Raw genomic sequence first — 139,485 nt, 5'->3', positions numbered from 1 at the left:
CAGAATTTATCAAATCAAAACACTATTTGCCCTTAACTTTGTGGACATTGTCAACATAAGGTTTTCGTCTGATCCACTTTTTATTTGTCAATTGATCTAATAATTTACTCAGAAACCTTAATACTCATAAACAAGGAAACTACACCACAACAGAGACTCTCCCAGCTCTGACTCCTCATCCATCTTCACCACACCAACAATGTTTACTATATGAAACACTGCACTGCTCTAGTTTAAAAGTTTGAGCTGTTTTTTTAGGTTAATATTGTTTATTAAAATACAAAGAAATGTAGAATCACAAACCAGCCAGAATAAACTGCAACCCAAAGTTACTTTCATTCAAAAATATGACAAAGAGCTACAGAGTGATACAATTTGCATTGCCTGTAATTTGGTTTGCATTTCCCATTTTTGGTTTGTAACTCACAGCTTTTCATATGTGCTTGTAATTTTCTGTTTGGGTTCCTCAATTTGTCTTTGCGCTTTAAACCAATCTGGGGGACGTGCAGAAAAATCTCTGGTTTCATGTGTAGAAAAATGCTGGTTCAGTGTGGATCTAGTATTTGTTTTAACTGCTGAGCTTAACTGTTGGCATACATAGCAGAAACGTTTTGCAAGACTCAGTACTCCACCAATACTCTTTAATCCTCCAATTGGTTTTAGGATTAAGATTTTACTAACTGCTGAGCAGTCAAATAGGTTTTGGAAGTCCACAGAATTGCTATGGTTTCTTTGAACTGGCAGTACATTTGAAGTAGTTTTATTTTTTCTGTTACATAGGCCTCAATGGAGGACACTTTAGTTTAACTACTGAATAATGTAACTTGTTGCTGTTTCCTCTTTACTAGGTCCTTAGGAACTAAGAGGAAGATCATGTCATCATCTCATCATGCCTTTTGTCACTTATTGATGATCCTCCTTTAGTGGCAGCAGTCCTTCAGTTTCAAAATCCAATTCTGACCTATCAATATGTACAAAAATGCAGACTAACTAATAATCATTTTCCTGTTTTTGTGTATCACTAAACAGATTTATAGAAAATATGCACGTCTTTCACGAATATACAGAAAAACTGCAATATTTAACTGGTGTCTTAGCACAACAGTAAAGGAGTTAGGCAATGTAAGTTTATTTGTATTACACCTTCCGATAATAAGGCATCACAAAGTTTGATAGTTTTCCTGCTTTATTTAGCATTATGGGAGAGAATGGAACCACCATTTATGCTTTTTAGAATCTCCACCTTTGAAACATTTTTCCATTTACGATGATGACAAAACACAGAAAAGTGAGACAAACTATGAAAAGCAAAGAAAATATTAGAAGCACAAAGGAAAATTGAAAAGCACAAAAGAAAAACTGATTTGCAAACATAAAATGAGAAAAGCAAACCAAAAATAAGATATGTAAACCAAAATACAGGCATTACATGCTGTGGTTTTACATGTAAATCACATTTTTGGCATTTCACATTTTTTTGAATGACAGTAATTTTGAGTTGTAGTTTATGATGGCTGGTTTGCAATTCCGCATTTCTTTGCGTTTTAATAAACAAACATTATTAACCCCTTCGTATTCAGAACGTGCCAACAGAGACTGTAATTACACTAATAACTACTAACACTGCAATTATTTGGTTTATAGGGTGACTAAACAGAAACAAGTCAAATACCAAACTGAACATCCTGTACCAAATAGAACACTTGCACTGTCTGGTGCATGCTTTGGACAACTATCAGTGGTGTATGATGTGCAGCAGCTACAGCTATATATACTACGGATGGTAAAGAGTTTCACAGCAAAAATACAAAGTAAATCCATCAACCAGTACACACAGGGACAGCACCAAGGGAAAGGTCCTGGACAGTGGGATAACTACCAGTAGCAGCACTAGCTCGGCCCTGCAGTCAACTACTAAAAACATACCACAGGAAATTTCATATAACAAACCTTAAACGAACAGCTGTTATTGCCTTTCCAATATGCTTGTATTAGTTGTCTAAAGCTGCGATTTCAGCTTAATGGTGAAAGAAAAAGGCTCAATGGAATGTGAAAGTGTACTGCCTCACACGCGCGCACACAAATACGCATACGCACGCACGCACGCGCGCACGCACACACAGAGTGGGGTACAATTCTTCACAAGTTCTTCTGAGTGCTTTTACAAAGCTAACATGTAATGAAACAGATTTATGAGAATAGACCCCTTTAATGTCTCTCTTTATAATGGTCGGTGTGTGTGTGTGTGTGTCGTAACGAACACAGCAGTTAAAAGGAACATGTGGTGGTTGCAATAAAGAAAAGTAAGCATATCACCACGCTCAGAGCCAAGGCCTGCCCTTTGCTTTGATATAATCTTTCCTGCTGCAGAAAAGAAACCCTCTGATGGCATGGATGTTGCCAGGATACACAGGAAGGAGTTTGCCAGCGTTTGATAGCGCAATCTATTGATTTCCACAATGAAAGACAATGTTGCTCCCTTCGCATGTGTTACTGGGCTGTCTTGTACTGTGCTAAAGGGTCCATATTCAATTACGTTGGGCTGCCTCGCTTCCTTTGTGGGAGCAAGTGCCATGGTTTGTACAGTGTTTTGGACCTTAAATGCTTCATCAGCAGGCAAGAACTTTTTCTAAGTTTTCTAAACCTGGGATCTAGAGCAACAGCAATTAGGACTGTGTTTGGAGATTCACGCTGAAACACAGATAGTCCTTGCCATCTTGCTGTGATCTGTCCTGCCACATGAGCCTGGTATGACCTTACTGGTGCAGTCTCAAAGGCTGAACTCTGTATGGACTTAAAGCTTTGAACAAGCTGTGTAAGTGCAGAGAGGGTAACAAATTGTTGCCCACTCAGAAACACTATAGCTCCTTCAAATGGCTCAAGGGCCTGTCTCAGCTCCTCAATCAGGTTCCACTGTTCAGGCCTGAGATCAAGGTAGTGGTGCTTTCTGCTCAGAGTCACTGCTGGATCTGAGAGTGCAGCAGTCAGTGGCCACCTTTGTTCCAGCAGCCTGCATAATGTGATAAGTGCTGATCCAGCAAGTACTTAATGTAATCTAACACCAAACTATATCCTGCAAAATTACCATTGCGTTCAATCAACAGCTCAGTGTCAATTATTAAACACAAGCTTTACAATACCAGGTTTATTGAACGATTACACAGGATTGGATTAGATTATACAAGTGGACATGTCCACCCTAGGAAAGTTTTAGGTTTAAGAAAGCTCTTTAGCCATACCACCCTAACCTGCAATGAATGCTGCTCTTATTTTTGCCCAAATGATGTTAGAGAAGTAACAGCACTGAGAGAGAAGAAAAAAAAACAAAAAACAAAAAAGGCACAGAATCAAGTATACTGAATTACTCTGAAGTACTCTGAAAGACACCAGGAAGTATTTTTAGTTTTCCCTGACAGACTTCTCTCGCGTAACACCCTACATGCTTAAAACCTGGCAGTGACTTTCAGGTGTCAGTAATGGCCAAATTAAAAATTCCTGTTAGGTCACAATTGCACAGCTGATATGAGAACAAGTGGTATACCTCTGTTCAAATAGTTGTAACAATAAAAAAGCACTTTTTGTGAGCCTGTCAGACTAACCTTGGCCACTTTGTGATTGGCTGCTGTCTCATGTGAGGTATTCTTCAGGCCTTCTTTGAGCTGGGCGATGAAGAGTTCATAGCCATCTGTGTTGGACACATCAATCTTTTCCTGACAGGCTGACAGCATCTGCTGGGCCTGAAAACAGACGCACAAACATAGATATATATATTAGTTCCAAGATGCAGATATATATAAAGTTTTATTGCACTATGGTAATCACCATTTTCTGGTGTTTTATGTAGTCTGTGTAGTCACAGATTTTCAGATTTGTGTTGGTGCACAACAGAAATTTTCCAAGTTGTCATTTGGTCAGAGGGTCATAAAGGCTTTAATGTGATAAAAGATGTTCCCTAAATGTCAGTGTCAAGCAAAGTAGAAGTTCAGAGGATTTGAACTCATGAATATTGTGGCTCGGTGGTTTTATTGCACGGCTTTCTTGCATTGCTGCTGAATCAGGCATTGGTCCTCTCTTCATAGTATACTAATGGTTCCATGGGTTGTTAAGCCATTTGATGCATGATAATGTGACTTTACTCACACATCAAAATCAGAATATCATGATTTAGTCAGAAATGATTAACCTAACTAGAGTCACACTATATGAAGTATGTGTTTATAACTATTTGCTTTTACTGATGAATACTTTAGTCAGAACCTGACTTATGTAGCAATGTGGTTTCGTGGCTGAACAGAACAGTTGGGTGGCTTTGGATGGTACAGAACAGTGGGTAACAGGCTATTACAATTCTGAAGGAGAATTAACTAACCTGGGTGTGGTTAGATAATAGATCTGTCCAGTGCATTGTGCATCCATGTCCATGTATTAATTCATCTATATTATTTGGATGCTAGACAAAACTAACAACAATAGTTAGGTTAAGCACCCACAAACAAAAGGACAAGTGCTAGATATGTCCCTGACACAAACACACACACAAACACACCAACACACCAACACACACACCAACACACCAACACACCAACACACCAACACACCAACACACCAACACACCAACACACACACAAACACACACACACACACACACACACAAACACACCAACACACACACCAACACACCCAGAGCAAGTAGAATTGGTGCATCCCCATCTAACAATAAAACATATCTAATACTGTCAGCCAATAACAATTTAGCTCAAATATGTCAGTATGGTTTGTACATTTCACAACAACAATACTTATCTGAGTAACTCCATGTGATGTAACTACAAAAACATTTTGTTTATTTTTCTTTTCCTCCCCTACCTATCATTAAATATTGATGCATGTGGATTTTGTTTTTTGCTGTGTTTGTTTTTTGTCAGCAGCTTCTGTTATGTATACCAAGTTTCTGGTAAACAAACAATGTTAAATTCAGTGTTTCTTAGCTGTATTCATTGTCAGTATCCTTGAGTTCTAACAAACATGTTTCTTCCTTATAAAACATTTGAAAAGTAATTTCTAAAGTATTTTGAAACCTGCATCGTTTACATCCATGTTTATCGGCTTTTGGTTGCATTTTGTTGCCACATTGCTATGTTTTTTGGGGTGACATCAAACATCAAAGTTTATTGTGTGACTTCAATCTCATTCACATGCATTTGCGTGCTTATGCGTGTGGACACGATACTAACAAATCAGGGATTTGCTCACAAAACTTACTCCAAAGCGCGACAAGTGGTCACAAGCTCCACTTTAAGGTTACCTTAAATAAAATTTATTGATACCCAAAAAGATTATACCCTATTTTTTTTAAGATATCTGTACCTTTTAGTGTTGATTCACCTACTTACGGGAATTGCAGTGCACACTAACTAAGGGTTGACCCACTGCTGAAACTGCTGGAGTTGAAGAAGCCAATAAGATAAATATTCTTACAGGAAAACTTATTTGGTCATTCCATGCCAACTCAATCAGAATTCAGAACTTTTCCCAGTTCATGTCATGGATTTTCTCTTCATGTAATAAATCATATTAAATTCATGGGACCTTGCAAAATCCAACAGCTCTAATCCAAATACTTTTTTAGTTATGATTTTTGAAGTTTGGCCATCTGAGCTAAATGTTGTAATTTTTACAATTCTTTGCAGTTTTTCCGCAAGTATTTTTGTCTGTGATACGCCTGTGTGTGATATGCCTGTTTTTCATTGGTTCAAGAAATTTGCATGTTACAACTTGTAATGGCTTGGTTTGTTGCATACTAGATGATGTCTTCTTGTTCCATGTGTCTGGACTAAATATTAATCTTAGTTCCTTAGATCAATACACATTATTTTGCCATTTCAACTTTTCTTCCTGTGCGTGTCGTAAGCTCCCTTGTGTTCTCTGTATTTATGATCCTCATTGAGCGACTATTTAGTGCTGGGATCCAAGTTGAACGGATCACAACACTGTTTCTGAAGAAAGCTGTATGTCACCAAAAAGTAATTCTGGTGATGCAAACAAACTGGCATCATCTGTCAAGTCAGATCCTCTACTTCTCACTTCAATAGTTTGTCCTGTCTGTTCCCAACTCAGCCAAACTTGAAAGACCAACTTTTCCATAAGTGAAAGCTGTCTTGTGACACTTTTCTTCTACTAGGCTTTTTCCAATACAGCAGAGCAACGTGAACAGACAGAGGCAAGGAGAGTACTCTATAAAATTACTACACTATACCTGATTGAATACTTTGTTGGCATACAGGTCACACTTACATCAGCGATGCCTAAGCTGTTACTCACAGTTCTCAGTTGATTTGTCCTAATCATTGCTATATGCCAGTTTCCTTTGGCATTCTGTCACTCGACTTTTTGGGGGTCTTCTTCACAAATTTGGAATATATTCTAGATGCTTAACTTTATCGCCATATTGCTATGTCTGTAACTTGTAAGCCTGTAAAATGATCATGTGTCATCGTCCCAGTGTCAGTGCTGGTAATGTTAGATGAGAGCTGTGACGAAAAAACTATCACTAAGATTAAACATCCTAGTCTGAGAATAACTAATAATAATTAACTTTGATGCATAATGAATAATGTTGGATAACCATTTTATTACTTCATGCACTATTTGGGATTTTTTTGTAATGCATATATAATAATACTAACAATAATAATAAAAGCGCAGCATTCAAATACTGATTTTGATGTACCAGGGTAACAGTCGCTTCAAAGCTTCGAGGCATTCGGGTAAGCCCTACCTTAAATGGACTTGAGGTGTCAGTTGAAGTGTTAACAATGAAAACAGCTGATATGCTTAATGTTTGTTGAATGTTTATTACTGCAATGAGCTGAAGTTGCATGAAAAAAAGAGAGATGAGATGAAAAGCATTTGAGGTGTAAAGAAAAGCTAAAGAAATCAAAATAGATGATTTTCCCAATTACAGTAAAGTAAACTTTTATATTACTCCTGCAGTTATCAAACTGGTGTGGATGAGTGTGAGAATGGCTAGTGTGATTATAAAGTAATCCGAAGGAGCATTTACATTTTTGTACAATTTTCATCTGCTGAATGATTGTTGTCAAAGGTTTTAAATAGCCTTTCATCTGACAGAGGGCTTATACTTTGATTGTGGAACAAAAGGCTTAGTGTAAACACATTTATCCGGGCCAATCACAACAACTGTTGTTGCATATCAGATGACAGTAACCATCTCTGTAAGGTGCATCCTGGTGTCTCTTAGAGCAGCAGAAGATAGCCAAAGTGCAGTCTTCTCTTACCTCTGTGACCGGGAGCTCCAGCTGAACCATATCCTCAGGCTTTGCCACTGGAGGCTGGAGGGCGGTGTCCAGGAGCAGGATGCCATTCAGGTCCTTCCTGCATCCCACTGCATAGTCGTCCACAAAAAGCACCTTGTCCACTGCAGGAAAGTACTGACACCTGACACGACCACCAGGTTTAGCTAGGACAGAAAGATAGGACAACACACCACACAGTGTCAGGATACACTTAAATTCTGCTCTTTTCTAGTGTAGCATTGAAAACACATATTAAGCAGCGTTTTTGCTCCTCTTCTGCACTGCCCTAAGGTTTTACATTACAGTAAGTAGTGTTTATTGGCTTTGAGATATGTTTAGTTAGCCACCGTAACTTATACCCTTTTATGTTTGCACACATTAAGCTTAATCATCCATTTAATTTCCCTGACTAAACTCACTGAGCCATCTCATACTGGTTTTTCTAATGGCTTGACAAGGTGACGATTGACAGAAGGTAGGCCCTAATGTAAAAAATAACACAAAAGCTACTGTTTGAAAGCTTGACAGAAAATGAAATCAGGTGTTACCATGTCTCACTTTAAATATTAAACAATGAATAGAATATCTTTCAGTTGTAAAAGTGTATTATCTCTTATAACTGTTCTATTGAAACGTTGGAAGATATGACTGCAAGCTTCTTAACTGCAGTGACTGAATCAGGGTTCTCCCTGAAGAATATATGTACAAGTGTGTAACAAGTGACCCTTTGCTAGCCCCGCCCCTTTGTTGTTAGCCCCTGTCAGGTCTAGCATGGCGCCAACAGTCACTAACTGCACTCTCTGAAGAAATATTATCCAATATTTGGAAAAAACGAACAAAGCTATTTCAGAAAGAAGCAGACAGAAGGGTCTACAGTATGCATTTGAGGGATATATCATAGATGTCAAACTGATTGAGCAGCAAAAACACATGAAAAAGATAAAGATGGAAGCTAAAGTCTACTGATCATAATGTAAAAGTGAACCACCACATCCACTGGCAATCGAGACAGAGGACTATGAAATTAAGGAGGAAAACTGTCCTGTAAAACAGGGTAGGTCTTTATTCACTGTTAAAATGATTAAAAAGCAAAAGTAAGTATCAAAATAACTGAAATCAACATGACTGGCTTGAGTTAACTGATGATGGGGAAACATATATAAGGTAACATTGTGATGCTGCTGTCACTTCACTGATGAAAGCCTTCAACTAATAAGATGGTTTACAAAAGATGGTGAAGAAGTTCTCTCATGAATAGACAGGGACTAACTATAATCAAATCTGATCATTTCCATAACCTACCCTGTTTAAATGTTTTTAAAGATTTTTTTTTTTTTTTTTTTCCATTTTTCACCTTTAATGGACAGTTAGGAAGAGGTAGACACGAAACAAAGAGAAGTGAACTATTGATGTTGCGGTCATGTTGCATGCATCATAACCATTCGACTGTCAAGGCAATTCCTCTGCATTTCTAATAACTTGAGTTAATGATTTGAGGAAGCAGATCTCTCTCTTTTGATATTTCCCAAACCCTGATTTTCTGATTGGAGTATGTTTAGAAATTAATCGGTATGGGTACAGGTACTAATAAAACAGTGTTTTCAAACTTCGGAATCTACACCAAGCATCACAGTTACAGTATAATTGCTAAAGTGCACCTTGAGGTATCAGTTTTTCCAGTACTGACAAAAACTTTTTCATATAGAGGCCAAGTTAGTCATCTCGTCACCAGATCTGATAGCAGACCACTCAAGTAGTCGTCAGGGTCATAGCCAGGATTTTTGAAATACTGAGGTCATGAGTGTAACTGCCCCTCTATGCCCACCAGCCCAGTGCTGATAATTTGACCAATGTTTTTTTACTTTGGAGATTTCCTGTTTTCCCTTGGCCTAACCATGGTCAGTGTTCTCTCTTATTTCCTCTTTTGTTACAAATGGAAAAATTATCTGTCAGTGTGTTGAATAAACTTTTTTGTGCCAATCATTGAGAGTAGCGTCAAAACTTATAAAAAGTTGCTTCCCCCAAAACATTCAAATTAAAAACTCTGAGGACCTTTAAAAAGTCATAAGATGCAACTGTCAGTAATAAAAGGTAAACTGCGCTTCAGGGGACTCAAAAGCCCACACTCACCCAAAATATCCCATGACTCTGGATATCACAGGGAATGTCACACTACCTATTAAAATTAAGTAATTTTCAGCAGTGAGCTGGGTAGAGGAAACAGTATCTTTAAATCATGACTGCAAACACTGTCAAAATTATCATAAAAAGAAACAAAATATGAAATCAATCATCAAAATCAAAATTAAGTCAGTAATTGTAGAAATATTCATTCAATAAAAATTGTAGTGCACACAAGGGATGTCAAGATCATTTATTAATAGTCGTAGGCTAAAACATTGCCAGATGCTACATGAACAACAAACATGGGTGAGCTTCCACTCTGAAGTTCATAGGTTTAGAAAGAGCCTTATATAATCCAAATGAAGGTGACATCATTAAACAGTTACTGAAAAGAGAAGTATAGTAGATACACACTTTACACACTGTAGATCTTAATAGTTTAAATGAAATTCTGGATAAATTTTTATGATGGAATTATTTCCTCTGTTCTCTGTACCTACAGGTAACTCATTCTTGTAAAGGGAGGGTTGAAACACAATCCCTTCACACTGTCGGGATCAGATAAGAGATAGAGCTTAAGATATGTTTTTGGCCGACTAGATTGCGCCTAGATTTATGTTTTCATATTATGCACATTTTTAACTGTTTATTTTGAATTTTGTACATATTTTTTCCTGTTATGGTGATATTGTTGAATCCTTAACTATGATGTAGATTATTTTGATTGAACATTGTATTTGATAAGTATGGATTAAGAAATGTAAATGTGTTTCATGTGATTTGCAAATGACCTCAGGTTACTGAGGGACACCAGAATCTTTAAAAGCACACACTTGTTGCCGATCATGTAATGAGCGAGCCGGAGTAAACTTGCAGATTTGTAATAATGTAAGATTAATAATAAATGAAGATGATCTAGACATCCCTTGTTTTAGCTGATAATTCTACTGAAATTTTCAATTTTCAATTTTTCAATTTTCAATTTTCCAGCTAAGCACCCTAGGAGATGAATGAGCATACAGCTGTGCACCGGATTATCATCTGTTGATAAAGTCTGGAATTGTCTTTGCATTCCAGATGCTGGTCCATAGATAAAGTGCTGAACTGAGGTCTGTGCTACAGGACATACAACTAGAGGAGTTATCTTTATGATGACTGAGTGGAAAACTGATTTAATAATAGCAGCTTTGCTTTGTTAGGATGGTTAGTAGATGAGCTGAAGCACTCACACCGATCTAACGACTTTCACTGCCTGACAGATATCCATCTGTTAAGTTTTTTTGGGACATGAACTTGGTGGGTATAGAAGAGGAGTAAATATGTATTCACGGTGCAAACGACATTATGTCAGGCTTATTCCATTTCTGTCTTTTGTTATCCTCTATCGACATTGGAGAGTATAGACAGCAAAGTACCAATGTTTGTCACCATTTTTCCCAAAACAAGTTTTAACGTAGGTCTGGATATGACATCAACTGAACTGAACCTTCTAACAATCACAACCGACAGATATCTGATGGTGACAGACACAGAATCAGCCCCCGACTTGGTGACGACTTGAAAATGAACTGAAATTAAAGTAAACAGAAAATATACTACAGATATAAAAGATGAGTGAGGTTGCAGGTCTATTTGTGTAATATCTCTGTTTCACGTTCCAGAGCTGTAGTATCACTTATATCTATACTATGAACATACACAACTTCCATGGGAGCAGTATTTCATTAATATTAGCTATTTGCAGCATGAAGTTGTCTCTAAAAACAACATAGCCTACATAGATGGTGAAGGCGGTTGTAAGATTTATGGGTATTCCACCATACAAAAAGGTGTCTCTCTCCTACAAGTCCTACTTCCCATAAAATGCTTTATCTTAAGGTCATTTGAAACAATCCTCAAATGGTCTGCAGCATATCAAACATAATAGCCAGCTCAAAATAACTAATTTCTGCAATTGTCGAGTCTTTATAGGAGCAACTTCATGTAATACTGTTTACAGTCAACCACCACACTAACAAAAACCAGAGTACTGGCTCAGTAGGGAGCCATGGTCACCATAAATGCTTCATATGGAAACAGGTGCTAATAAATAACTCTTTTGCTGTACTAAATGTTCAAATGTATTACTTTTTGTGCAATGACAAAAGTCAGAGTGAAAGCTCTTCCTTGGAGGCCTGAGACACATTAGGAGATTAACGTCATTTAAGACGTAAACAAATTGGACAATAACAACAGACTACTGTCTATAAGCCACTCAACCCGTGTGTTCATGCATTTCTCTTTCACAGCTTTAAAAAAACACTATGACACATGCTGTGATGTGTGAACAAAGAGGACACGAACAACGCTGCAGTTGCCAGGCTGTGCTCCTCAAACTGTGGAACACATCTTGAGAAGCTAATACCTAACTCTTGCAGAAACTTTGTAATGTCCTGTCAGTACATGGTGACAGAACATTGCGTGCTGACATGCAACACAAGTGTTAAGATGGAAATTTGACTGTTTTATCCATGTTGGACCAGCAAGCAAATAAGGCCTCACTACACGAACTCTACAACATCAAGTCAGTTTAGTTTAAACATCATACCAATAACTCCAAATTACTTACGGTGCACACGACAGTCTGCAAAATTAAGCAGTTACAGAGCCGCTAGCTACAAATTCACATTAACAATCTGTATCTACCTTTAACTAAGCAATATCAAGTCTATTACTTCAGGTGTCCAAGATGTAAATTGCACTTCTAACGACGTAATGTTATACTGATTGACCACAAAAATAACAGTAACTGCCAAGGAAATGTGCCCTGCTAACTAGCATTGTGCTAAGTTAACTAGCTAGCTATTAGCTTACATGATGGATATATTATGTTGCAAGTGTGGTAAACAGTAGCAAACATTGCCGTCGAAGAAGCACTCATTTAGATTTGACCACAAACAGATCAACGTCTGAATATTGTGTCTTTATACAAAGAGAACATGCTAACTAAACGAATCCTGTTTACCAAATTTCCATCTAGCGTTAGGCCCGAAATGTAACTGCTAGGGACAGCTAACGTTAGCTAGCTGAGGTTACAACTCAGCTGCCGTGTTTAGTGTCTGTTGACAATCAGTGGTTGGTTTGTCGAAACTGAAACTATTGGTGTCAGGGCTTGACAGAATGCTCCGGTGCTTACCGTGCAACGCTGAAGCCTGAAGAATGGCCCCCGAAGTGCCGTCAATTACTTTGATACTGCCGCGGCTGGTAACGGCTAAGATAGCGTTCAGGGCCGGGTGGTAGGAGAGGCTTCGCAGGCCCTCCTCGTCGCAACGCAGGCAACCGTCTCTTAGTACTATCCAGTCTGAGGAGGTGGACGACCCGGAGCCCGGCGAGGCCGCGGCCGCCATCTTTCCTTATTTTTTCCTTCCCTTCTTTTCTAGGGTTTGTAAGGATCTGATGATAAACGTAAAACTGCTAAATCTATAAGATTAGCTCCGAACTATCACTCCTCTGCCACTCCTGACTCTTTCTGCGGCTTCTTCTCCTCCGCCCGTTACCGCAGCGATGGCTATTCACCATCAGCGCTAAGGAACTCCAGGCTGGGCTTTCTGTCAGTTACACGATAGGTAAACGGAGCTAGCGTAGCTGTCCGCCACCTCTCGCGATAACACGAAGTGCAAACGAGAACAAATGGATGGACAAAATAACAGGAACACCAAAATAATAGCTCTGCAACAAATACCAACAGCAAGTAACAAAGGTTACAATGTTTTCTTCCATTGTGCCCGGCCTTTGTATACACAAATGATGCAGTCCAATTAAATAACACCACAAACTACTACCCCAAGCATTACCACACAGTTGAATCTGACACTTTAATTCAAAACTTCACATTAAAGCTTCAAAGATTAGCCCAAGCATTTATTGTAGTGGACGGCATTATATAGTAAGCTTAGACTCTAATAGGACTGCAACTAACAATTTTTCATCGAGTTATTTATCTGTCATTATTTCTTTCTGACACAAAGATGTCATTTAGCAGTCCAGTAAGCACAAATGATGCAACAGTGAACATTTCAACGATACTAACAACTACAGATCCCACCAGCCTTCACCGTTACACCCGCCAACACTTTATCGGGGAAAGAAATTAAAAGAATAACTCAATAATTAAATAATAAGTAAACAAAATCAATAAAAAAGAACTAATATCAATGAAAACAGAAAATTAAAATTTAAAAAAAAGGGGGAGAAAGAAACTGTGGTGATGTCACACCTCCACCATGAATGACACTTGCAACAGATATATTGTCAGTTTTGCTGTATGTTTCAGCAATATTCACATAAAGACAATAGACAGAGTATTATCCAACTTGCAGTTCTCAACATGGGTAATGGATGGCTGCCAGGCCTTGTAAAACTTATCATTAGATTCCCTGAGAGTGCATCTAATGTTCTCTAACTAAAACTGCATTAGAACTCTTATTCAATTAGTATAGGTGGCTGGTGTTTCAGTCATCTAGAAATTAGAGACTCAAAGGCAATATTGTTTGGATTACCTCCTTCAGCAACCACTCAAAATATTGCTGTTAGTTGAGATGGGTTGAGATGGATCTCAAACACCACTGAGAGAGTTTTTAATGTGTTTATCCAGAACTCACTGAGTAGGGGGCAAGTCCAAAAAGTTTTTTCACCTTTCGCACAGGGGGCTCACATTAGGATATATCTTGGCTATCTTCTCTTTATTATCATGAAGGCAATAGAGAACTTTAAACGTTGCATTCATGACCAACAATTATCTATTATATCTGAGTAACCATACGCTGTCTATATGGGTTTATAGTAAGGATCTTGTCCAAATTGGTTTTACTTGGTGGATGAAGGAACTGGACCAGATTAGTCAATGTTTCTGATCTGTAAATATCTAAAAATTGGTTAGTAAGTTAATAAGATTATATTTCTGTTTCAACAGTGTGAATAAAGAAAAAACTCCACTGATCTCAATACTTTTTGTGTTCCAGATTTTCCAAGATTTTCTTTTCCTAAACTGTACCCAGATGTAAAGATAATTTGCAGGTGTTGGGTTATTTTCATATGGAAAGAATTCCACGGATAAGTGGCATGTGAGGAGAGTAGGTACTGAAGACATTTTACAAAACAAGGCTTCAGGCCATGTGGATTTTTGTTGGTCTGACAGTCTTTCAGCATAACATGCTATAAATATTGGCTGTCCAAAAATAATATTAGGCAATAATACAAGTTAGGCAAAGCCATTCCATCAGGGCTTATTATTCCAAATAAATGCTGAGATAAAGACAGGCGACAAGTTAAAGGAAAAACAAACATAAAGTGTCTTAGTAAGGTGTTGGGCCACTATGTGCCACCAGAACAGCTTCAATGTGCCTTGGCATGTGTTCTACAAGTATGTGGAACTCTACTGAAGGGATGAACACCATTCTTCCAAAAGATGTTCCCTCATTTGGTGTTTTGATGATGGTGATGCAGAGCCCTGTCTAACACTTCGATTTGAAATCTCCTATAGTTGTTCAGTTGGGTTGAGAACTGGTGACTGTACAGGTCCTAGCATATGATTCACATAATTTTCATACTCATTAAACCATTCAGTGACCCCCCTTGTGCCCTATGAATGGGGGCATTGTCATCCTGTTTCCTCCACTAATTTTTCAGGTTCAATTGTCACCCGTCTGTATATTTGTGAAGGGCTACAAAATATCTTTATTTTCCTTTTTTTTAAGTTAGCCGATAAATCTTTAAACTTGAAAAAAACAGAAAACAGTGGAATATATCCTCAAATTGCTTGTTTTGTGCAGCCAACAGTCCAAAACACTAAGATACTAAAATTTATCATTTAATTTAAAGCAGAGAAGCAGCAAATCCTCACTTCCAAGAGCCTGAGCAAATGTTTAGCATTTTTGCTTGATTCTGAGTTGTTGTCAGTTAATTTTCTGTCCATAATCTCATCCATTAATTGACAAGTGTCATGTAATCACAGTCATAAAAACTGACTTGTAGGAAAAGCTCATGTCCAACTGGTAGGAGACCCAAGAGCAGACCCAGAACACACTGGAGAGATTATACAGTATAGTATCTCACCTGGTCTTGGAACGCCTCAGGGTCCCCCAGGAGGAGTTGAAAACTTTGCAGGGGATAGGGATGTTTGGACTACCTTGCTTAACCTGTTGCCACCACAATAAGCAGCAGAAAATGGATGGATGGAAGGAAAAGTGAAGGTCTAATTAATGAAGCTAATAATGACTGCATTATTGAATGCTGACTGGAATAATTATGCAAACGAGCCATTGTTAATGTTATTAGTTCCACCTGTGCTTTTTCTGACATGACAAGTCAAATTATCTGCAAGGAAAAGGGCCTAGAAAACATTAGCAGTCTTGTACCTTTAAGCTGGTTGTGGGATTACAAACATTTCTGGTTGCCTCAAAGCCAGCTGTTGACTGTATGGCTACATAGGGCCCAAAGAGACCCCCAAACAACCTTTCAAGAGTGACATTTGAATGTGTTTTACTGCATGACTGCCTAACGTAATTATGTCTGCAAAAATATGACAGAAAAGTAAATAGCCTAAATTTCATGACAATATACCCAGAAGAGATGGCATTACAATGGGGCAAGCTGGAATTACACCCAGTTTTCTACCACTTTTAACAGAAGTATGAGTACCAAAATATTTAAGATGAAGATTATTGTGCAGCTACAATTCCACAAAATACATAAACAAAGTCAGGAGGAAATTATGGTTGACGTTATGGTTGCATAAAAAATAGTATAGTATCCACTATATACAGAGAAAATCCACAAGGATTTGGACCTTGTCCTCACCACTAGATATACAGTACATGATATTATATCACATTTAGGTAATAGTAGCAGTAACTATCTCTGTGCTGATGTAGAGTGCTGTATTATAATGCTTAAACAATTGTGGGGGAAGCATTCACACTATTTACTTCAGTAAAACTACTGTATACCACACTTGAAAAATGCTCCATTACAAGTAAAAGTACTGATTTTAAAATGTTACTTAAGTTAAAGTATATACAGTTGTATGCAAAAGTTTGGGCTCCCCTGAGGAAATCCTATATTTTGGTGATTTTTGACGTGAAAAGAAGTAAATACAACCCCTCCAGCAAACACACATAAAAAATGAAACTTACTTCAAACATTGATGCACTGTTAGTTTTTATGTCATGAAAAAAATTAATTGGCTTAGAGCAGTTCATGGTTGTTGAGTGTTACCACAAGGTTTGAAAAGTCAGAGAATTTATGAACCACTGGAATTGTCATTAGCTGACAGTTCTTAATAACAATTCCTAATGACAATTCTTGACCTTCTTTACAAGTCCTAATCAGTCAATTAAGGTCTAATCAGTTAATCAAGTTTTGAGTGCACATGCCACAACTGCTGTTTAATTTCTTAATATTTATGTTCATGAAATAAAAAGTGTATTAACTTTTGAAGAAAGACTAACTTTTAATCTGTGTTTGCTGCAGGGGTTGATTTACTTCTTTTCATTTAAAACTAGATTTACCACCTCGCAGTTTTAAGCCTCCACCAACCAGTCAAGGTGCAGTTTAAATTCATGTCTGTCCAGACTCATATATGTAGGGAAGACTTTGAAGGAATTTGATAAAAAGTATTAAGTATATTTTATCATAATTAGCATATGAATTCTTGAGTTATGCCAAAAAGATGCTTTGTGAGGTCACACTGACCTTGACCTTTAACCTTTGACCACCAAGATCTAATCAGTTCCTTCTTGAGTACAAGTGAATATTTGTGCCAAATTTGAAGACGTTCCCTCAAGACATTCCTGAGATATCACATTCACGAGAATGGGACAGACAGACAGAAAGACAACCCTTAAACATAATGCTTCCAACTATGGCTGTCACTAGCGCGGAGGCATAAAAATTAACAAAATGTGTTATTTTCCCAGGGGTGCCCAAACATTAAACTGTAAGTATAATTACTTTATCAAAAGTAAAAGTACTTAATGCAAAAAAATGGCCCCTGTGACTCTAATACCATGGTCGAGATGCAGCTAATTTTGGAGTATTTTACAAAAGACTGCAACAAAAATTATTATATATTAATTATTATCTATTGATTGATTATTTGGTTTTGTAAAGCAGAAAATAGTGAGAAAGGCACATCACAATTACCTAAAGTAATTGTCTTTACATTGTAAAACATTTTAAGCTGATTTAACTTAAAAACTTATGTTTCCATTCTGCCATAAAAATGTTAGTTAACTGGACTAACGATAAATTAATCCAAAATTGTCCACATGTGAAAATGTAAAACCAACTGAGGTAAGTTCACTGAACCTGAGAAAATAATAGACTTAAGATATTCAGCTGAATCAACAACTATTCAAGCTGACAAACATAACAGTCAGATTTGCTTTTCTTTTACATTTCTTCTGTCTGAAGAGGTGTGGCTGCTGTCACTGTGTAGTAAAGTTACAGTACAAAGGAAACATGCACGGCTGCTCCCCGTAACTTTGTTAACTTTCAACTTTTAACTTTTTTTAAGTGTACAGGGGTGGCGACTCAATTCAATATGAACCTTCATCAAGGCTAGCCTAGTTTGCATTAAGAAACAATTATGACAATTATGACAATTATGATATTCTCTGGAGTATTTTGATACTCAAACAATACATCCTGGGAAGTCTGCCAATATGCTAACCAGAGTTTTTTAGATTCTTAATTTGTTGAGTTGATTGAACTCTCAGTAGTACATTAATTCAACTTATCAATTAAAGGCAAAACACATCAAGTCAGGTGAATGTTTTATAAATTCTGAAGGGATCTGAAAATAAAACTAGATATATTACGTTGAATAGACTCACGAATACTGTCCATCATTTGAACTCCCTTTATTAACATGACATTTCGGTCCTCAGACCTTCATCAGCCAAAGTTCAGACAGACAAACAGCTCAATGAAAACAGCACCATACATACAATATAAATACCAGGCTTTCACTGGGGAGATAACCTGCCTTCAGAGGCGCCTAGCAACACCATTCCTATATGGTATGCAAGATTTTTGAAATTATGAAGTTAAATTGACTTGAAATTAATAAAACGTATACATTTATGTTAAGTTAATGACAAAATGAGTAGTTGATTCCACCAAATTCCTGGATTATATTTTATAGTGTAAGTAAAATCATTAAAATAATTACATGGAAAAGCAGCAAATCCTTACATTTTAGATGCAGGACGTCATGTCTCCTAGGTCAGGTTTACATTTATTTGCATTGTTTGCAGTATTTTCTGTTTTATTTTGGTCAGTAACATTCCCTCTTGTTTCAGATCCCTGCCCTTGTGTGTTTCCCACTGCTGTGATTGTCTGCCCTGCCCTAATTTGTTGCACCCATGTTTCATTGTCTCCCCTATCCTAGTGTATTTACTCTCTGTGTTCCCTTCCTTCTATGCCATTTGTCTTTGTTCCTCTGTGACAAGTGTAACAGCCATTATTCCTGGTGGTAAGTCTTCCTGGTTCAATCACTCTTAAACTAATTTTTTGAGCTCACCTCTGCCTCATCCCTTTAGATTTGTCTGCCTTTGTGTTTTTTGACCTAACCGTGTATCAACCAGTTTCCCAGTAAAGACTCTGATTTTTGGAACCCAGTTTTTGACTCCTGAGTCATGCTTTTGAGTCCTATGTTTTGTGGTTCACCAGTTGTTACACAGGCACCATGAAATGTTTGGGATTTTTGCAAGAAAATGACTTAATTATCCAAATCATTGTCCATTAAGTTTCTGTCAACTGATGAATTGAATAATAGCACTATATACTGTTGGGTAGGTTAATCTATAACAAAATATCATATTTTATAACTACTTTATACAGAGGCTTCATAAAGTATCCAGTCCCCTTTTTGAACAATTTATGTTGTAGACTTAATATTTAATGGATAAAACCATCAGGACCACATTCCTAGAGTTGGCTATCTGGCCAAACTGGGTAACCGGGCAAGAGGGGCCTTTGTCAGGAAGGTTGCCAAGTTTATTGATGTAGTAATGCTACATATCGCACATAAATTACATGAATAGGCTAAATAATTCAGATTTCTTATAATCTGCAAAATCAAAGAGGCAAAGGTTTATTTTGTCAATTTATAGTGTGACGATCCTTAGTTGAGGATTTAATGTTGATTGTAATATTATGTTTGTTAGCTCATATAAAGGGAGCATTTTACTACAAATTTTGGCCATATCTGTTCTGGCTACTATGTAAAGCAGCACACCTGCAAATATAATGCACAAGTGTTCAATATCAGAATTGTTCAGAAAGACACTTCGACAAGAGTTACACAGTCACAAATTTCAGTGCATCTCCATGGAAACACATGAGGTGTTTAAATCCCGTCTCATAGCACAATTCATCCCCTCACGGTCCAGCACCCTTCCAGACTTGACGTGATCACAGTGCAGACGTAACTATATGTATGACAAAAGTCTGACAAAAGTCAGCTCAGTCTCTAAGTCCGGAGGGTGCACATTTGGATTTAGACCTACCCAAGAATTGTAATTGCTGCTACAGTACTGCGATTAAAGGTCTGAATGCTTTTGTAAATGAGAGATTTTAAGTTTTTGATTTTTGATAAATTTGCAAAAAATTCTAAAAACATGTTTTCACTTTGTCATTATAGGATACTGAGTGTAGATGAATGGGCAAAAATGGCAATTTTATGAATGTAAAATTAAATCTACAACACAAGTGTGCAAAAAGTGAAACGTCAGGATACTTCTTTGTTCGTTCTATATGTAAAATCTTCATGTGTAAAGTCACGAGTAACTAAAGCTGTAAAATAATTGCAGTGGAGTAATAAGTACAATATTTCCCTCTTAAATGTAGTGAAGTACAAGTAGAAATTGGTATGAGAAAAATAACACTCAAGTAAAGTAAAAGTAACTCAAAGTTGTACAGGAGTTAATGTACTCATTCATTCCACCACTGTGCTTAAATCATAAGACTGGATATGCTATGCCTGATAGTCTAAAAGTTAAGCTTCACAGTCTGTTTCTCTAGATCCTGCATATGTAGAGTAGTGGAAGCATTTTTTTTCAGCCCCAGATTATGGTGATTTCACCTATATGCATGCATCAACCTCCACCCTGAAACTTGCATAAAAATTCTTTTAATTTTTATGTTGATTGACTATCCAATTGAGTTTATCGTTTCATCTCTACTTAACTTGGTATCTCCTTTAAAAAAAAAATTAATTCTGATGTGTCCTGTGACATAAAAATGGTCAATCTTGTGTTTACTGGTATTTGTAACAGACTGGGGTCTGTTCTGTTTCTTGATACAGACTTATGCCACTTTTTTACAAGTTGTTTACAGATTTTATAAGATACTAAATAAATAGCATATATTTATCAAATATAGTGCTTAAGGGATTAGTGAATTGTCTAACAATTAACCGACATAAAATTGATGACAATTTTAATAGTAATCAGTTGCTAAAGTCAGTTATCATGTAAAAATATATCATTTGCTGGTTATAGCTTCTAAATGTTACAATATACTTGGTTCTGCTTTTTCAACATCATCGTAAATAGCTACTTTTGGCTGTTTAGCTGTTGTTCCAACAACAAAATGAAAAAGCAAGACATCTTTTTGGACTGTGGAAAGATGTTAGCAGACATTTGTCATTGTAAAAATATATCCTTTGCAACAACAGCATTTGTAAAATGACAATCAAGCTGAGTTATGCGAATGTCATACAGAGGCTAACAATGAGACCAAAAAAATTGTCTTTGGATTTCCCTTGATTGTCTATTAATATAATTGAAAAATACAAGAAATAGAAGGATCAAATCCTAATGTTTTATCCAGGCAGTGTGGCTCTAAGACAAAGAATTTTGTACAGCCATTCGTGGTGCCCAGAGGATGAATTCTAATAACTTTGGTGATTCCCTGACTAGAACCATCATCAGGGCAACATTTTAATTTGTCCAGTACTTTGGTTTATGACCAAATACCTGCAAAACAAACGACATTCCCATCAGTCTCAGCTGTACTTTGTGTTTAGTGTTAATTAGCAAATCTGTCCCAAATATATACTACATACTAATTTTACTCAGATTTTGAGTCCGTGGTGTGTTCACCCTGGAAAAGTGACAAAATAAAGTATGCTCGGACTCAATACTAGCCACAACAACGTAGCTGGTATTGTTTCCACCTTGTGAGTCTGTGTGTGTTCGTCTTTGTTTGAGTCATCATGGCAAAATATGGTCCTGGAGACACCTACTGTAGTGGGAACTAACACAGAGGCAGTTTTGAGTACTTTGGCAGGTGTTTATGTCAGTCTGTCTGTCTGTTCACAGATTTTGTCATCATGATAGCATCACAACTGTGCAAGATACAGTCAAGAACCTTTACAGGTGTGTAGTTGAGATCAAAATGAAGGCTCAGTTGGAAGATCGGTATGGTCCGTCCCATGAATACTGAGTACTCATGTAATAATGTATCAATGACTACTGAGTACTCATGGGTCAGAACATCAACATGTTGACGGGGGTCGTGCCTGGCGTGATCTCATCATAAGATGGTGTCTGGTTTCATGTTATAAAATTTAAGTATGTTTACTTTTTTTGTATCTAACTACAAAAACAGTATAGTATGATGATTGGCATGTGGTACAAACTATTATTTTGGATGAGATTTTGTGAGTGAATTCAGCCTTGAGACCATCTCAAGGGTGTTTCAATATACAGCATTCTTTAATATATTAGTGTGACCAGCTGTGTTGACTGTATGTAACAGTAATTAGTCAGTAAATACTAGATGTTTAAGTGGCAAATGACTCTAATTTTTTACTGTTATTATTGGTCAAATGATTATATTCCGGAATATTACACTGATAAACAGGACTCAGCTTGGGAAAACAAGGCACCACAATCAGTAGACAATGGTTTATATCACTAACTGCGCCACTCAGTCTACTTCTGCTGCTGAAATCCATAAATTAAGAAAAACAAGTCTATGAAAAATGAAAAGCACAAGTGGATATTTCTCATAGTTCATTACAGTGCATTATGCTCAACACTCTCTTTCTGTGTGGTGCTGTCTGTCTTCTCAAAAATCTTCCTACAGCAGAAACATAAACACAAATGTTTGGCACCACATCATTCACTATGATTAAGTTTAAAAAAAAAAAGAAAAGTAAATTACATTAATATTAAACTCTATGATTATTTCCAGCTTTATGAACTACATATAAATGCAGGACAATGGTTAATGTATGGCAAGGGTGAACGCAAAGTCTGCATACCAAAGTTTAAGCTATGAGAGCATATGCATTTTATTGACCAAAGACAAAAGGGACAAAACTATATACATTGATATATATTCCCAGAATCCCCATCATCTAGAATTTAACAGAGTTAAAAAACAAAAACAAATGAACACCTTTTAAAAAAATCCTGGTTCCGTTGTTTGACTTTTCATCCTCATGCTCCAGGGTCACTGTCCATTAAAAGGTCCACAGTGTCAACTCTTCTAGTCACACACCCGTATATAGTGATAGGAAGTAGATATACAAAAGGAAAATGGGATATATGAGAAGTGGCTTCTTCGTTTTAAATTCATCTCCAACAAGCAGTGAAGCAGCACTGTAAGCAGCCCAGAACACACCGAACAGCTAGAACATGAGAAAAGACAAGAAAGTATTATTACATTTATCCATCAATATTTCTGGCTCAGAAATATCACATAACTCCAATTACTTCAAATGGCATGATCCTTATTGCTTTTATAAAAGTTACATTGGGAGATTTTTATCATGCTCTGGATTATTCAAGACCAAGCTGGTGATGTGTAATGGGTTTTATGTAAACTAGTGTAAAGGTTCATCCAGTTATTTATTAAGTTATTTATTCAGCCAAAAACTTTTTTTCCAGCTCCTTTTATTTGAGGATTTGCTGTTTTTCTTTGAATTTGAATTAATGAAATATCTTTTGAGTGATTGACAAAAGTGAATGACTGACAAAAAAAGTTATTTGAAGACATCACTTTGGGCTGTGGGAAATTATGTAGGGGATTTTTCACTGTTATCTGACATTGTACCTTCTTTTTCTAATAAAAATAATTCACACATTAATCCACAATGCAAAAAAATAAAAATAAAATATTTGCAGCCCTAATCATTTTCTCTCTCTTTTGTTCTGCACCAAGATTTTAAGGGCTTGTTTTTGCTTCAAGTGCTGTCCCAAAACAATAGTGATTCAAGTGATCAGTTGAGAAGTCACCAAGTTGACTCACATTTTGTCTTTTTTTTTTTTTAAGCTGCATCATCATACACAGAGCAAGAGAGGATAAAAGTATGGCAGGCTGTAAACCTTTACAACCAATCTTGTCTCAAATCACCTAACTACAGAACTAACTGTGATGGAATCACAGGTTGTTAGTAATGAAAACAGTGAGCGGAGGACGCAGAGCAACCCATTTCTGTAGGCTGCACCGACACTTTCAGCACCGTTGCTGAATGTTAGTTATCTTGCCTAAACTACCTTTGTACCAGACGCTGGCACAACGACTTCTACTGCTGTCCAGTGTGACTAACTCTTCAGCTGACAGAGCTGACAGCTGGCAGGCAGGAGGGATGCTCCACAGTGCACTAGGATTTTATAACTAAACTATGACTAGGATGCACACTTTTTTCTAGACTGTATGGAAATTTGATGTTTTCATATCACTAAGGCTGTAGTCTCCTGGTCAACTGGTCAACTGCGTTTTGATAAAACAGGTGACCAAAAAGTCAAGTGTAAACTTTGCGAACAGCAGTTTGCATATCACAGCTCAACAACCAACATGGAATAACATCTAAAAACTGTAGGCTAACTTGCCTGGCTTAGGATGCTCCGTCAACTTTTGTGTTTAATGCTTGAGGCTTTGAGTGTATATTTCCTCAATAGTTCTTTTACTGGGATCACCATCACAAGTTTATATAGTTCTCTTTTTGGAAATAATATGAATATGGGCAGGTGCACACTGGTCAGCTTTGAGTCTGTAGTTATCTTTCAGTATAAAATAATTGGGTTAAAATGACTTAATATGCTGCAAATACTAGCTTTTTATGTTTGTGTAGGATTCATTTAGGCTAAAAAGAGTGCCAGGTAGAGTGCATTCAAAGCACTATAGTTCATCTAGAGATAACGTGCAGACTTTTTTCCCCCGTTGACCAATCCATTGCTTGAAGAGTGGGTACGATTTCAGTCCACCAAGATTTTCTTTGCTTGACTACAGCGCTACATATCCCAGATGATAAACAAAGGCATTAAAAAGTGACTATTTCATATATAATAATGCAGGTTGTAAAAGGAGTTGTGATTTGTGATATTAGACTTGACTTAGTGTGGGGTGGCTGCTCTGCAGTTGAGCTGGACTGTACCATAACTGGGCAGACACTGTGGATAATATAGTATTTCTCATAAGCCTGGGTAATGTGTTTTAAAGTCAAAACCTTAGTAATAATTCTGACTATGTATAAAAACAAAAAAATCTGTATAAATAAGAAAAAAATAAACCACAAGCACATGACAAATTAAAATACTCCACCCCACCCTTCAGTTTGTAATGCAGCCAAAAAAGGTTTGCATTCTAAACATTAAGTCAAGCAGTTTACTGAATTAAGCAGGTGGACTCTCCCTCCTATCAGATGTCATTATACACGTCATCTATCCATTTAAAGTTTTAATTTTACACAACATGAAAAATAAAAGACTGTCCATTACTGTTTGGTCTTTGACTCACTTTGATTAGTGTAGAGACCACCTCGAACCCCCCAATCACTAAAAGCAGAGGGGCTATAACGATGAGAGGAAGAAGGGAATATCCAATCACTCCAAGAACCTGGCCGTAGGAAACCTGCTCAAAAGAACAACAGGACTACATAAGAAAATGTTTGTTTTAAAATAACAAGTAAGTGTCACATCTGAGGATATTTCGACTGGCTGAATAAGATGATTAAGCGTCAGCTATACTTACTTCACCACCAAGAACACGGGCCAGCAGGAAAATCGTTAGTGATCCAAATATCCAGATGGTGATAATCCAAGACACAACCTGGGAAATAAAAGCAAAGTTTAGTGTCAACACCGAATTGTCTAAGAAGTTAAGACAACAATTATGTAACATTCATAACATTCCATCAACTAATTTATCATATGAACTATAACAGCCCCACAAATATAAGTCTTTAAATTAATTCTAATATCTTCAAATTGAAGCTACTGATTTTTAATTTCTGTAAATTTAACTAAAATGTGTAAATAGGTAAGCATTGTTTTCTCCTGAATTTAATACTAGACTGTAAGGGATGCAAAGTCCCTGAGATATACTTACAACCTTTTTCCACTACAGGAACTAAACAAATTTAACATAATGTTCATCCCTTGTCACAGGTTCTGCTCATTTCCAATGATCTCTCCCCAAAGTCCAGTAAATTTGGGGACGAGTCACTGGAACTAAATTTGGACTACTGCTCATGGGGTGACACTACTGGAAATGCAGGTTCCAGGTACTCTCAGAAGTTGGTAGTACTGCACTGTCTGTTATAATTGGTCAAACAGATGTTTTATTGCAAAGATAACTACAACAAACAATACCATTGTACTACTACATCTGTATGGACCAGGTCAACAAATACTGAAAAAAAAAAAAGAAAAAAGACGAATCGAGTACATTTGTTGGACAAACCGCTTTTTCCAGACCCTCATTAATATTTGAGGGGAGGAGGCCTAAGATTTCTCAGCATATGTATGGAAAAAATATGGAAAAATATATGAGCAAACTAAAAAACAAAAAGTGGTTGGACGTGATGGATGCTGTTTAGGGCATTTGATGAAGTACTGCCAACCTGAACACTGCTCTAGATTCAGTATGAAACAACATGAATGAGAATCAATGACAATATCACCACTTCTTTCATTGTTGTCTCTCCCACGACTGTTTTCTTCAATTGCATACCATGTAGAACATATGGATTTCTGTGGGATTTTTTGGTACATATATCGAAAAACACACTAGCTTGAAAATACAGTGGAAAAGCGAGGAAGACCCTAATACCAAAGCCTCACAAGGTTCTTGAAAGTTCAGGTTATGGAAAGCTCCAGGTAACATGTAGTTAATTTCCTATGGAAAGGGGCTAACAAACAATTTTGGAACAGTGTAGGAAATAGGGTTGAATGCAGATAACACAGTGGTATTTATTATGTCCTGCTCACTCTGAACTGTCCATAGATGGAGATCATTGAGAAGAGCAGCACCACAGCCAGTGGGCCCCAGAAGTCCGGGTTGTCTCTGACCACTTGTCGATTGTAACCCAGTGATGGCATTGGCATCAGTACACATCGAATCTTGTAATAGATGTCCTTCAGGTCAATGTCCAGCTCCTCCCTGCTCACACAGACAAGACCACACTATCATAACTGCAGACTTGCACTCAGTCCGTTTGGATTAAATCTGTTTACATAAGAACTGTATAAAATAGGAGAAAGTAGGATTACATCATCAGAGCTTGGTATTTTTCTTTTTATTGAAGTCAGATCTGAACTTATTCAACAGAAAATCTCATAATAAAACTGTTGGACTATTACATATGAATGAAGTTGGTGGTGAAGATGCACAAAGTAGACCTGAGTAATATCAACCACAACACTGTGTACACTCATGATTAAAGCTACTCAGCTGGTAGGCATGTCCTCAGTATACTATTGTGCACTTTAATTTTACCTTATAGATGCATGATCAGTTTAAAGGCCGTTCCTGTGTAGAAATACAGTAGCAGCCACTAAAAGCATTGTATGAGCTACTATAAGTGGATAAAGCCAGGTTCAGTCATGTTTGTATAGAAAAAGATAAAGCTGATTAAAAGAAAGATGCGAGTTAAAAAAAGGATTGAACATAAAGTATACTCACAGAAGAGGTTTGCTCTCTTCACTGTCATCCTCCTCCACCTCCAGCAGCCAATCATATCCTCGTTGCCTCAGGAAGGTGGTGGCGTACAGGTCTTTACTGCTGTCACTGCCCATGTTTAGTTTAATGTCTGGGGCACTCATGGTGCCGCTGAGTTCTGCGGAGAACATGTTTATTTATACAATCATTCATCACACCTTTTAAATTAGTGATTCATCTGCTGTACTATTTCAAATCCCGTCTGTTTTTCTTTTGTACTTCAAACCCTAAAGACAACCATCTGTAAACATAATGTAAATAATTAATATATTATGCATATATCCAATGCATAGTTAATTCTGTTTAATTGTCAAGGACAAATCTGCACCCTTCTGTACAGCTAAAAAATATCAAATTGACTTGCACTGATGTACATTATATTACAGCATCACTGTACAGCACCACTATCACTGACGAGCGTTAGTCCGAGAAATGTTAGTCCTATTAGTTTTAATATTATTCTATTTTATATTTTATATTTGTTGCTCACCTGCCCTCATTTGTTTATGTGATTTAAGCACTATAACACTGACATTTCCCTTTGGGATTAATAAAGCACTCTATCCATCTATTGAACAAAGTATTAAGACGTTTACAGAAAACTCCGTATATCTACTTCACTATTCAATCACCGAGTAATGTTATGAAATCTTGACTAATAAGGTTCATTATCGTTAAGTCTGCATACAAGCATTACTGCAGTAAAAATCTTAGCGTTAGCTATTAGAATCGATGCCCGATAAGCATCCACACAGTCTCCATCCGCCACAGGATACTATACTTACTTACTAAATGAGATGGTGGAAAGTTACTGAGTGACCAGTGTAAACAAGAGTGTAATTTATATATTAGTCAAGATAGTTTAACTATTGTCACAGAGCTATGTAGCAAGCAGCACTTTGATGTTTCATTTAAATTGACTCTTAACTTGACGGTCAGCAAGATCAAATATAGCCTCCAGTTTTTCAGTGGTGTTTGTTAGCTACGTTCTTTTCAAGCCCACATGAACACCAGTAATAGTATTGAAATTAATTAGCGAACGCAATGATTGCTTGCACATTCAATAATATAACGTTACAGTAGCTATTTCAAATAGCACAGCGTCGGCCCACACCTAAGTAGTATTTTTTGACCGAGTACAGTTTTATCTTGGTTATTTCGCTACTTTATGACAACTGAATTGGGCATGTAAACAGGTAAGTAGTTAGCTGATTCAAGGCCTGCTAGCTGTGGAGTTCTGCTTGCAATAGCCTACCTTCAGCCTCTGTCGAAGAGACGAACGTGAAATCTACATTACTGGGAGAGAACTGCATACTTGATTTTCCGCTCAGGTCAACAGAAATGACATTTAATTAAGCGGTCAGTGAAATATGCCGGGAAGCGTTAATAACGCTGTCATTTGATCCCAGCTAAACAGTGAAGTTAAACTATCATTTTTTGTTCGGTCCGACTGTCACTACTGCAGTCGAAAGCAGGAAGTACAGAGGATGCTGGGTAATGAGACACGTCTTACGATGCATTCAGAGCATGTCATAAAGATGGGACATGGGAACAACTCACCAGGAAATACATCTTAACCAAAGATTGTATTAAAAGAGTCTTTATGAATCTTTATATATAGTCTCTGAGCTTAACTAAGAAATATCATCTGTTCAGTTAAGGAATAATATATGAATGATACACATTATTTACGAACTCATATGATAAGCAAGTATTTTGTCTAACAAGTAAATTCTTATGACAACTGCTTGTCATGGAAAAGTGTGTAAAATAACCAGTGCAAATGTGTTTGGCAATTTGTCGTCCATCTAATGATTTCAGTAGTTACATTCATTCACTAAGGTCCATGGATATAAAAAAAACTAACTATATGGTATATAACTATGTGTATACACCTCTGTTGAGCCCTTCTCTGCAGACCGGCTTTGGCATGCCATCATTTTTTCATGTGGTGCCGTACTGCCCTAAAGTCAATAGTCCTCTCCCTGCTCTGGGGTAACCTGCCTTTTCTCTTGAAGTAGCAGTGGGAGGTTTCTCTGAACCTCCATTTGGCAGTAATAACTTGATGAAGGGCGCTCTAAGGAAGGACCCTGAACCGGCCCCTGCTTGATGTTCCTTGGGAGCCTTATCCAAGGAGTTAGACCAGCAAGTTCCTGGATGGACTTGTCCCTCTGCTCAGTCCATTCCCTTGGATGTTGTGGCATCTCCACACTTTGGAACTGGCCTTGTGGACCTTTGGTGTACCTGAAGCCGAAATCCTGCTGGTCAGGGCAGTCTTGAAACGCGTCTTGGAGTAGCTGCGCAAGGTATGATATTGGAGAAAGGTCTGGAACCGGCTGTTCCTCATAACTGGTTCCCATTCCCCTGGAGCTGGGAATGGAGGCCATGTAGTTGTCCTGCTGTGGGTTTGGGATCCAGTGGTCCTCCTCAATCACCACCTCGGTCATCTCTACCATCTGGCTTCCCACTCCACTAGGACCACTATTCATCGTGGCTGGACTGTAGTAGTTGTGATAATGGGTGTTGTAGGCCGGTGGGTTCAGTCAGGGTTCCTGGAGTTGCATCTGCCATTCGCCCAGTGGTTTCAGAGTGGATCTGAACTTGTTGTCTTCGTACCAATTGTGCCACGAGCCTTCTGCCATAATTGTCTATTTTATACAACAACAGAGTTAGACAGACCCAAGATACTCAGTGGAATCTTTCCTGGCATAATTCAGTATCCATGTCTAAGTTATTTCCTCCCAATCAATTTGTTTTCTGTCTTTAGAGGAAACTGTCCTGTGGCTGTTGATAGTACTAACTTGATAAAGAGTTGAATTACAGGTAGCACACAACAGGTAATTGATAGTATTATTGGTAGGTTGAGCTGCTGCTATCCCTGACAATATAACCATTTTTAACCATTCCCATAATTTTTCACTACCAGTGTTCCAGTTAGAGCTTGCCACATGTTCATTTCTCAGTTGTCTTACGTTTTCTAGGGCTACAGTTTGGTTACCGTCTTCGCCTGTGTGCACTGGGATAACAGTGCAGCATGTGTCACCTATGAGGTCACATATCCCTTGGCGTTCCACCATCATGGTGTCTAGGACGTAGGAGATGTTCTCTCTCCAACGATGGATAGACAGCGACCATGGAACCCTTTCAGAAGGCATGGTTTGAGCCTTAGAGAAGGCATGTGCATGTTACTGTCACTGAACGCGTTAGTAATGATACCTTTCCTCATCTATGAAATACAAACACATAATTCCTCCAACGTTACAGATATTAGCCCTCACCGCTGCCCCAAATGTTATCAGCGGTGCGGTGATAACATTGAATCGTAAAAATAGACCTGAAGGTGCCAATTGGGTAGCTCTGTTTAGATTAACGTATTATAAGAAATATGTTCAACAAGGGTTAAGATATCAAATGCAAATGACCTTGGCTGAAACTAATAGCGCTACGGAAAGGAAGTGTTTAAATTCTGTATGTACTCTTACCAAATATAGCATCTATTTGATTTGAAATAGGTATACAAAGCATACCTTGGGCGAATGATTTTAGTGTCACACATTCATCTTGGACAAGGCATAATTGTACCAAACCTTTAATTCCAACCAGACCTCGAAACAGAGATTTTACTGAGCCAAAACCCCCCATTCCTGTTCATCCTTTGACTGATGTAAGCCTCTGTGTTCATTTTAACGTGATAGGTGGGTAATTCATAGGTATGAGCAGCTCTACTAACAATGTTATTAACCTTTCCAGTGAGTCTAGAGACTTTACATTACCAGAATACGTTTATTTAGTTTATAGCAACATCGCCTACAGTTGTTCCAAACATAGGGAAAACTCCGTTCCATGTACATCACAAACGTGCCATTTCTGTAGGTTCAAGGGTCCTGGGTATATTAATACCATCATATGGCACATACAGGAGTCAAGAGGAATACGCCTCACAAGGAGGCGTATGTAAAATTATTGGTGCAGAATGCTGTACGTACATCTCAGATGCTTATTCAGCAGTTCAGGATGTAATATCAGATACAGAACAGGGCATTAAAGAATTGCGTGAAGACCATCGCTGGAATCCTTTTGGAGAAATGCAGGCATGGACAAGATCTTGGGGAGCTTCTCTTCTTAAAGGATTGTTATGGATAATAGGTAGCATGATTTTGAATATGATTGTTATCATCCTAATTGTAACCGTTTTTAAGGTTTGTGTCAAAAAGATTGCAACTACAACTTTGGTATCAGTTCAATACACAGACAAACCGGATTTGTACCCTGCTCCTGAATGGAATCCTCCTTATCCAGATAGGTTGGATAGTGATGACGAACTTGAGAATGTTGTGTAACCCAATGAAATATCGTGCTTTCCTTACCTGCTAGTAAAACAGTAAATGCTCTCATGGACTTAGAGTTAATGAGGTGATGTTCTGAATTGTTGTGAATTTACATCACTCGTGTTTGCTCTAAAAGGTCTTTTTTATACTAAATTTTAGTTGTTTGCTTGTAACTTATATTGTTTGCTTGTTCTTGTCTTGTCAAAAATGACAAAAAGGGAGGAAATATAATAGAAATTTCTTAACTTAGTAGCTCTTAATTAAGAGTTTTGCTGTGTCAGCACTGTACTTCATGTGTCCGACATGTTATTTGTCTAAAATAAACTGAAAGACCCCAACGAACTGGCTAGTCAAATATGGGCCCAATAGGCTTGGGCCAGGAGGAACGAAGTTTGCCTCTTTTGGAGGACAGATTGATGCCTACGGGGCTACTGACCACCAGCTCATATGAAATACATGTATAAAAGATCTGTTCAACTCCAGAGGAATTGTCAGACTCTTGAACCAGCTTTGGTGAAAGAACTCTGTCCCTACTCAGCTGAATAGTATTGCTCTGACTCTGTTTGTTGCCTCATTTAATCCTTTGTTTGATTTATCTTCTTATGCAATAAATTATTCAAAACTCAATTGAGTCTAATACTTTTATTTCTCACCAGGAAATTATACACTCATTTCTGCCACAGCAAGCTGACTGGGAAGCTGGATGGAGGCTAGCAGTCCCAAGGCAAGCTGACTGGGAGGCAGGCTGGAGGCTAGCAAGCCCAAGGCTAACCGACTGGGAGGCTGGAATGTGGCTAGCAGTATGGGAGGCTGGCTGGTGGCTAGCAGGCTGGCTGTGAATCTGGGGTGTTGTAAAAAGTCCTAGGCCAGTCAGGTAAGGAATTTTTTAGCCACAGCTTGGAGGATGCCTCTCTATGTGCCACTTTTAGAACAGCCTCTTTGTGCTCTCTACTTGCAGTCTTTTTTACCCCATTCACCATACAAGCTCACAAGAGTGTACAACAAATGAAAAAAATTAATCCTCAGAAGCAGTGTCTGCTGGGTTCATATTCAAGTTTGCACGGAAACAGGATAGAGGACCCAATGCAGACACAACAGCAGGCTGATTCAAGAAATTGTTCTTTAATATAAGAAAACAGGCTTACACGCAGACAGGTAGAAAAAACTTCAGTTCAGACAGACTGGCAAGCCAGACTCAAGAAATCCAAAACTCAGGGAGGCAAGGGTAACAGGGAACATGTGAAACTAATTGGGGTGGGGCAGGCAATCACACAGGCAGGAAAAAACACAAAGACCGGAAGTAAAACAGCCAAGGAGAGCCACGACATGGATATTGCGGAAGGAGGTTTGAATTGCTGTTGCACGCTATGATGGTATTTTGGACAATTTTTTTAGGTTAAGAGACTGATATTGGATTCCCGAACATCTGGACTTGACTGTAGGAACTGATTGTGTGGGGAATATTGTGGGGCATATTGACCGACGGCCTGTATAGGTCCGGAACAGTATTCTTTCTCGTATTCCTCACCATTTAGGAAGTAAAGATGGAAAGCAGGGGCCCAATGGAGACAAGGGTGTGATATGTTGAGTACCCCTTGGTGTTAGTATGAAGGATCTTGTTGAGAACTTGCGGGTACGCAACAGTGCAATCAAGAGTGCTAAAAGAATGACGAGGAGTTGAGAAAAAGGATAAGTGAAACAGTTCTGGTAGAATTTGATGTAAAGGATATCCCGAGGGACCTACATTTTTGGATTTGTTAAAAAAAAATGTTGTAAGGGAATATATTCAAAAACCCTTGAGATGGTCCAACTGCCAAGAATTTGAGCATTTGGCAAAAGTGTGCAAATGAAAGAGAAGATGTGCTATGTGTGGAGGAAGAGTACAACCGAAATGCTGCAACTGTGGAGGGAAACATAGGAATATTGGGGTTTTGAAGCAATGAGGGGTGTGGCAGAAGTCCAACAAATGTAAATAAAAGAAAAAATTATCTAATGCAGAATCAGTTAAACTGTCTAGGCAGGAGAAGAAGTCAGGGGAGCCACGGACAAATGGTAATGGAGGCAGAGCAGAATGATAAAATAAGGGTGTGGGAAGAGAAAGAGAAGCTGGTGACTTTCATTGCAGGGGTGATAAATACAGCATATGAGGTTCAGTCTAAAACTGAGAGGATTCAAATAATCATCAAAGCAGAAGTGCATCATCTTGATATAATAGGCTTGAAATGGGAGAAAGTAATAGACAATCTTGTTTTGCAGCCAAGCCGAAAATCACGTATTGTTTGATGATAATAACAATTTTTTATACTTCAGTTGAATGCAATAAGTTTGATAGCCAATGGACAGGAGCTCAAGAAATTTATAGTAGGAGGCAGAGACCAGACATTCTGTGCATACAAGAATCGTGGTTGAAACCAAATTTGGTATGTGTAATTTATGAATATGAAGCAATTAGGTGAGATAGGAAGGAGGAATCCCTTGTTTCACTTTTGTATAGAGTACTGGGCATAAAGAAATAAATTAAGTATGTGGTAGTGGAAGTGTGGGATGAAAGGAAGGAATTGGTGGTGGTGAATTATTGTTATCCATGTATGAGAATCGGATTAAACAAACTAGAGGAAATAGAAGGGCAAGGTAAGGCAAGCTAATGGTTTGGGGATTTCAATGCTCATAACACATTCTGGGAGAGTGAGAAAACTGATGGCAATGGCCAAGCCATAGAAGAATAATTAAATGGAAGGAGTTTAGTCAGCCTAAATGATGGCAGTAAAACAAGGATAGATGTCAACACAAAAGGATTCTGTACTTGACCCAATATTGGTTTCTAATAGTATTGCCCCAATATTTGACTGGAAAGTATATCATGAAGGATCCACTGGCAGTGACCACTACCCCACATTTTGTAAGATAAACATTCATGCATCAGTGACAGAAGTAGACAGGGGTGGACAATGGGTTTTTGGGAAAGCTAATTGGGGGAGGTTTAAGGAGGTGAGTGAGGAGTGAAGGCTACCTAAATAAGATTAATGGTAATAGATGATAATAGAAGGTATTAAGACAGCTGCTCTAAAATCTATCCCCAAAAGTCATGGAAAAACAATCAGGAAAGCAGTGCCATGGTGGAACAATACATGTAAAGAGACTGTTAGAAATAGAAAAATGGCATTTAAATTAATGGAAAGAACTCACAGCTTTCAACACATGAGATAATTAAGAAAAGCTCAGGCATTAGTGAGAAAGACAATAAGGCAGGCAAAAAGGACATATTGGAGAAAGTTGGGAACAAAGCTCCAGTAGGAGAAGTGTGGGGGATTATTAGAAGGATGGGAGGGGACAGCAGGGAGTGGATTTTTCCTGTGCTAAAACCACAGAATTAGAAGTGACTAATAAAGAAACAGCTTAGCTACTGGTTAATACTTTTGTTAAGACACACAGTTCTAACAATTTATCTGATGGGGGGAAAAAGAGGTAGAGAGGAAACAAAATCTGAAAATATGAATGCCTTGAGAAATAGGAAAAAGACAGAAGATGACATGAGTGTTCCATTTACAATGACAAAAGAATGGAATGACTGCTCCAGGAAAGGATGAAATATGTTATATTTGTTAGGTTTACACCACCTAATATATCAAACAACACACACAAAAGAGAGAAGACCCATGAATGAATTTCTTACTCGCGAGGAGAACGGACAGAGACTTGCTTAGTTACAATCTCCAACCCGCTCTAAGTTCGTCTCTACCCGCTCTAAATTCGTCTCTGCCGTTGCCTTGCTTTTTATTAAGATCAGGGCGTGCACAGTCTGCAGCGCTAAAACATAACTCACATTGTATATGTTAACAAAGTGTTTCTTTATATGGTGATATGTTATCTTCTCCGGACGTCTGGTTCCAGACAGTGGTGTCAAGGACGGGACGAGGAGCTGTTCTGTCTGCACAACACTTCTATTCTCACAATCTAAGGCATGAGGGGCCTTTTACGTTATAGTTTAATCATAGATGGATAATACAAATGTGTGATAACTAGATACAATTTTACTCTATCATGTCCCTCCTGTTTATCATACATTTGTTGAAATTCTCATATCACTGTGTCAGCCACTTCTCTCGAATTTTAGCTGTCAGGTCATTTTTATGAACACAAACATATTTACACTCAGAGTAACATGATTTAAACATCTGCGTCAGAATTTTCGCTGTCATCATCGTCATCATCATAGTCTGGATCGTCTCCAAGCAAAGGATACATTTGGGCCATGCGGTCTTCCATAGGTGAGATAGCTGTAGTAATGAAACGGTTAACAAGAGAACGCAGACATGGTATGCAACAACATCCACACAAGGTCAGAATGACAGCAAAAACAGCGAGTGACATCAGTACTGAGGCTACCAGAGCCTTATACTTGCCAAACACGCTCATCCATGAATCCCACATGGATGTGTCGACCCCAGAGTGTTCCTTCATCTTGCGATTGAGAGTCCTAAGACCCTCAATGGCTTTGGTGAGGCTTCCATCAGCAGCTGTGTTATTAGGGATGAAAGTGCAACACTGTTCCCCAAACATAGCACAGACCCCTCCCTTTTCTGCCAACAGCATGTCGACGGCTATTCTATTCTGGAACGCCATAAGGGAGGTCGCTGATAACTGGTTGTGAACAGCCTCAAACCCACTCTGTGCCCAATTGCCTAATCTCTGGACGTTGTAGTGAATGTAGTTGATACGGTCTACGTTTTTATTAATTGTGCACCACCAGCCGAGGATTCAAAACTTGCTGCTATTTGGTCTGCTAATTTGTATTCGTCAGGTACACCGCGTGGAACCCCAATTGCATCAATGTAAGTTGGATCATCACTATAGAATACATGTTTTTGTCTATTTAATTCAGAGAAGTCAGCTTGGCTGGCTAGAATTGCGACCCTGTCTGCTGTCATTTGATACAGAGACATTGGCAACATAAGAGTCACAAGAGCACACACTCCTGTTGCGTCACTAGGTAGTCTGTCAAACAATCTGTCATCTCCACACCACCACCATACGTCAGCTCTGGCTATGGGATTGAAATTACCTGGTACTTGAGTTATTGATGTACATTGCACTCTAGAGATATTGCCTAATTTGTATCCAGTACCTGTAATGTTTATACATGTAAAGTTACCTGGTGCCATCTTTTTAGAAAAAAGAGGTTTCTTTTTATCTTGATCGGTGACCGGAAAAACAGAGTCCCATGAGCTACAATTTTTATTTGGATTGTTCTTATTCATAACTTCAACCATACATTGTTCTGGGACGATAGTTGGGACAACCTGTAAAATGGGTCTAGGGCCCATACATACAACACAATCAGCTTGTACGTTATAGTTTAATCGTAGATGGATAATACAAATGTGTGATAACTATATACAATTTTACTCTATCAATATTATACTTAAACATTTAAGTAAAGAAGGATTGAGTAAATTAACATTGTATAAGAAAGCGTAGGAGGAAGGTAGCATTCCAGCAAGTTGGAAGGGGGCAGTTATTGTTCCTATAAGGGAGCCAGGGAAAGATGCAAGTAACCCATCATCAAATTATAGGCCAATGGCACTTACATCGGATATATGTAAACTTATGGAACACATTGTAAATGAAAGGTTATTGTGTGGTTTAGAGAAGCAGCAGCTAATATAAGGTGTCAGAGTGGATTTAGAAAAGGTAGGAGTACTTTGGATTCAGTATTATGTTTAGAAGATAAGATAAGGAAGGCACGAGTTAATAAAGAAACAGTGGCAGCAGTGTTCGTTGACATAGAAAAAGCTTATGATATGCTATGGAAGGAAGGAATTTTGATTAAGAAATTATCGGCACCCCCGAATTATAAATTCAGAAGTTAGAATATCTTCAGAAATACAAGCAAATTAACCAATTTTGTATAATCAGAATATTTAATAAAGTTTCCAAAGTTACTGAGCAACAACGACAACAACAAAAAATGCTTATATATGTAGTGAAATAAAAAATACAGACATAAAATGAATGCCCCCTTTTGATGAAATTAATTAATTAATTAGTTCCTCAAACAAAATAAACACGTATGACTCACCTGTGCTTAATTTTCAGTGTTCACATGATCTGAATTAACCAATGAATAATGGTTTTATTGCATAAAAAGGGGCTGATTGTTTCCTGTTTCTTTTTCACAATGGCAAAGACAAGAGAGCTGTCTGAGAGCATCAAAAATGTTACTACTAAAACAATTCCAAAGGCTACAAGGCAATCAACAAAGATCTTAATATCCCTCTTTCAAAAGTTCAGAATGTTATAAAGAAGTTTCACAGTCATATAAATATTAAGACGCTTCCAGGACACAGTGCTAAGAAGAAACTCAATGAGAGAAGTCAGCAAAGGTTGATCTTGATCCTTTAAAAAACATGCAAATCATCTAACAAGCTTCAGGCTGATCCGGGGGAATCTGGAGTGGTGGTTTCAGCCTGTACTATATGCCGCTCACTAAACCAAGTAGGGTTCCATGGGCAAAGGCCAAGGAGGACACCACTATTGGAAGAAAGGCACATAAAGCCAAGACTAATGCTTGCAATAGCTTTTATATATAAGCCACAGTCTTTCTGGGATAATGTTCAAAGGACAGATGAAACCAAAGTAGAGCTCTTTGGGAATGTAGTGCTTAAGTTTGTTTAGAGGCAACGAAATGAAGCCCATAAAAAAAAGAAAACCCTAACTACAGTAAAACATGGTGGAGGTTCTATCATGCTGTGGAACTGCTTTGCCGCCTCTGGTATTGGAGAAATGTGAGAGATGTGTTTCCCAGTGACAGAAAACTAGGTTTGAAGTGAAGGTCTTGGGTCTTTCAGACGAACAACAACCCAAAGCACACATCTAGCAGCACAAAAGGATGGTTAAAACGGAAAAGATGGACTGTTTTAAACTGGCCAGCAATGAGTCCTGACCTAAATCCCATTGAAAACCTTTAGAGAGAGCTTAAATCTTCCATTGCAAAAAGGACTCCTGCAAACCTTAAAGAGCTTGAATACATAGCAATGGAAGAGTGGAAGGAACTACCAGCAGACAGGTGCAAGAAGCTTCTAGATGGCTACAAGAAACGTTTAGAGGCTGTCTGTTGACTTTTTTTAAATAAGAGAACTATTCAAGTAAAAGTAGGAGCTCAAATGTCCGGAAAATATTAGGTAGAAAATGGGACTCCACAAGGGACAGTGTGGTAAGCCCTGTACTACTCTCAATTATACAAAAAATTAAAATTACATCTTTGGAACTGTGTCACCAGATATGGGAGGTCATTATTTGCAGATGATGGAGCCTTGTGGAAAAAAGTAAGAAATTTGGAACATGCAGTTCAAAAATTGTAAGAAGGGATAAAACAAATTGAAATTTTGGGAAAGAAATGGGGATTTGAAGTCTTGGTTGATAAAAACAAAACTAAATTTCTTTACGGGAAGGAGGATTAGGGAAAATTTTGAGATGAAGCTGTACGGAAAGAACTTAAAAAACAGTAGAGACATTTTGTTTTTTAGGTGCCTACTTTGACACCAGATTAACATGGAAAGACCACATTAAAAATCTAATAGATAAGTGTAAAAAGTTATAAATGTGATGAGATATCTGGTAGGGTTTGACTTGGGAACAGATATAGTATTCTTGAAATACATTTACATACAGTTAGGTCCATAAGTATTTGGACAGTAACACATTTCTTTGTAATTTTGCCTCTGTACACCACCACAATGTATTTGAAACAAAGCCATCAAGATGTGATTGAAGTGTAGACTTTCAGCTTTAATTCAAGGGGTTTAACAAAAATATTGCATTAACTGTTTAGGAAATACAGTCATTTTTAAACCTAGTCCCTCATTTTCAGAGGCTAATACTTATGGACCTAACTGTAGCTTTAATTAGAACCAGGCTAGATTATGGTTGTGTAGCATATGGGTAAGCATCAGAAACCAGACATAGAGGATCAGATGTTATCCAGGCCAAAGCCCTGAGAGTTTGTATAGGTGCAATAAGAACCTCCAAGTAGAGACAGGTGAAATGCCATTGTGTCTATGCGGGAAACAAATTTTAATTAACTATTGGATAAATCTGGAAGGTCATGAAGATAACCACTCAACCCAAAAGTGTTAAAGACCTGCTGGGAAAGGCATCTAAGAAATTTAATTTGTGTCTGACCTAGAGTTTTGCCCAACCTTAATTTGGCCAGTAATCCCTGTGTGGCTGCTATGGAATTACTGCAAATTAAGACAAAAAATATAAATGCAGATTTAGTGAGTGTTTAGAGAGTGATATATTGGTATACAGATCACAAATAATCAGATCATCTGCACGTATTTACTGATGGATCCAAAGACCCAGCTACAGACAGTAGAGGTTGTGCAGTTACATTGCTAGGTCACAAAAATTTTAATATTTAAATGCACTTCTGATTTCTTAGCTCTTTATACAGTTCCATTGTACGCCGTTTTTATGGCCCTATAATGGATTGAACAGTACAGACCAAACAAAGTCCTCATTTGCAGTGATTCTGTATCAGGACTCTTTAGTCTTAAGTCAGGTGTGTCCAATACTCGTCAGGATTTGCTATTCAAAATAATGTCAATTCACACAAGAGCAATAGAACAAATCACTGAGGTCATATTCTTATTGCTCAAATAGGTATCAGAAGAAATGAAAAAGTGGACAAACTAGCTAAAGAAGTACTTAGGAAAGGAAACATAGACATCTGTATCAAACTATTCAAACCAGGGCATCATATGGAAAAATATCAACAAAAAATATCAGCAGAGTATGGCAAGATCATTGGGATCAGGAGAAAAGGGGGACACATTTGAATCCAATTCAAAATAAACCAGGCAGTGTAAGGTACAGGGAAGGAAAAAGGGTCTCTGTGAGCATTGTCAGGTACCAGAAACTGTGGAACATGTTATCGCCAAATGCAATAGATTTACTTCAGAAAGGGAGGACATGATGGAGGAAATGCAAAGATTAGGGATGAGAGGAAGAGAATTAAATAACATACTGAATTGGGATGTAAGTAAACAGGGCAGAAGATTCTTCATCAACTTCTTGTGGGAAACAGGACTGATGGAAAAAGTAAAGTAGTCGGGACAATATAGGGGCTGACTGATTCCTGAAGATGGCAGTCATGCAACTACTTGGATGCCAGCTGCAGTTAAACATCAGCAGGAAGTAAAACAACCAAATGCACAACAGGTAAATGATAAAATAAAACAGGAAGCACAGAGTCAATATAAAGACACACAAGGAGCAGATTGCGACAATGCTTAGGATCAGAGATGTGCTAATAAGAATCTAGAGCCACGCTAGCAGCTCGTTGAGGGTCAAAGTCCCATTGCTTTGAGCTAAATACTAATGTTAGTATGCTAGTATGCTCACAATGACAACGCTAACATGTTGATGTTTGGCAGGTAATTTTTAACATGTTCACCATCTTAGTCTAGTGTGTAAGCATTATAACATTTGCTAATTAACACTAAACACAATTTCCATCTGAGGCTGAGGGCTTTACAGTTATTTGGTCATACACCAAAGTATTAGTCAAATTGAAATTTTGACCTGATGATGGCACTAGATGAAATGTCGGGGGTTCACAGATTTTATAACTACTCATCCTGTGGGGAACATAAATGTTTCTACCAAATTTCATGGCAATTCATAGGTCTTGAAACATTTCACTCTGAATCAAAAATGTTGACCTCATGATCACCAAAGACTTTAGGATTCATTCTCTGGGGACCATAAATGAACGTACACAAATTCATGGAAATCCATCCAAAAATTGTCAAAATATTTCCCTTTGGACTACAGTGGTGGACTCACTTACCGCGTGACAGACAGACCGAAAATGCCATCCCACAACCCATCCCTTCTGAAGGAGGTCACTGTTTGACATCTTTATGTTATTCTTCAGAGGAAAGAGGGCTGATTTCTATCTGAAAACCCCTGCCAGTTAAATGAAAATTTTGGGGAACACTGTCTGAAAGTAACATGTGGGTACCTTATGGTAACAACTGATCAGCAGGGGTGGCCATACTGTAAGGGAGCCTTAGGGGTAAGGTAGGCTATTCAGTCATGAGTAAAGAGAAGTGCATAGTTTGAAGTGATAAGGGCAGGGGGCTTAAAAACAAGGTTAGAGGAGGGAACTGCAGACCCTTAAAAGGACAATGTAGAAGGTTTGTTAGACAACACTGGTCTGCTAAAGACTTGTTGCAAAAACCATGACAACTGATTAATCACAGTAACCCAATATAGGTCCAGATAGTCAACACTCCAGTATGAACATGACTGAAGAAGAATTAAAACCGATCAGAGAGAGCCTGGCCCACCAGTAAGAAACTTTCTCTACAAGTGCATTATAGTTGTGTAAAAAATTAAGCAGCTCTTGCCCCTGCCACAGTGCTTTTTATATGTAGCATATGTCTCCAGAAGGAATGCAGATCACCGTTTTCTCGGCTGAGAAGTGACCCTATTAAGTTCCTTGGTTAGCATCTCTCAGCAAGTGTCCATGGCAATAGTGAAAGTACCCATCACGGTTTTCTAAAGCCCAAGGTAATGTCTTGAGATTACTTGTTTTGTCTGACCAAAAATCCAAATATAATATAAATATAACCAAAAATAATTCCAGTCCTCTCAAGGCCACAAAAATATAAAAGGCCTACTTTTACAGTTAACTCCCTTTCACTCAGAATGAGAGAGGACTAATTAAAAATTGTTTTACAAAGAGTGTTTCTGGATCCATTGTGATGGTACTTTAATTCCATCTGTCATGAATAAAGATTTCTTATGGACTTGTTTTCAGTGATACTAACAAATATTTGTAGAATAATATACTTTGATTTTCTAAGTTTGTGCAACATAACAACAATTATTGTTATTTGCAACACGGTACCCACTACTGGCTAAATCGTTTCACTTCATTACATTAGCCAATACAACACACCTGTACTTATGCCTATACAGTGGGGTTGAGCGTGTTGATTCATTGCTAAACATAAAGTACAGTCACACATGGCACATGGCTCTTAACAAACCATACATGGCTGTATGTGCAGCTGGGTATGATCTTTACACACCTGAGAGCAAACTGCCAATCTTAACTCCCTCTCAGCAAGTGTGCCCTTTAATTAAAACTTCAGTTCTGAGCCAGGTTGAGTTCCTTCTGCTTTAGTTGTTGTGGATGAATCCAAGACTGTCAATTTGCAGATTGTCTCTGTTCTTTCTCTTGTCTCTTACTCATTGCAAGTGTCATTTAACAGAATCAACTAATCCGAAACTGAGACCAAGACACTTATGGGTTCCAATGAGTTTCATTTCAAAGCAGTTTTGACCCTCTAGAGTACCTGCACCCCTTTTATTTCAGTAAAGGTGATTGTTACATGTTTGAAATTCACTCTGTTGAGTCACAGCAGCCACAAGTATGTGCTGATAACATATGTTATATTTGGGTTGCTTAGGCTCGACAGAGTGAATTTCATACATGGAATGCTAACAATGGTTGAAATAACAGGGGCTGCAGTTCTGATGAGTTGCATGTCACAGCCAAATTGTTTGGATCAAAATCAATCTCAAATTTTTTGGATATTTAAAGACTTTAGAGAATACTTGAATTCTATTTAAGTACTTTCATAAAATGCTTTCTATTTTAATGTGGAAACAAAAATCATTTTTCTTTCTTTCTCTCTCTCTTTTTTCTTAATATCTTCCTACCTAAACATAAACCCTCAGATAAGTTAATGGTTTACTGACTCTACCGACAGTGTATAGAAGTTCTTGTTAACTGAGGCTTAACACCCCCTTCATCATAACACTGTGCGTCTCCTTCGTGGGACTCTAAACTGATCATCAATCGAAGTACTCCCTAGCTGTGGTAGCCACATTGTGACATCCTTTCACTATACAGAGTGTGCTCAGGCTGGTGCACAGGCACCATGGAGCATAAATCACCTAAGGATGAGAGCACTGCCAAGGGACAAGAGTCCAACCGGTGGAGAATGTTGTGGCATACCGTTGAGCACAACAGAAGAGACAGATTTTTTTTTTTTAGGTGTAATGCATTCTAGGCTACCCCCAAAAGATGCACTCTTTCCTTTCTCACAGTTGTAAATTAGTTGAGAGTCCATGTGGCCGCTGTAAACATATCTGGTGTTTACATTCAAAGACAATCAAAGACCACTTGGAGGAAGCAGGAGATAAGACTGGATTCACAAGTGACTGCCAATGGCCCTGGTAGACCATATTGGAGACTACACAGGAGAATCTGTATCAAAAGGATACGTCAGTGATTTTAGCATACAAGAACACCTCTCCCCACTGAAGTTGGGGCAATAGATCTCTTATCCATTAAATATCTAGGAGAAATGCAGTGTATGCAGCTGAAGAGGTAAAACAATGTAAGTATTACTGAATTAATTAGGGGTCCAAGCAGAAAAGCTGTTGGAACCCTATTCTTTTTGTTTTCAATAGGGGTGTAAGCTCATGGGCCTGGGGGCCACGCATGCAAAGCAGCATGGCTCCCAGTACCAATGGTGCTGGGAACCCTACTGTAATCACTCAGATTTTTTATTTGGGATCCAAGTCCAAGGGAGCGGGGGAACACGCTTGCAAAGCAGGGTTGCTCCCAAAATTTTCAGTGGAGGTATAGAATGGTGCACACATCTGACACCAAAAATGACACGTCCACCTACAGATGGCACTATGATCAAGGTAAGCGTCTTTTGGCCACTAACTCCCAAGTAGTATATCGCACATTCAAAAACCTTATATCCGTGCGTTCCCTGAATTTAGCTGAATCTTTTGATATAGCCCACACCCATTAAATAGAGTTTTGATTTTCCAAAAAATGCAAAAGTTAAAACGGAAACACTTGTACTTGTACACAGGAAGTGATGTCATATCTTACGTAGGTCTGTCCGATTAAGACAAAACTTTGGCCAGTCGTGTGCCATGCCACAATGAGCGTCTTTACAAAATTTGGTGCATATTGGCCACTAGGTGGCGCTGTTACACAAAGTTGAACAGTTGAATAAAGATGAAGTCCAATCTGCAAAAATTGTTGCACTTAACATCTAATGACCCTCATAATTGTTGGATAAGTTGCAATAAGTTTACTCAACCCCAAGTCAAATGTATATGCCAAGCTAGGTTAACCATGCTCTCTAGAATACCCGGCTGGAATACCCCTCAGAAACATCCCAACCTTGGTGGAATGTTTTCCAATATCTTTGCCGCTCTCAACCTGAGTCTTGTATTGCAACCGTAGGCCTGAAGGTCTGACTTGCATCGCCTCAACGAGCTGCCGGGTGCGAATTGCGCAGGGGGCTTGGACCCCATTAATACCTGCCTGCAGGTATTGTTTTATTTTGCATTTGCAGATCAGTTTGCTCCCTTCCTCCATGGGATGTTTTTGTAATGTATAACAGATACAGCTCTTCCACCCATGACGACTCAAGGCCTAAACACATTAACCCCACACTTATATGACACACATATATGATATGTGAAAGCCTAAACACATTATTCCCACACATGATCCCACATATGATATGTGATATGTGGCACCCAGTTTGTCTTCTCAATGGTCATTATAAAGCACTGTTGTGGCTCCTCTGTGTATTCCTCTTTTAAGAATTCTGTGAGGTCTTCAACACTGTTGAGCATGGCATCATATTTCATGCCTTACAGAAATTTGGTTTTTAACTCTTAGTTTTGTGCTGCAATTCAAACTATGTATAAGAATTCAAATTGCTCAATTAAAGTGCACACAGATACTTCTCCTAAAATTGACTTAAAACCAGGTCAGACAGTCATTTTCCCTATACCTTTTTTTTTTTTTTTTTACTGCTCAACTATTCTCTGACTTTCAAAAAATCAGCCCTTTGAAAGGTACAGTATCTCTATTGCTGATGGGGAGATCACCAAAGATTCCAGATGTTCATTTCGCTTTATTCTGATTATAGATAAAGTCCAAAAAAAAGTTTACTGGGTGGCTGCAGAGGGCTTTGGTGTTGAGAGGCAGAATTTTACTAACTAAAGCAGAGGGCAAATCTCAACTCACTGCTTTATCTCTTGATGTATACAGACAGATTGCAGAGACGATTAATAATAATTTAATGTAATGTGTAATTTTATCTGGAAAAACAGACCCCAGTACATAAGAAAATCTGTGTTAATGAACACTTTGAACATAATGGGATTAACTCTCTTGTTTTCTCACCTCTCAATGATACTTTCAAGATCATTTGGAATAAACAATTTTGAAAACAACCAACCTCCAACTCAATTACATTTTCTTCGAAACTAAGAGCATTTGACTTTGTTTCACCCGGCAGCCATAACACAGAAAAAATGTCTCTAAAACTGTCTAACTTAAAAAATATCTCTTTCTTGATCCTTAATTTATAAACATAAATTTTCTTCTCATATATATTATATGTCAAACAACAGATATTTTGTACAAGAGCAAATCATTATTTTTTAGGAACTGGTTTGAACATAAAATATTTTTGGTTGGTCAGTTGTACAGATCTCATGGTTTACTTGTCTTATTCTGAATTTGTTGACAAATATAACACTGCAATACCTCCAAAGGAATTTGCTGTAGTTTTTGACGCAATCAGTTTGGGTGTACTAATGCTTTACATTAATACAGTAAATCTTCAGACATCCTTGTTTCCACTGGCCCCCCTTGTAACTCCCAATGGTCAAATCTGTTTCTCCTAAAAAACAAATTAAAAAGCGTAATATTCGTTCTTTATTCCAGAAACACTTGGTCTCTGTTGCATTTTTGTACATTATATCTTACTTGAATACTCTCCTTTCTGGTCTCATTTGGAAGAAAATATGGAATTTATTATCTAAATTTCTTAATACTTGTAAGACAAAAGGAGCATCTTTTAAGATTATTCATCGATATTACCTCTCCAAGGTCTTTTTAGAAAAATTTAAAAAGGACATTGATTTATTTTTTTTGTGTGTGTGAACTGTGCCCTGAAGTATTAGAGCATTTATTTACGGTCTGTCCTCATACTCACAAATCTTGGCAAGATGTCAGTCTATTCATCACTAAACATACTGACTCAGAGGGTCCCTTTCTTTTACATGTACTGTTTTGTTCTACCAATTAGTCTTTTGTTAAAGCCAATGAATTCTATATTAATTTTATTTTATTGTTGGTGAAAATACTCATTCATAAATGTTAATCCTCAAATCGCAGACCCCTTTTCTTAGTATTTGAAACAGACTGCAAACAGTACATTCAAACATTGCATTGCTCTAAAAAAAAAGAAAGCTTGTAAAATACTAAATTTATGTATTTTAATATTTTTATGTAATATTCTTGTCCACTGTGTTACTCTGGTGTAATGTGATTTTTGTCTCATTCCCTGGCTCTCTTTGTGTATTATTGTTATTTGTTCAATAAAAGTTTATGTTACTAAAAAAAAGGACCCTGTGAACATGAATGTGTGGAACCCAAAAATTGGCCTTTACTGGCACAAACCTGTATTTTCATCTGCAATGGCTGGCTTGACAGTGGAAATTTCATAATTCCATAGGCTATATCGATGTTTTTCTTTGGACACTTTGAAATCAAGTAGCACACATTTTATTTTGTGTTTCATTTTATTTTTTGACTTTGAAAATCGTGTTCATTTTTGCATGTAAAAACCTGATTATTGAACAGATAGGCTACATAAAACTGTGTTCTATAAATCATTATTCAAACCTACAAATTTCAGACTAACCATTTTCATATTTTCATCCATCATTATGAATGAACCCGGTAGTGACGATTAAATCATTGTTAAACGTTCGCCTGAGGAATCATTAAAATATCAAATAGTTTTTGCCTTGTCTGTTCGTACTCCCCATGGATGTAATGTACTCCTGCCAGAAGCATGCAGAGAATGGTATTTCCCAAAGAGGCGGGGGCGGGGAGAAGCGCATGCGGCATATGAGACGGCAGCAGTATGTCGTTCAATCTCTGTCAGCGGATGATCAGACAGCGGAAATTACCGTGGGAGATGCCGAGATAACCGTTATTCTTGAGACCAAAGTAAACAAGATATGAACATCGTAACATGCTCTAGCCATCACATTTTAGAGCAAACCTCTTTTTCTACCCGTTAATCCCGCCCTCCCTGTCCATCTGGCCAATAGCAGCAGCTCATACTGAACCACTTCCTTTGCCGCTAAAACTAAATTCGCCCCAGCTTCGATCTTGTCAAGCTGCCTATATATGTGGATAAAAACAACAGGAGATAAGTAAGTTTGAAGTCGGCATTCATTGAGTTTTTGACGTTAGCTATATTGCTTGTGTTATCTTTGATTCAGTCTACACGAACATCGATTGCAGCTACTGTTAGCGTTATGTAAGCGAAGAAACTGCCGACTTTGTTCTGTTACTTTTTTGTTAGATGAAAGATTCCTTTTAAATTTTGTTTCAGTTATTGACTGTATTTTTAAGACCAAGAAATAGTGCGCTGCACCCAAAAGAAACGTTGATGCTACCTGTAGATACGGGGATGTTCTCCCTGTATATACTGTTTCTAGTGAATTCTATATTTGAAACTTCGAATTTATGTTGTCTTGCTTATAAATAAACAAGACACGTCTTAAAACATACCTCGATAACATTAAGAATTTTTTTCAGGTTGTATGCTAAATTCGGCATACAGAGTTTCCCTAAGCAATTCTTTCGTTACTGTCAATGATACTTGAAATCTCAATAATGAATTTTGTTTGGCTTCAGCTAGCTTTAACGTTAGCCCCGTCTTGCTTGTTTGGTGGATGAAAATAGCTTAAATAAACGATAACCACTAAACCTGAAAATGTGGATGTGATGTGCCGGATGCGCTCCACATTAAAGCGTGACCGGTAAGCTGTAAATAAATCCTATACGGTCTTAAGTGCTATCGGCTAACGACTTCCGTTTTACTATTAAGTATAGCAAGTAAAAATGTCCGTCTTCTTAAAAATTTAAATCGGAGCACAGTTTGACAACTTTCCATCGCTATTTGAGAGCTTCCTCCTCATTTATTCAGTCGCCGTAAGCGGTCACTGGCATTAAGCAGAAACAAATGATCAAGTAAGTATTTGTAAAACCCGATCTATGATATTGAAGCTCGCCTCTAGAGGCGCACGTACCAGGGGATGAGCACCGTGCGCGCAGCCTGTGTGTGCAGTGGACCACCCAGGTTGCTCAGAAAGAACATCTCATTACGAACTTCAACTCAGCTAATGGTTTAATGTGTCCTGTAAATAACATCTATATTCACATATGCAAATGAATAGTTTAAAGTATAGAGACAGAAATGTATGGCCCTTTTTTAAGTGATGTATTTACAAATATTGAATATCTAAACTCTTAACCGCACTAGAGAATATTGCCAAATCTAGTTGTTTTATTCCATGTATTAAACTGTCCATCATTTAGAGAAAGTGATAAATTTACAGAAGATAAAAAAAGAAACAAATCCAAAGCCTTAAGAGTAAAGTGAGATGAAAATCGAAACATTTACTAATATTTACAATCAGTTCAAAGAAAACTGTGAGGTGGGAAATAGGTTAAGGTGCCAACCTTGAACTACGGCATCTCTGGTTAAATTCAGCTGTGGACCGCCCAAAAATATGTATAAAATACACAACCATACAATACATTAGGTTTTAGGAGACATTTTAAAAAGGACACCACCTTTGCCTGCCTGCGATTCCTCACAGAGGGTGCCACAACTGAGGGGCCAGACAGCAGAGGGTTGAGTGCCTAGATGACAAGCTTCAAAAAGCCCAGCATATCTACAGTCTTGGAGATGCTCTAATCCATGCTTCCTGTCATGATCAGGCCTTTTTCAGAGTCTTTCAGTCTTATTGTAAACCAATTATCAGTAAAATGCACACATTCAAAGCACAGATAGATAGATAGACTCAAGATAGAACTATAACTAGTCTATATGTGCTGAATATACACTGTACAATGAAAGTAATATACTATAATACATTGCACAAATAAGGTGAATATTCTAAAAGCATGCAAATGTAAAGGAGGAGAGCCTATTTCATCTGAAGTGACAGGATTTCCATTTTTCTGGTAACTGATTTGAAAGTAGTGACATAGCCATGGCTCCTCTTACAATGTAAAGGATGATGTCAACTGTATGTTTAGAAAAGAATAACACCAGAATGACTTATTTGCTTGTGACGTTGAGTGGTTTCAAAGTCAATTTAGTTTCTCAACTAATGTTTTGTCAGACTTTTGTAGTTCTTTGGCCCTAGGTTATGCATTCACTCAATATTAAGTTAATTTAAGAGTCAGGTGGTTTAGATATAATTACAGTTCTTAAAGTTAGCCCATGCAACTTTTTTCTTACTTTTTTATATGAGGAAATTTAAGCATACTCTTAAGAATGGTTTTAAGATGTTATTAATTAATGATGTTATTAACATAGAGATTTGTTGGTGGATGATATGTCTTTCCTCAAATGCTCAAGTGTGAGCATTTGTTTTTAATCAATATTTTCCTGATTCTTTAACAGGTTCATTGTTACTGAAATCAAAATTTGAAAATGGGAATCTCTGGACTACTACAGTTCATCAAAGATGCTGCAGAGCCCATCAGTGTGAAAAAATACAGAGGCCAGACAGTAGCTGTGGACACGTACTGCTGGCTGCATAAAGGAGCATTTTCATGTGCCGAGAAGCTCGCTAAAGGAGAACCAACTGATCAGTAAGCATTTTTATAATTGTAGATGAATGGGAAAAGTGGTTTTTAGAAATATGTCAATATTTACCTTGTAATCTACCTGTAATGAGGGTTGAATGTCCAGAACTGATATTGGCTTTTTATTTTTTCCAATCGTAGGTATGTTTGGTACTGCATGAAATTTGTGGACATGTTGTTGACCTTCGGTGTCAAACCAGTACTGGTGTTTGATGGACGCAATCTGCCTTCCAAACAAGTGGTGGAAAAGGCTCGCAGAGAGTGAGTTTTTACCCTGATTATACAATGGCATGAAAAAGTTTGGGCATTCCTGGTCAAAATTTCTGTTACTGTGATTATTTATGTGAGTAGAAGATGAACTGATCTCCAAAAGGCATGAAGTTAAAGATGAAACATTCCTTTCAACTTTTTAAGCAAGATTAGTTTATTAATTTTGTTTTGTACAATTTTAGAGTGAAAACATTTTGGTACCCCAAGAGATTTAAGCTCTCAGATCATTTTTACCAAGGTCCCAGACCTTTATTAGCTTGTTAGGGCTATAGCTTGTTCACAGTCATCGTTAGGAAAGGCCAGGTGATGCAAATTTCAAAGCTTAATAAAAAATCAGACTCCTCAAACCTTGTCCCAACAATTAGCAGCCATGGGCTTCTCTAAGCAGCTGCCTAGCAATCTGGAAATTGAAATAATTGATGCCAACAAAACAGGAGAAGGTTATAAGAAGATTGCAAACCTTTTTTTCAGGTAGCTGTTTCCTCGGTTCGTAATGTAATTAAGAAATGACAGTCAACAGGAGCGGTGGAGGTCAAGTTGAGGTCTGGAAGACCAAGAAAACTTTCTGAGGGAACTGCTCATAGGATTGCTAGAAAAGCAAATCAAAACCCCTTTTTGACTGCATTGTACTACTGTGCAGTGACACCTGCACAAATATGACCTTCATGGAAGAGTCATCAGAGGAAAACCTTTTCTGCGTCCTCACCAAAAAAATCAGTGTCAAGAGTTTGCAAAAGGAACATCTAAACAAGTCTCATGAATTTTAGAAACAAATCCTGTGGACTGATGAAGTTAAAAATAGAACTTTCTGGCTGCAGTGAACAAAAGTATGTTTGGAGAAAAAAGGGTGCAGAATTTCATAAAGGAACACCGCTCCAACTTTGAAGCATGGGGTGGATTTATTATGCTTTTGGTTTGTGTTATAACCCAGTGGTATGGGGAACATTTCACTGGTAGAGGGAAGAATGGATTCAATTAAATACCAGTAAATTCTGGGAACAAACATCACACCGTCTTTAAAAAAGCTGAAGATAAAAAGAGGATGGCTCCTACATCAGGGTAATGATCCTAAACACACCTCAAAATCCACATTGGTATAGCTCTAGGTTTTGCCATGGCCATCACAATCCTCTGACCTAAACATCATTGAAAGTCTGTGGATCGGACTCAAATGAGCATTGCAATGAAGACAGCCCAAGAATCTCACAGAACTACAAGCGTTTTGCAAGAAAGAATGGCGGAAAATTCCTCAAACAAGAACTGAAAGACTTAGCTGGCTACAAAAAGCGGTTACAAGCTGTGATACTTGCCAAAGGTGATGTTACTTAGTGCTGACCATGCAGGGTGTCCAATCTTTTTTTGCACGCATTTTTCCTTTTTTGTTATTTTGAAACTGTAAAAGAAGGAAATAAAAAAGTAATCTTGCTTAAAATGTTGAAGAAATGTGTAATCTTTTTCATCTTTTACTTGCTTAAGTATTCACAGTAATAGAAATTTTGACCAGGGGTGCCCACACTTTTCCATGCCACTGTATATGAGTGTGTGGATGCAGGACACATAAAATACATATCCTGGACATCTGTCCTAACAAATCCTAGAATACAAGGAAAAATGAAATAAAAAGGAAATTCATGTTGTTATTTAGGCAGGTTTGTTATTTTTGCATTTTAGTTTAAATGTGTGAATTAGAGACTAGTTACTGAGCTGCTATGTAGAAAGTCTATACTGGAATGAGAACTCTTGGGACACCAACGGTAGCTATATTTACTTTAGTGAGATATGAAAACATTTTGGCAACATCCAAGTAGGTAGTCAATACTGAATACCAATAATGAAACGTACAATAAATACCCAGTACAACATAGCATACATACACTATTCTCCAGCCTTTTAGAAATAAGACAAGGCCAGACTGAGACAACAAAACTAAGAGTCTACACTTGCTAGCATTGGTGCTTTGAGCTAAATGCTAATATTAGCATGCAAGTCTGCACAATGCTAACATGCTGATCTTTAGCAGATATAATGTTTATCATGCTCACCATCTTAGTTTAATGTGCTAGCAGGTTAACATTTGCTGAGTACGACTTTACACGAAATATAACTGAGGCTGAAGAGAATCGCGTTAGTTTTGCAGGTTTTTGGTCATAAACCAAAGTATTGGACAATCTGAAATTTTAACCTCATGATCGTGCAAGATGGAAAGTCAGATGACCAAAGTATTTATGAATCATCCTGAGGGAGACAAAAGGTTCTGTACCAAATTTCATGGTTGTCAAGAGATTTCACTCAAAACCACAAATGTGAACCTCACGATGGAGCTAAAAGAAACCTCAGGTGATCACCAAAGGGTACTTTCTCTGGGATCCATAAATGTCCGTAAAAAAATTTGTGCCAATCCAACTGGTGAGTTGGTTGAGATATTTTTCCGAATAATTGAAAAAACTGACCTGCTGGTGGTGCTTAATGAAATGTGAAGGGATCATGAACGTTACTATGATTCATCTTCTTGGGAACTAGAATATCTTTACCAAATTTCATGGCAATCCATCCAATAACTATTGAAATATTTCAGTCTGTACCAAAGTGGTTGACCAACCAACCTTCAGAAACATAGACAGGCCTGTGTTGCCATCCCTTTGGCTCAAAACCAGCCCAAGTAAGAAGTGGTAGCTTACTCTAAAGCTACTGTATAGAACTTTTTTAAATAATTATTTTTTTAATATATTTTTAGTTGAAATATGCTCCAAAACAACCTAATGTGGAGAGGTGCATCGAAAGGCTTCTGTGACCCAGACTCATTGAACAGCAGAGATATTCCCCTCTAAAGTTTGCAAGCAAGTCTCACCCTTCTTAACCAATCAGGAAGGCCAAATGCAGGGGTAGGAGCTCATGGCTGTCATCAATATGTCAACATGCTTAGATCTCTGGGAACGACATAAGTAAGTAGATTTGGAAAATACAAGCGTGACGTACGGAAAAACAGAAAAGCAACTCTTCCTCAGGGGACTGAGAATGTTAATGCAGGATGTGATCAGAAAGTGTAAGCAAGAACAGTCCGTCGACAATTACACAGAGAGGGATATTATAGTCGAGTCAGTCGAGTTAGGTGGTAATTTTGTCAGCTATTTATAGATTTTGTCCTACACTTAGTCCTGAGATAAAAAGTGCATGTTAGTTTTAGTCGTATTTAGTCAACTTCATTCTTTTTATTTTTTCGTCAATTTTTAGTCAAATAAAACTCTGGACATTTTAGTCTTGTCTTAGTCAAAGATAAACTTAAACATTTTAGTTTGGTTTTAGTCAAGACCAAGAATGACCATATTAGTCAAACTTCAGCAGTCTGCTTTCAAATAAGATATAATCCAACTGATTTTAACAATTATGTCTGGAAAGATGCAACAACATTTGCAAATCCAATGCAGTCTAAGTCTTGCAATATGAGTCAATCCGAAAGTAACCAGGAAAAATGAAAACACGTCCATTTACAATCAAAAAGAACCTAATACAACAGCCCTGCAATAAATCCTACCCTCATAATATTCAGTTTTGTCAGGACTGTGCCAGAAAGGTGGTGTTTTTATTCTGTAATTTGGTATGTCTTAGTTGTAGTGTTGTACTAGATTGTGTTATATAGTAAGTGTTTATAATAGGTTGTACAATACCAATTAAATATATTTGTAAAGAAAATATTAGGAACCTTTTTGCACACAACACAAGCTATGTACTAGACAGTCAACTACTGCCCAACAGACTTTATTCAAGCCCAAAACAATCTTCTGAATTTTATGTTATGCATTTTAATAACCAGTTGATATTGCAAATAGACTACATTTAGCTATAACGGACCCATTCAGAATTGACAAGACCTGAATGTGTAGGCTATGGCATTATAGTTGTGTGCTTTAACATGGATAGCATGTTTAATACACCAAAACAAACAAACTTTTCAAGCAAAAGATTGGCCAACATAGCTGACTGGGCTACTAACTTTTTAGTGAGACTAAATGTAGATGTTGTTGTGAGATGCTTATAAATGATTGTACACCACTGCCTTTAGTAGTAAGCTTAATACGGCTTTAAAAGTAAACTAACATTATTCGATATCTTAATGTTAGGTTACCTCAGTTTCAGTGTGGTGTGCCTTAAAGTGTTTCTTCAGGTTTGTGTTTTTTTTCCTAGTGATTTTTGTAGTCACAGGGCTTCTTCCCTAACAATACTACACTCTCACTTTTTCTCTCGGTGGTGTTATATTTGAATTTGGTCCAAATGTCAACCCATTTTGTTGCTGTCATGTTCTTTTCCCTTCACTGTATGTTATCCAATCACCTACAGTCATAGCATTTAAGTGCATAGCTAGGTCTAGTCTAGGACTGCTCGCAGTGCGTTTATGGGTGTGCTGGTGCGATACTGGTGTGCAGCATACCAGAAAGATGATTCAAGTGCACAGAAAGAGAAATTTGCAGCGCAGCCATTCACAGAAGGGTTTTTAAACTGTTTGAAAAAACACTATGTAATTTTGTCTCCTCTTTTCACGTCAATGAAAATATAGAGAGGGTTTTTTATTTTTTTAAACTACATTTTAGTCCCGTCTTTTTTGTCAATGATATTGCATGTTAATATAGTCACAGTTAGTGTTAAATGACGTTGGTGCTGTTTCATCTTATTCATGGAAATAAAGGTTGTTGACAAACATATTTAGTCGTAATTTTCATTAACAGAATTAACACTAGTAGGGTTTTAGTGCATAAACCTCTCATTACTAAGAATGCACACTTCAGAGTTAAGTGTTGCAAAAACCACAGGCACTGATCTACAGAAATGTGGACAAATGTGATATGGTCAGATGAGTCATCCTTCACCATATTCTTGACAAGCGGGCAAGTGCATTTGTGGCGTACACCTAGAGAATTGTACAGGCCTGAATGTTTGATCCCTGCAGTGAGGGGATCTGGTGGTTCTGTTATGCTGTTGGGGCATTTTGTTGGCATGGTTTGGGTCTACTTGTCACCTTAGTGGGAAGTGTCATTGCAAATTCATACAAAGTAAGTAATCACTGTTATCCTATGATAAAACATTTCTATCATGAAGGGAGTGGTCCCTTCCAGGATGACAGTGTCCCCATCCATAGGGCATGAGGGATCACCAAATGGTTTGATGAGTATGAAAATTATATGAAACATATGCTATGGTCTTTGCAGTCACCAGATCTCATCCCAGTCGAACACCTATGGGAGATTTTGGACAGACATGTTAGACAGCGATCTCCACCACCATCATCAAAACATATGAGGGAATATCTTTTGAAAGAATGGTGTAATGGTGTGTAATGGTGTACTCCAGTAGAGTTCAGAGAGTTGTAGGATCAATGCCAAGGCACAATAAAGCTGATCCAGCAGCACGTGGTGGCCCAACACCTCTTTATGTTGGTTTTTCCTTAAATTAGTCACCCATCTGTATTTTGGCTGTTTTCTATTAAGCAGAAACTGCTAAAAAGCAGTAGCCAAGTTTTAAGCACGTGCATTGAGAGCCTGAGAGATACAGTGGCATGAAAAGTTTGGGCACCCCTGGTCAAAATTTCTGTTACTGTGAATAGTGAAGTGAATAAAAGATGAACTGATTTTCAAAAGGTATAAAGTTAAAGATGGCACATTTCTTTAATATTTTAAGCTTCAGACTACTTTTTATTTCCATCTTTTGCAGTTTCAAAATGAAACCTGAAACAAAAGTTTGGGCACTCCCTTTGGCAGTTACCAAAGCTTGTAAATGCTTTTTGTCGCCAGGTAAAAGTTTTTCAATTCTTTCTGGGGAATTTTCACCCATTCTTTTCTCTAAGGCTTCTAGTTATGTGAGATGCTTGGGCTGTTTTGCATACATTGCTATTTTGAGGTCTACCCATAGATATTGGATGATGTTTTGGTCAGGAGACTGTGAAGTCCATGGCGAAAACTTCAGCATGCGCACCTTAAGGTAGTCCATTGTGGATTTTGAGGTGTTTTTAGGATCAGTATCCTGATGTAGAAGCCATCCTTTTTTCATCTTTAGCTTCTTTACAATTTGCTTACAGAATTTACTAGTATTTAATTTTATCCATTCTTCCCTTGATCCACCCCTGTAGATTGAGGGAAGGTCTTTTGATGGTCTTCCTGAAGGGTTTTTGCAGTCAAACGGGGTTTTGATTTGCTTTTCTAGCAATCCTATGAGCAGTTCTCTCAGAAAGTTTTCTTGGTCTTCCGGAGCTCAACTTGACTTCCACAGCTCCCGTTAATTGTTATATCTTAATTACATTGCGAAGTGAGGAAATGGCTGACTGAAAAAACTTTGCTATCTTCTTATAGCCTTCTCCTGCTTTGTTGGCATCAGTTCTTTTAATTTTTAGAATGTTTCACCGTTTATTTAGGAGATCAGTTCATCTTCTACTCTCTTAACTATTCACAGTAACAGAATTTTTATCAGGGGTGCCCAAACTTTTTCATGCCACTGTACTGTATTTTTGAGACTGATACTGATACCAATATTTGAGAGTTTAAAAAAAAATCTAATTTTTAAAAAAAAATCTTCTTTTACATAAACATATAACATAAACTTCCCTTAGATTTGTTGTCGTGCTTTCTGGTAGACAAAATATGAAACGCTGTCATTGTTTATAAATGACCTCAAATGAAGGGCAAAAATCGGACTTCAACGTTATACATTGTTAGTATCCAGGTTGCCGTAACATAAGCCATAATAGAAAAAAACTGATTTTTACAAGATGTCTAAGCTTTTATTTACAGTTTTCAGGTGATTTACCAAACTCGTTGTAGATTTGCGATATGACAATTTCCTTTGGCGTATATTTGGAAGTTATTGTCCCTTTGTCGGTGCTTGTAATGTTAAATGAGATCTGTGAAGCACAGAACTTTCACTAAGATTAAACATCCCAACTAATAATAATGTTGATGCATAATGAATAATGTTGGATTACTATTTTTTATTTCATGGGCTATTTTGGGATATTTGTTGCAATGCATATGTAATAATAAAAAAACAAAAACAAAATGCAGCTTTCTAATACTGATTTGGAGTTGGATTATCATGGCAACAGTAGAAGCTTCGAGTCATTTGGGTCAACCCTAGTTTCACATTTAAAATCAATGATGTGCACAGCACAGGTTAGAAATGCTTTTCAAATGTCAATGACATTTTCAAAATTTAGAAATAAAACAGCTAACAGTTGAACTGTAAAATACTCTACCTTTCATTTTATAGACTTTTTGTTTTTTTACCACATCACACGTAGACAGACATCTATCAGGTCTGGCTAGCTGACATATTCTGTTGAGAAACAGCAGCTAGTATCAGTGATGACACAAACAACACAAAGTTAGCTCTACAGGTAATGCAAAATTAATTGTGAGTGTTCCAAACCATCAACGGGAAGCATGGGTTGAATGCACAGAAACTGTAAATTGTAATTAATGTCACATAATGTTATGCCACTTTTTAAATGATACTCACAAAGCAGCAAGAAACATGAGCAATAGAAAATAGCTAAACTCAGACTTCAGTCTTGCTTTATTTATTACAGTAACCAGTTTATATAAAGAGAAAGTGGGCAGGTAGGCAATGGATACCTTCTACTGGGACAAACTAAGCAACTGGATCGGATTTGTGCTGAAACCTGATGTTGATTGGTTGATAAACAGAGTTAATGTTGCAGTTGATTCACAATGCATTCTGAAAGTATTCAGGTCCCTTCATTTTTTCACATTTTGTTATGTTGTAGCTTTATGCTAAAATAAAAAAAAAATCCCTCATCAATCTACACAATCTACATAATGAAAAGCAAAAACAGAATTTTAAAAATTTTTGCAAATTTTTTAAAAAGGAAAACTGAAATATCACATTGACAGAAGTATTCACACCCTTTGCTATGACACTTGAAAGTTAGCTCAAGTGCCTCCCATTTCTCTAGATGATCTTTGACATGTTTCTACACCTTGATTAGACTCCATCTGTGGTATATTCAGTTGATCTGACATGATTTGGAAAGGCACACGCCTATCTATATGAGGTCTCACGGCTGACAAAGCATATCAGAGCAAAAAGTAAGCCATGAGGTCAAAGGAACTGCCTGCAGAGCTCAGAGATACACAGGATATCTGGAGCTCAGCAGGAGTGACCATCAGGTTCTTGGTCATTTACTATCTTCGCCAGAGCCTTAAGATGCCTTGACAAAAAAAATCTCAGACTAATTTACCATGACAGCTGTCTTTTTATAGATTTATATTATTGTCCAGAAAGAGACTTCAGGTTTAGGGCAAATCATCATTCTCTCCTTCTCATTTAGTTTTTAAAATATAACTTCATTGTAATTGCATTAAATATGACCAAGGTGTAAAGTATTGCATTATTAATTCTGTTTCATTCATAGCCGCAGAGAAGCCAACCTTCAAAAAGGCCGACAGCTGCTACGTGAAGGCAAATTGTCTGAGGCCAGAGACTGTTTTACCCGCTGTGTTAACATCACACCAGCCATGGCTCATAATCTTATTAAGGTAAGCCCTAACTCTATTGGTGAGACATCTCAATATTTCATCATGTGCTGACGGGTTTTGTGGTTCTGCACATTCTTTTCTTCATTGATGCACAATGAAGTCTTGAGAGACAGAAAAGGAGATTTAAAAACTTATTAATCAGTAAATTAGGACAAAAACAGGTTTAACAGAAGGTTAAACAGTGAATTAAAAAACAGTTAGCAGGTTAAAAAGTAATTTATAAAGTCTAATAGAAAACGGGAGTTATAAATGTAACTGGGTCCTGTGAATTCTGGATGACTGCCAGAGATGTTATGTAATATCTGGTATGCATCACGCACGTGCGCAGGTGCAGGAGGACGAGACCTAATAGGTGGTCGAGACCTAATACCAGGACACTCCTTGACAGGAGTGTCAAGGAGCCTGACATCCAAAAGTCGTCACCCAGAGTGACAATGAATGATGGAAGAGATCCAGAATTCATAAAACCCCAGTTACATTTGTAACTCCCTTCCTTTTTCATTCTTCCTGACTGCCAGATGGTATGTAATACCTGGATAACCCATACCAACAAGATCACAAGAAATCTGCACTCACCAAACCTCACTTGCAGACTGAAGGTTCAGACAAGACAGCTGTTGCTATAGAATGAATGGTGGCCACATTAACCCTGTAGAAGTGGACAAAGACGCAGGAAGAAGCCAACGTAGCAGAGATGTTGCTCAATGGAAATCCCATTAAAGCTGCCCGAGAGGTGGAGACACTCCTGGTTGAATGACAATTAACACAGGGGAGCTGTTGAGCCTGTAAGCTTGTGATATGATATCTCCAGTTAGAGAGTTTCTGTTTAGACAATACAAAACCCTTCCTGTGCCCTCAATGATGAAGGAATGGCACATCAGATTTATGGAACCCATCTTACACATCTACTGTACCATGTCAGAGTTCGAACAGGGCAGAGTGGACTGACTCTAGGATGCAGTTCCTCTGCCACTGATTGTGGGGCAAAAATGCCTAAATTGATAGGCTGATTGATGTGTTTGGCCACATGGTAACCCAAGACCCATCAGAATTTCAATGCAAACACGCAGCAGGGAAGGCATGAAGTTTACCTACTCACTTTGCAAATGTAATAGCAAGAAGAAAGTCTGCCTTTCAGACAGTTGTCTGAGCTCAGCCTAATCTAGGGGTTCAAATGGTGGTGAGCACAATGCTTCCCGAACGATGGCAACCCCATGAAGACACGTACAACATGTGGGGGCCACAACTGCAGAGGACCTTTTGGAAGATGGCCAACCATAGAATGTGTCTGATTGACCACTAAAATGTGCGAAAAAAGGCAGTAACATATACCTTAATGATAGATACTGAGAGCCCCTAATCCAGCAACATTTTAAAAAATTTTAGCAGTATAGGCACAGAGCAATGCTCTAGGTCCACAGGTTGACCCTTGCACCATCCTGACTGTCCTGTGGTTCCACACAGCCCCTCACCTGGCATCTGTTACCGCTACTTCCAAAGGGAAATGATCTTAAGGGAACACTGCTGCACAGACAAGCCTTGCTTCTCCAGGGCTGAGAATATCATCCACCCTTTGAAAATAAGCATCCTTCAAGTTGATGATTGTAATCCAGTCTACCCGGTACAGCCTGGAGAATCATGTGAAAACAGACAGCCGCTAGGAACTGGTTCAGCTGCCATCCTTATTCGGAACAAGGAAGTAAGTAAGAACTGTCTACACATTTGATGGTACTCTCTTTAGAAGCAAGACATTTCCTACCACAGACCTTAGAGGGGGTCTTTGCCAACAGTCATTCTGACTGAACCTTGGGGGCCGACTCCTGAGCTAGATATTGTATTCTTTGGAAAGCTTTGTTAACACCCAAGGGTGAAAAATCAACGTCTCCCAGTGGCTGAGATGTTGTGGGGGGAAAGCTCTTGATGCGCTCAGTGCAGGCTGGAGGTCGAAGAGTGCTAGTATGTCTTGGTTTAGTCATGGTGTTCACCGTAAGTCAGTAAACTGTTGCCTGACTTGGTTCACTTGCGTACTACATCCCAGGGCCTGTTGGGCTGTGGACCAAAACCTTTGACCTGGAATGACTGATGTGTGCAAAGTGTCTTCCTGCACCCCTCTGACAGGGGGGATTGAATAAGCCACATTTGGTGGTGGGCCAAACTTACATCTACTTTAAGATTTGTAGGAGCCAAACTCAAAAATAAAGGCAAACATAACTTTTTATGTATCACATAATATAATATTCTTTGGATGGCAGACAGTACAGAATACAAACCTGAAATAGGAAGGGACTGGATTACGGAATGCAGGACAGGTGTATTTCTTCTGCATACTCTTTTAAACCACCATTTCAATTTCAATTTTATTTAAATAGTTCCAAATTATAACAGGGGTTATCTCTTTTCATATAGAGCGGGTCTAGATCGTACTCTTTATAGTTATATTTACAGAGACCCAACATTCCCCCATGAGCAAGCACTTGGCAACAGCAGCAAGGAAAAACTCCCTTTTAACAGGTAGAAACCCCGAACAGAACCCGGCTCATGGAGGGCAGCTGTCTGCCCTGACGGGCTGGGTTGAGAGAAAGAGAGAGAGGTACCTCATAAAAATGTAAAATAATAATGAGACTAATATAATAATAGGGTGAATAATAATACTAATAAAACAAAATATATATAATAATAATAACTAATGATAATCATAATAGTTGAAGCAGTGGGTGTTGAGCAGGATCATGGGGGAAATAGGTGGTTTGCGGTCACCGATCCAGACTCTGCAGCACCAGGGGCAGAAACACCTGCAGAAAGCAAGAGGAGGAGAGAGGAGAGAGATGAGAAAGCACAAAACTACGGGAGAGAGAAGACAAGTTAGTAACGAGCATTGATGGGATATAATGCTTCCTACACTATGCTCCTCCTAGAGGGATGGAATGTTACTGATTGGTCAGTATCCACACAAGGGGCTCTCTGATTAGTCTAATTGCTGAAGCATGGCTGGTGCATCAATATAGTCATTATTAGGAAAACACCAGTTTGTGTCACGTCTCAATACCAGGGGAGTCTTCTCCTTCATTTCAGTACCAGGATGAATTTGTCTCAGCTCTCTCTACCTTTCCCCTAAGATAACGATTTGCATTAAACACACTGTTGGGTATCTGCAGGTCTAGATGTCCTCCATCTCCTTACAGTGCACAGTTATATAAGAGTGTGTGTGTGTATATAGTATATGTTGTATCGATTACAGGCAAGTGAAGGAACACATTGTTTTCTGATCCACTAGTGTTCATAAGTGAATATTTAAATTAAGGCAAAGGGGAGGCAAAGCAAGGACAATATTTGCCGTCCAGCAATAATTTTAGAGATTAGATAATACTGAACCAATTGGATTCACTGGAAAGTCTTTGAAGTCTCAAGGTATATTTGTAGAAGATGAGTATGAATGCACTTAAACAGCTAACCCAGTACGGGCCCATTCCAGTCTCTCTTATAAGTTACATACTATCCTTGGCAACATTGAAAATATGAGGAAAATCTTATTCTTTTTAAAAATCTTTTTCATGTTCTTTATTTCAGGCTTTATGGTTACATGCAGCAATGTTGCATGTTGGTGAAGTTAAGTATAACAAGATATGTTTGTGTGTGTGTGCGTGCGTGTGTGTGTGTGCGTGTGTGTGCGTGCGTGTGTGTGCGTGTGTGACCGTGCGTGCGCCTGTGTGTGTGTGTTTTCTTGAACCAGGCTGCGAGGGCGAGAGGGGTGGACTGTGTGGTGGCTCCATATGAAGCTGATGCTCAGCTTGCTTACCTCACTAAATCTGGTTTGGCCCAGGCTGTCATCACAGAAGACTCTGACCTGCTGGCATTTGGCTGCAAAAAGGTATCAAGTACTAGACCCAGGGGCTGTATTTCCAGCTGAATATGCACAGTATTTACTGTATATAAAGACCAGACCATAAATATTTGGACAGTTGCACATTTTTTTGCTTTTCAGGCTCTGTGCTTAGGCGCACTCAATTTGATATAAAGTACTGTAATGCCAAGTCTCAGCTTTAATTTGAGTAGGTTTATGTCAATATTGAAAGAACTGTGTATGAGATATAGCCTTTTAAACACACAGTGCCCAAATTGCAGGGGCTCAAAAGTAAATAGACACCTGGCTGTGTAATTTCAATGTTTGTTCATGCACAAAAGAGCTCACACATGGCTCAGAGTTGACTGAGAGTTGAGAGTTGTCATTTAGATTGAGATGGAGTTGTCTGTCAATATGAGGAGTGCAGATGTAGGTGTACAAGTTTCCTTGTCAACGATCAAGAGAAGTACTTCAGGACTATAACCACAGAGGATTCACCACAAGATTTAAACCCCTGGTAAACTTCAAAAACAGAAAGGCCATTCTGCAGTTCACAAAAACAGACAAAAAGAAACCAGTAGAGGTCTGGAACAAAGTTCCGTGGATTGATGAAACAAAAATCAACCTCTATTAAAATTATGGAAAGAGGAAAGTGTGGAGAAAAAAGGAACAGCTCATGACCCAAAGCCAACACCTCATTTGTCAAACATGGCGTTGGATCTGTTATAGCCTGGAGATATAGGGCGACCACTGGAACTGGTACACTGGCACATTCGTTACAGATTTCACTGATGGAAGCAGCAAGATGAATACAGGGACATTCTGTGTGCTCAGATTCAGTTAAATGCATTAAAAGTCATTACTTGCTGAGAATCAGAGTAAAGGCAAAGAAAACCCACAACAAGCAAGAACTGAAGGTGTCTCCAGTGAAGTTCTGGGAGAGCATCACTAGGGAAGATACAAAGTGTCTGCTGATGTCTGTGGGTCAAAGACTCTAGGCAGTAATTGACTGCAAAGGATTTTACCCTAAATATGAAATATGGTGATTTTGTTTGACTTCATGTGAACTTCATTTGAACCCCTAAAATGTGGGCACTATGTGTTTTAAAGTGCAATATCTCCCACACAGTTCTTTCTCTACTGATGTAAACCGACTCAAATTAAAGCTGAGACTTGGCACTTTAATGTGGTTATTGTATTTCAAATTGAACGTGCTGAAGATCAGAGCCTGAAGAACAAAAATGTGTAACTGTCCAAATACCTACAGCTTGGACTGCACATGGAGGAATCCTGATGGTTGTATGGAGATGGGTGATGTTATTAGGAGTTATCATCATTCAAAATAGATAAAATTTTTCATGGGCGGAGAAGGGTACAAGTGCTTACTTTGTGTATTATGGTAAAAACAACAAGGAAGTGCCAAGTCAATGGGAGAGAGAAACAACAAACTATATTGGACATGACAAAGTGCTTGGTCAGTGCTTGTGCAGTGACTGTTATGTTTTCAGCAATCCATAAGTTCAATGAAAGCAAACATTTCCCAAACATAAATCAATTGCCCTACTCATAAATCAGTCATCTTTCACAATCATTTAGGTGATCCTCAAAATGGACAAGCAGGGCAACGGTCTGGAGATAGACCAAAGTAACCTGGGCCGCTGTCGCACCCTGGGGAATGTTTTCACAGAGGAGAAGTTTCGGTACATGTGCATCCTCTCTGGCTGCGATTATCTAGCCTCTCTGCATGGCATTGGTCTGGGAAAGGCCTGCAAGCTGCTTCGGCTGGCCAAAGACCCTGATATCGTCAAGGTGAGAACAGTTGAAGTGGATTGAGCATTTAGCAAGGTAACTACTGTTTGAACTTTGGATTCCAAAGGTGCCTTACTTTTAAGAGGCACAGATCAACGTGGCAATGCAGGCTGTACACCTGCTTCCGATGAAATAATGGTTAGGTCATCAGACTAAAACCCAGACAAAAATCTCTTCCATTTCACCAATCAGCTCATTGAAAAAATGGCATCACCATTTTTAGAGTCTACTAAATTTATGATTCTTCGGTGTGAAAGTTCATTCTTGGCCTTGGAAATAGTACTCTGACAAAATAATCTTAACTCAAAACCAACTTTTTGTGGAGCTTTCAATCACATCCCAGTTTGCTCAGTTGTCACGGAGGAAGCTCACTTATCAGTTGTTGACCAAGCTTGCAAGTCTACTTGAAGTTAAAAAGAGTGTCAGATTTAGGACTCTTTTCTACTTTTGCACTATTGCAGTACATTTCAAAATGAATAATAATCCCATAATTGTCATTTTTAGCCACAAATGCTACCGTTCAAGTAAACTTACATTGGCTCACTTTAAATAAAATGTCGATTCCAAACATGTTATGAACAGAAACATTGAATCCAAGTGATTCAGAGGAAGTCCAAAGGAAATAACTGTACAGTAGAATACAATTGATTAAACAAATGAGAAAGTGTTATTAATATAATACAAGGATAAATTCATTAGAATTAGGAATGACATTTACAATTGAATATGAAAGGACAACTTTTACACAAGAAGTTTTACGCAACATGAGGGTTCCAATTTTACAAAAAAATGCAAAATAAGCATGAAGTGTAAAAATACATATTGTTGGTATGCAATTAAAAGCATACACATAAATATTGCTTAAACTTTCTCCATACAATTGCTGTGTCAGGTGATCAGAAAGATGGGCCAGTACCTGAAGATAAAGCTAGACGTGCCTGAACAGTACATCGAAGGATTCCTCAGAGCCAATAACACCTTCCTCTACCAGTTGGTCTTTGATCCTGTCAGGAAGAAGGTTGTACCCCTCAACCCTTACCCAGAACACATTGACCCAGCCACCCTCAGCTACGCTGGACTGTATCCTCTTTTCCTGAATCACACCTGATTAAGTGTTACCTCTGTAAATTTAGTTACACCCTTAGTTATAATTGTCTCTACCAAGGAGGTTATGTTTTCACCTGTCTGTTTGTTGGTTTGTTTTTTTATTTGTCAGCAGGATTATGCAAAAAGTACTAAACAGATTTGCACCAAAGTTGGTGGAGGGAGGGGGTATGCGCCATGGAAAAACCCATTAGATTTTGGTTCAGATCCGGTTAAAGGCGCAGATCAAGGAAATTTTTGTCACTTTCTTGACCATCGCGAGATAGGGCATTTTTCATATTTGGCCTCGGTGGAGGTTTGCGGTCTACTAAGTGCCATTTTAGTTCATTTAGAAATGCAAATTAAGTTCAATCCTCCGCTGTTCTATCCTTGATAATGCTGAATCCAGTAATGTAGGAGATGACAAAGGCTTGCAGATGGCCTTAGGAAACCTTGACATCAACACAATGGAGACAATAGATGACTTCAGCCCAGACAAACCCATTCCACAGGTATCAGATCATAATCAGTTAAAGGAGTCCTGATGATCAAAATGAAGTGTTGCATTTAACTTTGTAAATGTCTTTTCAGCTATCTAAACCCAACAGTAACTGCTGGAATGACTTACCAGCCCCCACTGGGCATAGTATCTGGAGTGGAGGCTACAAGCCAGCCTCTGCTCCCCCTCCCAATTCTAATGCTTCTTCAGAAAGGTCTCCCTCCACCAGGGGGAAGGAGAGAGTCATCAGCCTAGAAGCTCTGAGGCTGCCCTGCAGAGAGCTGCAGGTGAAAAGACCAAGACAAGGTGAACTAGATTGCTACATGTTATTTGATACAAATATACTCAATTATATGTTGTCAGTAGATCCACAGGTTCTAAACTGATCAATTTTGTTTGACAATGATTGAATGAAATCCAACAATTTATTGTTTTTATTTTATAGATCATCTACACATAAAAATTCTACTTATCATAGTCATGGACTAAACTATTGAAAAGATGTTTGTGTGGTTTTATCTAACTAGATTATTTTGGTCATTACAGGTTAACCACACTCAGGAGTGTTTTTTCAACACTGTTATTTTTTTATGAAATTAAATCTGCAGGTACTGTAATTTAAGGAAAAAGTCCTTAAAGGACACTGAGTCACAGTGGCAGCAAAATACTAGGAGGATAATACAAAAAAGCGAAATGGAAAAAACTGAAAAAAGTAGCAGTGTATAGCCTATTATGACAAAGAAAGTAAAGACATATTTATACAAAAAGTGAATAATAGTGATATGATGAACAGTTTTATACATCGCCTTTTTTAAATTAATTTATTTTTTTTTTATCAGGACTGTACTTGTCTTTTTTCTCCCATAGACTCTAGTATATCAGACCGGGACATGCTGCAGCAGTACTCCTCCTCCAGTCAGAAACGATCCAGGTCAGACCAGCAGCCTGACAAGCCAACATTAACCTGCCAGTCCCGGCCATGCAACCGCTTTGCCACCCTGCTACAGAGGAGGAACCAGGAAGCTGAGGAGGAAGGCAAGGCCACATGCAGCAGGTGATATCAAATGGATTCAGCAACATCTAAGGATCCCTTTTGCTGACAAGTCATTATTGACTAATCTAGACAAGACATAAGTATAAAACAGATAACTTTAGGGTAAACAACACAAGCAATTAAACAGTTTAACTGTAGTATTGTATGCATAAAGTATGCAGACAAATATTCAGTATGAATTTTTTACTATTGGAGATTGACTTTTTACAGTCATAAAATTTTACTTAAGTTGATTAATTTTAGCTCAACATTAAACACATAATTTAATGAATTTGTGTGGTGGAGATAAATTGGTAAATAAATCATTGGAGAGATTACTGGTTGGCCTTGATATTCTGAAAGCAGTGCTTTAATTTCTAAAAATTAATCATCTGAATTTTGAAGATTCTGTGATTTAAAAAAAAAAAAAAAAAAATCTCCTATGAAAATTGCATCTGCACCTCAGGTTATACAGTAGTAATTAGTTGTTATCTGAATGTTGTAAATAAGGACAGCAGAAGATTTAGAGACTAAATATGATTATGTAGCAGCTGCTCTGACAGATGATCCACATTAAAAAAAATGGGGAAAAACCTGGTGGTTCAAAAATAGAGCAAAATAATCTTGTTAATTTGCAGTAATAGTTTTAGATGTGACGAAATAAGCGTATTCACTTTATTTCTGAGAGTGCGATAAGAGGATTGATAATCTCGTGCCAGTGCACTAGGTATGGACATGGAGTCAGGATGTGGTTAGCCTTGGGGTTAGCCAGGATGAGGTTAGCTTAGCTCAGCATAACGACTGGAAGCACAGAGTAAAAGCTAACATGACTGTACAAAATGAAAAACAAAAGCTTCTGCAAAAATCTCTAAGGCCCTGGTCACACCAGAAGGTGATGGCGCAGTTCAGCCTCGTCTCCTCGTGAAAGCAAACAGCTACAGCATGCTACAGCCAGTCACAATAGCCCTCCAAGTTAGCTATATCGCCATCAGTTAGTAAGTTAGCATAGTTGCTAAACAGATGAAAAACTAACTTTTTTTAAGAGACCTGTTTGTACCCTTGACTCCTTTCTCATAAATGCAAACCATGCCTTTTTTGCTGAGCAGTTTATACTCCAGCAGAACAGAGTAATATAAAAGTGGGTACTAATGGGCTAGGATAGTGTCCTCAGTTTTAGACACTCTGGCTCAGCACTGTCAAAGCAGTTTGCTATTGGTCAAAAGTGCGAAGTTCACCAAAGCTGAACTTGAAATAAAAGATGGATCTCATGGATCTACTTCACCCTCATGACCTAATTTAGGCCAACCTAATTTAGGCCAGGTTTGGTATCATCATACCTGTACAAAGACCGAAACCTGTAGCCAGAGATGCAGCACAGAAGTATTGGGTGGATGGCTATACTGCTGTTTGTCAAGAAATAGTTCCAGCATGTAACTCCCCCTAAAACTACAAGTTGCTGTTATTTTGTTTCTCTTTGTGTACAGTTTAAACAAACATGATACCAAGTGTTAATTATGTAGATATATATTTTTAATTATACAGGTTTAGATGTGGTGGAAGGCATAATTTTGAACTGTGGGGAGAGCCAGACTAGCTCTTTCCCCCGGCTTCCAGTCTTTATGGTAAACTAGGGTAATCACATCCTGACTCCAGCTCTATGCTTAACACTCAGATGTGAGATTCATATTAAACATTGGTATATTTTGCAAAATGTTGAACTATTCCTTTTAAACGAAGGGCTGTACTTTTGGTTACAATATCTGCCAACATAATTTACTGTAATAATTTTTCTCTTAGTCATGCAGTTTTAGTATACATTATGGCTAACACTGTATATCATTATAATGTGATTGTGTTTATTCCCACACGCAGATTCTTCATCAGTTCCAATTCTGCAGCCAGTCTGAGCACTAAGGAATCGGCTCAGGAGGATTTACCTCATGGTATGTACCACACAGCTGTCAGTCCTACTAAGAAGAAGTCCTCTCCCACCATCCAGACCAATGACAGCGATGGTCCCGATTTTTCATCTGTGGACACCCCCAGCCCAACTACATCACCTAGCACCACATCCCCCAGTTCAGCCAGGCAAGGCCTCAGACTGTTCCACTGGTCAGATAGCTCCTCTTCCATGGAACGATCAAAAACTCCTAAGTCGACCTCAGGCCTGGCCGCCCTGCAGCAATTTCAGCATCAGAAGGAGTGTTTTTCCTCTTCTCCAAAGACCTATAGACCCTCTGGAGATGCACCATCCTCATGTCCATCAGCATTCGTACGTTCATACAAACCTTGTAGTTGGGTCAGCCGTTAAACATACATCATCATCAGAATTTCATGGCTCATGAGAGGGTGGGCAAAAAGCTATTTTGGTAGCGTGGCTTTGTGATCTTACATGTGTTTTTCATGTGCTTCCTCAGGAAATGAATTCACGCACAGATTCTGGGCCAGAGCAGAGTCCCACACACTCAACAAAAGTAGATAAGAAGCCCAGCATTCTGAGATCAAAGGTGGGTTAGTACCTGAGTTACATCAAACATTTTGCAGATTTTTGGTTTATCTTAGGTTTAATTCTTTACTATTTTCTTTACCATTAGACAGTAGACAAGGATTGAGTCAGCCTCCGTTATAGAGCTACAGACCACTAATGAATTTCATTATCATGGGTTTACGTGTTCCTTGATAGTATTGGATATGTGCTGGGAATGATGTTTTTCCACCCTGACAAGGAAATAAACCATAAAATATTATCATCCAACCCATAAACTCTGAAAGAAAGAGAAAATGGATATCAATCTTATGTCTGACACCTGGCCTGGATCTAGGGCTGAGCGATATGGCCAAAATACTATTACAGTGTTTTTTTTTTTTTTTCATATTGATCGATATCAATAATTATCGATATATACATTTAATAACATTCAGAAAGGAAATGCATTCAACAAGCTTGTAAGACCTCAAGGGTGCACACAATGTGTTTTGGTGAGCATAAATGTTTGTGTACAAGAAAACTCTACAGAGTAAGTAATTCAGACTTTAACTCAAATTCAATCTGATAACAGAATAACCATAAATTTTGGGAATTTTAATTGATCCAAATAAATGGAAAATCTAGTAAATTAAGGATGGGTTCATATAATGTTATAATCATTCAGTCAATACCATTTTATAGTACTATATTCAAGTATAACAGGGCACAAATGCTGAATCCCTGTTAGACTGATGACACTACGTGCATACAGTCCTGGTTGAAATTATTGGCACTCCTGAATTTTAAGTACAGAATTTAGAATATCTTCAAAAATACATGCAGATTAACCAATCTTGTATAATCAAAATATTTATATGCCCAAGGTTACTGAATGAAATAAAATTTAAAAAAAAACAAAACTCAAATCGAATAATAGTGAAATAATACAAACACAAAATGGACCCCAGACACAATTATTTGCACCTTTCATTAATATTTGGTTGCAGAACCTTTCGCAACAATGACAGCCTCTAAACATTTTTTGAAGCCATCCGGAAGCTTCTTGCACCCGTCTGCTGATAGTTTCTGCCACTTTTTCATTGCTATGCTTTCAAACTCTCTGAATGGCAGATTTCAGTTCTCCAAAGGTTTTCAATGGTGTTTAGGTCAGGACTCATTACTGGCCAGTTTAAAATAGTCTATGTTTTCCTTTTCAACTATTCTTTTGTGCTGCTGGATATTTGCGCTGGGTCGTTGTCCTGCTGAAAGACCTAGGGTCTTCGCCACAAAACCTATTTTTTTGACACTGGGGAGCACATCTCACTCTAAATGCCTTGGTAATCTTCTGATTTCATCATTTGTTTGATGCATTCAATGCCTCCAGTACTGGAGGCGGCAAAGCAGCTCCAAGCATGATAGAACCTCCACCATGTTTTACTGTAGTTAGGGTTTTCTTTTTCTTATGGGATTCATTTCGTCGCCTATAAACAAACCGAAGCACTGCATTCCCAAAGAGCTCTACTTGGGTTTCATCTGTCCTTCGAACATTATCCCAGAGAGACGGTCTCTTATCTATGAAAGTTTATTCAAACAGAAGTCTTGCCTATTTGTGCCTTTCTGTCAATAGTGGTGTCCTCCTTGGCCCTCACCCATGGAGCCGTAATTGGTTTATTGTGCAAAGTATGGTACGGGCGAAAACCATCACTCCACATTGGTCCAGGTCAGCCTGAAGCTCTTTAGATGTCTTGTGTGACATTGTTTTTCCACAATCCGCACTAACATTCACAGACTTCTCTCACTGAGTTTCTTTTAGCACCACGTCCTGGAAACATCTTAACAGTTTTATGATTGTGATGCTTCTTGATAACATTCTGAACTGCTGAAACAGGGATTACAAGATCTTTGGCGATTGCCTTGTTGCATTTGGATTTGACATGTTTTTTTGATAATAGCATTTCTGATGCTCTCAGAGAGCTCTCTGTTCTTCACCATTGTGAAAAAGAAACGGAAAAAAATCAGCCCCTTTTAATGCAGCAAAACTACCATTCATTGGTTAATTCAGGTCATGTGAACACTGAAAATTGAAGTTGAATCATGTTTGTTTTTATATTTTGTTTGAGGAACTAATTTAAATTAATCAAAAGTGAGAAAGTAATTGTGTAAAGCAGTGTTCTAAATTCTGTACTTCAAATTCAAGGGTGCCAATAATTTCAACCAGGACTGTATGTGTTCGAGAGAGAGAAAGAGAGACTGATTTGAATATCCTGCTTGTGCCTACAGTGTCCACTGGCTCTTTGACAAGAGCATCTCACTCAGGAGTCTTTCATTGCTATACTAGCTTTACAGGGGTTTTTTCAGCATAACTCACATCTCTGATTCGTGAAATTCACTGTGTATGTAAAGACATGTATAATGTATATAAATCCTTATATTTACTTGTCATTGAGTTAAAATTTATATTTAACGGGCCGTCTTGATAGCCAAATGGTTAAGACTTATCCCACATAAATGCAGAGGCCTCGGTTCAGTTCTGGCCAGCCACCTTAGTTTCATGTCATATTCCTCACTCTCCCTTTGTTTCCTGTCAGCCTGAATACTATTTGCTATCCAATAAAGACAAGTATGGAAACTTTTTTTCTGAAAAAGATTAAATTAATATTGAATGACTATGACTTTTAACATATATATACAGCAAAGTAGTAGTTTTTTTTTTTTTTTTTTTTTTTAATGAGAGGGAGCGAGAGAGTCTCAGGGAGTTAAACCTCATGGCTGTCCCCTCCTTCTCTCTGTGATCGCAAATACTATTTTAATGCAGCTCTATGATCGCAAATACTATTGTAATCTAGCTGAATTTATGATTTAGTTGTTCATTTACACTACATGAAATACAAGGTGGCAATCAATGAGCTTTAGAGGTGTTAGCAGGTGTAATTTTTTTTTTTTTTTTTTTAAGATACAGCCAGGTAAGGCTGGGTAATAAAACAATCTAAATAATTATACCAATAATGAAGTCTCTAAATAAATCCTTCTATACCAGCTCACTAGGGCAGAGGATTGCAGGAAATTGAGTCCATGTGAAGGCCTTTGAAGCCCCTACAACACAAAGACACTGGATAGAGTGGCAGCGGATTATTAAATTAGTGATTTAGAAAAAATGACTTTTAAGGCATTTTGTTGGTTGTAACAGCAGTACAACACTGTGCATTTTCCTCTGTGTTTTAATCTTGTCCCCTATACACGGTCTTTCTGCCTCTAGGTTTCAGGTTTGTCAAAGCCAAAGTCCAGCAGACAGGGTAGAGCAGCAAATATGCAAATGTTGGGCCCAGCCAGGGCCAGTGGACTGAGGAAGAAGACTGTGGGTTCTGGGAAAAAAGTCTCCTTCCCCAATAATGAGAACAACCCTGGTGTCCAGGCCACCATCAGCAGCCTCTGGAAGAACTTCAGCTACAAAAAGTAAAAGATAAATACTCAAGTTATTTTGCAAATGAATAGAATATTTGAGTATAATTCTGATCACTTTCTTTTACATGATTCTGGAAATTTGGTTTCAAAGGAAAGTTGTCTACTAAATATCATAGAGTATTATGGAGCCCACTGCATACCATAAATTCATTAACAATTTATGGTATGCAGTTGTATTAATCAGTGAGTGAGGGCTCCAAACATGCTGGATGCCTCATTCTTCATCCACATTAATGCCTATCTTTTTTCTGTCTATCTTCCATTGCACATTAATGACCTGAAAATCATGACTTGATAAGCGCATAAATAAATACGACCAATATACAGTATACTGGATTTTATTAACATTACTAACTACATTAGACACTAGTTACTACATTACTGAACAGCTTTGTTATTCAGTTCCGACTGGTTATTAAGTGACCCTGTGAAATATGCAAAAGTTTGTTTGTTTTTAAGCTGCAATTAAGTTATACTAACTGATTATCATATTACATCTTGGCGTTTGCAGTCTGATACACAGTGTCATTGCAGCCCAAACAGTGACTAGAACAACTGATTTTATACATCAGTGCCATCATTTACTGTAGTAGTGACTGGAATGAACATTTATTTTTCAGATACTTGGAACTGTGTAACATACTTTTAAAACTGTTGCAGGCATTTTGTCATCAAGTGAGGTCACCTTGCGAACTCAGCTTAAGGCATCTCAGAAATTCATCCCCTTATAAAAAAGAGATAGCACTTTCTAACAAGTCACCCTTTAAAAAGGGTTTACAAGGAGTAATTAATGACTTAATTAATATTTAATTAAGATGTACTAATGCTTTATAGAACATTGATCAGGCCATTAATAAGAACACATTCTGGGTTTCCAGGACCTTTAAAAAAAATCCCCCGTATTTAATTCTAACAACCCTGCCTGGCTGCTTTGCTAAAGACTTGGATGAGAAAAACAGAGTTTAGAGTTATGCTTTGTTTATGTTTTCAAACAGTATGTTTCACTTTTAATGTAATGTCTTTTAAGGTCAGTTCTAATTTATGGGTTTGGAAAATGTTAGGCTACCTCACATGACAAGTTTGGCTGGAGTTCCTGGATTGTAATGTTTCCCAAATCCAATACAGAGCAGAATGGAGCTGCTGATGTTAGCCTGCATTCCAATAAAGTGACATCCAGGGCCGACCGACATGTAGTAGGGAAAAATTTAACATAGTCTGTAATCCCAAAAATTTAGTTAATGATGTGCTTCTTGGCTGTGGATGTACTTGATTACTTCTGTAGCTGGTAAGATAGTCAACCAGATATGCTAACAATTCGGTTTATAATAGAACAAATACATCTAATGTTTAATCAATTTTTTACTTGATAATGCTAAATTCACACTACATGACTTTCAAAATCGTCACATAGCTGTACTGTACACAACTTGTTTTCTTGTAATCAGGAATCTTGAAATCGTTTTGGTTTGTACACTACATAACTGATCAGCAACAGGGGTCACAAGAAGATCTTTCCCTAGGAGGAATCCTCAATGAGTCTGTCTGGTCTCCAAACTATGTTTTGTCACAAAAACAAAGGCGAGAAGTGACACAAGAATTGATTCACTACCATACGTGAAGATATATATATTTTTTGATACCTTTTAATGAGAAACTATTTTTGAACAATACATTTTGTAAACACAACATTTTGGGCATACAATATAATATAAACAGAGTTAAAAACAAAAGGGAAAAAAATAAAGATTATTTAGTTCTATGTCAGAAGTATGCATAAAGAGAGAAAGAAAAGATTGAAAACAACAAAAATAACATACATATGAATCCACACAAGAGGTTTACTTAATCAATTATAATAAAGAGTTTCCATAAATTAATAGTTTTGTTTGCACGGTGGTGCAGTGGTAAGCACTCTCGCCTCACAGCAAGAAGGTTCTGGGTTTTAACCCTGTTTTGGCCAGGTACTACGGCTTCCCCCCACAGTCCGTAGACATGCAGGTTAGGTTAATTTGGCAACTGTAAATTGCCCATAGGTGTGAATGTGAGCGTTACTGGTTGTTTCTCTATATGTCCTGTCCAGGGTATACCCTGCCTTTCACCCAGAGTCAGCTGGGATAGGCTCAAGCCTAAAGCCTAAAGCAAGACCAAAGTAGTTTAATGACATACTGTTCATTGGTGTAGAAATTAGGATTGTTGAATATTAATAACAAATCATGTTCTTTAAGTGAAATTTCAAAATACGTTTTAAAATCCAATTGAAAATCAGCCCAAAACACTGTCACAATTATTCGGTGAATAAACTGTTGTTCTAGCCTTTCCACCATATAATTACAGAAAGAGCATTTGTCTTTTATATTAGGAATATATTTACAAGTAATGTAATTTATCGGGTAATATCTATATAAGATTATAAATAACAGTTCTTTTATTTTGCTAGGCAACACATATTTGTAGCAGAGAGTAAATACAATGTTTCATGTTCTACCATCAAGAACTTGGCCTGTCCATTTTATTTAATTTTAATTGTAATTTTAATTTATTTTTATTACGTTGTGAAACTCCTCCCCTGGGTTTCCCCAAACCCTGTATCTTGCGCTCTCATTGGCTGTAGCTTGTCACCGCACTCTGCCATTTACAACTGGGTCATAACACTTTTCAAAAAGGTCCAGATATTAAGCCTACCTGATGTCTTTCGGGTATCTGCCATGTATCGACGAGTCTCTGGGATTGTGTCTTTGAACAGTTCACAAATAGCAAGCGAATGCCGAATTCCCTCTGATCTGGAGTGGAAAATCAGGGCCAAAATCGTGTAGTGTGAACTTTAAGCTTTATTGGACAATTGCAATTTGAGTGAACGGTTTGATGAACAGTTAATAATAATTAACATTTATACTTAAAGACCTGATGAATTGTTCAAAACACTTTTTAACATTTATAATTGCAGATTTCTCACACAATTTTGCTGTCAACTTATCAGAAATGGACAAATGTGAATCTTTTAATTAAGGATTATTAACACTTATATTTGCAGACTTCACGGCTTTATTAGATAGTAAGACACTCATTACCCTCTCTTACTGTATTAATGGCTTGCCTATTAATGACTCTATTGCGAAGCATTTTTCACATCTTTGCAGCCCAGAAGTTGTTCTTATCAGTAACTTATACGTGATCTTTAAAGTAAAAGTAAATGATCTGTTGTTACAGCTTTTAAACCCTGTATAAATGTTTCTTACAAAGTGGTACTGATAAATATTTATTTTATGTAAAAATGTGTGCTTTCCTTCAAAATGTTATCTTTCCTTCTTGATGAGAGCAAAATGTCAGCTTTTTACTGGTCACAGAAATATCACTGAATTCAATATATTCTCTTGGAAAAATCAAAAATCAATCAATTTCCTTTTATTTGTCAATCTACTAGTCTATAGCCAACAGTATTTTTCCAGAACGTTTTTCAGTAGTTAGTTTTATATAGTTTCTGATGGAACACTTCTAAAACCATGCTGCTTGTGTTTTTCAGAGATTCCCAGAAGATGAATCTCTGTAAGGAAGAAAAGTCAAAACGCATGTCTCCAGTCAAAGACAACCTTCTGGCCAGCTCACCTCAGACAGACATGAACTTAATAACCAGCTTCTGATAGATGCTTTGAAGGTTTTAACCAGTGTTGATTGCTCTGTGTGGGAGTGAAGCTTTTAAACATACCATGTATGTCAATTATTTCTCATCAACCTTTATTTCTTAATAGTTTTAAATAAAGCAACTGTTGAAGTGAATCCTGGGTTAAGTCTTGAGTTTCCTATAGTATAGACAAGCTGTATTAAGTGTGTTTGCATCACATCTTCCAGCTATTGTCTGTTGCTTCAACCCAACAGTCAAAGAATGTGTCACGTAGTAAGTTGGCTGAAAAGATGCACAATGCATAATTGAGTGTTTACTGAAAATGCCCTACCTGCATGCAAACCTAAGAATGTGGCAATAAGACTGCTGACTGGTTATGTCTTCAGAAGTGTGTTGAGTAGCTTCACCCGTTGGACTGAGCAGAGGCTTTTCTATGTTGAGTGTTTAGAATTCTCTGTGTCCTCAGATTCTGCGGAGTATAGCAGCACGACAAGAACCCCAAATATACAGCCAGAGTCAAAGAACTATCTTCAGTGACAAGAACAACAAGGAATCCTGCAACAGATGTATCCCCCACAGAGCCCTGATCTCAACATCATGGAGGGATTACATGAAGAGACAGAAGACAGTGGAACAGCATAAATCTACAGAACAACTGTGGCAAGTTCTCCAAGATGCCTGGAACAACCTACCTGCCAAGTACTTTGAAAAACTGTGCAAAGTGTACCAAGGAGAACTGGTGCTGTTTTAAAGGCAAAGGGTGGTCACAGCAAATGTTGTTTGATTTAGGTTTTATCTGTTCCCTGCACTTTGGATGATGTTTACTGACACACACAAACTATTCATGACATTATTTTTCAGAACATTATCACTTTACTTCTAATGCCTAAAACCTTTACAGAGTTTATACGGGGCCCCTTAACACAATTCAAATGTCTGTGAGTTAGCAGTTCCATGAAATGGATATTTCCCCTCTAAACCTATCAGGTTGGAAACCACTGGACTAAATCCTAGCTGTATATAAAGTAGTTAAAACCAGCTCTACCTGGACCAGCTACAACAATAAAATGCTATAATATATTACTTGCAGCAGCAGTCTTTAAAGTATGTGTGGAACACATACTTTTACTTTTGACATTTTTAAATATATTTAGCTGATAATACTTTTGTACTTTTACTTTGGTAGGATTTTGAATGCAGGACCTTTACTTTTAATAAGTACTTTTTCATTGTTGTATTGGCACTTTACTTAAGTAAAAGGTCTGACTACATCCTCCATCTCTGAGGAAGAGAAACCGCTGAGTTTTACACTAGGTTGACCTTCCTCTCCATATGAACTTTATCTTTAATGTCAGTAATGATAGCTGTAGTGTAGAAGTGTTGTCAAAGGGGATGAATGTTTATGAAGGGAATTTTATTACATTTGTCGTTGCTCCATGTTGCTGTGGGGCAGAATACCTGAGCTAATCCAGATACCAGGCATACTTCAGTCCCTTTCAACCAGCCCAACATATTGCTCAAGGACCAGTGGCCTCACTGACTGCTCTAGCCTTGACACCTGTTTCGTAGTTAAGACACAATCTACAATACACTACTCTTAAAGGAAGAGACAATGGATTTAAAAGAGATGAGAATAGATCTTACACATGTAGATTGATTACTTTAAAAGTAATCATTTCATAATACAGGGTTAGGTCACTTAATATGTCCTCTACATACTTGGGCAGATGTGATGATAGATTTACGATTATCCAGTTTTGTGTGGAATGCTTATGGAGGTAAACTTGCTGTGTAACAGATGCAGAATGTTTGGAATGCCTATTGTACTGAATTAAGTTGAGCAGAGTAGATGTAATTAACTCCTTCATTGCATAAAACTATACAGTATAACTACTTACCTACAGTAAATACATATGTATCCAACAATGTTAGAGGTTTAAACAGTAAGAACTGAAATCCTTTTCTCTGCACAACAGTGTGCCAAGAATGCAGTTTCACAGCATTCCCTTTTAAATCTGACATGAGCAGAGACTGTATCAAGACTTGTCTCTGACTGATGCTTTTTTGTTACAGCAATATCTAAGTCAAATAAATCGTTCATACACAGATACGTGCATCATTATATAACACTTACTGGCTGAGCAAGACAACAGGTTGTATATACATGTCCCAGGGCAGAATAATATGACATTTTTAATCATACTGTCATTGTGATGTTTGCATTGTTCGTTGAAAACTGACATCTGACTCGATTCAGGAAGCACAAATCTCAATTTGTTTCTGGACACTTGCAAAGGAAACTGGTTCTCTTAAGAGATTAAAGTGGAAAAACACACAAGAGGATCTCTCAGAGTGTCAAGATTGAGTTAGAAAAGAGATGATAACGTTCAAAATGAGTAGATAAGTAAACCCAACTTTCTGGTGGCGTTCCAGTAATGCAACAGCTTTTTCAAAACTAATAATTAACATTTGTTAGATACAGTATCTTGTCAGTATTATTAATATATCAGTGACTGATACCATGGAATACCATGTCAGGTCTATGGAACCTTTCACATCTGTTGCTCTGCACAGTTGCGGTTTGATCACTATCATGCAAATCAGTGAGGCCTACTGGTTTGTAATGGCAGACTATAATAATAACACAGGCCTGTCTAAACCCTACTTAGAGCTTCTTTTAGCTGTAAAAAAGTCATCCTTTCACATTTGATTATATTTTGTAGTATGCAACATCTATATGCTAAATGTGCTGAAATATCCAGATTTTTTGACGCTACTCACATAAACAAGCTTTAACAAATAATCAAATGCATCCCGCTTTTGTTGTATAGGCATGTATGTAAACATACCGTGTTTGGGATGAGCAAGTTTTATACTGGAGCTTTAGTGTCAACAGATTCTGTCTTGGACCAGAGTTGGTACTGGTTCATAAAACTAACAATGGTTATATTAGTGTAACTTTGAAGGTCACAGGTGGACTTTTGGCCATTCCTACAGCTGGCCATGGGCGACAATATCCTGTAAATTCAAAAATGTTACATATTTAATACAATGTAAGACACCATTTTTTAAAAACTATTATTTTAATATAGAAATCATCTAAATCATCTAAGCAGGTCAAGGAAACAGTGATTTCCATGACCTGGAAAAAGTTAACAGTCCCTGCCAGGGACCTGGATAGGCATTAGATTCCAAGACTCAGGATTAGGTATCTTCATGTAGGATTTGTCCCACACCCCCACCCCTTTTTGAACCTATAAACTATATATGTACACTCATTAATAAAGTATAAAAGTATATTAGCTGCACTATCTTCCTCCATTTCTACCTGCTAAATTTGAACACTTGTGTAGTACAACCACCTACACCCAAATCTTGGAATCTAATGTCTACCTGGGGACCTGTGGGTCCTTAGAGACCGGATACACATGTGCAGGTTGTCTACCCCTGCACTAGCCCCATTTGTGAATAGGCTTCAGGGATGAGGGATGATGATGATGAAGTACAATCCTTGCCTCCTGTCTCACATCAAGTGGATGTGTCATCAGTTTTAGAGGGTTATCAATGGGCGGACACAGACCATCCCTAGTAGAGCATCAGAAAGGTGTGGGGGGTGTCTGACCATTGTCTGACCATCTGACGGAGTATAAACCAAACACAAGTGGTTAGTTTGGTAAATGCATGTCGCCTTATGACCCCTTACAATATAGCTGTGAAGTGATGTAGAGCTTACCTTAGATAGATAAAGAAATCAAACTATAGGTGTCTAAAATGTTGTGGTTACTTTGATTTTTCATGTTTTATTCATTCTATTAACTGTTCAATTATACTTTCTGTAAATTCTATTTTCTAACATTAAGGTTTAAATGGGAGAAATGCTCAAACCCACAATGTAGTTTTTTAATTGTTGAATGTTAACACAGGTTGATAAACCTAACATCTCCAAAGGACCCATTTGCAAAGGAAAGTGGTTCTGTCAGGGGCCTAAACTCAAACACTTTTGAAAACCTCCCAAGATATCAGGACTGAGAAAACAGTGTTTGATTAAAGATTGCTAAAAGAATGATAAAGAACAGATACTATATACACATAAAAACTATGATATTAGATTTTTTTTCTTAAATTACAACCTTAAACTAGATGTAAGAATGAAATTGGTTAGCGCAGCGGTTTTAATGAATAGTTTTCACTTCCTTTATTCCTCACCCTTTGTGCCCTAATTTGAAACACTTTTGCTACTTCAATCTTGACAGACCTTTGGGATTAAATGAAAGTCAAATGAAATTAAAAATTAATAAGAATGTATCTCAAAGTGGGCGTGAATGGGGTTAAGTATGTGTAGAAGTGGTCCACATTGCTAAAGGGACCTCCATCACCGCTTCCTCCATACTCCTAGACCTGTCTGTTGCCCGACAGTTATGCCAGATCGCCAGGCAACAGACATGGTGACAAACTATAGTTCTCGCTGGACATGTGAGCAGTAGCTCCTGCAGATTCTTCCTGTTCAACATTAGAACAGCATTTAGATGCTTTACTTAATTAAAAGTAGAAGACCTCCCAAAAAGCAAGAACCTAGAAAATAGTGTACCAAAAAGATAGGTTTGATTTTTTAGTAATTTACATTTTTATGAATGTCAGTGTGATTTGATTGAGGTTTTCTTATTGGCTGGGCTATTCGAAACAAATCCCCGATTCTGGTTTAGCTTCTGGCTCTTTATTACTTTACAGTGAAGTTGACAAGCTGAAATATCTTCCAGATCTTTTCTGTGTTTTACAGGACAGTTTATGGAGGTGTTAGATGCAGTGACTATTTCTGCTCACTAGTTTCAGAATTAACCGCAAGTGAACCAAACATGAGGTATGTACCCTTGGCACACTTAAGGGCTCAAATGAACAAGCTTGTGTCAGTGTTACTTCTGTTAGTTTCAGTGCTGGCTTGGAACATCATGTAGTGCTGTAGAAAGCTCACTTTCCTCCAAATGTTCCACATGCCATTCCTTACTATGGGTAGCTTAAAAGATAACACTGCTACGCGATCACCGGTATGAAAATGTCTACACACTCACTTATCAACAGAGACAAATAAACATGCTGCTACTAAGAGGCTACAGCTTAGTGGTGATAAATGATGAACTTTGCTTTGAACTAACAAGAAGGCCAACTTTGCTATGTGGTGAATGCTGCTCACTGAATGGACAATAAAATCCTGTGCTGCAAAGCCTAAAACATACCAGTCAAGTTGACTGATGCAAACAACATTTGTGCTGTTGTAACATTAGAGCAGCTGTGTGTGACTGTGTTTATGTGTGCATCTTAGTTTTACAGACTTTGATACTGTTCCACAGGTATTCATTAAAAGGCACAAGTTTAGACCTGAAGTGGAACAGACAGTAAATGAAACATGAATCGAGGAGCCATGTTTTTTTTCTTTCTCTATGTTTCTAGAAAAAGCAGCCCTCGGCTAAGAGACATGTATGAACAAAATCACCCGCAACCACTCATTCACAATGTGAACACCTGGTTAGTTTCTATGTACTGTAACTTTCTGGTCAATTGACAGTGTTTCCAGATAGACAGATTCATGCTGGGCATCTTTAACAATCTAAAGGCAGATTCACAGCAACTCCTACTTCAGCAGCTTCTGTCACACCTTTGTCTATATTTACACACACATCACAGATGTCACCTATAATCTACACTCTTAGTGTCTGTACCAGTGCTTTATATAAGAATGGTAAAATAGTACTCATGTGGGCAGATCCATCTTCTGGGACTGAACCACAAAAGGTGAAATTATGGAGAGAAATCACTCTGAATTATGCAAAAAGTCAAAAACATTTCTAAACAATGAAATTGGCAAGTGCAGCCTTTTTAACCAATAGTTTTCCCTTTCTTTACTCCTCCCTTTTTTTTTGCCAACTGTCTGCATATTGCCTCCAGAACAACCCCTCAGACCCTGTAGACCACTCAGCTGAGAAGGTCCTCCTTACAATGACAGAAGTTGTCCACATTGCTACAGGGACCTCCCTCATCGCTTCCCCCATACTCCTAGACCTGTCTGTTGCCTGACAGTTATGCCAGATCTGCCAGGCAACAGACATGGTGACAAACTGTAGTTCTCGCCAGACATGTGAGCAGTAGCTCCTGCAGATTCTTCGTGTTCAACATTAGGTGCATTTGCTCCTTCCTCACAAGGAGGCCCAGGTGATCCACCAGCTCTGGTGGCAGAACCCTTGCGTCTGCCACCAGACCTCAGCAGCTGTTTACTTGTTGTAGCTCACATCCAGTTCAAGTCTCTGGTGCCAGTGGAGGAGGTAAGCATTTAGATGCTTTTCTTAATTAAAAGTAGTAATGTCACAGTGCAAAAATACTCTGTTATAAGTACAAGTCCTATATTCAAATAATTTACTTGTGAAAAAGTACATAAGTATTATCAGAAAAATGTACTTAAAGCATAAAAAGTAAAAGTACTCATTATGCAGATTGGACCCGTTCAGTGGATTGGACCCTTTAGTATAAGCAGTATGTTGTAACTGGTCAAGGTGGAGCAAATGCTAATTACCTATTATACTGTTTTGTAGATTAATCAAAGGTAATGCATAACAGACATCAGCACTTTATATCTTCCCTGGTGATGCTCTCCCAGAGCTTCACTGCAGCCACCTTCAGCTCTTGCTTGTTTTGGAGTCTCTCTGCCTTTAGTCTGGTATTCACCAAGTGGAATGCTGCTCAGTCGGACTGAGGTCAGGTGACTGACTCAGCCAGTCGAGGATATTCCAGGTAAAGCTCTGTGGTAGCTTTGGCTTTAGGTTTAGGATCATTGTCCTGCTGAATAACAAAATGTCATCCGATCAGTTTTGATGGATTTGGCTAAATGTGAGCACAGAACGCTCCTGTAAACCTCTGCATTCATCCTGCTGATTCTTTCAGCAGTGAAATCATCAATAAATGATGATTGAGATAGGGCAGGAACTTTGTTCCAGACCTTTACTGGTTTCTTTTTGTCTGTTTTTGTGGACTGCAGAATGGCCTTTCTGTTTTTGAAGTTTACCCGGGGTTTAAATCTTGTGGTGAATCCTCTGTGGTTATGGTCCTGAAGTACTTCTCTTGATCGTTGACAAGGAAACTTGTACACCTACATCCTGGAGAGTATTCTTGACTTGCTGTGCAGTAATAATGGGTTTTTTCTACACCATGTAAATGATTTTTTGCTCATCCACACGACTTGTGCTCCTTGGTCTACCAGCTCATTTGCCATTTTCTAGTTTTCTTGTACACACCTACTTTTTAAGACCGTACCCAACTGCTGATTTTGGCAAACCAACTACTTTTGATATCTCTCTGATAGATTTTTGCTCTTTTTGAGCATCATTATTATCTTCTTCATTTTCATGGTCACCTCAATCTAAATGACAACTCTCAACTCTCAGTCAACTCTGAGCCATTTGTGAGCTCATTTGTGCATGAACAAACGTTGAATTGACACAGCCAGGTGTCAAATTGCTTTTGAACCCTTGCAGTTTGGGCACTGTGTGTTTTAAGGGCTACATCTCGTACACAGCTCTTTCAATATTGATGTTAATTAAAGTTGAGACATGGCACTTTAACTTAGTTCCCATTGTTTTATTTCAAATTGGATGTGTTGAAACACAGACTTTGAAGAGTGGTGAAAAATGTGTAACTATCCAAAATCTTGCAGTTTAGACTGCATTGTTAATAGTCACATTTCAAAGTAAAGGCTCTGCACACCCACACATATTTATTTTTGTGAGTATTTCCCATATGACATTTAGTGGAGTAGAAATATAAAGTAGCATAAAATGGAAATACAATAGTAAAAGTACCTTATACTTAGTTTCTTTCCATCACCATCTAGTACCAGAAGGACAGTGAAGGGAACTGCTCCTTCTTGCCTCCAAGCCATGGTCAAACTCTCCACTCAGGCATGACCAGTACACTCTTTTGAGCATTTTGCAACTCTTACCACAACTTAACACATTCATAGTCATTTGTTTGGAGAGGTCGCACTTCCATTTTTTGATGCTCTTGTTGTACAGAGTTGCGCTTACTGGAAGTTGCTTTGGATGAAAGTATCTGCCAAATATGTATTGTAGTGTAATTTGTAAACAGTGGGTCATTTACAGAATTATTATAGCAAAGACAAACAAAAAAAAGATATCAAAAACATCGGTAAGAAGCAGCCAGTGTAATTCAGTGGACATATAGTTCAAATACAATCTTAATGATGACAACTAATTAATAATTTTGAGTCCAAGAGTCCATTTCGGTCAGAAACACGAAAATATTTGGCTTTTAAAAAATATATATTTAATGAAGTTAAATTTGATCATGTGGTGTCCTTAGTTTAAACTCTGAATGAAAGGTGTTATGGCTAAATTTTTATCAGTTTTGGGGTCCATGTTTTGACAATCTTCACCAGACTCAACTCAAAGAGTGTAATAGTATCATGGTGGGGGTAAGGGCCAGTTTATGCTTAGAGGGCTATTTATACCTTTAAGAACATTTACAGTGGAATACAGGGTGTAAAGCCTGCTGTCATAGAGAGTAGGGAGGACGTGATATTGTTTAAATATTAGCATAACAGTGAACATTTTTGAACAGTTTCTCCTGGGAGACATGCATAGTGTTGCACTTGGTTGTTCACGTGAGAGTTGACAGAAATAGCTGAGTAACAAATGAAAAAAGAGAACTTAGAGTGAAGTTCACTCGCTGACTCCTTTCTCACTTCCACAGAGCTGGCCAATCATGGTGTGAAGTGGGTGTGAATCTCGGACTGTGGGATTCAGCAATTACTTGAATCGGCAGATGAGGGTCATTTCTGACTATAGAAAGGTAAGGCATATTCACAGGTTAAACATTTTTGTGCAACACTCCTGGGTGTGAATGCAATTTTGTATGAATTAGATGAAAAAACAAATTTTTAGTATGTATGTTATAAAAAAATAGTGCCATCACATTTTGTAATGTAGGATACTGTTTGACTTTAATTACCACAAATGTAATGTGGGGATACCATTTTGATATCTCAGAGTCCTGTGAATCTGGAAACGTCCCTAGAGATTTCTTATCTGGGGTAGGTATGAGCCAATGATTTAGTTCCTACAAACAATCAGTCCTAACAATCTGCATGCTGAGCAGTGATGTCATGATGGTACATTCCTCCCACCTGAACTAAAGTCATCTGCCTGGTGGACTGGGAGGACAGAAACTGAACCGAGAAATTTCTGAAATTCATTTCCCTATCAACAGTCATTAGGACACATGCATACAAGTAGAGGAGTCGTACAAAGCTCCATCTACACATCCACATAGCTGCAACCTGAGGGTATAAGGATGAGGATGAGCTTTCTAGGCTTTAAAAAGGTTTCAGGTTGAGTTCTGAATGACTTTGGTTGTTCGTTGGCTGTCTTCTGTGGGTGGACCAGTTTTTCAGAATGCAATTTGACTAACTGTAGTAACTGAAAAAAAAACCCCTAACCCTCCCCCTAACCCTAACCAAAACGGCGTAAAATGACACACAGGACTAAACATTGTTAAATGACATGTGAAAAGCTTAAAATGTGTAGACATAACATTTATAAATACATAACATGCAAAATGTCCTGAAAGTGGCTTGTTATTTGTGTGTATTCCCATAAGATCAATTTGGTAACTTTGGTTCAGTATCACTTACACTCATTCTGACTTTTTGGTTGTAAAATTTACAGAGTTATCTTTCAGATGAGACCAGGGTGATGGCTGTAATCAAAAGGGTTGAAGTGACCTTTATATTTTGGGTACATTATTTTATTTATTTATTTTTTGACAGTACAATACTTGTGAAAAAACAAGGTAAATAGTAGAAATCTCAAGTGGGTAAAATTTAGTTTTTCAATAGTATGTGAGTTATTAGAACGAAAAAAAAAAACTAATCAGTTTCAAATGTACATCTAAATAAGTAAATAAATTTTTTCAAGTAATCGGAGTCAAAGTCTAAAATCAATACAACCCAGGTCAAGCGTTAATAATTATCAAACCCAAACACTTTAGAGAATTACAGGACATTGGAGGCCAGGCTAAGACAGTTTCAATTAACATCTGTGTGTGAACTGTACAATCAAGAGGCACCAGACTGGGTATCTGAAAATAAAATAGCAAATAACTGTCACAAAGGAGGAGAAAGCTATAAAGAAATGTTCACTTTTCTGAAACATCACTGAGAAACGGAAGCACTGAAGTCGAGAGGGTCAAAATGACCAAGAAAAGTCTGTGACAGAACTGCTGGTAGAGTGAACAGATCAAACAAAACTAAACTCATTTACATGTCATTTAAGAAATCAACTTACTAGATGTAAATTCACTGTAAGTCAGTGAGTTAAAGGTACCCTGAGGAGTGACCACTAGCAGTGCTATGGAAGAATGTTCTTAAAGTAGGATTCACATTTTGTGAATACACATCTTTGAGATATACATTCCTGCTGTTTGTTTTATGCTGTGTCTGGTGGCAATGTGACAAGAGACAAAGCAATGCACAAACAAAGCAAGCAAACATAAATGTAATTAATGTATAATTTAAAAATATTTAAAAAATTGAATTGTTGAAAGAAATAATTCAACACATTTGTTATACCTCATGGATACACATGTGCTTTGGTGAGTAGCACTAAATGTAAACATAACTTCTGTTTGTTTGAACTCCACAGGGCACGTTTTTGTGCACGTTCATGCTGACTCAGTGTGAATGCAGGGGAGCTGCACGAAGCTTTACCTGTACTGGTTGTACACTGGTCAACTGTACAGCATAATCTGCACAGAGTCATCAAAACAAAAATTTGACCTGTGACAGAGGACAGCGATAATTTAAATTCTTGTCAAATCAAGTTATTTGTACAGCTCAGTATCACATGCAGTGCCTCATGAGGCTTTACGTGCCAACAACTGTTCCCAACCCAGCCCAAACTGTCTAGAAGAAAAATAGCCAGGAGTGCAGGTGGAGGTGGGACAATGGCAAAAAAAAAAAGGAAATATATAATGATGCAAATGCAAACATATTCCAACAGCAGGATTTTGATAACTCATATTTAAATATAACAGGATTAGTGTAATAAATCCAATAAATCCAGTTTACATCTCACTGGTAACTTTACAGTTGGTCTAGGGGATGGGTGTACAGATGTGTGGTCTCTGATAGTCAACATGTCATCATGCTTGTTATCACCACAACTGGAGATTGCATTTTTAAAGGGCCACTCAACCAATTTTACATATGAAGATTAGCCTATTTGTCATGAAGAGTACTAATCAGTCTGTGAAAAAAGTTGTATAGTGTATTATGTGGATTTGCATTACAAACTGGGGGTGTGAGGGCATTTACCGGGAGAGATCTATTAAATAATGCTGTTGGATGCATACTGGGAAATGTACGTTCCAATGCTTTTGGTGGTTGACTCATTCTAGGGACTAAAAGTGAGTATATCTTGGCCTCTGCTGCTCTGATTTTGACCATTCTATTATCAATCTGTTTCTTGTTAGTTTCCCAACAAACTAGAGGGACTCTTTAATCATTTTGTAGTGTTTGTGAAGTACCTTTATTTTGGCCACAGATTGCTACAGAGCTCTGTTGGTTGTCTCATGTTGGAAACTCACATATCAATATGCTGATGAGAAACCTCTTTTATAGCAGGCAGATGCTGATAACCGACATTTTACCAAACATGACCCTCCTTTGTAGCAGAGTTAGTGGCTGTGATTAGAATTGAAGTACTTTTCCATGAGGCAGTTACATCTTGTTGTGTCCCCCTGTATTATCAGTGATCTGTGACTCTATTGATGAAGTGAAAACAGGATTCACTCCTCTTCTCCTAATTAGGAATACTTTAGTTTCTATTGCTCATCGTTTAGCTATCGTCTTACACTGACAACACCCTTCTCAGTCTCTCCGATAGACAGTCATGGCATTGTATTAATTGGTAGTATGGGTTGGGTAGTGACTCATGCCGCATATTGTGGCTTTGAGAAGAAGTGACATCTTCAAAATAACTGAAATGCCTTACAACAGAATGCATATCAACTTCACCAGTGCTAACTTATGGTCTGAAAATTTACCATAGGGTTAAATCAACACTTCTTTGACACAACGAAAATGGTACCTTATTAGTATCACAGAGGTAGTATTTATTGCATTTTTGTCATACTGTATTCCATTAGATAGCCAGTTGTTTGTATTACTTTATCCTCCCCTGTATATTCTCTTTTACATGAAACTGAATCACTGTTGAAAAATGGACCACACAAATTAGACCTTGCATATTATAATCAGATGCTCTACTTTAATCAGCTAAATGTATTTAAATAATCAAATTAAAAATACTAACTATCATTTCATGTTGTGGTTGGTGGAGGTGGTGCTCTGTATAACAATAGGTTGTACTTTATATGGTCATCATACGTTATTCAAATCTCAATCTGCAAAATATCTTGTAACTACAGCTGCCACATTTATGTAGTGGGAATAAAAAGTACAATATCTCCCTCTGAAATGTAGTATAGTATAGTATCATCAGAGTTTTATCGTTTACAGAACTGTCTTGTATGCTTGCTCACCTAAGCTTGTGTTATACAGTAGCTCTTATACCATAGCTTGGCTACACCTCAAACTAGAATGGCACTTATTAGAGTGCATTCCTCCGCTAAGGCCAAATATTGAGGAAAATATCAAAAAATACCCTATCTTGCGATGTTTAGGAAAGATTACTGGATCCGCCCCTTTAATTGGATCCACACCAAAATTTAAGGGGCTCTCCCCTGGCCCCTGTCCCATCTCTCCACCAACTTTGTATAGTACTTTTTGTGTAATCCTGCTGACAAAGAAACCAACAAACAAACAGATACGGGTGACAACATAACCTCCTTAGCGGAGGTAAAGAAAATAGAGCCTGTGTTTAAATCTGCATTCATTGTAGAGTATTGAGAAATAAAAACTTCATTATTGACCTTGGAAAAAGCAGTTGTCAAAACAATTTTACCACTAGGGTTAGCTTAACATAAAGACTGGAAACAGGGTAACTCTCAGAAAGATAGCTAAGAATTGTATTTCTAAAATATTGAACTCTTGCATTAACTCACGGTTAGTTTATTTTCACTGGTGAGTCAACAGGCAATTTAGTGTGAAACACCTGTTTTGCTATTGCTAACCACAGTTTAGTGTACCTTGCATTCAGATTTAGATTGTAGTTTAAATCTTTTTTTTTTGATGTCATTTTGATGTCATTTTTACAGACCTCCATCAGCCAGTCAGAAACTACAATTTTTGGCATGTTTGAGGCATTTTATTTCACATCACTGATTGTCAAAGTGTGACAAGTGTACATTTTTATAAGTTCTTGAATCCTACCCTTAACAAAAAAAAAAGAGCCAAAAATTGATGATAAAAAACATGTTCAACATCAAAATGGAAGCAAAATGAAGTGTGTGAGTAAAGTGTTTTTGTATGAGACATGTTTGTTTCTTTGTAAACCTGGTTAGTCCTGTTAAGAAGGAGTGGCGTTTCTCTCTGCTATGTCTTTCTCTCTTGTGCTTTCTTGTCAGGTTTCGGCTGCCAAGAAGCCTGCCGACATTGCCCTCTGTGACACATTTTGATGTCGAGGTGTGTGTGTGTATCTTGCAAGAAAGAAAGGGGGGCACAAAGAGAGGCGGTACTGATGCGGCGTAACCTGTTCTCCCGGCTGGCTCTAAGCTTATGGGCATTTAACTGGCAGATCCATCCCATCCTGACTGACAGAGCAGAAGTGACATTCTGAGGAGGAGACATCTCTCCCTGGGCTTTCCTTTGGTGGAGGTGTCTTTGGCGGCAGCATACGGTGAGACCATCAAATATGTGGTCTATAGCCTCTTTTTGCTTGATATGAATTAACTGAAAAAAAACACTGTATAATATAAAAAGAAGGTGGTTAGTGAATTTTTTAAAAAATAGAAAAATGTCCATGATGAATATTAATTTAGTTTAAAGTATTATACTAAACAGATGGAGTTTTCAACTCTTCGTTCTTTGGGCAGTTGTGTTGAGTTGTTCTAAGGAAAAAATGTAACAGAAAATTACATTGATTTAAAACTTTAAACTGAATTGAATTCTCACAGATTTGGTGCTGGAATATATGCTGTTTAGAGCTAAGTTTTAGGTGTATATTCTTGACATTCACTGGAATTAAATGTCTTATTTTCCAAATTTATTCACAAGTCAAGGTTTTTAAAATAACGTTTGATACGTCATGGCCTAGATCTTTGGAAATGTGCTGCAGTTTCTTGCATTAACAAGTGAGGATTAGAGGAAATAAAGTAATGAAACTGTAGACAGAGAAAATACATTATATCAAATTTGATGCTGTCAGTGCAACTTGCTGCTGTCCTGACTGGAAATGCCAAACTCTGCTCTCATCTGACTCACACCCTGCTGTTTTGCACTATGTGATTGGTATCAGTGTTGATGTTGCTGCCCTGTTTTACAAGATACACCTATTAACCACACCACTCTAATTATCTTTCTTTTAAATCTTTTGTGACTTTACTGTCTTTCCTGTTTTCTTTGAATCATTGCTAAATTCTGGTTTGGGAAAGTATACATAGAGCCTGAAGCCACCATGCTGATATGTCATTTGTCATTATTTCTATCTCTTATTTCTTTTGGAAATCAAGGATGCCTGTATAAGAACACTGACATCAGTTATTCTGAAAAGCGGTGATATGATAACCATAAATCTCTGATGTGTATTTTGAGCTCTTACTCTAAATATCCTTAGAAAAATACGTTAAGCATATCTGTTGTCAACAGGTTACTAATTACTTTCCATGTGGCTTCCCGTTGTGAACAGTGAAGTTGTCATTTTTTTCAATCTAATCTATTTGAAAGTTATGATTGCTGAGTTGTTTATCAACTGTAAGACTTAATTAGCTTTTGGAGGAACATCTGTTCATGACTGTTGCATTAAAACTGATCGATGTTGACTGATAAACATCAGGTTTTGTAGCATCAAGGGACAGTTTGGATCTTAGTGGAAGAAAACATCCTAGATTCCCTTTTCTCCCTGTTTTTTCACAACCCAAATTTAAAGCCAGCTCTGTCTTTATCAAAGCGATTATGCTGCAAGTGAATTACATTAGCATTTACATCTAAAGATGTTGGGGTGTGGTTGAAGGGAGGGCTGTATGTGCGTGTGTGTGTGTGGGCGTGTGCACGTGTGTGTGTGTGTATGCTGAGCTGTGTGTTGCATCAATCAGAATGCATCCAAACCGACTGGTTTGGATGCATACATGCCCCTGAACAAACCTGGCAGAGGTTTTGGATTCCTGAAGCGTGAGGTGATATGGTGTGTTGGTGTTGTTGTTTCTCTGTCAGTCAGGGTCAGAAAGAGCTACTTAAGACAGGTGAAGAACTCTAAGCATAGGCAAGGATGCGTGGGTAGAGGAATGAGAGCTACACACTGTTGTTTGGAATGATTCTTAGAATCTATGATGAAGCTAAATGGTAAATGAACTGCACTGCACAGTGTTCTCGGCCAGTCAAAGCACTTTACACTACCCATTCACAGAGTGCTTTTTGTAAATACAGCGCTTTTTCTACCACTCACATACCGATGATACATCGGAGGCAATTTGGATACTTCGAGGAGCAGTTAATCAAACCACCAACCTTCCTGTTAATGAACAACCCGCTCTACCTCCTGAACCACAGCAGTTCAATACTTTCTAATCGGTTTAAACCAAATCAAACCAAGACCATAGACCAAAGCATCACTTGTTGACATTCACTACTGTTATATTCATATTGGACATTTTTAAAATTAATTACATACCAAAAGCCTAAACCGGTGCTTTTGTAGAATGAAAACCACGTTTCTGGCTGTATTCTTGGTAAGGACTTAATCTTCTAAATGAGAGAGAGAACAGCTTTTCATGTACAGTAATGACTAAATGTCAACAATTAGTAATCCGAGTCAGTATATAGAGATATTAAAATTCTACATTGGTTTCCTGCATAAGGTACATAGTGTAGTTATGTCACTGATTTAAGTTATACTACCATTAACTTAATAACTAATGTTGCTTTTCTCTGGTGTTTACAGGTAACTTTGCAGTGGTTTTGAGTTTCCATGGTTTCTTGTATTTCTATATAAATTCCATAATATGTGGATGTAAATACAGCCACAAAATGATGGTAAGTATGACAAACTAAAACAACAGCTAAGAAATATATGTGATAGCAACAGTGAAAATGTAGAGATTCTTAATCCATATTGAAAAGAGGGATGATAACAAACGTCACAGTGTAAATGTGTGAAAATTTTTGCAAACCAGACTTATTTTTTGTATTATAACCACTTTTAAATATAGAGCGAGGACAGCAACACTACAAGTTTTTCAGAAAGCCTGGTCCTAGATGACTCGGAGAAAGGAGTCATCATTACAGAAATCACAGATGACACAATTGCTGCAAAGAGTGGCCTGCAAGCAGGTAAGAAAAAAACATGTGAATTTCTTACTGTGGTATTAAGATTGATAAAAAGAAGATATCAATATGTTGAAATGGTTTTGGTGAGGTGTTTCTGTTTGTTGCAGGGGATGAGATTGTTGCAGCCACCATACACCTAGACCACCTCAACAAAAATGAAGTGTTAAATATCCTGAGGGTCCTGCAGCCATATGATAACAACATGAAGGTTCTCACAAAGAAGGAGCTGAGCACCAGTGCTGGCCTTGGCTCTTTAGGATTAGGTCTCAAAGACTCTGCAGAGGTAGACGTCACAGCCCCAGCCAAGGCTAAAATGATATGAAAGAGCTGGTTTACCCAAATTAAAAAAGAACCCCAAATTCGAGTAGTTTCTACCCATGCGGATAGTTTTGGTTTTGTTTGACCAGGTGAATGCAGTGGCGAATGGGACTGAATTGTGATGCTCACAGCATTGAAAATAACATTTAATTAATGGTTGTGAACAGTTTTTATATATACAGTATATACAATATCTTAGTTCAAAAGTAGTTCTGATAAAGTTATATCTGTAAACTTGGGCATATTAAACCAAAACGATCTGTATGGCTGTAGACTTAGATCTATATACCTAAACTAGAAAATATATATTTTTGTAATCTGGGTGAAGTTAACCACTCTGATGTGAGAAGACTGTTGTAGGGCCTGCAGGCTAGCAATTATCTGGTCAGTCATCCTCCACTGATATGATGGTAGTTTCTTTTAGGCACCTTGAAAAATCTCTAAAACCTACAACAAATTCTTTTTTCTGCACATATTATTAATTCAATTAATTGTCAGAAAACGTATTGATAGTAATCGCAGCTCTCTGACACTGTCATTGATAGTATAATTGTTCATATAATTAATTAATAACACAAGAGTTCCTTTAAATTATGTTTTGGTAGTGTTAAAGTGTATGTTAACCTACTTTGTTGATCACTTCATTACCAACAGATGCTCAACCTAAAGAAGGATCTGTCACTCGATGAATCAGCTGAGGCACCAGTTGTTTCCCTTGATGGCCTGAATGGAAAGCTAAACGCTACACAGGGGCTTGGGGGTGAAATAAGTGGTCCCACTCTCAATGGAGACCTTCCAAGTCTCAGTCTAAATAAGCCCTCAGCTGATGCTGGTGCCAAGATCACAATGCCCTCTCTAGGACTGACTGGACCAGACATAAAAGGAGATCTAGATGGTGCCTTGCTTGACATCAAGAATCCAGAAATAAAGACAGGCAACTTAAAATACAAAGCCCCAAAATTCACAATGCCACACTTCAATCGACCTCAGCTCAAAACACCGAAAGAAAAAATGGATGTCTCTGGAGATGTAGATGTCCCTTCTGTCAGTGGAAATCTAGAGACACCAGACCTTAATTTGTCAGCCCCAAGATTAGATCTTAGAAATCCAGATTTGGACCAGAATGGACCAAAAGTGGATCTGAATGGTTCTGACGTAAATTTACAAATCCCAAATGCTGACATTGAGCCAGTGTCAGGCAAAATCAAGTGGCCCCATCTAAAATGGAAAGGTCCCAAAGTTAAAGGACCAGATGCCGACTTAAATACTGACTTGTCTGCACCTGATGTCAGCTTCTCCACATCAAAGACTGAGGGGGATCTAGGTGCACCAGATGTTGACATTAACTTGCCCAAAGTGGAGATCAAAGGTCCTGATGTAGATGCTCAAACCCCAAATCTTGACATTGATGCCCCATCTGGTAAAATCAACTGGCCTCATTTGAAGAGGAAGAAACCAAATCTTCATGGCCCAAAAGCTGATCTAGACTTAGATGCAGACCTGAGCACACCAGATGTTGATCTCTCTGTTCCAAAAGTGGAGGGTGGGATAAACATCCCAGATGGTGACATTAATTTGCCAAAAGGAGACCTTAAAGGCCCTGATTTGCATGTGAAACCCCAAAATATTGATGCAGAAGCTCCATCTGGTAAAATCAGCTGGCCTCATCTGAAATGGAAGAAGCCCAAACTTCAAGGCCCAAAAGCTGACTTAGACATAGACACCGACCTAAACACATCTGATTTAAATCTGTCAAGTCCAAAAATTGAGGGTGCCATTAATGTACCAAATGCTGAGCTGAATCTCTCAAAAGCTGACCTTAAAGGCCCTGATGTAGAGGTTCAGGTCCCAGATCCTGACATTGATGCTCCATCAGGGAAAATTAACTGGCCTCATCTGAAGTGGAAAAAACCCAAACTTCATGGCCCCAAATCTGATATGGACCTTAATGCAGTTCTGAGCACACCAGATGTTGATCCCTCAGTTCCAAAAATTGATTGTGAGATTAGTACGCCAGATGTTGATTTGAATTTACCCAAAGCCGATGTTGATATTAAAGAACCAAATGCTGACATTGAGACCCCCTCTGGAAAAATCAGGTTTCCAACCCTCAAAAAGCCCAAGTTCCTGCTTTCTGGACCAAAAGTGAAAGCCCCAAATGTTGACCTTCATGCTGAGGCTGATGTAAAAACACCTGAGCTCATCATCTCTCCTCAAGCATCACTTGATGGACCTGATGTTGATCTGAATTTACCCAAAGCTGGTGTTGATGTTAAAGCATCAAATGCAGACATGGAAGCTCCATCTGGGAAGTTCAAATGGCCCACTCTTAAAAAGTCAAAATGGTCAGTCTCAGATCCTAAGGTTAATGGTCCAGATGTTGATCTAGATGCTGTGTCAGCCCTTGACTTGAATCTCTCAGCTCCAAAGACTGATGGTGAGATAAATGCACCAGATGTAAATCTAGACTTACCAAAAGCTGACCTGGAAAGCCCCAAGTTAGACCTTAATGCTCCAGATGTTGAAGGTCCATCTGGAAAATTCAAATGGCTCAATTTCAAAAAACCCAAGGTTGGCACGGTGAAGGGTCCAAAGGCTGATATTGATGCAGATGTGAAGGTACCAGATGTGGACCTCAAGGGGCCTGATGTGGATTTCAGTGCACCAGATGTTAATCTTTCTGCACGAAACATCGAGGGTGGGATTGATGATCCAGACCTAAGTATCAGCTTGCCTAATGCTGATGTGAGAGGTCATGATGTAGATCTTAATGGTCCAGATCTTGACCTTGACCCACCCGATGGAAAGCTGAAGTTACCTAAATTGAAACTACCAAAATTCAAAGGGCCAAAGGTCAAGGGTCCTGAATTGGATGCTGATTTAAAAGGACAAGACGCTGATCCCACTCTTGACTTACCTAAAGTTGATGTGAATCCACCTAATGTTGACATAAAAGTACCAGATCTCTCCATGTCTGCACCAAAAATTGAAAGCGGTCCTGATACACCAGATCTTGACATTAATTTACCAAAAGCCGATCTCAAAGGCCATGATGTAGAAATTCAAGCTCCAGAGGGTGATGCCTCAGCTGGAAAATTCAAGCTACCTAAAATAAAATTGCCAAAGTTTGGCTTATCGGGGCCAAGGGTAAAAGGACCTAATCTTGATGTTGATGATGACCTCAGGAGTCAAGATCTGACTCTGTCTCTTGCTGACATAGATGCAAAGCAACCCAAAGCAGATCTAACAGCTCCTGATGTTAATCTAAAAGCACCAGACTTGAATCTTTCAGCCCCCAAAATTGAAGGTAGCATTGCAGCTCCAGATTTAAACCCGAGACTGCCCAAAGAAGACCTGAAAGGGCCATATGTAGACATTAAAACAGCAGATGTTGACACTAATTTTCATTCTGGAAAATTAAAGATGCCTGCATTCAAAATGCCAAAATTTAATAGTGGAGGACCACCGGCTCAGTTACCTGATGCAGAAATAAAGACTCCAGATGTCTCTGTTCCTGATGTAGATCTTAAATCACTGATGACAGCTGATGTCAAAGCACCTAACTTGAAGCTTTCTGCCCCCACATTTAAAGGAGACCTTAGTACTTCAGATCTAGATCTGGATGCTGATCTTGAGACAGATATCGACCTTTCGGCCCCCAAAACTAACATCGGTTTACCACACTTCAATCTTTCTTCCCCGAAGATTAACGCCCTAGAGGGGGACCTTAATTTGCCCAAAGATGATTTAAAGGGACCAAGTCTGGATCTACCAAAAGTAGGCCTCCAGGTATCTGATCAGAACTTGAAAGCACCAGATCTCAGCCTTTCTTTACCAAAAGTTGATGGAAACCTCTCAGCACCAAACATAGACACGGAATTGCCAAAAGCTGAACTGGAAGCACCTGATGTCACACTGACAGCACCAAATGTGGATATCAATCTGCCCAAAGCAGACCTCAAAGGACCTGATGCACAGTTAAAAAAAACAGATCTAGCTTTTGATTCTTATGTAGGTGACTCTAAATTGCCTCATTTCAAGCTTCCAAAACTTGATCTTTCAAGTCCTGAAGTAGAAGTTCCCAGTGTTCATCCTTCAGTTGAGGCTGGAATAGAGGCACCCAAGGTGAACATAGGTAATACTACAGCAGATGCCAACATTTCTGCTCTTGCAATAGACCTGAGTGTGCCAAAGTTAGAGAGAGGTATCAAAGAACCCGAAATAGATGTGAAATCTCCAAATATAGACAGCAATCTTGAAAAGTCCAAATTGCCACATTTCAAGATTCCAAAATTTGGATTTGCAGGCCCGAAATTAAAATCTCCAGAGGTTAATACCATTGCAGATCTTGATGTCTCACCTGATGTGAAGGTCAAAGCTCCCTGTGATGAAGGAAGGATTAACTCACCTGATGTTAGTGTCTCTGCTTGTGAAGTGAAGACAAACCTTAACACACCCCAAATGGGTTTCACAGCTGAAGCAGACACCGAAGTTAAAGGTTCTCCAAAAAGTAAGCTGAGATGGCCCTTCAAATGGGGATTAAAGTCTGGTTCAGGTACTGATGAAGAGGGAAGTGGTGTTGACTCTGAAACTGATGTGTCAGGTGAGGTGGAGGTTCCTGTATTCAAATTCCACAGACTGCCCAGAAACAGCATTGACAGCATTGAGGGAATTGGTTATACCTTAGGCTTACCAAAACATGACATAGAGGCAAAGGATTATGTCGTTAGCAAAGGGATCCGCTTGCCAATAGTAAATGCAACATCAAAAGCAGGAGAAAAGATTGACATTATGGAGAGATTGAAAATGGCAAAGGAAAAAGCACCCTCAGCTAATGTCTCACCAACCAAAGCGAAAACTGATATTGATTTGAAGCTTCCTGCCCCAAATGCAGATGTCAGTGCCTCTACAGACACAGGAGATTCCCCTTTGGTGAGAGGAGGTACCTTTAAAGTAGAAAACCCAGAGCCTGTACTGGGCCTGGTGGCCCCTGAAATTTTGACATCAGATGATAATGACAAATTGTCATTGAGCCTTTCCAATATGCTTGGCCTTAATTTCAAGGATTCAGATGCTAACTGATTCCTGCTAAGTTAAACCTGACACAATAGAGATGTTTAATTTACACTTGTGAAAGTCTTCTGCAGATAGTGCCAGCTACAGTATCCTTCTTGTGTCATTATTGTGGGTTGCGAAATGAAGGAACTTGTTTTTTTTAAACTGTGTGTATATTCCTGTTATTTATATGAACTTTTTTTTTTTAAACATTGTTATTTTGGAAGTATGTTGCCATTTATTTTAAATAACTGCCTCAGTATTTTTTGTGATCACATTGAGCTGTTTAAGTTTCTGAGAATTGCATTACTTTACCTTAAAGATTTTAAAAGATAAGTCAATTGTTTGAGTGATTGTATTTGTTAATATTTTGTTCAATAAATAACTCAATATGCTTGTGATTATTTCCTAATATAAAATAAGGAAAATAATAAAGCTGATGACTTTGTATCAAAAGTAAATGGATGTATGAAAATGCATAAGGAGATTTACATCTCATTTAAAAGATCCTTAATTTTCTAATAAATTCCTAAAAAGCCCCTGATTATTACAAAAATAGGAATTTCCTTGAATAGAGGATTTAAACTTGACCAAATATCAATTTATTATTGGAAACTTTATACACTCTATATACATTGAAATGTACACTTTTGAGTTTTCATGCTTGTTCACTGACAATTTTGCTGACAATAATTAAGATGTCTTGTGCAGCTGTTCAAGTCTATCAATTGACACTCTCTGTTTTCCCTATAATTAGTTATAAAATTACGTAGTTATTTCCAGAAACCTTTTTGGAAATAATTAGGAAATTACCATAACATAAAGTGTTACTGATAAAGACCAAAATATCATTAAAGAGTGCTTATTAAAAAAAAAGTTTGTTGTAATTGTGTCTGTATTTAAAAGACCTTTAAAAGGTGCCTGTAAAGTTTTCCTTTAAAAATGATAAAGGCAGAATGTGACGCATTTATTTCACAATGAGAAATTCTTCAGATTAAAAAAAAAAGAATGACAAATAACACTGAAGACCTTTAAAAGTTTTAACTGTAGTTTTCCTTTGCAAATTTAACAAATTAGATTTTTTTGTAGAATATTTTGTTTGGTCAGACCAAATTAAGAAGATATCTATGAAAGAATTATTATACTTGTTGATCTATCTTTTAATTTGTTCTGATTTTCCTACATAGCTCCATTCCACTGCCTCCGACCCACTGGAGACCACATTAGACCACATTTACTGTTGTTCTCATGTGGTATCCACCCCATTGGAGACCACATTAGAACAACAGTAAATGATACACAGCCAATGCAATTATTACTCAAAGGTTGTGAAGTACATCCCGCTGACATGGCATGTATCTTGTATGAGTATGAGTGTTATTGCCAAAAATAAAGCAAAATATTTAACTAAAAATAAATACATTAACAAGACATAGGGCCCTATTTTAACCGTGCAAGCGCAACAAGGCCAGGATGGAAGATCTTGGGCGCATGAACTGTGTGGGCGTCTCCAACCCCACCTGCTTTTTCGTTCATGTAAGTGTAGTAGAGCTAAGTGCAAAAGAGCTGGGTGAGGTGGAATATAAAGTGGAGGATGTGGTGACTAATAAATCCACTCTTGGCCAGTCACATCACTAGTGTCATTGCTCTGAAATAGCTGAGCCAATCACAGTGTCGCCTAAGAATTGCGCAACAAAAGGAAAAAGGCTTCTACAGGAAATTATATTGTAGAGTGCTGCTGTTGATACAGTATAATTCTTTTAAATAGACCATGGGAACATATTGGGCTGTCATGAACTGTTTTTAGCTGTTTTTCTGTTCAAATTTAAAAAAACAACAAAATAACCTGTGGGGTTCCCCAAAAAAATCGATTTGGGGGTTCCTCTTTTTGATCTATGTATGTTAACCTTTGTTGATGTCATCAATACAAATGGCCTCTACTTCCATAGTTATGTTGATGACACACAACTTTATGTGGCTATGTCAGCTGATGACACAGGACCAATTGATTCCCTTTTTAAATGTATTTTAGATATTAATGTGTGGAGGTCAAAAAACCTTTGAAATTTTAGCCATAGGTTCTAAAGCTCAGAGAGAGAAATCGTTTGCAAAATTAAATCACTTGGACTTATTCCAAGACAACAAGCAAGAAACCTTGGTATGGTCTTTGACTCAGATCTTAACCTTAAAGCTCATGTGGGGTTTGTCTCCAAATCTGCCTTTTATCACCTCATAAATATTACTTAATTGCGACCATTTCTTTCTCTGAGTGACACAGAAAAACTGATAAATGCATTTATATTGCGCAGGCTTGACTACTGTAATGCTCTCCTATCTGTTCTACCAAAAAATGTTATAAATCAGCTACAGCTTATTCAGGACTCTGCGGCCCGAGCGCTGAACAGGAGCAGAAAGAGAGAACACATTATACCTGTTTTGAAGGCCTTACATTGGTTGCCTGTCAGTATCCATATTGATATTAAAATTCTTTTACTTGTTTTTAAAGCACTTCATGGCCACTGGCATACAACTGTCTCACATGCTTACTGTGTATGATCCAGTATGGCCCCTTAGTTCCTCTGGCACTAGTCCTTGTTCGTTGTTCCAAAGTGCAGGACTAAAACCTTTGGTGAGGCAGCTTTTAGCTTTTATGCTCCGAGTTGCTTGAACAGCCTGAATAAGGCCCTCAGAGCAGCTGGAAGTGTTGAAATCTTTAAATGTAAATCTAAAATCTACCTCTTCAGCCTGGATTTTCATTAAGTATGGTTTAAAGATATTACTTACTTTATTTTTTGTATCTATGTCTTATTTTATGTTATTTTATTATTAATAATACTATTATGTTTTTTTCCCTTTTATATACTCTTTAAAATTTTTTTTAACCAGTTTTAAGTTTAGCTTTTATCTAACTTTATTATAATTATTATTATTATAGCTTTTAAAATCTATTTTACTGTATTTCACTGTCACAATTTTTGTTTTGTCGTTTTTTACATTAGTTTTTATTTCACTCTATTACGGTGTACACTTGTTCTTTCTTATTATCGGCTTATCAGTCATCTGTGAAGCACTTTGAACTGCACTAACCTGTATGAAAGGTGCTATACAAATAAAGTTTGATTGATTGATTATATTGTTGTCTGGATGGTGCAGAGCAGCACAATTTGAACACACAGCAACTCAGTCTGCAGCCAGAGACAGATGGTGTGGATTTTTATTTGACTTTCACAATGATGATAGAAATAAATTATACAAAATGTTAATGAAACTGATTCTATGATCACATCAATCCAATAATATTTCAGTTTTATTTCTACTGTATCTGACATAATAACTGGTCACATCATTCTGTAAAATTTACCACAACAAAATTTGCACTGTAATGCATTTCAAAGAATAAAACATGAAATCCTACTTTTGCTGAGTAATGGTCAAAAATTTGTTTTATGAAGTCACAGTCACATTGACCTTTGACCATCAAATTCTAATCAGTTTATCCTTTAGTCGAAGTAGACGCTTATGCCAGACATAACGAATTTCCCCGCAAGCATTCCTGATATACCATGTTCACAAGAATGGGACGGATGTGAGGTCACAGTGATCTTGATGTGTGACCTTTGACCTCCAAAATCCTATCAGTTCATCTTTGAGTCCAGGTGAACGTTTGTGCCAAATTTGAAGGAATTCTCTCAAGGCATTCTTGAAACGTCACGGTTACGAAAATGGGAAGGATGGATGTTCGTATGGACGGACAACCCGAAAACATAATGCCACTGAGGCATAAAAATGGTTGATTTACATTTTAAGCATTATTCTGTAATTGCTGTGTTTGCTCTCGTTGATAAAATCACCAGACTGGACTTGAAGTGATGTGTCGGAAACAGATGTGGTTCTGAGAAGTCTATTCTTATTGAAAAAGTCTAAGACACATTTTCCACCAAAATACCAACAACTTGCTTTGCGCTGCCTCAATTGAATGAACATAGCAGAGCTGTTTGTGCTTCTCCTCCCACCTGAAGTGAAGAGCATATGGTGCGTATGCACTTCACTTCCCATCAAATTACCACACAGACGAAAAAAATGAATTTCATGGTCAGGACATTACCAGACTATTTGAGTGTTGCTTGCTACCACAAAAATTGGACCCTAAAAGTTTACATCCAGGAGACTGTATTTAGACACAGTGCTGCTTTAAGCTATGGGCTAATGTCAGCATGGTAACATGCACATTATGACATTGCTAGCCTGATGATGTTTAGCTGGTATAATGTTGGCTATGTTCACGATCATCTTAGTTTAGCGTGTTAGCATTCTAACATTTGAAAATCAGCACTAAACACAAAGTGCAGCTGATGATGGGAATGTCAGTGGTTTGAGTATTTGGTCATAAACCAAAGTACTAGACAAGTTAAAATTTGACCTGATGATGGATCTGGAACTACAATTCATCCTGAGGAGGACACGAATGTGTGTACTAAATTTCATAGCAATCCATCCAAATTGTTCAAATCCCATGGTGCTACTAAACAAAAAGTCAGGGGATAATCCGAGTCCTTAGGATACATTGTGTGAGAACCATGAATATCTGTACCAAATTTTGTAGCAATGTGTCAACTACATGTTGAAATATTTCATTAGATAACTGAAAATTTAGACCTGCTGGTGGCGCTAGAGGAGAAGTCAGTGGATTACAAAAGTCAGTGGATTCATTCACCATGGATATATGTACAAAATTTCATGGTAGTCTATCCACTAGTTGTTGAGATATTTCAGTCTGGATCTGACTGGCTGACATTGCCATCCCTAAAGCCATGTCAGTAGAATGGCTAAAAATATGTGTAAGTGCTATACTGTCTGTAAGATACTGTTCTACCTGAAGCACAGTATCTTATTGGAAGTTTCCATTTGATGGTTAATGTTTTACTTTTTTAAGACCACTTGCTTAAGTACTTGCTAAAGTTACTAAAAAAATGTGGTAATATGTAGCCAAGCTCATGAGGAAGAAGAAATTCCTAATAAGTATAACCCTGACAGAAAAAAAAAAAACGAGACAGGATAAATATACAGAGAGTCAAAATGGTTAATGAGTCTGTTGCCACTGTGATGGCCAGTCCTTCTCTATCCAGCTCTGCAGCAGTCTCAGTACATCAATGCGCTGGTAGATGCGGCAAAGTTCAGTGAGCTCAGTGACCGTTTTCTGGTTGTAGCGCAGCAGGAACTCTTGGGTGGGGCTGTGGGATAAGGACCCCTGGGTCCGGTGCTCTAGCAGGGTCAGTTCATCATAGCTCATCCCCCAACGACTTGCAAAGTTCTTCCAGTTTTTGATGGTGCAGTGGTTTGGATCCAGTTTCAGCCGCAGTAAGTCCAGTAGATCTTTGTCATTCATGAGGTCACTGATCTTGGGAGGAGGTGCTGGGCAGCAGCACTTTTCACAGGGGCTGTTTAGTAACTGCAGTTCTTTGGGGTAGTCTGAGCTCAGAGATGGACAAGGAAGATGGAGTTAGCTCAAGAGAATGTGTGCAGGGTTTTCCCTACCATTGTAAGACATAGGTACAATGCCTAAGCATTTTTGCACAGCGCCTAAACTGAATATATTGAAAAATTATGTTGAAAGCTCTCTACTGCTATGGAGAGAAAGGATAACGTATTGGCCCTAATATAAGACGATAATTTTTTTCTCTGAAATGTAGGTCTGTAAATGTCTGGGTTGTCCCATACTTCAGACAATTACATTTTCATTAATTACAACAGATATTCTTTTTGAATGTAGAGAGTACCAGTGTAATTATAGTCTTTTACAGCGTTGCATTACGGTTTATTTGTAGTGTTGCTACAACATTATGTTGCTAGGCAAGTGAGTTTTTTTGAGTCCATCTATAGTGAGTCTTTCAGTTAATCAGCGTAAAAACTTTTTAGTTAGTACGGATTAACCTGCAGGAGTTTCTGAAGTCTGGTGTAACATGTTCTGTTGCCGCAGAGGAAAAAAAAATAATTACACCCAGAGAATAAGTTCTTAGGGTTCTTCCAATGTCTTTACTGCAGAAATAAACCAGTGTCTGTCAAACAGCCAAGAATTACATCTGTCACAGATGATGAGCTCAAAAAGAAAAATGTTAATGTCAGAAGAGATATTTGTGCAAGAGGAATGAGAAAGAGAGAGGAATCGACTTGCTATAGTCAAACAGTGAGCTGACCTTTGGCCACTGGGAAAGTGAGCCGTCTATAGACGTCCAACTGAACAAAAATTTTGGTAGGCAGCCAAACGCTGTTACATTTTAACATTGTTACATTGTACAGAAGGTTATGGGAGAAAGAAAAAAACTGACTGTAAGTTTTGTTTTACCAATGTTATTTTGTATGGTGCACACTGCGATCACTCACAAAAAGGTGAAAGATCACTTCAGGAAATAGTGATCATTTCATCAGTGAACATATTTGTTTTGCTTTTCTTCCTGCTAATGTCTGAATGTAGTATTAAAGACATCAACCTATGTTGGGTTTTGTACAATTTGATGAGGGAATGCATATTTTCACAAAGCACAATGACCAAATGCCCCAACTGAAACCGCCTGCCCCCTTGCCTCCTGGTGGCCATCAGAAAGTATGGCCATATCGGGTTTCTCTGTGGCCTAATGGTCTAAGGTACATACCTACTTGCCCCTTTCCCCATGTCTCCCATCTGTCTCTAGTGCAGGGTATTGTCACATCAATAACACTATGTTCCTGGTATTACACAGATTACAAATTCATTGGGTTTTCAAAATGAAATGTCCTTGGCTCAACAAGGCTAAAGGTGCTTTATTTTTGGAAATATTTCAAGTAAACAATCCAAAAATGAGTAATTTTCATGCAGAAGGATTTAGTAATGATTCTCCTCTCATTATAAGAATTAATTTACCTGGTGAAGTAGATGCTGGGCAGGTGCATTCTTCAACATCTTCAACTGGCTGCAACACAGGAAAACATACAAAACAATTATTCAACAAACAATTATTACTGTCAGTTACATCACATCGAGTGTACTGGTAATCTTCTTACAACTACCCAAACTCAATAACAAACATGCCTGAAATATAAAAACATTAGAAACAGTCTACCATTCTCCTCTCACATTTCATGCCTCACAGTACAAATAAGTAGTTTCAACATCAGCAAATTATATGTAATTTAATACCATGATATGGTACATTTTCTGGAAAATGGTTTGGCTAATTTAGAGAAATAAATATCTAACAGGCCTAAGGGTCTATAGCTGTGCTGGAAACGTCATTTGTTTGCAGGTATTTGGTCATAAACCAAATTATCGGGAACAGATTCATTTTGATCTGATGATGATACTAGATGAAAGCACGCACGCACAAAAAACCAAGGTACTCCTTAGTACTACTTAATTCACAACATTGCTCACATTGCCTAACCAGAGAATTCAAGGGGATCGATACCCCAGTATAAACAGTAGGGCAAAATCTCTGAGGGTCTCAAGGTGTATCTTCATACTGTATCACCCACCCCTAGTAGCATTTATAATTGCAGTCATAATGTTTGTCCTTGTAATTCCCAAAATTTAGATAATACTCATATTTTCAGCATTTAATGAAAAACTAGGATTTGGTCTTTTTCTTTGCCTTTTAATTCATTCTCCATTTAACTTTAAAAAGCCATTTTTGCTGGTACTACCCCCCTTCCTGTTTTGTACTAAGTACTAAGCCAACAGCTCCTACAATGTTACTATCAGGGCTTAAAGCACGGAAAATTTCTGTGCCTGAAATGTGTTCAGGGGTTATGAGAAAGAATTGAGGGAAGGGGGGAACATATTTATTATCACAGCTGATACAATAACAAACAATAACAAATGGAAGATATCAGAGATAATTTGGTGGTTTAAGACTCTAAAAACATAGCCTAGCATGCTGTAGTTTACAGGCCAGATGGCTGTGGCACACGTCATGACCTGTTTCAGAAAGACAAGAACACCAAATCTAATCATTTTATAAATGTGAATCCTCACGTTAACCTGAATGGTTAAAATGCATGATCTACTCACTCAATAAAGTACGTTTACTTTATTAATACAAAATATACAATTCGTTATGGCTATATACATACGTAAACAGCCATATTCCTGCTACGTGACAGTTTAAAAAAATTTGCAAGAATATTTTCTTTAGACATGGAATCAAGAAACTACCCCCGGAGGGATGTATACGTTTTACTTGTGATGATTGGACAGGCTGGCACGGACAAATTCTTCTCCTCTTCAATTCCAAATGCTGCTTTTCCCTTATACTGTATGTTTATTTTCAACAATGTCTTTTGGAAAGCTGCATAGCAGAGAATGATGTTAACACTCTTTCTACCCTTTGTGTTCCTGCTCTGTTATTAGCAATGCTCACAGCTGCGCCTTCCAGTTCAGTGGGACAAAACCACATCCTGCATGCTCAAATCTTGAATTAAAAAGCACTCACAGAGAGTGTATCTCTTTCAAGGTAGAATATAATTCTCTTAATTTGGTAGTTAAAATAATAGAAAATGTGTGAAGTTTTAATCTGCATCTAGACCCAGATCTGCAAGACACACAAAGCAATGATGGTGATTGCTGATTGGTTGATGCGGTGCTGGTCTCTTAGAGCTTACAAAACACGGGTGACCAACAAATCAATACTGTGCCCGAACGCATCCTATGTAGACAAAAATGGAGCTGCTGCTGCTGCTGTTCTGCTAACATGATGCTCATGCTAGCATCTGATGCTAGCATGAGAAAATGACTACACACAGACACCTTTAGTCGTTTTGTATCTCTTTCAGTTTGGGTGTCTAGCTCTATCTGGAAGGGGTGGGGGGCCTTTAAATGTCTGTGCCCAGGGGCCCGTTTTCCCATAATCCATTCAACCTGCTAATGTAAGAGTGCTCACTCTTTTTCTTAAGAATGTGTGGTGTTTGTACCTGTATGTAAATGTTTGCTATATATTGCACTGTTGTCAAGGAGGAATGACATTTCGTTTTACTGTATGTGTACATACGTATGTGAGTAAATGACAATAAAACTGAACTTAAATTTAACAATAAACACCTTAATCTTAGCTCATGATTTTTTAGATTTTTTTCTGCAGAAAAATCAAGATTAGATACAAAATTAGTTCCAGATCCAGAAATGCAATATATTGAGTCCCAGGTAGTCTCTGTTTTTACAAATGTTGTCTAAGCTGGTGTCTGCTTCTAAACCAACCACCTGCCTCCTTCTCGATACCCTGACAGCTACATTTTTCAAAGATCTGGCATTTTAGGATGCAGAAATGGGACCTAAAATGCTGAATATTGTGATTTTTTCACTTACAACTACACTGTTCCTACTAGTTTTAAGACTGCTGTGGTTAAGCCTCTAATTAAGAAACCACACATTGTTCCAGGATCACTGAATAATTATTGAGCAGTCTCTAAACTTCCATTATTTTCAAAAGTAGTAGAAAGAGTTGTGTATCTATTAGTTATTTTTTCTGGATTAGGGCTGGGCGATATGGAACAAAAATCATATCTCAGTATTTTCTATGGAGTGGGCTAAATGTTCAGTTTTAAGTCAAAGCTGCATGTGGGATGTCACAATCACTTGCATTAGAACAGACTACGATCAAAATAAAATGCAAAGACAGGGTTTCCTTCCCTTTTTGAAATTATACAGCTGCAAAACACGTATATAAAAAATTATATAAAAAAATAACCTATATTAAGAATAAAAACAGGCCTATCCAGGGTTTCCCACAGGTTGAGAATTTACTTGTAGTCTTGGGTGGCATGGCTTGTGAACTAGGTGCATGCAGACACTCATGCAGTTTAGCGGGGGAGAGTGTAACCCAGGTTTCCTGTAGATACAATTTACAGATGCCTCACGTGCAGACTATCTGCATAAAATACAATTTACCATTGTTCCCTAAATGCCTCATATGCAGGCTGTCTGTAGACAGGCAGCTGCATGCAGCCAAGCCTCTAGTCCCCACTCAGTTACTGCAGCACTTGCAACTCAAACAGTTGTGTAGCCAAATATTAGTTAGTTTGAAAAGAGTGAAATAACGCGTTCTATTGTGACATTTACCTAAGTTTAAACCAAGTGATTTTATCTACCTGGGTGGGTCTTAATCTACCTGAGTTGGCCGCCCAACTAGAGCCTATATATGGGAAACGCTGCTATCTCTGTCAATGCTCCTTAATTTGTTTTCAATTACATTAATAGACTGATTAAAATACAGTATAATTCCAAATTATCTTCGGCAGTGTGGACCAGTGCTATCTCCCTCAATTTTGCAGGAGAACTTATGAGCGAGTGAGTCTGGGTTTGTGCACAGGTGCAGAGGGAAATTGGTGCGGGGTTGCGTGGAGAATGTGAGAGAGGACAGATGCAAACACTGGAAAGGCTTTGCGGAAGAAACAGGTTATGTAAAACAACATCACACCATCTCCATATAAACACTACTGTCTCATTCTATATCTCTTCCTGGATCTCAGTGCAACATTTGACACCATAGACCACTGTATACTCTACACTGTCTACTCTACACTCTGGTGTTTCTGGCCTGGCTCTCACATGGCTTAGGTCTTAGTTATCTGAAAGATCATCCTTTAATAAAACTACATCAAAATTTTCTGATATGAGATATGGAATACCTCAGGGCTCTGTTCTTGGACCTCTTATTTTCTCTCCTTATATTTCACCTCTTGGCCAAATTATATGTAGTAATGGAATTGATTTTCACTGATAAGCTGATGATACTCAGCTGTATGTGCCTGTAAAGGCAGATAATCAATCTCAAATTATTAATTTAGAGGTCTACCTGTCTGCTGTGAAAAATTGGATGTTACATTATTTCCTGCTTCTAAACTGAGATAAAACTAAGATGCTGTTCATTGGTCATAGACACCAGTTTGTTCAGTTAACAGTAACTTTTGGAAACTGTGGTGTTATGTTTGATCCTACCCTATCTTCTGATCAGTACATTGAAGACATCTTCAAGACAACCTTTTGTTAACCAACGTATTATATCTAAGATATGGTCTTTTGTGTCCAGTGCGGATTCAGAGAGAAAGCAAGAAGCTAGTATTTGAAATTAAATTATAAAATCTGACCACAATACTGGTGTATTGGTTGGTACCTTAGCTTCCCTTCATTGGCTCCCTATCATGTCAGCTCAGACAGACAGACCAGATTATAAATGGGCAAGCCCCTTCATACTTGTCTCCGTAAACCTTATCTTCCATCTCATGCTCTTTGCTCTCAGAATACAGGGCTCCTGTCTGTCCCCAGTGTTAAAAATTAGTCAGAAGGCTGCAGGGTCTTATCCTATTGTGCCCCCTTCCTCTGGAACAACCTACCTGCTGACATCAGACTGTCTGACTCTGTTGAGGCTTTAAATCCAAACTTAAAACTCATTTTTATGCCTTAACTTTCAGTTAATTGCTTATTATTTGATTATTTTAGGCCTGGTACCTGTTAATATTACTCTCACAGCGTGTCAGTCTCAGTTGCAATGAATTTATGGATGCCAAGTACTTACAGTATAATCCATTTTAGATTAGATATCATAACTGATTGCATCAGGATAGAGAGACAGCAAACTAAGAACTTTATTGCATTGATAATTTGTTTATTTCTGCATATGAAAATAATGCCTTTGAATTGAATTGAATTGAACTGAATGTTGTCCTGCTGATGTGATTAGTGTTAACTATTTGAAAACCAGAGCATCTTTCTAATCCTCTGTTAGTCGGTATCCCTCAAGCACAAATGTCCAAGCTGTGTGCATATCTCTCTCTGTCTCTCTTCTCCCTCTCTACCCTCCATCATTGGCATGTAGTGTAAAGGGCTTTAAGCGGTCTATAACACTAGAAAAGCACTGTATTTAAGTGCAGTCCATTTACTGTTTACCATGCGTGGCTCGGGTCTGTTTGGTGAAACCTCGAAGTTGCTTGACATCATCCACCATCATGACAAGATCATATTCTTAATGTATGTTTACAATCTATGTATAATTTTGTCATTTTATTATTGTTACCTTATTGTCTTATTGTTCATAAATTTAGTATGTTGTTCTATTGTGTACACAGCATCTCTTGCATGTCTGTCTTGAAAAAGGGAACACTCCGAAGTTGCTCTTCCTGAGGTTTCTTCCACTTTCCCTCTTAAAGGTTTTTTATGGGGTTTTTTCCTTAGCTGATTCAAGGGTCTAAGGACAGAGGGTGTTGTATGCTGTGTGGATTGTAAAGCCCTCTGAGGCAAATAGTGGGCTATATAAAAAATAATTTACTTGACATGACTGATGATATTGTAAGCTAATATTAGCAAACCCTTGATAAATATACTGTGGCTGTAATGACATTCCTGAGTCAGTTTGCTAACATGACTGTTTGCTTATTTGTGCTACTGTTACACTACATTTTAGCATTTACCACTGTCCCATAATTGCCAAATGTTTCACAGCCATGGAGGTGGGGCACACCATATTTGTAAGGTTTTAGTTGTATGCTCTGCTGTTTTTTCAATAGGACATTCTTAAAAAAGCACTACAATATGAGAGTCTCCAATACTATTGACACACACATCACATGTTCATGGCCATGTAGCTGTTGATGAAATTGCTACATTGTGCTTGCATCCTGCAGGTGGGACACTTTGTGGTTAATTTTTAAGAGAAAGGGAGAGAAGGAAATCAGAGGGCATGAGTGGGCTAGTGAGAAAGTGTTGAAGGAAGTGAAACTGAAACTAAACTGTATTTGGTCCTTATGTAGCATAATTCTGTGTAAATCTACATTTATTCTGTGATGTGTATAACGCTTGTGGAAATTGAGTTTCTGTATAAGACGACCATAAAGGGCAAATTTTTCAAACACAGGATGCACATGCACACGTGCATCAAAGGTGGAAATACTGACCTGTCTTATTCTGTCTGAGGAGGGACTCAGGTATCCGGAGGGCATGGAGCTCAGGTGCAGTGTCACAGCATCTGCTGGAGACACATTACTGATATCATTGTATTCTGATAAAAAAAAACAAAAAAACCCTTTAGGTATACATTTATCACTGAAAAATATGAACATTTTTCACAGTAACAGAAGACAGTTCAACAATGTATGCACCATAGTCTAAATTTACATCAACAGCAGAGAGAGCCAGGTCTTTATTTGCTAAAGGCTTAAATTAGAGACAGTACAACAACATGCTCCATGTTTGCCTGTTATCTTGATATATTCAAGCTGGAATTATACTTCTCCAGGCTTCATGTAGGTTAGCGTGAACGGGGGTCACTCGGATACATTTATGTATGGGTTGCTTTTATACTTGTATGTAGTATGTTTACGTTTGTTTTCATCTCTGTTTGAACCAACAAATCAGCTTGCTTGACATGCAGGTCTGCACAATGTGCTGTTAAGATATGGGAGGTGTGCCTCCCATACTAGTATATGAGTTTAAACAGGGATGGGATGGGACGGAACACCATTCTTCCAAAAGATATTCCCTCAATTGTTGTTTTGATGGTGGTAGAGAGCAATGTCAAACATGTCGTTCCAAAATCTCCCATAGGTTTTCAATTGGGTTGAGATCTGGTGACTGCGAAGATCATAGCATATGATTCACATCATTTTCATACTCACCAAACCATTCAGTGACCCCCCGTGCTCTACGGATGGAGGCATTGTCATCCAGTTTTTCCACTCATTTTTCAGGTTTGTCCTTTAGTTTGTCAACTGTCTATAGATAGATAGACTCTTTTACCAGGCCTTAATTGGTCCACACTGGCCATTATACCGCTATTCAAATACCAGCTTTTATTTGAGAAGATACAATAAGTTACGGTAATGTATGCTTTGTAAAATTGACCATTGTAGTTTGACCCCCTTATTTACCATGAGGATCTGTCACTTGCACTGGATAATTGGCCTCCAAGGACTGTGGGAGAGACAAGGGCAGACATGATAATATTAGAAAGTAAAATGAATAAAGCTAAAAAGAGAAACTTGAGAACCACAAGTTTGTCTGCTCTGTTAACTTTTTTTGTGGGAGCTTGATATTCAGTCTGTTAATGGGACTAAGCAACATGAGCAACAATCAAGATGTAGTCTGTAACTGTGGAGGAAAATTACTCCCTTGTGTGAATAGAGAGGGAACAGCCTGCTACAACTTGTTCTTCAGTAAGCCTTCAGGCTCTAGCAATCACATAGTAGTGTGTTCAGTTATGGAACAGTTCTTAGCAGATTACTGTGAGACTCTGCTTTCTAAAGAACAATGAAAAATCAGCACAAAATAAAACTGGTTAGAAGACAAGTCAAGATAATGTGACAGTTAAACAAACATGTGACTGGAGGAAAGAATAAATAAGATGTGCTCACAAATTCTGCCACAAAGCTTGTGGTGTCTGTGTCCTCCACAGGTTCAGAGCTGGTTCTGTCTGTTACAAAAAAGGAAGAGGCTTCAGTATTGTTAACATATGTTGCCTCTACTCGTTTCATCCACTTCCTAGATATCACAACTACAACCAAAGAGATGCACAGAAAAGCCACATCCTCCATTCAAAGAGCATTTTGTGGTATGTGAGTATGACATGGTTTAGGAGTTATTGTAGGCACTAAAATTTGGTAGTAATGATACATTACGGCCATTTAAATGTGGTAATCTTTAATTTTAAAGGCAGGAAGACTTCTTGATGATATTCTTTTATGTCATGACCCTATTTGTATTAAAGCTATATTAGTCCTGCCAAATAAAAACTGTTAAGTGTGAGGTGTTTACCTTGCACTTCATCCCTGAATAAAGCAGAAGAGCTTGTGACAGTGCATGAGAGCTTCTCAGAAACAATGAAATTACTGTTCAGCACCAACATGGAAAACTCTTAAATCAAATGCCTTCAGCACTGAAAAGGAATATTAACAAGGACATTCACAGATGAGTTCAGAGAGCAGTACAAAGGCAGCTTTTCAGCTCCAGAAAATACTTGGACAGGACTATGTGGGCCTTCATCAGTCTACATCAATATAAAGCCATTGTATCCATAGGGCTCTAAAGAAAAAACCGCCCTGGGCTTTCTTGGGTTACACTCTTTTGCATGGGAAACTGGATTTAAGATTAAGTGTTCAGGTGTTAGCAGGCCATTTCCTTCATGCAGCTTTCAAGGTATTATTCACCTGAGAGAGAGCAGTATATGCTGGTCATAGAGAATGTAACCAGCCTGTATGTCAGTTTAAAACTTAGAAGTAAAACGAAAACACTCATGTCAGCCTGATTTTAATTAATACACAGTGTGAATTATGGCCGAATACTTACAGTCTCATACATGTATAGTATGACCAGTTGCATACAATAACACTACTTTTTCTTCTGTGGATTTCTCTTTCTGTTTATTTTTTCATTCCTGAACAGTGTACCTAACATTTTTTTCAAGGAATATTTTTAATAGATTCCTAGTGTAAGGTAAAATACTGTGTACTGCTCAGGTGAATCAAACCTGTTCACTGAAACATTGCTTCATAGCCCCACTAGTGGTCACAAACTCCAGAGTGTACCTTTAAGTATGGTAATATTCTGTATTTCTTATTGTCAACATATCCTATGTTCAGGCACAAACCAACAGTGAATTGATCCTACTAACACGTATTGTCTGATATACACAGACATAGAGAAACTAGTAAAAACATCAGTGAGCCAGAAATATTCACTAGAGCACCTAATGTGGATTAATCTGCTGAAATTGTCCATAACAAATGCACTACTGACTCCTGTTCAAGTAATGTTTGCTAACAACTGCAGCTGTTTTAGGAAATTACATAGCCTTTTTAAAAAATGGAAGTATCAGCATCCAGTGTTCTAAATACAGTAATTAAAGATTACAATGATTAAGGTGAATATGATCATTATTTTTGTAATTCCTAAATTTGCAGTTATCAGAAACTCCTACAGGCCTCCCACATACATGAGCACTCATGACGACAAAGACACTGAACTATGGAGGCACATGCGCATCACTAGAATGCTTCTTCAAACACATGCACACATTTAAACTCCCCTGTACAATGTCCGACGTCAAAACCTGTGAGTGCAAAAACACCTAAGCAGTATACACACAAAATAAGAAAATAAAACAAAGAATACATATGGAAAAAATGTGAAAGATCTGTAAAGAATGACATTAAAGAGAAATCTTTGTTACATTCCAGGGATTTTCCTAAATCATTATCATGAGCCTTATCAAAAGAGAGGAGTGAGTGGTCAATCCACAATATACTGCAGGTCTAATATGTCAAAGTAGTAATTCTCCATTCTATGATATTGCACTCTACATTTCATTATGATTTATTGTGTGTATTTAAACAGTTCTGTTTCACTTGTTCTTTTTTAAAGCAGAGACCACAGGAGGTGACAGCCACTGTAATCCATTACATGGAAAATGAATGGTAAATCCCCATCACCACAGCTTCTGTAGACCAGCCCACACAGGACTACTAGGAAATGTTGACATGTTGCACTTTGGTTTCATCTTGTGTTCAGTTTCTCTATTTTTAGAAAGTAACTAGTTATTGAGTATTTGATCATGGAATCAATAATTCATGTGAAACACAAGCCATGCTGAACATCCATTTTTAATTTTTGTTTCAAATTACCCTCTTATAGTTTTTGTGCGATAAAATTTTTGCACATATATCTTTAGAAATTTCACACTACAAGTCTTGTGGGCTAGTGACAGAGATCTGTAAATTACTTATCATACCATTAACCTTGTATTTTTAGCAAATTAACAATAAATTGCCTTTACTTGATATCATCATATCTCTCACCATTTTCCAAAGCATATCACCATTTCAGTCGGGTTTCAGAGCAAGGCATGGTATTGTAACACCTAATTTTAAAGTTATAAATGATCTCAGAGTCAGCTGTAATAGAAATCATTTTAAATTATTTTAGTTCTGGAACTCAGCACTGCCTTCAGTACTGGAAATCACTACAATCTCATTGATTGGAAAAATACACAAGGGATCTTACGCACAGCTCAATCAGCCAAAATTAAAGCTGTGAGCAGCAATGAGCAGGTTTCAGGCTTTGCAAAGCTGAGCAAAGTCACTTCAGCTAGTTTAATTCTATTTAAAGAAGGAGTGGCTACGATTACAGACTTGTTTCATCATCACAAAGCCTGAAGCATTTCAATAAATGCGCATTTGTACCAATCAATATTTTACTTCAGATAATGGTTAATACTTGCCCCCAGAGCATGCACACCTTAATTGGTGAAATTCTGTCCACTGGGTTTGGTTGCAGCCTATGGGTCACGCTCAAAATGCTTTGGTAGACCTATTCCCAAACACAGCCTGAAGATATGTTCCCAGATTTATGATGATTGGAGAAATTGTTAATGCGTTATGGCCATTTTCCTGCTAAGCCCCGCCCCATGTGAAGTTTATTGGTCAATAAAAAACTTGAAAACTAAATCAGATACCAGCAAGTTTTATGTATCTCTTGATAAGCTTGGTCCAATAATGATTCACAGACAGTTTGGTAGCCATTGGACCTATGGTTTAGGAAAAGATGTCAAAAATGTGTTTTTAAAAAAAATTAGCTAAACTAGCGGAAAATCCACCATGGCGGACTTTTATGGTCCAAGAGCTGCACTTTTGTGTCCAATTTCAAGTAGGCAGACAGTGGTGCCAAATCAAGCGGAGTCTTCTCGGTAAGTTGCTAACTAGTTTGTTTCAATATAACTCTAACATATAATGTATGTATATAATGTTCAAAATACAATATTGGCCGATATATCAATATCAGAATTTTTTACTTCTTAAATCGGTATCGGCATTGGCCCCAAAAATCCATTATTGGTTGGGCCCTAAATATTAGAGATACTTTGTTGTTATAAGCATAGCCTAGAGAGCTGTAGGCTACAAGCCAGATGGATGATGACTGTGGAACATATTGCGACTAGTTTCAGAACGGCAAGAACACCAGATCTAATCATTTCTAAAGATGAATCTTCACGTTAACTGGAAAGGTCCAAAAAATGCGGAAAAATGCTTTAGTTACTCACCTTCTCCTGAGTCGGAAATTGTAGTCTGGTAATTGTATCCAAATCCAAGCACAACTTTCAAAGCCATAAAGAATATTCAATATAGCTATCTTTCAAAATTTTCAAATGCTCGCTCCTCTGTTGATCTCTAAACAGCGTTGCAGCATAATAGGCCTACTGTTGTTAAACGATTGCGATGATGATATGAAAACAAAACAAATAGCCTATTTATTGCAATGCTTTTTCAAAATAGCATAGTCATGTGCATTACTGAGCTGATACTTTGCTGAGCCACAGTATAAACAAAGATTTCTATTGATGAAATACTTTATTAATACAAAAAACAGGGTTTGTTACGGCTGTAAACATACATATATAGCATATAATTAGCTATTTTCAAATGTAAAATGGCCCTGGCCCCACGCTGGAATTCTGGCACAGTGCCAGCGATTGCAGTTCTTTGTAAATAGAAGCAAAGATAAAAACTTTAGGGTTGCAACAAATGAATATTTTAATTATTGATTAAAAGGTTGATAATGTCTCTATTAATTAATTAATAGGTCTATTAAATGTCACAAAATTATGAAAAATTCCATATATAACAACCCATAAGTCAAGGCTTTATCTGAAGAACAGTACTTTTTTTTTGCAGGAGAAAAGCAGCAGACTCTTTAATCCAAAAATTGTTGAAAACACCAAAAAGATTTTCCAAAAATGTCCATGCTTGCAACAGTATTACCACATCACAAATATGTAAAGGCTGCTCAATGCGATGGTTATCTATCTCAAGCAAGATTTCAGTTTCTTCAAATTGAATCTAGTAGCATAATACTGAAATGAACATAAAGTAATGGCTGCCTGGAGGATAGAAAATCAACCTAAAAAGTTATTGAATTTTTTTATAAAATGATGTAGTAATGTAAAATGTAGGTGATATCTAGTTACTCTGTTGAACATGAAAACTACCAGTACATAACTTAACAATGCATCCCCGGGTGGTATTCCCCTTTAACTACAGTGCATTAAGTATTAGGACTTACAGCCAGTCACCCAATTATCAAGTGTAAGTTGAACACCAGATCAGTTGAGCATTGTTTCTCCCTCTCTGGGAATGCAGGGGCATGTAACTGCATGCTCTGGATAAAGTTCAAGAGATGAAATATAAACCACATCATAATACATTGCTTAGGGCCATAATTCCATGCAGGTGAACCCAGCTTTTCTTCATTTTGACCACCCATGAAAAGATAAAGCATGGTTTCTAAGCAGCCTGTTTAGCAGCCTGTTTGCTTTGTCATGGGTTTGCTTCTACACATGAATGGAGGTGAATGGCATGCCAATACCTGACTCAGGCCACAGTGAAGTCTAGACTGAGAACAGCTACATACACACACTTTGTACAATTCTCTGTTACATGTGTAACGTGGTATCTGACAGAAGGTGGTAAATGTGTCTTTCAATGTGCGTTTGTGCATATTCATTACGCTGCACAGAATTAGATTGGTATATTAATGCCTTTAAATGACATATCAGCCAATTAAAGTTGATGGTTCTCCTTGATCAGATTCACATAAAACCATCATTTTAACAGCTTAATGTACTGTAGCATCTCAGATTATCTTTACAACTGAATGTAAAAACTGGTCTTCTTATTTGCTTTCGTTCTGAGAGTTAGATAAGAAATTTGATACCAATCTTCTCTCTGTGTGTAAAGTTCAGAGTAGAGGTCATAATTTGATTAGCCTAGCTTAGCATTAAGACTGGAAGCAGAGCCAAATAGCTACTCTGACACTGACCAAAGTTCAAAAATATACCCACTAACACCTCTAAAACTTACTAATTAACACATCATGGTTTGCTTGTTCAACCTGTACCTAAACAGAAATGTAAACATGATGATTTTCGGTTTTAGTGGGAGTTACGTGCTGGACAGTAGCAAGGTGCAGTAACTGTGTGCAATACTTGTGGTCAACAGTGAGGTTGCCAGGTTTGGTACCTAAACCTGTGCTCACTGACCATGTCTGGCAACCTCTGATACAGTCAAAGACGTTGCACAGACATGCTGGGTGGATGGAAATACTGTGGTTTATCAAGAAATACTTCCAACATGTACAATAACTCCCCCTAAATCGATAGGGCATTAAATGTTTTTGTTTCTGTTTGAGCAACATCCCTTTCAAGGAAAAATATCCCCTCTGGAGAATCCCCAGAACACACTGTGAACAGGTTTCATTGGAACTACTTTCTACCAAAGTAATAGTCCCTATGAGATCAGTTGACAGTGTCTTCTGTAGATTATCCACAGTATGCAAAAACAGATACTGCGGTTTAAATCTTTGCGCCACAAATAAAACTCAATTTGCCTCTATTGTATTGAGATGGAGACAGAAATATCAGAGAAAGATTTCGCAAAACATAGCCTACAGAAAAGAATTTCAAGTTTCATTTGTCAGATCAACTTTAAACAAAACACATCTGTATTAGTACTACCTTCTTACATATTGGTCAACCTCTAGACATAAAGGTACAAAGCTATTTAAGCCAAGTTCAACACTTTCCAGACACTGTGCAGGAAAGGTGAAGCGTCAAGGTTGAAACATGAGCGTAGAGTTAATGAGGGCTGGATACGGAATTTTTTTTCTTTTCTTATTGCCAACAGCACTAGCAACTTGTCTACCAGGATGTGTTAAAACAGGTGATGTTCGGTAAGTTAATGATTAATCTTACTGTCCAAACTGATCACAATGTTTGCTCCAAAATCTACAAAAGTGACATCAAACTGGATCACTAGGACCACTGTCACATATTTGTGGTTTTATGTAGCTCTGACATTGCTCATTTTTGGTACGAAAGAAAAAGAACTATAGTGGTATAAAATTACTATAAACCTATCACAAATTTAATATTGGTTTACAATACATAAACAGATATTGGTGGTACCTTAGCTTACTCTACCATTAATTCCTCTCCTCTCAATCTTAGTTACTTGATAATAATGATATTGCATTAACCTTTACATATGGTTTCCAAATAAAGAAAAGACATTCAAGAAATTTACGACCAATTTCTATAGTTACAACTGAACCATTTTGAACCATCCAGTTTAAACACTGCTGTGACCGCTGTTAAATGAGCTAAAACTCCACATCCTGGTTTAAGCTTATGGATTCACTCAAGATCTGCGATAAATTACAGTTTATTATTTGTAAAAGGAACTACAGTGTTTACTTGGATCATATAGGATAGCAGATAAACAGCCGGTAAACTACAGTGTGACTAAACACACGTTCATAATACACTCTGTATATTATCATTATACAGTGTGTGTGTGAAAGTGGTTTAGGTAACTACAGGCAGGAAAAACAAAGCTGGTTACACTTGAATCTAGAGGATATTATATAGCTGAGTGTTAACAGTACATGTACACATGCCATGAGATCATGTTGTGAGCTGAGACAGCAGGTATTGGAAAGCTAAATTTCTTTTATGTGTACATGATGGTGAGTGTAGAATCCAATGTAAAAGAGAAGCTCTTCAGCTGTAGAAGACCTACAGTTTACTTAAGTTTACTACAGAACCAACAAATTTGGCTCCTATCAAAAACAAATGGACATCATTGGAGAGTGAGTGTAAGAGCTTCTTTTGTTAACGATTGTCAGTGAAAATAAGAATCAAATAGAAAGTGGTGTAAAATCATATGTTCATATCTGTGTTACTTCATATCAATCATATGAATCACTGAATCATATGTAGACAATGCCTCCCCTCCTCAACTCTTCTGTGTGTTGAGGAGAGAATAATAACGCATCCTTTATAAATGATTTTGTTAAAAGTTATAACTAATGGCTTTATTAATGGTTAATAAGTAATTTCCTGATTCTTTATCGTTATAAGTCATTAAGAAGAACAATGTTTGGGTTGCCAGCAGGCCTGTAGCTAATCTCGGTGATCAATGACATTAGGAGGAATTCACACTCGCTGATCATATACATATGTAAAATTTAGGATATTTAGTTTTAAGATTAAATATCTCAAAATTTTACAGTTTGTAAGCAAAGGGTAAATTAAAGAGAGACAGAGGGATTTTGTATTCTCCACCACAATTGGCAGTATAGAGAAGGTTTTGAAACAAGTTGACTAAACACATTTTTACACACACTCACAGTCAGTATAAACAGCTAATGTCTGTACAGGTACATTGACTGGCACTTCAAAATGCTCCATTGGTACATTTGTACAAATTAAGTTAATTTGCCTCAAAAATTTTAGTGACAAAGTTATTTGATGACTAGTCAAAATATTCTTTAGTGAGTTGAGTTGTGCTGGGGAGAAATTTGCAATTTTGATCTCAGTATTTGTAGAATCCTGCCCATGGTATGGTTTCCAGGTTGTGTAAAATCCCTTTATTTGTCCTCCACCATTGTGACACTCGCTTTGTCTTTTATTGTAGGTACTTAGTTTATCAGTTTATAAAAGGTTATTACAACACAAAATGTCACAGCGGAGGAGGATAATCACCAGGCAAAGGGATTTTTCACAACCTGGCAACCTAAATGTTATTCTTATTAACAGCTTAAAAAAAAATAGTTAATGATCCATTAACCATTAATAAAACCATTAGTTACAGCTTGTAAACCTCTATAAAAGGTGTCATATTACGCTATTTCATAATTTGCTTAAATCTATTACAGATTATTGTAGTTGGTTCAAAGTAAAATGCGATTTTTAGAGGTAAGGCAGGCTTCGGCATACTAACTAAACATTCATATGAATGAGGCAAAAGACAAACTGCATTCTGATCCCTGGAAGACATTACCCCCTTTTTTGTTATACCGTTACTGCTCATATTCAGTATCACAGGATATGAAGGTCACATATTTATAAATAGGTTTACTGGGTAACAAATATTACTGATAAAGGGTAACGGTTTTTCCATTATTAGAGTGAAGGAATTTTTAAATTGTGGAAAGTTTCTTGGTTGTGGTTACAGATGGCTAACCAGGAAACACTTGCTGTTCCGCAAACTAACGGTCCGAAAAAGAGTTTAAACGAATTAAAAATGTTCTATCAAGCTAAATCCTATAAAATCAAACATTTTAAATGGTAAAAATGTGTTTGGTTTTCAAAACAAACACAATAATAAGACATGACAAATGATAAGATTAATTTAGAAGGTCTCAAAGTTAGAGTTTACAGTGTTAATTACGACGATGTAAAACAAATGACGAGCGGTTTTCAATAAAACCGTTAATATTGTTACATACATACGAGTACAATAATATGGACGATCTCTCTATATATAACAGGGTACTTTACTTACCACATGGTTCCTTACACGCCCGCAAACTGCTCATTTTTGAAGCTGTGACGTCTCCCATGCAGGGAAATGCAATATCAGGATGAAATATAACTCTCTGTATAAAGTTAAAGACTAAAAAAGAGTAATTTTCCACTCTGAGGTAAGAGAAGGCGCTAATGCCAGCCCAGCGGCGGCTCACACAAATGAAAAGCCTCATTGATGAAAAGGTACCAGGATCAATGCTGCCTTCCAGATCCCCACGTAAATTCTAACTCTTCTTTTCGGGAGTCGCTAATAGGCTAAAACTTGGGAAAGTATATGAACTATAGGCTACTTGCTGTAAATTCACGATGAAATAGTCAGACAACAATAAGAAGTTATTTTTTTTATTGATAATCAAATTATAAAGGTGTGAGCATGTGCTGGCGGATTCAAACTGAATGTTAACAAAATGTTTTCAGTAAATAGCTCAGTAAGTAGCCTATCACTTTCTTGTAGTAGTCAAATAGCATTCATTGATTTTTGGCCATTTAAGCGTAGCTGGACAAACTGTAAGCAACATTAGCATTTATTTAGAATTGTTTCTGTCCACCTGACAAATAGAAGTCCAATATTTATATATTTTAGCTCTGTTTTTGATTTCCACCAACTGTTCAGAAAAATATCTGTCTCTTTAGCTGCTAAATGCTCCACTGTATTCACCAGCTAGTTGCTAACTTTGTGTACAGTTGGTTTATCAAAACCTTTTTGCTGACAACAAGATGAGGGCAATAAGACTTAACCAAACAATAAAGTTACATGCAGTAAAACCAAAACAATGTGCTAAAAATGGCTAAAAGCTTGGGGCCCAGCAGACAGCAAGGTGATTATTCTCTGTGGGTTTGCCACTATGCATACCTCCTAGTGCCTCATTAGTCCTTTACATAGTTAAGATAAAAATATTGATCAGTGCAGCTTTAAACCATGCTTGACATTTTCATATTTTCCCATTTTTGTCAAGACAGTTCCCCTTCACAAAAGCTGTTATGATACAATAAACATATACAATGACATATGGCCCATGAACAGGTAGCAGGAACTCTCACACCAGCATTTAAAAATGTTTTAACCTTACCACTTTGATTCAGAGTGTAATGTGCAATTGTTCACATACTTTTGGCCATATCTTGTATCTGGTGCCACCTGTAGTTCAGTTTGTGGCACGACAACTTCCTTCTCTTTGTTACGAAAGTTTCATTAGCACCATCAATGTTATAAGACTACCTGTAAATAAAAACTTTACAATAAAAGTGTCAGTCTTTAGAACAGTCCCATCCCTAACCTAACTAAATTTGTCTCCCTAAATGACATAATTGGTGGATTTTATGCTTTTAGTCAGCACTAGTGATAGGAAATGAAATAATACAGTAATCATTTGAGTCATTAATTCGCTAATTCTTAGATAGATCATTTTTATAATGCAAATGCTGCATAATTAACCATCACAATCAAATATGTGTTACATGTAGAAAACATCACATTTTGAATCTTGAGGTTGGGGTCGAGTACTGAGTGGTGCCATGCTCCAAAAGGCCTCTAGGTGATGACTGTAAAAACACTATTCTGACAGGATTATGATCAATGTGTAGGAAGTATAATCAGCTAGACATGGTGTGCTGTGGTTACTCAGCTGCACCTTGATTCCACACCAAACCAAAGTGCCTGACATTCACACAGTGGTGAAAGTTCTCTGTATCCACTGTGTGGTTGCCTTTATCAGCATACATAAGAACTAGTGGACTGGATCAAAACTGATTGTTTTGAGCCTCAATTTTACATAGCAAATTGAATATATTTGGGTTTTGGACTGATTATGGACATTTGATAACATCATCTTGTATTATAGGATATTACAAGATGATTAGGATGATATAGGATTATTATAGGACATTTTTCACAGTTTTCTTATGTTTTATAGACCAAATCCTTAATTGAGATAATAATTTGCAGATAAATTCATAAAGAAAATTATAAATAACCTATAAACTATGTATAAACTAAACTATATGATTACAAGATATACGTCTCCAGTAGGAACAAATGGGCTTGGGGCTGAGTGTCACAGACAGAGTAGGGAAGTTGGAAAGTATTGACAGACGTATAATCTGTTTTGGTCTTTTAGTGGGATTTTAAGACAATTAAAAAATTACTGAACACCAGCCTTATCATAACATTTTGTAAAAATCTCACTTTTAGATAAATCTAGTTTTGTTCAGGCACATGTCCATAGAAATTCATGTTAACGTGTTTCCAGTTTGCAAATTTACTTACCTGCAGTACAGTGCATTAAGGCAAAAGTAAATAAATTGAAGAAATAAAGAGAGAGAGAGGAAAAGACCTGATATGATGTTATATTTTACCATCATGGATATCTACAAGAAAGCTGCATAGGTAGTAATCCAAACATGCACATACACACACACACACACACACACACACACACAAACACACACACACACACACACACACACACACACACACACACACACACACACACACACACACAGACTTCACTGAAAATGTCACACAGAACCAACTGAAACTCACATACAAACTGGGATGAAGGTGGCAACATAATGATGCCACTAACACCTACTGCTACTGAATGAAAGGAGAAGAATCTTCATCACTACCATCACCATGACCAAGTCAATCTAGATTTTCTGTTAGCTGTACTATTACTGCAGTTTTTGAATATTTTGCTAATTAGTTTGTGTATGTTTCTTCTTTCACTTTCACTAGCGGTGGCTCTGTCCCTCTAAGGGTTTGTGTGCCATATTATCATAACTTGTCATGGAAGTTAGTAAGCTCTCTTCTGATGGAAAGTTTCTATACTCTTTAATTTAGTTTGTCTGTCATAAAGCAAGAGGTGTATATGGCTATATTCAAGTTTAAAACTGAGAAAAATGTTTGTCATGATGAGGGAAGGAAAAAATCCATGAGATGAGAGGATTCAAAATGTCTTTTGCTAATTTAGAGAGGACAGGGCCCATTTATTGACACGTGTCACTAAATTAGCTCTACACAGCTAATTTGCAACTGTAGTCGCATATGAGAGATACATTACAGTGGTGAAACACTGCTGACACATTACAGTGTGAAGCCTTGACCAGAGCATCTATTACAGCAATGAGATCTCATTTAAAAGGACACATCATGCAAACAGTAGGAAAATAATTGCACTTGAGAGAAGAATCCATGATGAAAAAGGGTGAAAAATGAAATAAAAAATAAATAAAATGAAATAAACAAATACATACAATTAGATGAAATAATGAAAATAAATGTGAGACAAAAGAAAGTAAAAAATATTAACAAAATCTAAAAAATAAATACAAAAAGAAAAGAAAAAAAAGAAAAAAAATGAAATATCCATGAAATATATGAAACATCCATAATGCTATGGAAAGGTTCAGGTGCCTTCATGTACCACCAAGCTCATTTGCAACATATGTGGAAAATAATGAAGCCCTGGAGCCAAATCCATGCCTTCTAGTGTATTGAGAAACTGAGAAGTTGGACTGATGGGACAAAACTAAATTAGACTGATGTGTTTGTATTGAACAGGGACCTCTCAGGAACGTGCCGAAACTTGCAGTCACATCAAAAAGATTGCTCAGCCTCCAAGAAACCATCAGACTGTGATGGACAAGGAGCAACAGCTTCTGTAAGAGAGTGGGAAGTGTAGCATGGACTGAGGCCCGTGTGGAACACTAGAAGAAAGTTTGTCAGTCAGGCCGTGTAATAGATAAAACCTAAGGAAACATGGCCTCCTAACTTGAAATGTCAGCCCAAAACTTTAACAGATAAGCTCCAACTTTATCCTCCACCAGGTCAGATTTGGACCAAGTTGTCTCAACTGCAAAATCACAGTCTGGTAACATGCTCTAAAAGCATACACTAGGCATGCAGGCAGATGATTTCCTTCATATATGGAAGCAAAGGAGTCAGCATCCTAGCTAGATACTGTACTCTCATAAGCAGGAACAGGCATAAAACAGCAATACAATCCTGTCACAGCTGAACTCAGTCGAGGGAACTGAATGTTCAGAGGAGACAATAGGCATCAGTTTCAACTGGGGAAAAGAAGATAAAACTAGGGATCTCTGCTGGACTGTCAAGGAAACACCTCAGAAACCTCAGAAAAAAACAAGGCAAAGCCAGAAAACATGTGCAGCCAGGTTACAGTTGAATCAGTCATAATCAATATGAATGTTGATACTTAAAACTATATCACTACTATATTTTTGTCCTAATATCACACCAGAGAGGCACCTTTGAAGCCTAAGTGCACATTCCTTCGCCCCAGTAACTGCAAAAGACATGCCCCTTTTCATATTTGCCTGTCCCTTAAAGTTTGTGTATATCACTGCCTCCAAATACTGTTGACTGTTATTTGTATGTTAAGGTTGAATTTCCCTCTGCCCACTTCTACGTTTGACTGTAAAAATGTTGCCAGTGCAGTGCTTGTGCCCACTATCACTGCGGTAATGGTGGGAATTATATTGTCATCATTTTCCTTTAAGATGACAGTTGTTCAGACCTCAAGCTACTCCATGCAGCGGTCAGTGTCTCCTAGTAAATGTTGGATCAAAGGTGTCATTTTGCCCGGCTGGGGTGGAGGTGACATGTGACGTCTGAACAAAGTCGAAGGTGTGGCCTGTTTAATGTTTTACTGTATGTCCATGTTGTGTAGGGACACTCGAACCTACTCAAATCAATTCACAAGTTTTACTGCAAATGAATAAGCCCTTAAGAAAATGTTAACACACCAGGACTTTGCTTCACAGGATGTCCAAATGGAAAATACTTTTTATTTAGATTTGTAAAAGACTTAAGAAAATTCAACCCACAGAGAGAAATGCATTCGTTTCTATTTATTGCCCTATGTGGTTTAGTTTTTATTTGCCCTTTAGTATTATGCCTTAAATCTCCCTTATACATAACAAGTTAGGAAAAGGTGTAATTTACATGGGATAAATAACTTTATGATTTAAATCAAGTGAATTTGATTCGAGATGTGTATGTGTATATCTATTGATTCAAGGGGTAGGGACATTTTGACACTGCCCAAAATCTTTTTAAGTGTGTTGAAAATTAATGACATAAATCATTTAAACAATTTCTACAGGGTTGTTTAATAATAGTCTAGTTTTTTGGTGTGATATAAGTAAACCCCATAAATAATTGTACTATATGTTTTGTCATTTTATTTCTTTATGTAGCCTATTTTGATTTATATATCATGACTATTATTTTATAATACAGTGGCAAGAAAAGGTATTTGGTATCTGGTTTTCTGCATTAATTGGCCACAAACAGGTCACAAGAATAGAAAAACATAATGTGCCTAAGCAAATAAGAAACAAACAATTATAATCTTTCATGTCTTTATTGAACACACCCATTAAACATTCGAAGCACTGGTGCAAAAGCTAAGTAAACCCTTGGATTTAATAACTGTTCAAACCTCCTCTGGCAGCAATAACCTCAAACAAGAGCTTCCAGTAGCTGTGGATCAGGCCTGCAAAAAGCTCAGAAGGAATTTTGCATCATTCTTCCTACAGAAATGCTTCAGCGCAGCAATTTTCCTAGGATGTCTGGTATGAACAGCTCTCTTAAGGTCATTCCAGAGCATCTCCATTGGGTTAACATCTCTTTTAAGTCTACCACATGCAAATCATAGTGCATGGCAGGCAGGCAGGACACCATCACCATGCCACTGCTCTCCAAACAAACATCACTGCACACATGAAGTTTGCCAAAGAGCACCTTGACACCCCACAATGCTACTGGGAAAAAGTTTTGTGGACTGATGAAACTAAGGTTGAATTGTTTGGGAAGAACAAGCAGCACTATGTAATAGCCTATTACAAAACATTATTAGTTCTCATAAATAATGTTTTCTAATAGGCTATTATGTACCAAAACTATAGGCTAAAATAAAATCCCTTCTTTCTTGGCGCAACATTTAATTTAACATTTAATTAATAATAACATTTAATTTAATTATCTAAACATTTTGGCATATGATTACTCTAAGCCCCAGAGCTAAACAGGTGTTTGTGCTTCTATCTTATAGAAAAAAATAGCAATAAAAAAATGATTGGCCAAGATACATGTGATTATTGTTTAGCTGTTGTTTCAGAACCTGGGACAGCATTGTTTCTGTGTAGGTGCCCTGCTAAAACAGAGCCAGGGAGATTGATAGACAGACAGAATACGTCTCTTAGAACCGTTTCTTAGCCTGCTTGCTTTTTGTTGTATTAAATACAAATTTCAGCCCTAATTCCATGTAGCAATCCAAAGACAGAAGGGAGACAACAGGGAAGTGAAGGGACAGTCAACGAGAGAGAGAGAGAGATGGAGAGCTGCAAGCATTAAACAGCTGTTTCTTTGCGCCTTCCCCTGCTGACTTTGAGTGGTTACTGTGAATGCTCTGACTATTAAATGTAAATACAGCAAATAATGTGTTTGTGAAGACAGTTTTGTTTAGTTTTAACAGCTAGCACCAAGGCCAATGTACTCTAGGCACGGTGGATTTTTTGATGCATTCCATGACTTTTCTCTCCCCTGACCCCTCACCATAACTATGTTCCAGGACCTCCTGATTTAGAAAATTAAGCACTCCTTAAGGTATTTTGAATCATTCCTGTGAAATCAGTAGGTTAGTCTGTTCTTGTGTGCAAAGATGTTTCTGTTATGGACACAAATGGGTTAAAAAAAAAGACAGTGGCCCCAGGTGACGTTAGCCTGCCAATCTTAGCTAGATATTCTTGAGTACAGTAAATTAGTTGATAAACTGTAGCAACGCATAATAACTAATAATAACCAAATAATAAAAGGATTTGTTGGACATAAGTGCACAGATAATGTTAATTTTGTTGACGCACACTTTTCAAGGTGACCATATTGTGGTTTCCAAAAAAAGAAGGACACTAGTTAATAGAAACTAACATGTTACTCAATGCTGGTACTCTGTTGTTCCCTCTGACAATCATATGACAGAAACAAGGTCACTTATCACTTAGGAATAAGTTCTAATTGGCTAAAATCATTTTTATTTGGTGGACTGATATGAACATAGGGCCTACAGAGACTTTGCTCTGATTTGTTAACTGTTTGTAAGCCTAATAGATCCGTCAGCAGCAAGATTTATACTGATGTCTAAACACCTTTGTTCACACAACAAAATCATGTTCATCCACACACACATATAACGCAAAACATCAGCCTGAGTGGAGAAGAATTTACCGAGGTCCAGACCTCAGGGACTTCATAGCTGGCTGCGGGGGTGTGGAGGGAGCGTCTCATGATTTGAGGCTATTTTTCTGCCTCTGGGCCTGGACAGCTCGCCATCATCGAGGGGAAAATGAATTTGCAGGTTTATCAAGGCATCTTACGGGATAATGTCAGGGTGGTTGTCCGTCAGCTGAAGCTCAGTAACAGTTGGGTGATGCAGCAGGACACTGACCCCAAACATGGAAGTAAATCTTGTACAGAGTGACTTCAAACAAAGAAAATCCACGTTTTGGAGTCGCCCCGTCAGAGCCCGGGCCTTAAGCCTTAAGCTATACTCCGAGGTTCTTTTTTGCCTTATTGAACATTCTGCATTGTGCTTTTGAAGTCATCTTAGCTGAGTGCTCACCTCTAGGGAGAGTAGGCATAGTACTAAATCATCTCCATTTATAGACAGTTTATCTTACTATGGACTGATAAATATGTAAACTCTTTGAGATGACTTTATAACTACAAGCTTTATGCAATTCAACAATTCTTGATCGTAAATCTTCTTAGATTTTTTGCAAGGTATGGCTCACATCAGCCGATTCCTCTTTTGAATAGCAAACTCAAAATATGTCAGTGTTTTTTATAATTCAAAGTAGCTCTAACCCACCCCTCCAATCTTGTTTCACTGATTGGACTTGAGGCTTGCTAACCCCTGACATCAGTTAGCATTTGTTGATGTCATTAGTCAAGGGGTTCATATACTCTTGCTAACCTAGACTGTGAATGTTTGAATGACTGATTCAGTATAGACAAATGATGAAGTCCTGTCAGACAGCATAGAATACCCACTGACAATTGTTATAATCCAGAACTAATCTAAAAAAAAACAAAAAAACAAGCACTTGTGGACATTTCAAAAACTTCATGTCCACAAGTGTTTTCTTCTCAATAAAGTGTTTTACTACTATAAATCAGTAAAAAGTGATTACTGTTTACTACGTGGGAAATGGAACTACTCAAGAGTACCCAACATCCCTTTTATCAGCGTGTGTGTTTCTCTGATTTTACTATTTATAGGTATGTGTTTTAGTAAATGAATGTAAAAATGAACATTTTTGTTTTATTTTATAAACTACTGAAAACATTTTTCCCAAATTACAAATAAAATATTGTCCTTTAGAGCATTTATTTGCAGAAAATGAAAAATGGTCAAAATAACAAAAAAGCAAAATGCAGTATTTTCTGACCTCAAATAATGCAAAGAAAACAAGTCCATATTCTTTTTTTAAATAACACAATACTAATGTTTTAACTAAGGAAGAGTTCAGAAATCAAAATTTGGTGGAATAACCCTGATTTTCAATCACAGCTTTCATTGTCTTGGCATGCTCTCCGCCAGTCTTTCACACTGCTGTTGGGTGACTTTATTCCACTCCTGGCACAAAAATTCAGGCTGCTTAGCTTTGTTTGATGGCTTGTGACCCTCAATCTTCCTCTTGATCACATTCCAGAGGTTTTCAATGGGGTTCAGGTCTGGAGATTGGTCTGGCCAGGGCAGGGTCTTGATCTGGTGGTCCTTCATCCACACCTTGATTGACCTAGCTGTGTGGCATGGAGCATTGTCCTGCTGGAAAAACCAATCCTCAGAGTTGGGGGACATTGTCAGAGCAGAAGGAAGCAAGTTTTCTTCCAGGATAACCTTGTATGTGGCTTGATTCATGCGTCCCTCGCAAAGACACATCTGCCCGATTCCAGCCTCGCTGAAGTACCCCCAGATCATCACCGATCCTCCACCAAATTTCACAGTGGGTGCGAGACACTGTGGCTTGTAGGCCTCTCCAGGTCTCCGTCTAACCATTAGACAACCAGGTGTTGGGCAAAGCTGAAAATTGGACTCATCACAGAAGATGACCTTACTCCAGTCCTCTATGGTCCAATCCTTATGGTCTTTTGCAAACCTCAGCCTGGCTCTTCTTTTCTTCTCATTGATGAAAGGCTTTTTTCTAGCTTTAAACGACTTGAGCCCTGCCCCTAAGAGCCCTTCTTTTCCTCACTCAAAACTTTTCTTCTGGCATGGTCAATAGTTATTTTTTGATTCCAATTACTTTTGAAGTACTACTAGCACTGTTTTTGCCATCCAGCTGGTCCTATAGAGGATACTGATGACCACAGCAGTGGTTTTTATACTTAAATAAGATTTGGTTCAGGTGATCACCTAATCAGTACCTCATTAAGTGTGCTTGTGCTTGGACACTGGAATGGAATGGCTGTCATATATATGTGTGTGTGTGTGTGTGTGTGTCTCGTGTGTGTGTGTGTGTGCAAAAGATGGTCCTGAGACAGTACAGCACATAGTAGCAGGGTGTAAGATGCAGGCAGGAACAGCGTACATGGAACGCCATAACCAAGTAGCTGGCATAGTGTACAGGAACATCTGCACTGAGTATGGGTTGGAGGTCCCAAGGTCACAATGGAAGACACCTCCTAAGGTGGTTGAGAATGACCAAGCCAAGATCCTGTGGGACTTCCAGATCCAGACTAACAAACTGGTGACGGCTAACCAACCGGTCATCGTGTTGATCGACAAACAACAGAAGAAGGCAGTAGTGATAGACGTAGCGATCCCAAGCGACAGCAACATCAATAAGAAGGAACACGAGAAGATCGAAAAAAACCAATGGCTGAAAGAGGAGCTAGAAAAGATGTGGGGATTAAAGGCAACAGTGGTGCCAGTGGTAATTGGAGCACTAGGGGCTGTGACCCACAAACTGGGAGAATGGCTCCAGCAGATTCCGGGTACAACATCTGAGGTATCTTTCCAGAAGAGCGCAGTCCTAGGAACAGCTAAGATACTGCGCAGAACCCCCAAACTCCCATGCATCTGGTAGAGGACCCGAGCTTGAGGAAGACACACCACCAACCCCCATGGGAGGGGGGTGAGAAGGAGATTTATGTGTGTATTTTATATATATATATATATATATATATATATATATATATATATATATATATATGTGTGTGTGTGTGTGTGTGTGTGTGTGTGTGTGTGTATTTACTTTACATGTCTCATCCCAAGCATGTAATAAAGCTTTATCAAACCATATAATCCAGTCATTGTTATTTTTTTGTATACAATGTAGGCTACAATGTCTTCTGTTTATGCACTGAATTGATCTTTTTCCATTGTAACATACGGGGGTTCCTTGTTATAAGAATTTACCTGCTTTTGTTTTTTTAATGAGATTTTAGAAGTTGAGAAGTTGTAAATTGTTAACATAGAACAACTTGTCCTAACGTGATACATTGTTAATGCATAAAGATGGCTTATCATATAACAAGATATAATATGTTGTTAGAAAAAAGGGGAATAGTGTCTTGTTAAAATGGACTTATAACGAGACAAATGTCATTAAAACGTGAAAGTTTTTGATACAAGAGCTGATGTTTTCGTAATATGTGCTCAGCTCTCTTTATCAAAGAAAGATTGAATGCCCGACATTAATGTCTTTTCACCGAGGTGAATCCTATCTTTATTAGACAAAATAGGAGACAATCTGTAGCAGTGTTCGCTTGTGATCGCACACTTTTCGGCAAATAACAGATAATATATCCAATTGGGTACTACTGAAAGGCCAACTAAGGTTTTACTATAGGACTTTGGTAAATCCGACATACCCTGAACGCCTCGAAAGAAGCACTTTCTGGCTCCGTCATTACGCAAAACGACGCAACCAGTTTTATCCAATCAGGTGAAGGGTCTGAAGCTCAGGAAAGAAGCAGATGATATGGCAGCTTTGGGCTCGACCAGGTGGAACTTGCTTTGTTAATACGGCTAAATCTTTAAATATGAGAACACTGTGACTCAGAGACGGTGTCAGGGCAGTTGCTCGAAATGATTTACTTAATACTGATCTCTGCGTTCTCCGGAGCAGTCGTTACGTTGATATTACAGTTCTTGCTGATATACCGGAGGAGCTCTGAGCCCATAGGCAGGGCAGTGCAGTATGTCAAAGTAGTGCCTGATAACGCACTGAAGGATTACTTAAATACCAAACATGCCGAGCCAGGACAACAGCAGCAGGACAGCGCAGCATCTGCTGCACCTAAACAGCAAGATGCCGCCTCAACTAGGCAGCAGGACGCGGCTGTCAACAGCGGCAGCCCCAAACAACAGCCGCCACCGCCTCCACAAAGCGAGTCCATTGATGCGACCAAACCTGAAACGTGCAATTTCCTAAATGCTATATTTTTGTTCCTATTCAGAGAGCTCCGTGATACCCCAGTTGTTAGACACTGGCTCACCAAAAAGATCAAGGTGGAGTTTGAGGAGCTGCTGCAGACCAAGACAGCAGGTCGGCTCCTGGAGGGACTCAGTCTCAGGGATATTTCCCTAGGCAATTCTCTGCCGGTCTTTAAAACGGCCACACTTATGAAGCCGGTACATTTGAACGAGGACGGAGTGCCAGAAGAACTCAACTTTGAGGTGGACATCGAATACAACGGCGGCTTTCACCTCGCCATCGACGTCGAGCTCGTGTTTGGGAAGTCTGCCTACCTGTTCGTTAAGATGAGGCGTGTAGTGGGTAGGCTGAGGCTGCAGTTCACCCGCATGCCCTTCTCCCATTGGTCCTTCTCCTTCCTGGAGGACCCCCTGGTGGATTTTGAGGTGAAGTCGCAGTTTGAAGGAAGACCGCTGCCTCAGCTCACCTCCATCATAGTGAACCAGTTGAAACGGGTGATCAAAAAGAAACACACCTTACCTAACTACAAAATCAGGTAGGCTCAAAAACACAGTTTACCATATCAAACTACAGCAACCATCAGCTGAACAACAACAACAGCTGGAAAAACCGTTCACCAAACAGTAAAACCAGTTATGCCTACTAAAGCTGTGAAAACCAGACTAAGCGACTCCCCAGAATGATGTTCTCAAGTTACAAACAGACTGTTGCATATGATATCGCAAAAATAGAATTAAACAACAGAACTCAAGTTATATAGGAGTAAAGAATAATGCCTGAATGTCTCATAATTCCATACCGTATACCAAAATTGTATGCACTAAATTTGACTGTTCAATTTTTGCATCATGCCACAAAATTAATGAACCTTTTCTCGCTATCAAGAGAAGACTCAAGGCGCCAAAATGGACTGTAAAATGTCCTTATATATGAAGTAGGTAATCATTTCATGTGAATCAGTGGCTATCAAAATGGTTTACCAGACTTATAAATTGGTAACTACTTTTCTTTAATCCATACAACTGGTGGTAATAACAATAAAAATAGCATGATAATAATGAATTAATAGCATTCCCTTATAGAATGAGGGAAGTTAATCTCCCCAAAAGACATATTTAAAAGGGTTCACTGCTACAGTAGGCTGCAAGTGCTTGGACTTTTATTTTAATTTTTGTGGAAAAGAGATTTAAGAAAGGCATTTCACATTTTGCACTTTTATTCCACTGGTAGTTCATCTAGAGAGAGCAATTCAAATCGTAAGAACCATGATCTACTCAAGCACTTGAACTACTGCCGAATTTGTAGGGCTGTAGTCATCCGGTTGATTGGTTGGTCGATACGCTCTCATCCGGTCTCACCAATCGCCGGTGTTACTTTCATAAGGGAAAAGCCCTACATCAATAGCCTTCCAGGATGAATCCATTATTTTCGGTGGCAGGAGGCTCAGACTTCCTGTGAAAATGGGGGGTTTAAAACACCCCTGTTTTCACGACTTTGAACGTTCAGTAAACGCTCACTTAACGTTAGATAAGTTAGACCTAGCAGTCACCACTAGGTTGGCCAATTGAGTCCACGTGATCCTAAAAATAAGCGCTTGACTGAATCTTTTGACCTGCAGTAGTTTAATTCCACTTCACTAGTGAGTAACTTTCCAGCCCCACATCCATTCATAGAGAAAGGTTACACACTTGGATATAATACTTCAAAACCACTGTGTCTGAACCAAATGAAGCTTGATAGGGCAGATACATGCAAGCTGTAATTAAGTTCACCATGTACCTAGAAAAATGATAGAGTCACATGAGATCACACTTAACTGTCTACTCATACTTTTTTGTAGCACATTCTAAACTGGTGTGTGACTTGCAAATTTTTTCTATCCATTTGGAATGCTCTGTTCCCCTTTATTGTGGTGGATTAATTGTTTCAGCTGTATAATGGTGTGTTTTTTCTGGTGCATGCTGTTTGACTTCCGCCAAACAGCATTTAGTATAAGGACCAAAAAGTTGAATTTGATGTCAACAGACTGTGGAGACTCCATCCACTTTGTTTCAGAGTTTCTCATTCTAGGAAACATTAATCCAGATATCATGTGAGATTTTTTTCAACAGTGGCTCTCTCTTTGCCTCTCAAAGCATATTGCAACAGTTGCAGTATGCACACTGTTTCCCATTTCAGCCACCGATCCCTGTAGCGCCTTTACAGCTTTTACACATTTACAGCTGTTCTGTATTATTTCTATTTTTTAATGGTTGACCATACTATGCTGAGGAAAGGTCAGCACCTTGGAAATGTTCTCGTATCTTTCCTCTGATTTTTTTTTTTTAAATTTAGATTTTTGGACTTTTTATTTCAATTTTCTGATTTTCTAATTTTTAGTTTTCAGTAACCTTGTCACAGATTGTACCCTCCACATACAGGCATATTTAACACACAAATGATTGCCATTTAAATGTGTATGTGACTCCGTCGATGGTTTAGGTGTGACATTGAAAAAGAGTGAATACATTAAAATTGTTTTATTATTTGGTGTACTTTTAATAGGCTCTGTACCTAGCTGAAAGTAGGAATGGCAATTTAGTAAAAAGAAGTGAGAGAAACAGAGAGAAGAAAGGGAAGTAGAAAGTGCACATGAGAGAGAGAGAGAGAGAGAGAGAGAAAGCAAATCTTGAAAAACAGAAACTTGCGTTATTAGTTCCTTATTTCACTATGCCTTTCCAAATTAAAAATAGAAACAGATGGAACTAAGCAGCACTCAGGTCGTGGACATGCACATACTGGTGACAGGCACTGCTGAAATTCAAATGGCCAGAATAACATGAACTTGAGGCATCTTGTAATTGAACATGTCTGATACGGACAGTACTCACTCAAGTCACAGCAGTGTCCTTCTCACAGCAGCATGGCAACAAGACAGATGTGCATTCTGACTATTGACTTGAGTCCACTTGACTTGAATTGAGTTAGTCCTGTCAAGGCGCCCACCCTCAGTTATTGGGGGGTTAAACTGCTCATTATGTAATGTCCTATCAGTTATCACGTTGCAGTCTTTCATGCTCACATTTCTTGCTCTCTCTGATACACACTGTTTCCCCCTTTTTCTTTGTCCAAACCTTGCAGAATGCTAGTTAGAGCCTGGCTAAATTTTCCTGGCTTAAAGCATAAAGCCTCACATTTGATAAGCTGGAACCATGAACCTTTGGTGGAAAGATAATTTTAATGAATAATCAATTATCAATCAATTATCAACTGAATAGTTTTGGGTTTCGGACTGCTGGTCAGACAAAATAAGCAAATTGAAGAAATCACCTTGAGCTTGAAGAAAACTGTGATGGCTATTTTTTCACAAATTTATTTTTTTTACATTTTCTAGAGTAAATAAAATAAGTAATTGATTGATTAATTAGGAAAATAAGCGCCATTTTAGTTGCAGCCTTGTTCTGATTTATTACCATGAAGGGAACATATGATGTGACTGATCAATAACCTGCTTGGCTGAATTGGAAAGATTATGACTTGTCTTGTTATTAATTTAGTTTCAAGATGACAGTTTAAACAATCACCTCAGTCAGTAAACATGTGGCCTTTACTGTGTTTGTATTGTATTTCTTAAAAATGTATGTAAATAATTCTTCAAAAAATAAGTGAAGGGACTCTATTTCAGGCAAGGCAGCTTGCCTCCACTGTACAGTAAAATACTACAGGAAACCTTGTTATTTGACTCCTCCGACATAACCATGACTTCTGAGCAGTTATTGTCTAAAATCAAATTCTTAAAAAGCATTCAATACAACAGCATCAATCAGGAGAGGCTGAAACGATTTGCTGTTTACTTTTTGTAAAGATCAAGATCCAGGAAGTTGGGTGTAGGACTGCACAAGCCTATTAAATGCCCTTTAGAAAGGCTGATGTGATGTGATATATGCTTAAATACTTCATCAAAAGATCTTTGTTGCCTGTTGAACTGTTAAATGCAAACATTAAACACTTATTTACTGCCGCAGACTCGCTGCCTTTGAGTTGTGTGGGAGAGTACTGCAGCAAACAGAAGAAATCTAAACGTGTGTGTGTGAATGTATCACCCACAATCATGCATAGTGAGTGAGTGTGTTGAGATGATGTAATGAAGAGCAGCCTTAGAGAATGAAAGCTGGACCTTGGGATTTGCTAAATGGCACAGATGGTAGTTCTTTGGAGGGGAGGGCTGGGACCACAGCCCACTGGAGGTAATCCAGTCATTACAGCACCCATGTACAGTTTCAACTCCAGCTATGGGGGGCCTACCTGTGTTCAAAGCCAAATCTGTGATTGTTTTATTCTACCCAGTAATCATTGTGGCTCCCTGTTTTTGTTTTGTGCACATCCCAAAGTTGCATTTGCAGAAGCTTAGAGGACGTGAGAGGAGCCTTGGTAACAGCTTGTGCATGTATTAGTTTTATTAACAAACTAAGGCTGCTAATTTCATATAAAACATCAGTTAATCACCAATGTAATAAGCAGAGCAATAAATAAAAAAGTTGTATAGCTGTTCGTAGTCTTATGTGGTCATTAAGTTGAATCATGGTGGAAGCTGTTTTGGATATACTGTATAATATACCAATTTGATGAGTTAAAACAAACCCAACTTGTGGTAAATTTACTAATTTTTTATTGCACTTTCCATCATATCATTTCGTCTTCTTCAGCAGATGGAACTGTCATGGAGCTATATCTGTTGACATTCGAGCTGTATAGTTGATATTTCATCCAGACTCCTTTTTAGGACTTATTGTCAAAGTTCATTCTTGACCTTGGAAATAATAGTTTCATAGTAGTATAAAACAGTCCCATATCAAGGTCCACTTTTAAGCTTCGGTGTGATCTTTCAATGGCATGACAAAGGCCTTCATTGGTGGAAGGAGTTAGCTCAGCTGGTTCTATTGACTTGTGAGCTTGGTAGTCTAGGAAAAAAAAGGGGGACCTTGAATTTTCAAACTGCTATTTCTAAACTCAAGAATGAACTTTCATACTTACTAAAAATAATTTTGAAAATGTAGCTTAGCTGCAAGGACTAACGATATAAATATCTATTCAGATCAACCCACATTTCTCAATAGCTTAAGAAATTTACGAGGCCTGTGTTGACTTAAAAAAAAATCTCCTGTTGTTTTGGTTTTCGAGAGGTTTTGGAGGTACCTCAGTGCTAGGGGTCTGGCTTTGTTAGTGCAGTCACTAAAAAGTGATCAGTCATTGAGTTCTTAGGTCGTCTTCAGCGGTGCCCAGATTCAGGTCTACCATTCTATATTATTATTATTACTATAATATTTTCTTCTTGGAGAAATCAAAAACCTGATAATATTCTTTCATTCAAATTCTCTGCATTGTCGAGAACTAATGGTGGTCGATTGTGTTTTACATATGTTTAACCACTCTTCCTCTGTCAGGGTTGGCTTCCTTCTTCCATTTTGCTTTAACATATACATTACAAAGTAGAATGGTACTTGAAAGATTGTATACATGATAGTATTCTTTATACCCATTTCTAGTGGATGTATATATGCATCAATAAAAACATTGATAAGACTCATTTCAGTTTTCTCATTAATTTTAATACTTCTATGAAAGTGATGCCTAAACTGTAAATATCTATAGAATGCCTGT

The 139,485-nt window shown here is 37.9% G+C and overlaps 5 protein-coding genes across 8 annotated transcripts in view; 2 read left to right on the top strand and 3 right to left on the bottom strand.

The window, feature by feature from the left end:
* Positions 1-13,054, bottom strand: part of birc6 (baculoviral IAP repeat containing 6) — a 164,381-nt gene extending 151,327 nt beyond the window's left edge. Inside the window, exons 1-3 of the mRNA XM_040139786.1 lie at positions 12,616-13,054; positions 7,299-7,480; positions 3,542-3,737 (exon numbers count right to left, since the gene is read on the bottom strand). Of these exons, the coding sequence (XP_039995720.1) occupies positions 3,542-3,737; positions 7,299-7,480; positions 12,616-12,826 (589 nt within the window). The 5' untranslated portion in view covers positions 12,827-13,054. The remainder of the gene's footprint in view (positions 1-3,541; positions 3,738-7,298; positions 7,481-12,615) is intronic.
* Positions 13,055-22,629: 9,575 nt separating this feature from the next.
* On the bottom strand, positions 22,630-28,924 carry yipf4 (Yip1 domain family, member 4). Its single transcript, XM_040140075.1, has 6 exons — positions 28,690-28,924; positions 27,399-27,552; positions 26,705-26,876; positions 25,467-25,544; positions 25,233-25,346; positions 22,630-23,121 (listed from the first exon to the last, which is right to left on the bottom strand). The coding sequence occupies exons 1-6, from the start codon at positions 28,745-28,747 to the stop codon at positions 22,984-22,986; spliced, it is 714 nt and encodes a 237-aa protein (XP_039996009.1). The 5' UTR covers positions 28,748-28,924; the 3' UTR covers positions 22,630-22,983.
* An 18,844-nt stretch (positions 28,925-47,768) lies between these two features.
* Positions 47,769-79,164, top strand: exo1 (exonuclease 1). 3 transcript variants are annotated; one of them, XR_005708404.1, is made up of 15 exons: positions 47,769-48,052; positions 50,320-50,510; positions 50,646-50,765; positions 59,191-59,314; positions 63,045-63,182; positions 64,752-64,964; positions 65,857-66,044; positions 66,457-66,559; positions 66,639-66,852; positions 67,414-67,600; positions 69,452-69,851; positions 69,997-70,086; positions 73,303-73,499; positions 77,029-77,214; positions 77,594-79,164. XR_005708404.1 is itself a non-coding variant. In XM_040139659.1 (14 exons), the coding sequence occupies exons 2-14, from the start codon at positions 50,350-50,352 to the stop codon at positions 77,144-77,146; spliced, it is 2,253 nt and encodes a 750-aa protein (XP_039995593.1). In that variant the 5' UTR covers positions 47,769-48,052; positions 50,320-50,349; the 3' UTR covers positions 77,147-77,286. The 3 variants fall into 3 exon arrangements, 2 of the variants coding, with proteins under 2 accessions (XP_039995593.1, XP_039995594.1); XM_040139659.1 differs by lacking the exon at positions 77,594-79,164 and having other exon boundaries at positions 77,029-77,286; XM_040139660.1 differs by lacking the exons at positions 47,769-48,052; positions 77,594-79,164 and adding an exon at positions 48,053-48,159 and having other exon boundaries at positions 77,029-77,287.
* Positions 79,165-102,226: 23,062 nt separating this feature from the next.
* Positions 102,227-122,525, bottom strand: edaradd (EDAR-associated death domain). 2 transcript variants are annotated; one of them, XM_040139661.1, is made up of 6 exons: positions 122,357-122,525; positions 113,378-113,436; positions 112,895-112,937; positions 111,923-111,996; positions 105,903-105,951; positions 102,227-104,473 (listed from the first exon to the last, which is right to left on the bottom strand). In XM_040139661.1, the coding sequence occupies exons 1-6, from the start codon at positions 122,412-122,414 to the stop codon at positions 104,085-104,087; spliced, it is 672 nt and encodes a 223-aa protein (XP_039995595.1). In that variant the 5' UTR covers positions 122,415-122,525; the 3' UTR covers positions 102,227-104,084. The 2 variants fall into 2 exon arrangements, with proteins under 2 accessions (XP_039995595.1, XP_039995596.1); XM_040139662.1 differs by having other exon boundaries at positions 111,923-111,993.
* A 10,841-nt stretch (positions 122,526-133,366) lies between these two features.
* The window catches only part of LOC120796748 (PDZ domain-containing protein 8-like), an 18,862-nt gene continuing 12,743 nt past the window's right edge, over positions 133,367-139,485 (top strand). The window contains exon 1 of the mRNA XM_040139785.1: positions 133,367-134,380. Coding sequence (XP_039995719.1) covers positions 133,497-134,380 — 884 coding nt within the window. The 5' untranslated portion in view covers positions 133,367-133,496. The remainder of the gene's footprint in view (positions 134,381-139,485) is intronic.

This window comes from Xiphias gladius, chromosome 11 (genome assembly GCF_016859285.1).
Source record: "Xiphias gladius isolate SHS-SW01 ecotype Sanya breed wild chromosome 11, ASM1685928v1, whole genome shotgun sequence".
NCBI lineage: Eukaryota > Metazoa > Chordata > Actinopteri > Istiophoriformes > Xiphiidae > Xiphias > Xiphias gladius.
Note: the sequence above shows the minus strand (reverse complement) of the source record. Positions and strands in the feature narration are given on the sequence as shown.

Bases quoted from the DNA above. Each gene is read 5' to 3' on its own strand.
- exo1 (XM_040139660.1), top strand. From the start codon at position 50,350: ATGGGAATCTCTGGACTACTACAGTTCATCAAAGATGCTGCAGAGCCC. The intron at 50,511-50,645 runs GTAAGCATTTTT...TTCCAATCGTAG, and splicing joins AAAGGAGAACCAACTGATCA to GTATGTTTGGTACTGCATGA. The intron at 73,500-77,028 runs GTAAAAGATAAA...TGTGTTTTTCAG, and splicing joins AAGAACTTCAGCTACAAAAA to AGATTCCCAGAAGATGAATC.
- yipf4 (XM_040140075.1), bottom strand. From the start codon at position 28,747: ATGCAGTTCTCTCCCAGTAATGTAGATTTCACGTTCGTCTCTTCGACA. The intron at 25,545-26,704 runs GTGAGCAGGACA...TTTATTTCCCAG, and splicing joins CCATCTATGGACAGTTCAGA to GTTGTGTCTTGGATTATCAC. The intron at 25,347-25,466 runs GTAAGTATAGCT...TCTTTTGAGCAG, and splicing joins CCCGTGTTCTTGGTGGTGAA to GTTTCCTACGGCCAGGTTCT.
- edaradd (XM_040139661.1), bottom strand. From the start codon at position 122,414: ATGGGAGACGTCACAGCTTCAAAAATGAGCAGTTTGCGGGCGTGTAAG. The intron at 112,938-113,377 runs GTGAGCACATCT...TCTCTCCCACAG, and splicing joins CAAGCTTTGTGGCAGAATTT to TCCTTGGAGGCCAATTATCC. The intron at 105,952-111,922 runs GTCAGTATTTCC...CCTGTGTTGCAG, and splicing joins CCTCAGACAGAATAAGACAG to CCAGTTGAAGATGTTGAAGA.